This window comes from Nipponia nippon, unplaced genomic scaffold (assembly GCF_047370975.1).
Source record: "Nipponia nippon isolate SJK-2023a ecotype South Korea unplaced genomic scaffold, ASM4737097v1 scaffold_6, whole genome shotgun sequence".
In the NCBI taxonomy this organism is placed as follows: Eukaryota; Metazoa; Chordata; class Aves; order Pelecaniformes; family Threskiornithidae; genus Nipponia; species Nipponia nippon.
In genome coordinates, this window is record NW_028262380.1 from 77,519,287 (window position 1) to 77,641,182 (window position 121,896).

The 121,896-nt window shown below is 37.6% G+C and overlaps 1 protein-coding gene across 7 annotated transcripts; it reads left to right on the plus strand.

The window, feature by feature from the left end:
• The first annotated feature begins 5,420 nt into the window (after positions 1-5,420).
• Positions 5,421-100,489, plus strand: PRDM5 (PR/SET domain 5). 7 transcript variants are annotated; one of them, XR_015699675.1, is made up of 17 exons: positions 5,421-5,630; positions 10,835-10,918; positions 22,157-22,279; positions 34,679-34,865; positions 35,582-35,756; positions 36,672-36,764; positions 37,035-37,156; positions 39,513-39,592; positions 45,964-46,048; positions 47,368-47,525; positions 52,714-52,807; positions 57,150-57,310; positions 60,581-60,674; positions 74,773-74,858; positions 89,106-89,210; positions 94,574-94,823; positions 100,410-100,489. XR_015699675.1 is itself a non-coding variant. In XM_087736486.1 (17 exons), exons 1-17 carry the CDS (start codon positions 5,538-5,540, stop codon positions 94,736-94,738), a joined length of 1,992 nt encoding a protein of 663 aa, XP_087592612.1. In that variant the 5' UTR covers positions 5,421-5,537; the 3' UTR covers positions 94,739-95,213. The 7 variants fall into 7 exon arrangements, 6 of the variants coding, with proteins under 6 accessions (XP_087592612.1, XP_087592607.1, XP_087592608.1 ...); XM_087736486.1 differs by lacking the exon at positions 100,410-100,489 and adding an exon at positions 51,161-51,247 and having other exon boundaries at positions 94,574-95,213; XM_087736481.1 differs by lacking the exon at positions 100,410-100,489 and having other exon boundaries at positions 94,574-95,213.
• Positions 100,490-121,896: the final 21,407 nt, after the last annotated feature.

Below are 121,896 nucleotides of genomic sequence, written 5' to 3' on the forward strand. Positions count from 1 at the left end.
TTTATCTACTATGTTATTTGGTTAAGGTTACCACCAAAATGTGTTTTTTATTTAATGCATTGCTTCAGAATAAACTGTTTTACTTGAGGTGTATTCCTCAGATTTCTTTGAATCCCCAACAATTCATTTGACTGGTTCAGTTGAAATTAATGGTAAAACTATCAAAGCATTTTTCCTAAAAGAATTAGGCCAATAAAAATGCAACCCAGCTGTCCCCATGTATTTCTTTCCATATTTTTTGCTATTTTGTAAATAGCAGCTGAAGCATGTGCAGAGTGTTAAGAATGCAAAACAAAAGTGATGAGGCCACCTTAACACTAGGAAACAAAACATTACAATTGTGTACATGAAATAACTAAAACTGTAATGAAGCAGATAAAACAGAAACCCTGCAAATTATAGTAGCAACTGGGAAAGAATGATTAATTAAACTTACCTCTAAGACTCTTCCAAAAGCCCTATGCTGGCATGGTACAAGCAACTTTTAGCTCAAAGGGGGAATCAAAAACCCAAACCAAACACCCCTCACCCCCTGGGGAAAAAAAAAAAAGAAAACCTGTATGTTTGAGGCTTGTGCAGTGACTCGCGCCAAGTTTGAAAAGTCCTTTATTCTACCTTTAAATCTCCTAGTTCCGGTAATTGAAATGTATTTTATGTATCTCAAACAGTGAATATGCTCATGTATGTGCCAGTGTGGTTTTATGATTAGAATCAAGTGCGTTATATGCAGTAGGACTGAAAACACGAATCTTGTCCTCTTTCACACTTTCTTACAAACTCAGTGTGCTCTCAGGAAGAGGAAGGAACTCGCTGAGACCTCCCACATCTGGGTGGCTGTAAGATTTCACAATGAAACAGTAATATTTTTCACTCTTTCCATATAACTTTGTACTGTCATTTCAACAGTGGTTTTTTTTAATACTCTGGATTAATTCCAGTTTGCAACACAAGGTGAAACCTGTGTGTGATTTCATGTTCAGAATCTGTTCCACACTGGATCCTCTTTACAGTCCATTTTCCAGGATTCTGGCTAAAGAGAAAATGGATATTTGAAATCTTGCAAGACCCTATTGAGTATGCCTATTCTTAATTATAGGAACTAAGAACTTTACCTTGTGTACATATCAAAGCTACTCTCCTCCTGGTTTTGGAATAACATCTACTGCTGTTTAGCCTGGCTGTGGTGGATCAACTCTGTTGAATAGTGAGTGTTGTCGTTAATCTGGGCTACGGCCTTTCAGACGAGTCGTTTGTGTTTTCTCTGGGTGACTGTGGTTTCTGCATGTGATCTTTTGTCCGACTTGTGCACATCACCCAGTTTCTCAGACATTGTTTTAGAGCATGAGTGCCACCCATCAGTTCAGTTAAGCCACCTAGACAGCATTTTGACAATGAAGTTGGTTGTTTCTGTGAGCACAAACATTCCTGGATTAATTGTCACCCTCCCCTCAATTGCACCTGGTTAGTGCAAGTGCCAAGAAAAGAATACTTGAAAACAGAGCAAAGAAAGTTACTGGGGCAGGTGTTTCTGTTGCTTAGGAGTGGGGAACTCGAAGAAAGCAAGCCAGTTAGTGGGGGGAAGGGTGGTGATTTAAGGGCACAGGATAGATATTACCTGCTGAAATATTTAGTGCAAAGATACCTTTTGTTTGGCAGTGACCTTCTGAGAAGAAATCGAAGGGTCAATATGGATCATGATACAGAGACTGAAAGCCAGTTGATAAGAGTGCTTTTAGAACGTGCACACCAACACAAACTTCTCCGTCTCTGGGAAAACGGGCTGGAAATGAGCAGACAAGTTTTTCTTGCACTTTGTTCAACAGAGCCTCTACTAAGAAAGTAGACAGGTATTTGCCTGTTCTGTGCTATCTGGTGGCTTGTGTGTGTGGAAAGTGCCCTGGAAGCATTTCTTTGTGTCTGGGCACTAGGGGTTCATGGCTCACAAGTCTGAGACTCGGTCAGCACGGAGAAGTTCCGTCAGTGTAGTTGCGTCACACAATTGATCCCTTCATGCTCCCAAGTGCTGCCAGCTATGCCAGCAAACCCTGCTGTATCTGCAGCGCTTGTAACAGAAGTGTGTGTTCACTGGTTTACGTGGTCACTTCAGAGATGACTTAGCTATGGCAGCAAGAAAATTCCTTTCACTGGTTTATGCTGCATCCTCAGTTGAAGGCAATTCTGGCATAGATGCATTCTACAATCAATTTTGTTCATGACAAACAGAGGACTGCAGAAGGCTAGATGCACCTATACTACCGATGTATTAAATATAAAACAGAGTTATGTTGAAACTTACAGGGCTCCACTCTTGCCATTGACTAGTGATCACCATACATTCAAGCATGATGTGATGTCTTTCATCTTTTGTTCTGTCCAATTTGATTCATTCGGACCTTTCAGACCTCACCCTCCTTGCACCTGCAGCTAGAACAGAATAGAACTGAGCTGTAACACACGTCTACTCAAGTAGCAGTTGTCAGCTTTGTGCACAACAAGGCTGACTTTATTTCCCCCCAGTGGCCCTTGTATGAACCAGAAAGGACAAATACCAACAGTGCATGAAGCCCATTTATAAGACCTAATGGTCAATGGCTGATTAATTTAAATAATTAAAAAAAAAATGCTGGTACAGGTGGCCAGGCAGTTGTGACTATCTGATTAATGTCACAACACCCATTACGCTACCTTTTGTAGTCTCTCCTTTTGAGAGACTGGCATTGGTTTTGTCCAATGCTATAACATCTTTCCTATTTTGCTTAAACTGAATGAGATATGGATAACTGCATTTCACATTAGAATAGTAATGGATGAAGTTTATAAATGAAAATAATTAGTCTTGCCTACTTCAAGCCCTTAAAACCAAAACATGTAAATGCATTGCAAATTATACTGTACTATTTCTTTTATGTGAAGTTAAATGTAATCTTTTAAGGTTCAAAATGTAATGCCCCCAAGTTCTTTTTTTTGGTTTGGTTTTGTTTTTTTAAGAGAAAAATACCGAGGCCTTCATAAAGTGGAAAATTATTTTAAAATATTCATAGCGCTTGGAAAAGGTCAGAGACATGGAAAATGATGCCAACATTTTAATCTGATATATATTAAGACAGATTGGCCTCCATTCAAGAAAGTGTTCTAGTCTACAAAAATATTAAGTATGTTCAATTATGCATAGGGAAACTTTGGAGCTGGATCTTAATTAAAAGAACAGTTAAATTTTGTTCTTACTCTTAAAACTGAAGCAGTTGGCCCAGACAACTTAATTTCTTTCTATTATATTTGCTTTTGAGGTGTTAGAATTCTTACTTACATAGATCTAGATACTCCATTTTCATTCTTTTTATTTTTTACTAAATTAACAGTCAGTGTCCAGGCTGTCAATCTAGGGGTAAAACCTGGGTGTCTGTTTTCATTCCCAAAGGCATTCTTCCAACTATGTCCTTGGACTCTCTCTTCCTTTTGTTTTTCTTGTCAAAGTGAGGGCCTCATCTAATGTTCCAGAGCAGTTGCTCATATGTTGAATGGTATCAGGCAGCACTATATACATATTTGTGTACATACGTGTATGTTGGCGAGAATATACATCGCCTTTGTTAAGATTTTTTTAAAAGCTTTACGATATCTACCATCTGACTCTATAGATACTAAACACAAAATGGCATCATTGTGCACAATATACAAGGGTGCTAGAAAGTAGCCAAAGGGAGTCTCATGTTCAGCTAGCCCTGTTTTGTTCTGTTTGGTTTTTTTTATTTTATTTTTCCCTAGATGTCTGCCTATGGACTGGCAGAAATCCAACTGATCCAAAATAATACGTACACTTTTATGATGATCTGTTCACTGTCATGTTGTAACTAAAACTCTGGACATTATTTTGTTCCTTCCAACTGACACCAATACAAAATTTTTCTAATGATTTGGTGAGAACTAGAAGCTTTTAATACTTCTACTATTTATACGTCTGTTAATGTCTCTGGAAGAATAGTAAGAGAAAGAGGTTGTTACACTTCAGTGGTCTAATTATTAATATTAGCAGCACAATTTTAAAATATGTCTATAAATATAGCATTTTTCAGTTGTTTTTTTTTCCTTTTCTCTCTGCTTGCCTCACTTGTCTTAGTACTTGCTTTTTACTGCATAATCAGATGTAACCAAATCCCTTTTCCAACTACAACACTGCTTCAATTTAGAGAGCAACAATATGTATGATGTGGGCTGACATCCCAATCAAAATTAATCAGCTTTCTAGAAAAAGTTCCATCTTGGATATTGCAGTTTTATGAAAAAGAGTACTGGTGTGATGTTAGCAACTTGCTAAAGTGTATAACTTCTTTTTCCCTGTACAAACTGGATTGTGTGTGGTATTAATCAGAATACAATGCCCCTGCTGGGTACGTTCTAAGAATATATAGGATGTTACTCTTTAGACAAAAACAGTGTTATGTTTAGGTTCCTTTAGGATTGCTAAATTTCTGGTATTCCATATGACTTCCGTCGAAAACAATCCCCAAAAAGTGAAGGATTACGTAGTTTCAAAAGCGAATCTAAATCTGGATTCACTCATTCCTGCAATACAAAAATAAGGAGGATAAATCTGAGTGATGTTTGAGAAAACATAGTGCTCGTGGAAAGTGTTATGTAGCATTGAAGTGTTTGGGTATTGTTTCTGGTGAGAATACCCCTGTTCTCTTAAGCAGTCTTATGTATAAGTACCAGCAGATTTGTATTTTGGCATGTATGTGAGAGGTCCCAGCTCTTAAAAAACCAAAATTCTGGATTTTTGTTACAGGGTGAAGCCCATCTGCCTCTGTTGGGCTTCACAATCGACTCCATCTCTCAAATCTGAGTCCCAGCGCTGCCTGCTCACCTCTCTCCTCTCACGCCTGCCTTTAGGTTACACCGCTGCGGAAACCCGAGTGAAAAGCCAACCCACCGACGAAGGCCAGTTGCCAGAACGGTGCCAGACCACGAGGCCATCCATCACTGGATGATGAAGAGCCATTTGCTCTGGAAAGGAAAGCCAACCTACAGGTGAGGAACCCACTCTTACGCCTCTTTGCAGAGCACGCCGCTTGTGCCTTAGCCCACGGCGAGACGTTAGGAGACGGCCAGCGCCATGTCCTGGGCCAGAGCGTGTGGCTGGGACCAGGCCTCAGCAGCGGGAGCGTTGGAAACCCAAAGGCCTCCTATTTCCTGTCACGACATTCGCACGACGCTAGCTAACACACCCGCGCGCAGCGGCCGGGCGCCCCTCGACGGCGCGAAGCCCCCGAGCGCGGGCAGCCGGGCTCTGCCTCGCTCCCGCCGGCGGCCGCCGCCCCGCCCCGTCCTGTCCCGCCGCGGTCCCGCTGCCCGGCCGCGGCGGGGGCCTCGCCGGCCGCCTGGCTCCTCCCCTCTTCCTCAGGAGCCGGGAAAGCCCCGCAACCAGCCCCTCTTCCTGCCCCCTTCCCCGGTTTCTCTCTTTCTCTCTCTCCCGGTGGGATGGAAGTCCCCGGTAATCCTTCTCCCCGGTAGCAGGCGGCGGCCCGAGTCGGTGCAAAATGCTGGGCATGTACGTGCCGGATAGGTTTGCCCTGAAGTCGTCCAAAGTGCAGGACGGGATGGGGCTCTACACGGCCCGCAGAGTCAAAAAGGTGGGTGATGGCTGGGCGAGCGGGGTGAGGGCCTGTCCTGGCCCGGCGGGGAGCGGCTGCCACGTATCACAGGAGAGCGGGGCGGCTCCTCCGCCCCTCGCCGCCGCCGGCCGGGCTGCCGCCCTCAAACTTTACCTCAGCCCCGCTTTGTCGGCGCTGCCTCCGCTTCCGTCCGCCCCGGCTCCCTCTCCTCAGGGGAGGCACCGCCCGCCCCCCCCCCCCCCCCCCCCCCCCCCCCCCCCCCCCGATAAGAAGGAGCCTCCCGGGGCGCTGCCGCTTGAGGCGGGAAACGGGCGCGGCGGCCTGGCGGGCCGGGCTGCCGACTGCCCTGCGGGGTCGGCGGAGGGTTTTCTCTGTGGGTTTTGGTTTGTTTTTTTTTTTTTTTTTTTCTTTTCTGTTTCTTTTAACTTCGTGTTTCTGGCACTGTTCTGAGGGCAGAGCTCCCCCGGGCGGGGCGGCCTCCGTCATTATCGCCTGGCTTCAGACCGCGGTGCGCCTCTGAGGTAGAGGATGGTACCTCAGAGGTACCTGAGGTACCTGAGCCGCAGGCTCCTGTCGCCTCCCTGCTCTTAGAGCTCGGCGGGATGGGTGATTTAATTCATCGTTTCGGGACGATAAAGCCGGGTCTGTGAAAGATGTGATTCAGCTGAACTGCAGATCTCTCATACCCCGACCAGGTCATGTCCCTTGACACCTCATAATTCAATTGAAAGCCTCTGGATTATCTGAAATCCCAATTATAACTATCCAGGTGGCTTGTTTGAACAGATAAAGGCATACTTAAAGTTATGAACCCTGCATTAGTATACACTTCTATGTATTTCGCATGTTTTGCTTTCCATTTTTGTCCTGGTTTTGGCTCTCAGTGGGCTGAGAGGGGCTTCCTAATTTTTCAGTGGCTTCATCAACAAGGCTTAGACACCATGTGGTAGGGGTCTCTCATTTTTAAGGTGTCCCTGAGTGTTAATGGGGGGTGGAAGAGGAACAATTTTATATCACTTGGCTTAAATTTTTTCCACTGAGGTTCTGAACTTCCATTTGAAAACTTTGGGAGTTCACACAGCAAGGAAAGTTGTGCACTACTAGCATGTATTTGTCCCTGGACTCTGAAGTAGAGTGAGCTCTAGAGCGAAGCTCATGGAAATCATCATCCCCATGTCAATATAAATTCTAAAGGTCAGTTCAGAGTTCAGGATCTGAGCCCCCTTCCTTTACTCTGTTGTTAATTGAAGTGTTAGAGCTGCATGCTAGGAAAAATAGGGCATTTTCTTGCCCGAATTACTCCACGTTGCTTTTGAACTCTCTTTATACAGGCAAAATATATGCTGTCAGAGCTCTGCCTGCGCAGCTTTGCCAGTCTGAGCGCATCATACAGGACATCGTAGCAAAACTGAAAGGTTGCAAGTGTGACCTGTATTGCCTGTGGAATGCAGAAGGTAAAGGCAGAGGCAGTTGTAGTAAGATCTATTTGTATTGGGAGTGTCTGATGACAGTGTTTGTTACAGGCTTGTCCTTTGGCAGTGAATCCTCTGTGCTGGTAGCACAGACAGTTGTGGTATGCAAAGCCCTGATCAGAAGTATGTGTCTGACAGGCAGACTTTGCTCTTTGATAGGCTGAGGAACCAGCTCTCGAGTTGCTCTGTGGGCAGTGGTTGAAACAGGCATTCCTAAAAATGGTTAGAGACCTAAGCAGTGTGTTGCCACAGCTGTTCAGAGAAGGGTGGATGTGTAAATAACACAGATGATATGTTGGATATAGCCAGACTGTGTGTTACTCTTTTCCACGCAAAGCAAAATCACATTTGAAGTGCTCTCAACATTCTCCTGTCCAGTAATGAGGCAGCAGTACTACACTTCATGGCTACGATACAGAGTAGCTAATAGCTGTTACATGAATTCCTTGGGGCTTTGGGATTGGGAGGAGGTGTTGAATATGACACTTAATTGTGAAGTAAGATCTTATGTTCCTGAGTAGCAAATACTGCACTATTTTCTCTCTATTGCTATCACACAACTGCAGTTCTCTCAACTGAAAGTTAAACACATTTCAGATGATCTTAGAATCAGAAATTGGAGCACCAGCTCTCTAAGTGCTAAATAATCATGAAATAGGCCTCTGAAAATTCTGCTATTAGCAAAGCTTTGGTAATAATACATTTTGAACTGCTGTTGTCTGCCATCTGCTTTTGCGCCTTCAGGCTGTGCTTTCAAGCTTTTGTCTGTAATTATAAAAGGTGGAAACTTTTTGTTTTGTTTTGTTACCAAAACTGTGATTCTCTTGTAATTTTTTTTTCTCTAACAGCTGGCCTTTGGTTACAGCACCAGTATCATAAGGCCCTCGGTATAATAATCAGAGAGCCACTATGTTTCTCAGTGTTTTGCTGCGACTGGAAGATTAGTCACTTCTGCTTTCTTGAAAGCAACTGTGGAAAATAGCTTTTTTAACACATGAATGATGTACCTTTCATATCTTGAACCATTTCTGTGGTTGACTTTAGACTGTGTTGTATGCCTCCCTTTTATTGATCAGAGAGAAAGCTGAAGTCTTGGTATGTTTTTGATCAATATATATTGGCATATGACAGCATGTTTATCAACTAGGATTAATAAATATATAAATATATATGAAGGAAATGCTCTGAAAGGCTAAATTAATAATTACACTTATCCCCCTGGACCCTTGTGTTCCAAGACATCAGGTTTTGCTGTCTCTAATTTTGGCTTTCTCTCCAAATTTGAGAAGCTATAAAAAGTGCTCAGAAGTCTGAATCACCTACTGTTCATGTTACATTTACTTTACACTTAGAGGTGGACATCTTGCCTTTTGCTATTGTTTTGAGCTTCTAGGTGGTTCTCAACGTAATGCAGTAGAAGTTTATTGATTTGGAGTAGCTGAAGTAGGAATGATGTATGGTGTTTCTTGTTTTGAGTCAGTATGCAGTATTAAGCTGTTGCTGTGCTTCATCCCAGAGGTGATGTGTGCTTCGGTGATGAGTAAAACTAACCCTGTAGGTGCTTTATAAGGTATCTAGGGATCCTTTGGATTGCAAGGATGAAAGTATTACTGAGGTGAGGGTTGTGGAAGCCTCCAGAGTAGTTAAGGAAGAAATTAATCTCTTCATGCCCTCTTCAAAAGTGTTATTCTTCCATTGAAGTGAGTATGGGAAACTAGCTTTTTCAGCTTCCTTATTCATTATGTCTTCAAATAATGTCAGTTTTAAATTTATGGATTTTTTTTTTCTTTTTGTTTTTATAGAACTAATCTAGATTATAGTCCAATAAGCTTCTTTTCATCTTGATAATTGCTATGAGTAATGAGAGAGTCTGCAGATGTACTTATGCCCTCTCTTAGAGCTCAGCAATTATAGTGAGCTGCTTTCCTTGTTGCACCAAAACTACTTGTTGCTTTTGAAGTGAATGGGAAAAGCCAGTTCAGCCTGGCAGGAGGTGTCTGCTCCAGACAGGGCCTGCCTTATCTTTACTGAGCTAGAGAGGACCGTACATTTCCAGAGCACGTTTCTTCTGCCGCCATCTTGACTCTTCTTCCTCCTCAATCTAAGCAAACAATGCAGTCTAAGCAAATGGCCTCCCACGTAATATCTGCATGGCCCCTGTTAGACAGCAGTATGTTCGCTGGGGTGGCACGCAGCGTAAGCTGAGAACCTTGATGGCTGCACACATGTGACTATTGACCTATTGTCACCTTCATTGCCGATGAAGCTAAAAGAAGGAAATTTCAGTTTGAGTATTAAATCCCAGGATTTGTGAAGCTGGCAGGGGAGGAACCATGACCTCATTTGACTAGCAAAACGATGAAGGGTGGTATGGAGATCAGTGAGAAGTGAAGGAGATGAAACTCCATAGTGCCAGCTTTTGCTATCACTGCCATATTTGTGTCTTGATGACTGCTCTGGGCTCCAGTTGTTTTCTGCTGTTCTTATCTTTTTACTTTCTGCTTTGCTGTCCTTTCTAATGAAATCTTAGTTGTACACGTTTTAAAATATTGCTCCTCAGTTCTGTTGCCTTGTTACACAATGCCAATTTTCTTTTCCTTTGTTTATTACCTCTTCAGGTTTAATTTTAAATACCAGATTTTTTTTTTATTTGGTTGGTTGTTTCTAAGAGGAATGATCCTGGAAGTTTTTCATTCCACTTCTTCCTCTGCACTCTACCTGTAGACAGTCTGCAAAAACTACACAAGAGGGAAAACATGTAGCAGGCTGTTTCTGGGATCATGGAAAGTGCCTGGGAGAAGGGACATGTGGTAAAGTTCGCTACTTTTATTAGCCAAAATATTGTTATTTTTTAAAGAAACACCAAAGTTGCTTTTCATTATATAGTAATAATCTCTAATGCTTAAAAGTATGTAGAGCTTTTTGATCTGAATACTGCCTAAAGGAACATAGCAGTATGCATTCCAGTTCGTAGGGCTTGTCACTGCAAATAAGGACAAGGGCGGGGGGGGGGGGAAGTTAGGCCTGTGTAAGAAGAAAGTCCTATTTAAATAATTTAGCCCACTGCTGGTGTGACATCTGTGAAGGAAAAAAACACCGATATCCAAAACTTTTAGAAGAACGTATCAATGGATGCTTTCACAGTATGCGTTTTGACTAGCAGGTGGTATAACATTTTAATTTTGTTTATGAAGGCTTGAATTAATTCATAGACATGTGCATACTCCCTATGTTTTTAAACAAAACTCTCTGTATGATCAAAACCTCAGTTATTCAGTGGTTTGATTTGTGGCACTTCAAAAATTAGCGTTGTAAATGATCTTGCAAATAAATCTAACGTAAACTTTGTGCTTGCCAAATACTTTACGTTTTAGTTGGATGTCTATTGCAAGGTACTTCCTGAAAATCTTACAAGAAATGTAAGAAATTTGACTTAAAAATTTCAGCCTTATTTAAAACAAAGAAAAATCATATTTCCCAAAGGGGAAATAAGCATGTAGAGGAAAGGTATGGCTTTAAGAGATTCTCCATGCTATGAAAAGAATGGGAATGAGTGTGAAGGTGAACCCTCAAGGATGTGCACATTCTTGTCCTATAGTAGGATGACAAAGGAAAACTGTCCGTTTCCATTTGAAGCTAAAAACGATACCTCTGCTGGAGTTTGGTAATTCACTTGCCTTTTTCTCCCCCCCCCCCCCCCCCCCCCCCCCCCCCCCCACTGATTCTTCTTCTTTTGTAATTATTCCTTAGGGTGAAAAATTTGGCCCGTTTGCAGGGGAGAAGCGAATGCCACAGGAACTGGATGAGAACACAGACTGCAGGCTCATGTGGGAAGTGAGTAGTCTAGAGTGACATCATCACACCTAGCCAAAAGTGTTCTCAGAATTGTTTACTGTAACAAATCTTCCCCCGCCCTGCTATAAAGGTGCTGTAGGGAGGTTTTGTACTCATTGGTGCTTTTAAAATATGCTTTTTGGGCGAAGGGGGATTGACTTCTTTAAAACAATAAAGAAATAGCAAATGAATAGCACACTTCTAATCAATGAAGTGTGAAAAATATCAAGTCAAGCAAAACAAAAGAATATAACAACATTGTGAAAAATTATTGAAAAATGTGAAAATAAAAAAAAAATCAAAGTAATTTGACTCTGGGAAGATGATTGTAAGTAACTGAGATATTGATTTATGCTGATCAACAGGTGTCAGCTCATAGCTTCCTCCAACCGTAATATAAAACATTTCCTGTTGTGACACTTGTGCTAGGGTTTGGCAATTGTATGATAAGTGAAGGTTTTAAATATTTAGCAACTTTGTAATGCAGTGTGTAGTTGTGAGATCTTCAGCAAAATAAGAACCTGGTGCTGTGGGCAGATGAACGCATAATGAGTGTCAGGGCTCTTCTAAACTTTTTTGTATGTATTAGGCAGCAATAGTAGTTTATACACTAGATCTTGTAATTAGGTCCTTAACCCATCCTCGTTCCTGTCATAGCTGTGTTTACCTGTAGCAAAAATCTATCTGAGTTTACCAGTTGAGGAGATTACACTAACTGAAAAATACTTGCAGTAACAACGTTTCCAACTTGTTATAAACACCTGCTTTTTGGTGCTTCTGTTCCATCGTTGTAATCTTTCTTTCCTGCTTTAGTTCTTTGAGCAGAATTCCTTTCCTTTTTTCTTTCCCTCCGCAGCCAAGCAGTTTCTATTGAATGCATATTTAGTCCTGTTTTACAATGAGAAAGGGACTCATTTCATACTTTTTCACCTTTCTATGGTTAGAGGTGGAAGGATGACCGTTATTTTTATGTTGTGTGTCACTGTACGAAAAAAGCTTATGTTTGACATCTGGCTTAAAGCACTATCTGTGCATTTATTATAAAATAAATGTTTGTTTGAAAAAAATCTCTAGCACTAATATCGCTGAGCGGCTTATAAAGAGAGCTGATGTTGATATGGTCTTAGCAGAGCTAAAATAAATAGCTTCTACACCCTGGAACAATGAGTGAGAGAACGCTAAAAAAACCCCAGAACTCAATATAAATACAGTGAGTGGCCAGATTTTCCTATAATGAGTCTTAACACAAGTCTGTGAATCCCTGTGACTTTGTTCCCCCCCCCCCCCTTTTTTTTTCTCTTTTTTAACCTAGGGTTGTGCCCAAAATATTCTTTCCCAGAGAGGAGGTGTGGATAATTCATTCCCCTCTCTCCTTTGGTTATGTACTTAGAGCAACTGGTTTCATCTTCTTTGTTCTCAGCTGAAAACAAAACAATACAATGTGCTTTTATTACAAATGTTCGCTGAATACACTACATGTTAATGTGCCCTGGCTCACTTGCCTTTTCATGATGTTTCTGCAGGTTATTTTAAATCAATAAAATAGTCGAGCCTAGAACAAGGTTTTTGGAAGGCATTGTGGGTGGATTATAGCAATGAGAAGGTCTTTAAGTTTGTTGGAAAGTCATATGATTTTCCAGATGCCTCATTGCTGATGATTAAATAAGATTTATCTGTTTCTGTAAGACAGAAAATAAAAGGCAAATACATGTATTTACTGATGACATTAATATGACCCCATCGACAGCAAATCGGAAAATGAGTTTTTTATGAGCTGTTCTAAAACCATTTCATAATATCTTACTGTAACCTAGTTTTGAGAGCCTTGAAAAGATTCCTGCATACCGAATTTTATGACTTCCTGGATGTTTGAACCCAAGTTGTTCAAGATTACTGAAGTTGATCTGAATGTGAGCTTTATAATATGATGTAAATCATGCTGAGAGTAGTCTTCAGTTGAAAATAGAGACTAGGAATGCAGAAAGTAAAAAGTGAAACAGTCCAAGTAGATGGTTATTCCAGAGACTGTGGGAGGCAGTCACAGTAACTAGCCAAGTTTGTGTGTAGTCAGCTGTACCAAAGATATTAAAAATAGTTAATTTGAAGACTATTGGATGAAAGCACACTAAAGCCTGATCTCACAGTCTGATGGCAGTCAAAAAAAATGTGTTTTCAGAGAGGACACCTTTAGAAAGAAGGCTAAGTAGTTGAGGCTTTTTATAAGTCAAGTAACAATGAACGTGAGTGGAACATTTCTTTTCTTGGTTTGTGATGCCTGGGATCTGAACTTCAATTTTGTGTAATAGTTTTCTGTGAAGAAGTTTACCACATGCATTTCTAGTTGTGCAGAGTTGTGGTCTGTGATGTGGTCTGTTTTGATCAAGCTATTCCTTTTTCTCCGAGACCAGCATTGTGAGTTGGCATCTTTAAGTCGTCAGAGAATTGTACACATTATGTTTTCTTTTGGTCTTTGGGAAAACATGGAACCCAAAAGAATTTATTGGGTCCAGTGATTTTGTTAAATAAAGTTCTGAGGATGTTAGAGTTTGTGTTTAAATTAAATATGGCAGAATGCTATTAGTCTGCCTGTAACTTGCATAGTTTTGAAGAAATCAAAGGTTTACACTTGCTCGCTCAACAGATTCCAGAGGTTTGGGGCGGGGGGGAAGCATCCTTGATCTTGCTGTTATCTTTGTAAAGAGCTGCATGCTGAAATGTTTTATTTACAAGTGATGTGAAAGGGAAAAAACCCAAACCTGTGGTAACCATGCAGTTAGGAGTAATAATAAAAAGCCAAGAAAATGTCCAAATGGCTTTGTGCTTTTTCTTTCTTTCTGTCAAAAAACCACCTCCCCTTAATCCCCCAGCCCCCATGTGATTATCTCTCAGACTGAATTGCGTGCTGTGCTAGTTAAGTAAGCAACTAGTTGTTGGTGATGAATTGAGAGTTTTGTTCTTATTCTTAGCTGACACCTCGATTAAATACTGCTTTGTTGGTCTATATTAGTATACTTGGCATAGCAATTTTAAATCACGTCTATTTGCTGGAGGAGCAAATGCTTTGAGGCAAGAACAGAATAATCTTTAGATATTAAAGTTCACAGAAGTTTTTGCCTCTGGAAGCTCAGATCTCCCTTTGCAAAGGGGAAATGTCTGCTCAGTTTATTTTCTTTATTGTCCCTAACCAAGAAAGTGGCATTCATTTCACTCCTATTGGATTGTGGCAAGCATATACTTTTGGTAATGACTTTGGCAAATGTTAAAACAGGGAGGGCTGGAAAGCCTTAGTCCTTCTTCAAATACTCTGACATACCATGAAGAAATATTGGTCAGGATTGGATGGCACATAATACTCTCTGTAATGCAGAATGTTACATATTTCAGGTTTGGTTTCTGTCTATCTGCCAAGATTATGTTTTCTTCATTGTTATATTAAAACAGAAGAACAGAAACATGCTGGAAATCAGTCTTTCAATGGAAGCTAATGTTCATGTTTGTTTATATGAGGAAATGAAATGAACTTATGTTTTTGCTACTTAAGTCTCATCACTTTTGCAGTGACAATTGGTTTCGGTTAAATAAGCCTGCCTAAAAATTTGTGAAGGCAATAGAAAATCTGCTATTGGCTACAACCAGCTTTAGGTCAGAGCTTTAATATTTAGGATTGAGGTATGAGAAGTCAAACGCTTTAAGCTAATGGTCGTGTGTTTTTTGTGTGTTTTTGTTTTTTTTTCTTTGATATCTTGCCTGTAAAATGTGGTTCTGGCATAGGAATGCTTTTACATACAAGGCATTAAGTCAAATTATGTCCTGAGTTTCATGATAAAATAACTCCTCATTTGAAGAATTCTGTATTTGCTCTCAAGATGAATGTAATATTAGAAATCTAGTTCTTAGCAATTTTTTCTGTATGAAGACTACCTTCCCAGTCATTACTCCTCAGATAGTATTTGCATGTAAAATTATTTGCTTTTAATGTTTTTGTGTGAATCTTTGTTTAATTTTCAGACATGTTTTTGTTTTTCTAATTTCATAGACAAATGCACCTGGATGCATTTTTATGCAAGTTGCATTTAAAATACCTTCTGCCACACATAACGATCAGACATTGATGCCCTATCTCAGTTACAAGTTTGTGTCCTAGATTTTCAATTTTGTTAAATTAATCCCCACTGGGGTAGATAGGTGTCCAAAGTATTTATGAATATTCTTACTAATCTGTTTATTTAGCTAAATTTCATTAATCAGCTCTTTTAAAGCTCGATTTAGTCATCTTTATTCATGTTAAGTATATGACTTTGTTTTAATTTTGGTGTCTTTTGGAACAGGCACCTTAATGATCTTCTGGTTTTGGTGATGAGCAGAATCTACTCCTGAAAGTGACTGTGTTCCTCACATCTTCAGTTATGTGATTTAAGATGTTAGGAAGTACATGTTGATAGGTTGAGGTGCTAGTATCCTAATCTGAGCTTGTTATAGAAGATCACACACAATTTGCTTAAGGAGATTTGGGTACCCTTCCAGTGAACATGAAGTTCAACCCTTCTTGTGAAAGCTCCACAAAATGTTAGCAGCAATCTAGGAATGAGTTTTCTGAACCATTCTGTCTCTGATAAGGTCAAATAATGTCATGCAGCAGCAGGAGCTTTGTTAACATGAGAAAACTGTTGTTCTATATTTTGTCTGAAGAAGAATGTAACATGCTGTCTATGTCCCAATAATTCTTAGTGAGTAAGCAAATCAACAGTTGCTGCCTCAGGTTTCCTTTGCAAGTGTTATTTTAATACTTTCTACAGCAATGTTAAAATGTGAGTTTCTACTCTGCAGTGAGCTCTGTGATGGAGGTCTGAAATGGAGGATGCAGAAGTGTTACATCTAGCTGTTTTATACTATTAACAATAAAAATCATGTTTTCAGCTAATCAAAAAAAATGCAATGCAGAAAACAGTACTTAGCTGTTTTATACTATTAACAATAAAAATCATGTTTTCAGCTAGTCAAAAAAAAATGCAATGCAGAAAACAGTACTTTTCTTTACATGATTGTTTGAACGAACATAGATTTTTAGATTTATAAATGTTTGGAAAATGGTTTCCAGAAAGCAGACAGTGTGTTTACTGCCTTCAGCAAAGATAACCATCTGCTTATTTTCAGTGAAGTTTTTTTTCTTCTTCTCTTGCCAGGTGTGCGTGGTAGAGCGTTTGCAATTGCACTCATGAGCATTTTGAAGTAGCATACATGACAACTTCGGATGTATTTTGAAAATCTGGAGATAATTTCATTGCAGCATAAAAGGCTAGCAGATGGAGTAGTGCATGTTGTTGATGGGCATTACAAGCAGCTTAGACATTATTTAGGCCTGTGCAGGGTTTCATATGGTAGCTTATACAATGACTAAGGGCACATTTTTTCCTGAATACTTGTATAGTGACATGGTGTTTGTTAATGTGGCATAATTCAATGATTTCCTGATTGACGTTGAGGTAAACCCCCCTGTGTTGTAACAGTATGTGTCAGGTATTTCATCTTACTGTGAAGACATTTGACTAAATCAGTTCAGTGACACCTTTTGTGTTGATTCTCAAGAAAACAATTCTTAGACACCTCAATTTGAGGTGCTCTCATGTCTGGTACATGCTTTTGATATGTGTATGCATTTTAGGTGTTTGATTGTAGTGAGTAGCCAGATATTGAGGGTGTTGTAATAAAATGGAAAGATAGCTTGCCATGGGTTATCAGGCATGAATTTGAATCAGCCTTGTTCTAGGCTCATGCCAAAGTCTGCCTATACTTAAATGTGAAACAAATTGCTACTTAATTATGTAGCCTGGGAAATCAAAGGTGACTGCATGTCTGGTCACATCATTAACTTGGAGTTTCTGTTACCAGTGATCTCCATTGGTTACAGAAACTACAGGAACATCTTGGTCTCAGTGACTGAAAGGGCCTCCGCAATAAATGGGTCCTAGACCAAGGTGGTCTATTGAACTACAGCAAGCAGCCTCAACTTTTGTGGATTTACCCCTTTATTTAGAGGAAATAGTGATAAGGTCCTGTTTCCTGTTTTTAAACAAAATAAAACATTATAGTATGACATCACCTACTGGTGGCTAGGCTTTTGAGGTCTATTTCTAGCTCTTTCACTGATTCTCCATGTTAACCGTAGGCGTATCATACAATCCTCGGTCTCTGTTGACCTATCAAGATGACTCAATCCTTTATTATTTAGCAGTGGTCTCATGACTTAAGAGCATTTTTAGTTTGGTGGCCTTAGGAAAATCAGTTAGAAATACTTTTGTACTTGAGTTCAGGTCCTGTTAAAGTAGGTTTTAAAATCCTTTCTGGATTAACCACTGTAGCTTGAGAATCTTAAGGAACACACCTCAAGCTAACTGGATGATTTTGCTTAGTTCAGGTAATACCAACTGCATAGAAACTGGGAAAATAACATTCAAACATGGAATTATTCATGTAGGCAGGTGACAGGTTCAAATGTCACAATTTTTAAATACAAATATGTTCACTAGCATTGCAAAATTGATACTGCTTCATAAAATTGTCAGGGAACCTCAGTCCTGTAAAAATCTTTTGCCTCTATTTTAAGTACCTTATACATATAAAAGATTGTAACAGTTCAGATGTGTGTGGGAAATGCAGTAGTTTTCTTGCAGATACATTAAGAGAATCTTCCTTAAAGAATTTTCTGCTTTAGTTTGTGATATACAAAAGTATTTTTCATTTACTCTCTGCAAAAGACATCCTCAGTTTTCCAACGATTTCCTGACAGCAGTAGTTGTGGTGGGCAGGTTGTCCTGAAGATTCTTGGGGTGGTTGGGTAATTGGAAAGCAGTCCCCTGGGAGTAGACTGGAAGCTTTGTGGCAGAATGAGTCCTGTTTAGTTCTCCAGGTTTCATATGGGGTAAGTGGTAAGCAGATGTGTGGGAATATTTGTAAAAGAGGGTTCTTGGAGGTAAAGAAGGCCAAGAAACCTTATTCAATACGGGGAGTTTTTTCTGTCATGCTCCAGAAATGTACATGCTGAGTCCTAGCTCTGTGGTGTAGAGAGGTAAATTGCAGTATCTTTAAGTTTCTTGAGGAGCACGTAAGCAGCTTGACACTGACATCCCATTTTCTTCCCTTGCTGTTATAGCTGGTGCAACTGCCAGGGTTGGGGGGAGATACTGAAGCTACGCAGTACATTTCTCATGCTTTCCAGTGTCACTGATGGAGGAGCGCAGGAGGGAAAATTCCTTGTTGCTGTGGCTAGCAGAATTGTGTGGGCCTACAGTGCAACATCTGTCTTAGTGACAGCCGGCTCTGATCCTGTCTCCTTGGATATCAGATTTACAGGCAGACCCAGGTGTAAGCATTTTAGCTTCTATTTTTTGACATATCTTTGAATTAAACTGGTTTTCTTGTTTGGTGATCATGCCACAAAGCAGAAGGATGACCGAGGACTTTAGTGGACCGTTATTGGAGGGAGCACCCTTTGGGACATATTCCAAACTTCATTTCGATTCATTAATAATTCAATATGGAAGATATTTAGGTGCACTTACTTTAAACTGAATACTATGTAGAGTCTAGCCGTTTATTTCATTTAACTTCCATGATTACCTTGTACTGGCTTTGAGTTTGAGAAATATATTTGCAAAGCAAGAGCTGGTCTTTTTGTTTGTTTGTTTGTTTGAAATATTGATTAAGTTTGGGATTCACTGCCATGGTGCTCAAAGATTGGCTGTTCATTTAGGAAACTCACCTATTCATGCAACCAGTGAGAAAAGGCGTGGTAAATGTCACCGGTCTAGTCCGTGTCAAGTACAGTGTTTTGACTGTTTTCCTTCCTCACATCTGTGTATTTGATGCAGCGTTATTTCTTTACGAGGTGAAAAAAGCAATAGAAAATATAGCACCTCTTTAAGGGATTTATTGTATTCTTTTATCAATAGTTTCCTTATGTGTTAAGTCTTCGCTTTGTGTTTGATATCTCTTTATGGATTGGCAGAGAAAGCACAACTGAGATGATTGTGTATCATTGAAGTGAATATAAATTATTCTTATATAATTTAAGGATCAAGCAAATGAAGAAGAAGAATGGCTGAGAAGGTAGATAGTGTAATGTATGGTTTCTATAATAGGATCTTGATTGCTTCTCTTTCCAACTCAAGTCAAGATCTGATGGAAGCCACCTATGGTGAGCTTCTATAACCCATGCTTTGGTAGCTAAATCACAAAGCCATTAGCTTGACTTTAATTACTCAAAGATGCTAATTTGCAACGTTAACCATTTTTGCTCAAAATGAGGTTCTGCTCTGTGGATTACCTATTTAGAACTGGATGATTATTATAGTAGAATCAATGCAGTGCTTCTGCTTGGCAAGTGGCTTTTCAGGAGGTGAATACACCGTTAGCATATATTTTTGTGTAAATTTGGAGCTTATTTATGGTTTGATTGCACTCATTCTGCCCATGTTCCTAATTAAAACAACGGTTCCGGTAAGGAGCAGGCATTACTTCCCAAGGTGATAGTCACAGAGTGACAGAATGGCTGAAGTTGGAAGGGACCTCTGGAGGTCATCTGGTCCAGCCCCCCTGCTCAAGCAGGGCCACCTAAAGCCAGCTGCCTGGGACAGCTTTTGAGTATCTACATCTTTGAGGATGGAGACTGTACAACCTCTCTGGGAAACCCATTGAAGTGATTAGTGTTAGATAGTACTGTTTCCAGGTGCATTTAAATATGTGGGTTTGACACTTTTCACTGTGGTTAATCTGTGCGTTTGAAAGTAAAACAACTTTTAAAGTTTGAAATATTGGCACTTCTCCATGATGTGTCCTTCTTGGAAGACCAGTAATAAATTTTGAAGACTTTCATTTGTTTGCAGAACTACAGTAATTTTTTTTGTTTTAATGTGAGAACAACATGCTGTCACCAGCTATTATTGTAATGGAATACAGTTTTTTTTCTTTCTAATGGTATCCTAAATGTTTAGGTAATCTAAGCAGTCATACTGAAGAAATATGATATTGCATCTATTAGAAACAAATACAGCAAGAATGTGAGCAATTTAAATACAAAGCCATGAAGACAATCTAATTTTGATCTTACATAGCTGAAATCCCTAGCTCTTAGGAAATACCTGCTCTCGATACTTCTTGTTGACAGATGAAAAAGAAAATATGTTCATTATATAAATAAATCACATGGAATAATAGTGTGGCTGTGTGACCTTTTTGCGTGGTGCTCTATCTTCTGTATCAGTGGAGATTCAAGTGATCTATTATTTAAAACAAAACAAGCCATTTTTTCTATGGCAGTGGCAGCTGTATTTTTTCAGCAGTATGTCTTTGTGTTTTGAGAAGGAAGAATGACTTAGTTAATGTTAATTTTCTTTTTCTATTATTTTCATTTTTTCAATGTAAACTGGAATTTTGTCACAGTCAGAAATTCTGTGGATCTCTAATGACAGCCAAAAGCTTGTGATATGGAGATGACTTATCCTGTGTGCGCAATTCTTTTTTTAAAGTGGCTTCTTCACTTAGTGGACAAAACCTGAACGTGTTTGTTTCCTCTCCTAAATAATTTACATTCTTTCACCTACTAATTTGTTTACTGAAATAATCTTCTATTCTGATAAAATTTCAGCCAAGCATAGTTTAAGACTGACTGCTATTTGTTGAGGCTACATATTTAAATTTCCTTTAGAGAGGCATATATAAAAGATGTTCAAGTGAACTGTAAAATAGGATATATGGAATGAATAAATGCAATTATATTGGTCCTTGACCTGAAGATCCATCCAAGAACAAGATGGATTTTGCCCTTGCTAAAGGAAGAAGAAACAAACCCCAAAACTAAAAAAAACAAACCCATAGAAGACTTGAAAGGGCAATGAGGAACATGGTTTTCAATAAATGTTTTATAAGGTTCTGGGATATTTAGGATTAGTGTGGGGCAGTAAGAGTTAACAGTAATGAAAGCATATCTACTGGATTTGGAATTTATATGAAGAAGAAAAGTTATATTTGGTGATAAAGAAGCAAAAAGAGGATTTAGTGATGAAGTAGTTAGATGGGAATGGAGACAGAACTGATAATTCAGGTTGGAAGTTGGTTGAGCAACTGGTAAGATTACAAAAGAGAGAAGAGGCAAAGACAGTGAAAAAGTCGAATGCAGATATGGACATATCTGTAATGGTTGCCAGTTAAGGTTGAGATGCTTCTGGAAATGTGAAAGTAGGTAGAAATAGATGGATTTAGGAATTGGCATAGAGGGTGAAGAGGATCTGCTAGAACTTAATGAGCAAAGGACAAGTGAGTCAAGAAGAATATCAAGTATGAAGAAAAGTGAAGGGTGAAGAACTATCAGGGCAAAGATCACTGAACAGACATGAGTGATTGCAGGAATACAGAAACTCACAAACAAGAGCCTGAACTCAGTGGTGTTGGAACCAAATGGTGGCTGGAATAGCACAAGATTAGAAAATGTCCTATCCCTTTTGTCCAGAAGAAAGTTACTGTTGGCCTTGTCTGTAGTGCCAGCAGAAGAGAAAAGCTGCAAAGTGAGCCGAGTGAGTTAGAGGATGCGTAGGTTATGGAAGAAAATGGTCCACTCTTGGACAGTGTGTTGGAGAAGGAAGGTAGGACAGTAATAGTGAGTTGTGAGGAAAGGAAAAGGAATTGGAGATAGGAGAGCTTGCAGCCTTAATTTGGAGAAAGTGATGAGAGGCAGACTGACAAAAGACAGGAAGGTATAAGAAGGATTAGGTAGACTGTAGGAGGAGAACTCAGAAAGCGAAACTGGAAAAGGGATGGTAGGGTTGGAATAGGAAAGGACCTCTCAGGTTGTATTGGTTTCTGTCAAGATCATAAAGAAAAAGAGGACTGAAAGGAACAAAGACAGAGGAAAGAACACGAGCACCAGTGACCATACTGTCAGATTAGGGAGACCCAGGAGTCAGGCATAATACTCGCTTACTAAAGGAAAGGCTAAGAAAAGAGAGGAATAAAGCTCAATAAAGGAAGCTGACACCAGTTGCTGGATTTGAGTTGCCCCCCTATTCTGCCATGAATAAATACGCTTTATAGAAAAAGGTGAATGTGCACCACAGCTGTGAATACCCATTGAATGCAAGATTCACTTGCTGAGCACAAGCATGCCTTAGTGTTTTACATGTTTGTGTGTGTTTGGTAAACAATTTTAATTTTGCTTGATTTTTTTTTTTTTTTTTAATGTTTCAGGTTCGTGGGAATAAAGGTGAGGTCCTTTATATCCTGGATGCAAGCAATCCACGCCATTCTAATTGGCTGCGTTTTGTCCATGAGGCTCCATCACAGGAACAGAAGAACCTGGCAGCCATCCAGGTAGATTTGGTGGATTCCTACCATTTGCTTCCTGTTATTGATCTACTAATTCGATCTCCTCTTTGGGCTTTATCTGTTGCAGTAAAATTGCAAGATCTGAGAAAAGTAGGAAACTGCTTTCCTTTTCCTACCTTTCTTTTTAGAAGTGAACTCTCGTGCTTAAATATAATACCAGAAATAAGATTATTGATAGGATGAAAGACCAAAGAGGTCCTTAGTTAGAACCTGATATTCTTTGAAAGGTTTGTATTAATCCACTGTGATGGAATTGCACTGAGTCACTTACATGAACTATTTCTCCTGGCTTAAAGTGAACAGTTTACATAAAAAAAAAAAATCCTAGAGTAGTTAACTCAGTACTGCAACAACAGTTTAATTTTCTCACTACAGCCTTATTCAGTCAAGTTAAGCTTTTGCCTGAATGTAGTTGTTTTCTTGTCACTGTGGAAATTAAAAAGATAACTAGGTAACTATATACCTGGCTGAATCAGGACTGATGATTTAGAGGCCTAGTTGTGTTTCATACCAAACTCAGGTATGGGCTTAGGTGTGTGGAAAGCAGAATGATGCATTTGCTTTGTAGTTTAAAATTTATATATGAAAGTGTGACAGGTTTGAAAGCAAGCATGGTGCTTAAAATATTCTAGTAGAAAACTGAGAATTGAGGGGACTAATTATCTGATAGGATGATCAGGCAGTGCTTGAGGATAAGTTATGAAAAAAAGATAATTTTCTTTTTCTAGTCTTGGCTGTGGATCTGAATTTATCCAGCTTATTTTTACATTTTTATGTTTGTCATTTGCAGCATTCTGTGGTAATGAGTTTCACTGTTTTAATTACACATTATGTTGAAACATGATTCTGTTTTTGTTCTAGAAACTCCTTAATTTCACTTGATTCCCTAGTCCTTGTATAACAGTAAATAGTTACTTTATGTTCTTGTTTTTATGCCATCCTCAATTTTATAGAACCCTATTATATCCTTTCCCTCTTATTTGATGGCTCTTTTCTCAAGCTGAAGAGTCTTAGTGTGCTTAATGTCTCATTTTTGGAAGTGTTCTGTGACTTTGCAGGATGCAACAGAGATAGTGATATTTTTCGAGTTACATGAGATGACTTTTGTCCAAGATTTGCCTGCAGATCCTTGACAAAAGAATTTAAAAACATAGTTTATTTTGAGGCCAAATGAGAAATTTTTTATTTTTCCTTGCCAAGAAAACAAAGTTAATTTCTGATGAAATAAAACAGGGAAAAAATATTTTAAAACTACTAAGTAGATAAAGAATATTAGTAAAGCCCTAGCATGTCGTTCTGTGAAAGATGCTGTTCTCCACCCTGCGCCTTCCCTCTACTCGTGACACTCAGCACTAGTAATTTCAATTTCTGTGTTGATGACCTGTCCAGCTCCCTAAATCTCCTGCTCACCAGAGGGACTGTTTGCTTATTTGGATCTTAAGCAAGCACTGCCCAGTGAGATCGCTGCTGCCAGTTCCCCTGCAGACCTGGTATGAGGCTCCTTCTTCCTGTCCCAGTTGTCAGCTTTTCTGTGATTTCCATTCCACTGTTCTATCTCCTACCACGCCTCTTCTGCCTGGATTGTCTTCCATTATCACAGTAGTTGAATGCTGCTATTAGCAGTGTACTGCGCTGGGAAACCTAACTGGTTATCTGCCAGCGTTCGCTTGATTTGTGCCTCCTGATTTCCAAAGCTCTAGTTTTACTGAATGTCAGTCTGTGACATTCCATCACATACTGCTGGCTGAACATGACTGCAGTTTTGCTGCTGATATTGTTTCCTTGGACCTTGTTGCTGTTCCTGTTTTAGGTCACTGTGGACAGCTTCATCATCTGCTTTTCCTCTGTGTCCGTACTCAGGTTGTCGTCTTTTGTTCAGACCTCTTTAGATCTTAACATCCAGGCTACAATTGAATTTTGAGGGATGGATAAGAAAAAGCGTTCACTATTCATCCATTCAGCAAAATCTCTTGTCAGCACTGACTGAATGACTGCTTTATTATACTTTTCCTGATGTCTATGACAAGTCAGTGGTTAATTTAGTACGACCACTGCCTATGCAATTATTTCTATATGTTTTGCTTCTGTCTTTGTCTTGCAGTTATATCAAGATCTATCAAAAGATGTGTTGTCCTGCTTTCAGTACCAAATATGAAAGGTCCTCATACATGAGGAATCCTAAGCATTAGTCAGTGATTAGCATGTCATCAGTGCATAGGCAGTGTGACAGCAAATTACACTCAATGTTAGCAAACACAAAGTAAGGCTCACAAGAGGGAGCAGTGTGAACAATTAATGTTCATTATTATATTTTAAAGAAAACACTCAGTAAAATGACGTGAACTTCTGAATAGAAGTTTTAATGGAATATCCAGTGCATACCAGTGGGGTTTTTGGTGATGAAAATGATTATTTAAATAAAGAAATGGAAAGAAACTGTTATGCTGTATTGCATAATGTTATATCTTGCTTAGAGTGCGCTTAGTGATTTTTGCATGCCTTTTTAAAGGATCATACTGGAGTTAAAGGATGGTTTAAAAAGAAGAAAGAGTGGCAAGAATATTAGTCCTATAAAAGCTTCCACAGAAAAAAATTCAGGAAAATTACGGGGAAAAATAGAATAAACACGATCAGCATGTACAAAATGATGAAAGTCTAGGGAAGGCAAACTTAGAAAAACAAACAAAAATTTACTATATTATCTCATAGGTTTTTTTAGTGCCGCCAATAATCAGCTGCCAAGGTAACCTGTGTATTCTATGTGAGTGACCTTGAAGCTGTGTAGATACGTATACACGTATTTAATTGCATATAACATGAACAGGTACTATGTGTGTTGAAAAAAGCTGAATATGCACCTATTTCTTTGCAGGGTTTGATTTCACTTTAGTAGCTGGAGATGCAAATCCCAAAGTGCTGCTATTCCTTAAAGGGAAAAAAAACCCCAACACAGTCCACAAATTCTTCAGTATTTTAATTCCACAATCTTTGCCTTTAATGATAAGCAGATTTAAGGCCACTTGGTGCAGTAGCACTTTGTTTTATGAAATCAGTGGGCAAAATATTGGTGGAATGTTTCCACTAACTACCCTTTAATTTGAATTGAGAGTTGTCTGTCTGCCACCAAGATGATAAAACGGTGCTTTACAAAGAGGAAGAAGTTATGTATTACATCAGTAAAGTTGTTTTAGCTTCATTATCATTACTCAAGTTAACGTGGCTGTGAAAAAACAAAAAGTTGCATTGCTGAACAAGTACCTAAAGTAATAAAAAAAAAAAATAGAAGAATTTGTAATACAGATTATGACACCAAACAAAAAAATTCCTAATCTTAAACCAACTGAATGATTACACATTATATAATAAAGTAGAATATGTCTGCATAGTTATAGAAAGGGCTAATTTGCTAACTAAGAGGAGATAATAGAGTATTTAGAGATGGTTAGAGACTTTCTGTTCTAACCAGCACATTGTAATTACCCTTGTGAAATCTAAATTTTCTCCAGACATTTGTATTTTATGAAGATTTTTGCGGGGTTGGCTAAATTTTTAAACAAGTATTTGATTTTTCTCTCTCGGTTCTACTGCTTATTCTTTAAAGTGAATCTTTAGCAGTGAATCTCACAAGCTAAAATTGATTCATTGAGAATATTTGACCAAGATTAACAATACTAGCCTATAAAATGTGAAAATAAAGTAAACCATAGTGGTAGAACAGGAGCTTCTCTTGCTTGTCCTAAATCTGTTCTACGAATGCTTAAGAACTTAACACTGGTTGTGTGCTTCACAGCTGCCCCTCTGCAATTTTCTAGGAGACTTTGTATGAACTAACAAAAATGTGAATGGAAAATAATGATTTCTTTGTTTATACCCAGTAATGCAAATTTCCACTAATTATCTTTCCCACTAGTTTTCTCTCCAGTCTCCAAATACTCCAACAGGAGCTTTTTGGTCTACTCTGAGAACTTTTCCAATCCTGATGGCATCAGTGATAAACGTTATACTCTCGTATCCAAAATGAAGTGATTGATAATCAGTTTACTGTTTGCTGCCTAGTGCTCAGTATTCAGTTTAAAAGGAGATAAAGTGAATACGTATGTCCCTATATACAGATAAAATAAACCACATCCTGGGTTGACTGCAAAATATGATTAGTTAGTCATAGCTTAGCTGTACAGAACAATCATGTTTAGACTCTGCAAAATGCTTCCTGTGGTGAAAAAGCAACTTAGAGGGCATGGGATTTTTTTTTTTTAAGTAAGTTTCGTGGCTTTTTTGGGGTGTGTGTGGATTTTTTTTGGCTTTTTTTGGGATGGGGTGTGGGTTTGCGTTGGTGTTTGGTGAGTTCTTTTGTTGTTTGTTTGTTTGTTTGTGTTTTTTTCCCCTCTCCCTGTAATGCTACTTATTTTGTAAAACCCTGGTTCTGGTGGGAGCTCTTGGTGTTGGGTACTGAGTTCTGCCTCCGCTGCCAGGCAGCTGTGGTGTTTGGGTCGTCTTTGACTGGGAAGGCACAGGAATGATTTTTAACAGCTGTGCAGTGAGTAATACCGCTGTGTGGCTGCTAGAGAAGGATGGGAAGGGTTGGAGGGTACCTCCGTATGTACCAATTGCTTTTCTGAGCATTTTGCACAGCTGAATTGCTGGAGGCTTCTCTAAGTTATTTCAAGTAGTGATTGAATGAGTTCATCCTCTACTATATTTAAAGTAGCTTTAGAGTTACAACTTTTGCATTAATGGAAACTGTATGAATTGTAATCTCTCTTGCCCTGGGCTATGCCTAGCTATTTACTTATAAATATGACTTCTGATATGTAGCAGAAATGCATTGTAATTATCATAATCAAAAGGAAATGGCTCCTATTAAAAATACCACAGTTCTGTTTTTTCAGTTTTTAGACTGGTGGAGTATTATATTTTCAGTATTCCTTTATCCAGAATGGATAAATTTATCTGTTAGTCAGTTGTAATTTTATTAAATACTCTCTCCTGGAGATTACTATGCAAAACAGATCCTGTTGTTAACATCAGAACTGTTTTATAAACAGAATTGCAGCCAGCTAGAGCTTTAAATTCAAATATTTTTTCATTAGCAAGCAGGCACTGAGAGGGTCTGCTGTAGCTTAGAAAACAGTGAGTTAGTATAATGAATGGCAGAAACTACTGTGAAGGAGAACATTTACTGTGAGGTGGTAGAGCGGTTTAAAGTCATATTTCACAATGTGTGTTTGTTAGTGTGTCATAATTCAATGATGTCCTGGTTGATCTTGAGGTAAAAAAACCCTATGCAGTAACAGTAAATGTCTTCAGAGGAAGATTAGTATGTGAGAGATACTGCTATAAGAAGTGTAGTAAAACTGGACTATCTAAAAAGCAAGAGTGAGGGGAGAAGACACAAGGAACGCAAGCACAAACTGTGTTAGGCTGCTTAATAAATTTACATATTACAGGATAATTTTCAGGACTACGTGAAACTTACTGGTGGCTTGAGTGCTACAAAGATGCATTTGTTACACAATGTAAGAAGTAACATGAACATAGTTGTTAACTTCCTGCATGCTCAGAGGGGAGAACTAGAAATATGCTCGATTCTTGAATTTCTTGTAGGAAAAAGGAGAAATTTTTAATTCTAGAGTCATATGCATTTATCTGTTGTTGAATACATACTAGTGCTGTTCAGATATTCTGTTATTGAAGAATTCAAAATGAGAAGATTCTGAAGAGTGAAATGACTTTTTCTTCATGAGATTCCTTGAACTATACCTATTACATTTTTTATTTTTGCAGTGGGAATCTCGGCAATACCAAGAAACTGTGAGTGTGAAAATCATTTAGACCCTTTTCAGCACTGAGGTTACAGATTTTTTTTTTTTAATTTAAATGTAACTCATTTCTGATTTTTAGGCTCTCTTAATACTAAGCTGGTGCATAGAGTGGTGATATTAGGGTTCAAAAAGATCTACCGTTCTTATCTCTCCATGGATTTCTAAGGGCCTCTTTTCCCAAGTTTTGCTATCACTGAGTGCTTTTTCTTGCTGAGATACCGTGTTATGAGGTAAAAATTTGGAATATGGTATTTGTTATGAACACTACAATTTTTTCTTAAATGTCTGGGAAGGAAAAAAGAAGCGTTTTAGCATTATACGTTAAATATAACTTTTAAAGTAAATGTAGTTGTTGTCATCTACTTCTGTTATTTTAGATGGGGAGCAGGGTGCGAGAGAGGCACGTGAAGGGAGGAAAGAAATCGCTGCAGGAATCAAATCCTTGCTACCTCAGAGCATTGAACTGCAGGTGTGTCTGGCAACGTAGGCAACTGTAAGAAAGACAGCAATAAGGAAGATGAACATGTTTGAATATGTGCAGGAAGATGCGTGCTTGTGTTATCTGCCAAGTCAAAAGGGTCGTTACTTTTTTTCCCAAAGAAGCCAAGGCCTTTAAGAGACTGAGTTATTGGTTGTCCAAAGTGTCCTGGTGATTAGATCCTTCTCATGCTTGCTAATTGCTCTGGCCCTGCTACTTCCATTTGTAGCTTCAAATATTCTTGTTTGCTGTGGGGAGTGATCTCATCACATTTGATATCAATGGAAGTATTTTCATCGTATTTGGAAGGCTTTAAATCTAAGTTGCTCAGTCAAAAACACGCTGAACAGCTCTTGGGGGTGTTGAGCAGCATCAGGTGTGTGGACTTTGCAAGTTAACAGAGAGTACTTGACATCTCTGACAGCGTATGGTGCCATACATTCACTGCTGTTGAAAGCTTGTTCAGTTGCTGAGCTCAGTCGTTACCTGTGGCAGCGAAAGTCACATACGTGCGCTGCTGCATAGGTTTTACGTGGTTTTAAGTTTTACTAAGCCAGCATTTCTTAAAACAGTGAAATGCCACTTTAGTTCAAGATAGATTTGGAGTGGAACACTAAATCTGAGCATCTGTAAACTTTGGGGAAAATTGGGATTTAGATCCAAAGTGGAAGCTAATGCCTATGGCTTTGGCTTCCTCCTCTTTTTGAGTTGAAAAAGGGAAAGAAATGAAAAATTAAGCTTTCTCAATAAGCATTAAAAATGCAGGGTCACTCCTGTGATGCTTTGGAAATAATGGAATGAGAATTGGTATTACTGGTAGAGTGGTTAACATTCTCTGCAAGAGATGCATACTGAAAGCAGTATTCTCTAGGCAGATTTGTACAAGGATGTTGTGGAATAGTTGAGGAGAGCATATATTAAAAGAGAAATGTTCTGGATGATGGGGCAGGGTGCACCCTCAGCAAGTTTGCTGATGACACAAAACTGGGAGGAGTGGCTGATACACCAGGGGGCTGTGCTGCCTTCCAGAGGGTCCTCAACAAGAAATGGGGAGAAATGGTCCAACAGGAACCTTATGCAGCTCATCAAAGGGAAGTGCAAAGTCCTGCACCTGGGGAGGAGTAACCCCATTCACGTTTACCTGCTGGAGCCCAAGCAGCTGGAAAGCGGCTCTGCAGAAAGGTGTCTGGGGTTTTTGATGCCTAGGCCAGGACCAGAAGCACAAACTTAAACTCAGGATGTTCCCTCTGAACATCAAGAAATACTCTTTTTTTTTGACTGTGAGGGTGACTGAGCACTGGCACACGTTCCCTATAGAGGTTGTGGAGTCTCCTTCCTTAGAGATATTCAAAAGCCGTCTGGAAGTCCTGGCCAGTCTGCTCTAGGTGACCCTGCTTGAGCAGGGGGGTTGGATGAGATGACCTCCAGAGGTACCTTCATTCTGTGATTCTGAGAGAAGGTATAAGTAAAGTTGGGAAACCTGTATATTTCCTCTATGAAACCTCTCTAGAAAGAAGGATGTGAACACATCGCTCAAATCTAAGCAAATGGATTTTATTTTTGTAATTGATGGTTTGTATTTTCCACAGAGCCTCTAAAGCAGACTTCCAAGAGTAGGTTGCAGTGTCTCAGTTCAGGAACCTATAGGTTCCTTAATATCTGCCAGTACTGGAAGGGGTGCCATACTGGGTGTGCACAGAGCACGTGCCATTGAAATGCTGCTGACATCAACCTCCCCAAGGCGGGGAGGGGGGGAAAAGTGTTTTACTTCTCACAACAAAAGCTTTCAGCGAGAAGAATAATCAGAAGTTTCAGTGCTTCTCTATAGAACCACCAGAATTGCATTGTTGCCAGAATTAGTTTTTTGAACTCTCACTTTAGTTTTTTGTTCTCCCCACAGAGAAACAAGAATATTTTATTTTTAAGCTGGCAGACTGGAAAATGTGTACTGAACTGAAATGTACAGTGAAGGGTGGGAGAAATCCCCTTTGGTGGTGCGGGGGGGCGGAAATCTTCCAGTTCTCATTTGTATTGCTATTGTACACATCATTCAAATTCCTAAGGAGTTTAACTGCAAGATTTGGGTATGTAGTATCATTACTGCAGTAAAACATGTTCTTCTGCAGATGGGAAACTAAAAGCAATGGCTTCTAATTTAATGCAAGATAATAACTGTAACCAAAGAATTAAAAAAAGAAAAGAGTCTATCATAATACAGAACATTCAGCTGGAAAAATATTCTAACCTTCCCTGGGAGCTATCACTAAAACCTGCAGTATGGTGTAAAAATGCAAGGGAAACGTAGGAATTGCCGTACTAGTTTAACCTCGTGCTCTGTTTAATCTCACATTCATGTCTCAAAGGTTGTCTGCCTTAGCACAAAGGTTGTCTGCCTTAAGATGCAATACAGCACAATAGGAATAGATCAGTAGATAGAGCTGAGGCTTCTGTGTCTCCTTTGTGTGTGGTTCAGGTGCTGTACCTCGGATTAGATATAGTCTTGGTCCCTGGGCTGACTGTCTCCATTATAGATGTGGTGGTTTGTTGTTGTTGGTTTTCTGTTTTTCTGGTTGTGTATTTTGTTTTTTTTTTTTTTTTAAAGAGAAGTCTCTCTGGGATCCATTTGCTTCCTGGAGCCACAAACATGCTGAATGGGACAGGGATATGTGCCTTAGACAGCCAGGCATTTTCCAATGTATGAACTAGTGTGAAAACAAGAAAAGCTTCCCCCTGACTCTGTGTCATCCATGTCCCCTTCCTTGCTTGAGAAGGGCAAGGGTCTGTTGGGTCCCCAGCAGCACCTCTGGAAGGCTGCCTTGCTTCAGCCACTCCCCCAGGGTTACTTGATCTGTTCTCTCTCTTGGGAAGGCATCATTATTCTGATCGTGTCTTTCCTGGCACTGCATGCCCTTTTTGACCTTTCCTGTGCCTGAGCTTGTGGCTTGTCTTCTCCTGCCACAGCCCCCAAGAAATCACCTCCAGACATTTCCTGGATTGGGGTTTCTGCCCTTGCAGGCCTTGCCAAGATTGGTTTTACTCTGGCAAACTTGACACCTTGGAGCTGCAGGCAAAGGTCAGGAAAGGGAGTGTGCTTGTTTGGAGAGGTGGCAAAGGAGAACTGATAGAACAGGTAGACTGAAGAGCTGGCTTGCTGCCAGGGAACTGGGTGTCGAGGGAAGCCAGGTAGTGCTTTAAGATGAGTGGTTGTGGGCCCAGGGAAAAACTTGGTAAGAATTAGGAAGGCTGGGTTGGAGCCAGCTGATTAGGCTCTGGAGGATGGAAAAGGCCTACGCTCCCTCAGGTAACACAAGACTATGCTTCCTCCTCTTCTTCCTGTGTTTTCATCTTCAGGGGTGATGACATACATGTGTCTTACACTTCTGGATGAATGTGTAATGGGCTGTCAATGCTTCTTGGCCCATGTTCCTTGTCAGCCTCTCCTCTTACAAAGCACACGTAAAGGTGTGTAACTGGATGGAAAAGCCAGGAATCTGAATGGGAGAGGTGCCTGTAGTGGAGCAAAAATGGGACAGCAAGAGCTGTTGGAACAAGCAAACTGTATTTGCTGGGGAGGTCAGTGTGGCACACAGCCTTAAAGATGACAGTCGAGGCAGGGGGTGAGAGAAGCAAAGTGGAATAATAAACCAGGAATGGCCTGAAGGGAGGTTGTGATGCCACCATGACCAGCACTTGGAGTTTTCTCCCAAGGACTGTTGTGGCCTGCTGCAGGTGAACGTTGTTAATGAAATGACCAGCATGGCCTAAGCAGATGGGCAGGTGGAACAACTGCAGATGTGAAATGGGAAGATTATTAAAATTATTTGAAAGATTTCTTACTACATTCACTGTGTCTGTGTCTACATGCATGTAGATAAATGTACTTCATGCAGGTGCTGCTGGTGGAGGGAGAGACTTACAATTCTTTGTGGTTCTGGATAACTTCAATTGGTTTCACTGAAAGTGCTGCCTGAGGAGCTACTACAGTGTGGGTATATCTGGATTAATTAGCAGTCTGAATACCTGACTACTAGCACTTGTTTGGCTGGAAAAGCCAAACGAATTAGCCTTGGAGGAGGAATGAATTTGAGCTGCCTTTTAGTTTGGATTGGCACTGAAGCTAATTTCTTTTCAATGCAAATGCAACCAAGATCACTCAAGCATTGAGAGTCCTTAATACCTCTTCAATTAATCTTTTTACTAACCGAAAGTACACAAATGGGAAAGAACCAGGAAGTTTTTAGACACAGAGAGCTATAAAATAAGCCCCAGATGCCCATGAGGGAAGTGCAGAGATGGTGAGGACGCAGTAGTATTGATAAGAACTTGGTTGTTTGGATTCATGCACTTGTTCTAGGTTAACCTGAATTATTAGTTCTGGTTGCTCTTCTCCCAGATTTACTGTGTAGTGTAAGATGTGTCACGTATGATCTAAATGAAAGGTGTGCTATTTGGTTCTTTAATGAGTAAGTTTGGGACTTTACTTTTGCCTAGGATACATGGCTTTTTTTTTTTTTTTGGCAAGCCAGTAATAGGTATGTGTTTTCCATTTATAAGGTTGCCTTGCTTTTAGAATAAAATTGTCCTAAACAGTGATATATTGGAGGTTTACCCCAGTGGTTTTATCCTGTGTAGGTGGAGACTGAGTGTAGAAAGACCCTTTACTTTCCCTTATGTCAAGAGTTTCAGTACATGATTTGTTTTGAGTTTAGACTGTAGTAAATTAAAGGTCTCTGCAACTTGACAGAGGCATATGAAAAACAGCAATTTCTAGATGTATGCAAAAGTTAGGGTGGCATGCTGATAGATATCTGGACTGCAGAATATATCTTGAAAAAAATGCATAATTTGTTTTGTTTTCAAATGCTGCTGTTGCGATAAGGACAGAAAAGTGGTGCGTCCTTGAAAGCAGCAACTGTATCAAGTCTGTTGAATTAAATAAGTTTCACTCTTGTGTGACAATATCTTGTGTAATATATAACACACCTTCTAAAGCTCGAGGAATGCTACATCCCTGTTGACAGTTTAAATTAATCTTAGTATATTACAAAAATTAAAAATTATTATCTCGTCCTTGTGCTATGAATCTTGTTGCAAAATATATGGCTAGATGTAGTGTAAAGATGCTTCAGTTAACTTTTCTGGATGTTAATCAGATAAGCTTTAAGATTTATGATAGAACTTGGAAGTCTTCACTGTGTAAAAATGGGTCTCCTTTGACGCTTTGGGTAGTACCTAAAACAGTTGGTTCACATATGGCAAAAAAACAGCAGCTCTGCATATCAGTTTAGGAGGCAGCTCCACACCGCCCCCCCCCCCAGCCAACCTTGGTAACTTTAGATAAACATTGTCAAAGACCAAAGTTGTTAGCCTATGTATCTATTTGGAAGCTTGTTCATTCATTGTGGAGAAGGTTTTGGAGCTTATTATTATGTAGTTTGTCCTCTCATGCAGAATCCTGGCTGGATCTTTGGCTGTCTGTGGATCTGTGCATCTACACTGATTTAAACCAGCAGCAGGTTTTGATCTAGTGGTTTAAAGTGTGTTTTAGACATGTGCCTGCTAACTTGACAGTGAAGGTAACTGACCAGGGTTGAAAGCCTGTTCCTGTAGAAGGCTGGAAATCTTTGAGAAAGAGAGAGAGAGAGAAACACTATGTAAACATGCTACTGAAAGCTGGATTATAATTCGTGCAGTCAACGGGGGACAGAGCTAAAGCTGTACTGGTTATTTAAATTTGTTATTTTTGCTAATACTCGAATGTTTAATTTTCAAACTCTGAAGTTTTTGTCAGGCAGTGTGGCAGGAGAGGAGGACTTAACACCACCTGGCCTAGGCTACAGTGCAAATTGGTAAAGCCTCACAGGTGAGGCAGGGGCGTGTTTCTGGAATACAAGGGTACTTTATCCATGTGGCCTCACTAGGAAAGAAGTCTCAGAAAGGCTGTTCTATCATTGTGCTCCCTGAGGAATGGAGCCAGCCCTTCCATAGTTGAGGGCTAATATTAGTTCAGGGTCCCATACTTGTCTCTAGTTTTTACTTTTTCTGACATAATTATTCATTGTTTCTACTTACTGTTTGCAACAGGAAGGGGAAAATATTTTCTATCTGGCTGTGGAAGATATTGAAACAGACACAGAACTTCTGATTGGGTACTTGGACAGTGACATGGAAGAAGAGGAGGAGGAGGAGGAGGAGGAAGTACCTGTTGTCCACGACAATGAAGACAGTGGCAACAATAAAGAAGTGCAACCAACAGGTGAAAAAATTGCAGGTGAGCAATATGTAAAAAATGGGGTAACTTGACAGCTTAAAAGTCGTAACAAAGAAGAAAGAAAGAAACACTAACTGTATAGGATTGGGGAACTGAAAGGCTCCCCAGGTTTAGTCTGAGGTCCTGTATGATTTTTATCTCTTTATTTTGGTATGTGTTGAGGTTCTCGTCTTTGCCTAATAAGAAGCAGCCAGTCCTGTGAATTACCGAGTGAATGAGTGAGCCTAGATTTCACGAGAAGTTACCATTAATTTTTCAACTAAAGACAGAGTTCATTTCACCTGACATATAGTCTTATGAAAGCTAAGTTTTTCCTCTGCGAGGGGTAGTTTCCCCTCTTACTTAGATGAGAGAGAAATAAACCTTTTCATAAAGCTGTTCAGCCCGTTGTAAGGTAAGATGTCTAAGAACAGGTAGATGACAGGTGAGCTGACTGGTGAATTCTCAGCATCTTTATCAAAGTAGAGACAACCTGGATGACTAATTTAGGCTAACAACCTAAGTCACACCCAACTTAATACTTTGCATCCATTTTCAATAATGCTGATAGTAATCCACTCAAGATAGGCTCTCTATAATCCATTGAGAGACGATGTGTTTTGTGAATTTTGTGATTCCATTTTGCATAATCTGTTTCTGGCAGAGAGTCTCTCTTAATGTAACCAAAATATTCCCTGAAAACTATTCCTTTACTGTTTTTGCCTCCAATCGTGCAGATCCCCTCACCTGTAAGGAGGACCATGCATGCCCAAACTGTGAATCCAGTTTTGCCAGCCAGGAGATTCTAGCTGAACATCTACAGACTTTGCACCAAAAACCCAGTGAGGAAAAGGAATTTAAGTGCCGAAACTGTGGAAAGAAATTCCCTGTTAAGCAAGCTCTACAAAGACAGTGAGTAGAAACAGGAGTGGTTTTTCAGGGATCATTTAAATCAATTTCATTTAATCATTTATTTCTCTTGGATTAATCACAAGTTAAGCTCTAGTTTTTATGCTTATGTATTTGTACCCTTACCTTTACATTAATCTTCTGATACGTTAATTTCTTGTATTTGTTGGAGACTTCAATTTGAATCGCAAAAATGTTGCTAATTTTTTATGTTTTAAAACCATACACTGTAGACCGGATCAGAGCTGCTGTTTGGTGCAAAACCCTTGCTCTCCATCAGTGGACTCTTCAGTAGTTTAGGAGATGTAATTTTTAAGCTGTGGGTGTCGTTACAGAATTAAAGTAAGATTTAGAAGAGTAAATGTAAAATATTTGGGTGATGGAAAAAAAAACAATAGAAACATGAAAGATGTGAGATTTAAGAGCACATCTTTACTGTCCTTGATATTATAAATATGCAGTTTTGTTACTAAAATTTACAATTATACTTTTGTACAAAACCATAACTGTTTGTCTTTACAGTATGTCATTTCTATGAGCTCTGTGTTCTTTCCCGGAAATAAATAAAATTATATAGCAGCGAAATATTTGGTGGAGGCAATTAAATATTTTGTCTTTAACTTAGACTTGTTCCTTCTAGTCTATAGTGGAAGTTGGATTTGTGCTGTATAGCTCGTTAAGTAAATTTTTACATCATGCAAAGTAAGATTAATCTGTGTGAAGATACAGCAGTATGATCCTGAGTCTTGCTGTCTATGCATTTGATTAGTCCCACTAAATTCCACGAGACTTCGCATATGAAAGAAATTACTCGCCTACTTAAAGATTTGTAGAGCTGCATATATGTTTTTAGCTACTGCAAGCCCGTGTGAGTTGTAGAATGTTCCTCTTATTTTTTTATTTTTTATTTTTCTTTAGTGTACTTCAGTGCACAGAGAATATCAGCCCAGGAGACTCTTCAAGAAGTTTTCAGTGCTCTGTTTGCAATACTTCCTTCAGCTCAGAATCGAGGTTTTGTGTCTGAGTTACTGGACTGCTGTCATATCATTGCTGGTCTCCCTTTGCATGTTAGCTTTCAAGCTTGTTAGTTTATGTGAATCCTAACAGTGAAAGAAGTCAAATGCTTTCATTCCTATTTGCTGTAAGTAATGCATGAAGTGGCCTTGGAACTCTGCAGTGCAGCATGCGTTAATCTCAGAGTACTTGCTGTGTGTCTGGTCTCTCTAGATACTGCTTTACGTGTGTGGTTTTGTTTTTTTTTTTACTGGTTATCCCATATAGTTATGAACAGCACAAGGAGGCATGCAGAGGGGATGCCCGATTCATATGCAAGGCAGATAGCTGTGGCAAGAGGTTCAAGAGTAAGGATGCCCTGAAAAAACATAAAGAAAACGTTCATAGTGGTAAGAAAGAGTTTAATGTTTCTTTGGAAAAAAAACCCTTTAACGTGTTCCTAGCCTTAAATTTGCAAATCAGACTAAACATTGTCTTTGGTTTCTTTTTTAATGGATTCATTTGGATCAAAAGGAAAATTAAGAAGTAATTAATTGCGAGAATTGCAAGATTCCTTCCCCCCCCCCCCCCCCCCCCGGGAGAAATTACTGTATACTAGATGAATCAGTAGTCTGCTGCAGAAAATATAATAGGAATCTGGGGAAGTTTAAACTAGGCAAATAATAGATAAAGCAAAACACATCAGTAGTGAGGAAAATCAACCACTGGCACAAACTGCTGCAGGAAGTGGTGAGTTCTTGATCTTTTGGTATTTTCAGGACACAATGGGTTGTCTTTCTGGAAGACATGCTTCACAAACGATTAGGCTTGATGAGGGTATTGCATAAAATTCTATAGCCTGTGTTGTGCAGGAAGCCAGACCAGACAATCCACTAGTCCCGTTAGGCCCTAGTGTTTTTATATCTGTGCACTGTGAATCAATAGTTTTCAATCAAACTTCACTCTGTTTTCATGAAAGGGCAAAATACTGCTCTCGGGTCCACAATGCAGATCTCAGTTCTGGCATTCTGCTCTCTCTGCATGTCCCCTCTCAATGTCAATGGAAGATCAGTGTGTGTGGGGACAGCAGAATACCAGAGCGCAAAGAAAACAGTCTTTAGTTGATGATGACAGCGCTGAGATGCTTTGTAAGATTTTCATTACATGAAATGTCTTTCTTCTGCCAAACCCTTACAGCATACAGAAGCCCTTCCATAACCGTTCTTATAAAAGATTATCTCCTTTTTTCAGTATTAGTAAGATTTTTTTTTTTTTTTCTTCATCCGTGAGCATTGTTATGTTTAGGCTTAGCTTTGGTCAGTTATGGAGTGGTATACAAATTCCACAGTTCTCTTGAATGATCGCTCCAGACATGACTGAGAGCAGACGCCTGGAGGATATTTTTGCTCTGCCTGCACAATGAGCAGAGCTTTTATTTTACCACTTGGGAGTCATAGAAATCACAACTGGTGTCAGTGCAGGAAGGAAAATAAACCACTGCTGTTGGGGGACACTTCTAGAATTCTTTCCTGCCTTGTGTTACCTGGAGACAAGGGAAAGGAGAAAACATTGTTACGTGTGTTGCCTGTTACGCAGAGCTGTGAACGGATATTCACTATCACCTTTCTCTCCTCTGAAAAGGTCTCATTAATGTTCTTGTAAGTTGAAGTACTAAGTGTATTCCTGTATTTATTTGTATATCAGTATATATAAATACTTACCATAAGTTTTATAACAATAAATGCATATGTGAGATTAAGTACTTTGTTTATATTACAAATTTAAGTATTGAACCAATTGATCGACAGGGTACGTTATAGTAAGAAGAATCAACATAATATGAATTCTTTAGGACAGCAAGAGCAGGAAAGATATAGAATGCTGAGAGTCTGAAAAATTGAGCTGGAAGCCATCTAATGAGTTCAGTTATGATCCATACTTCCTCTGTGCTTGACTAAGCAGTATTTACCTCCTCTTTTTTGTTCTGCGTCCGTTCTTTTTAGCGTTCAATGTAATATGAACATTTTTTACACAAGTTAGGAAATATCTTGCATGGGCATGTAATTATAAACAAAGAATTAGATTTGTGGTGGCTTTGTCTTGTAATAAAATAGCTTTGTGGGTTACTAAAATGAGTTACAAAAGGTAAAAGATAAACCCAATTAAATGCTCTGTCACTTTTTAAAGCAACTGTGAAAAGGGAAGGAAAATACATCTGGTAGCTGACCTGTAGCTTGTTTCGTAACTTACATTTTAGGTGAGATTTGAATTCATGATCTGGTGCAAATACAATTTCCCAGTTAAAGACCATTAATGATATATTATTTTATATAGTAGAATGCTTAATGTTTTCTGAATAAAGAAAAATGGGAAATGGTTTTGACTTCAGTTTGGGATCTCTTTTGTCATTGTTGCACTAATTCCTCTATTGATTTCTGGAAGAAATCAACTGTTCGGTTATAAAGTGAGTTGTTCTTAGTTGTGCATTGTGCTCTTCATATTGGATTGGTGATGTGTGATAACATCTATTTGAAAGGTTTTTTTCTTTATTGTTCTAGTTTTCTTGATTTACATTCCATCAGTAACTGGTTTGTCGGACACCCACAGAGAACTCCTGATATGGAACACTTTGAAGATGGGATACAAATGTAAAAATCTTATGTCAGTCAAATGACCTGTGAAAAGTCACAGACTCGGTGGAAATATTTAGGTTCTTTCTTAGCACTTCCTTTTTAAGATGTTGGTGGTATTTTGTTTCTGTTTCAGGAAATTCTAGGAAGAAGCTGATGTGTTCAGTGTGCAATAAGAAATGTTCCTCAGCAGCAAATCTCCAAGAGCATCGAAAGGTCAGTCAGATGAAGGGTAACCCACAGCAGGCTTTGACTTCACTAAGATGTGAGACTGTGGTGCTTAGGTCACTTGAAAGCTGCTGTAATGCAAACCTTTGGGTAATGCCTTTCATGGTTACAAAACCGATGTGTTTTATTGTTGGTATTTATTTTTGCAGTCACAATTGGTTAAACCGAAAATTTTCCTAAAGTTTTAACGCATCTTTTACCAAATACAAAGATGTTTGTGCTTGTACCATTTATGCATTCCAACATTAAGTCAAAGTTGCCTGCTGTTCTTCAGCATTATTAAACACTAAGCTAAATATAAAAGTATGTTATGTAATGATAGGATACATACAGACCGTAAAATAGGTTCATGAGCCTTCAGTTTTTGTGCAAAATACAATCAATCTTTCTTATTACTTTGTGATATACCATTAAGGGTGTTATTTGTTATTTAGTTATGCAGTAGTAAAAAAATTTCTTCCTCAAAAACAAATTTTTAATGTCTTTTTTTTTAATGCACGTAATCTTTTATAACCAGAACAGGAGGGGTTAACAATTTGAAAAGTATCTATTGGAAATAAGGGGGTTCATATAGAAATACAGATGGACTCTGAATATGAGATTCTGAATCCATTATACACAAAGGAAGTCCCTGCAAGATTAATTTGATAAATCACTAAAACTCAGGAGATTCTGTTTTTACAAAAAGCTGCATTGTGCTGTTTATCAGATTAACTGTAAGTCTTTAATAATGCCCTGGTTATAACCTGAATCCATTGAGGATATAGATGATATCAATTAAAATATGTTGTTGCAAAGGAAGTGGTGGGGCCCCTCCTTTTTAATTTGTTTTCTCCTTGGTTGTGTTACTATGGCCTGCATTTCTTGTCTAACAGGGCTATACTTCGTTACTCCTCAGACCAAATCGTGGTATGCCTTGCCACATGTAATGACGATTTTTATGCATCAGTGCACCTTATGGTGGCCCTGAAAATGCAAAATATCATGATTAGTGTGCCCATTTTATTAAAATGTTTGTTTTGTTTCTGTAGCTGTAGTTCTGTGCAGACGCTATGGCACACACTAACAAGCTTTTCAAGTAGCATTGATGGTAGATCAGTTGACTTATTCACTTACTCATCTTAAGAATCACCATGAAGATTTTGTGCATAAAACTTCTTTATTTCCTCTTCTTGATTGGCTTCTCTTTTAAGACATCCAGAAAACAGGTATTTCAGATTTACACACCTAGGTCAGATAGTGAAGGAGATTGCCTGTAGGGCTCATGCCTTCTGTTTGTTTTCATTCCTTTGCTTTTGTAAGAAGCGGGGTGGGATCCATCACCAACGTTGCCAAAAATATTTAGAGAGGCAATAAAAACAGTAAGAAAATAACAAGTTAAACAGGGAGGAAAACAGATTTGTTTTTTTTTTCCACCCATTTCCTCTCAATGTAAGGAAATAAAAGTAGAGAATAGAAAGGTAAAGTATAGGAGATAACAGAAAATAATCCCAAACAACAGAAAGAGAGAAGTCTGACAAACACAGAGAAAAGAATGTAAAGAGGGTGGCTATAGGGGAGACTGAGATCTGTTTACACTCTGAAGACATGGTCATTCAGATACATAGCTTTCATGTAATCTTTGATTTAAACCTATTTTTAGCTTTGTTTGTCTCATGGATTGCTTGTGCCTTAAATGTCTAAAGATAAGCCCTTTCTTAGCGATGCACAATTGAACTTTGCTGTGATCATCTTATGCCCCTTAGTCTTACCCTATTGTTTTCCAGACTGTTGCTTGTATCATGCTAATTTTTGGTGGCCCAGCTTCCCCCCCCCCCCCCCCTTCTTTTGTTTCTCTCAGTAAATTCAAGGAAACGTAGGGCTGGAAAAGACCTCAGGAGGTTTTCTAGCCCATTATATTTTGCAGAGGGGAGTAAGCATGTACCTAAATCATCCTAGATATGCAGCTTCATCTCCTGAAGAGTTCCACTAAAGAAAATTCTGCCACCTCCATAGATATCTCTTTGTATTCTGACTTTCAGCTTTAGTGCCATCAACTTCTTTGAATGTGTTCATTAGTCCGGTGTTTGTTTTTTCTGATGTCCTACTTAATCCTTCTTCTTTACTGCAAATTGAGTTAGTTGCTCTTTGTCTTATCTGAGAGAATGCCAAGAAAAATTCACCACTGGCTTCTTTGTAACAATTAGCATATTGCAAAGTTGTTATGAGCTCCATTTGCAATTCCTAGGCTGTAGAAATACCGTTATCTCAACCGTTCTTCATGCATGTTTTTCCAAACTACTTTTTCTTCCTGTAGAATCCCTCTTTTTCACCTGTATGCTTCTTGAAGGCAGCTGCCCAAACAAGAGCAGTGGTGCTCAGTTGAGCCCTCAGTAGTGCCAAGTATAGTGGAATGATTGTCCTGAGTTTATTAATACAGAGAATATGTCTGTTAATACATCTCAGAATGACAGTGCTTTCTAACAGCAGCATCAATCTTGTTATTCATATTTTGTTAGGAATTCATTAATGTTTTCTGTAGTGGTGCTATGTAAACTGTTGGTCATCATGTAGCATTTGTGCATTTGATTTCTCCTTCCTAAATACTGAGTGTTTTGGAGCTTCATTCAGAGTGTGGAAATCATTTTGGATTCTGATCTTCTCTTCCTTAGCGATTACAGTTCTACCCAGAATAGTCTCATCTACATTTTTTATTTTATATTTGATTTCCAAAACTACTTACCATAATACAACCCTCCTCCTGCATGATGCCTACAAAACTTTAACAACAGTTATGATGTTGCTCCGCTGATATTATTGCTTTTTGTGGTGATCAGTGTCGTCTTGTTTTCCATTCTCTCTATATCCACCTGTTCTCTTTTGTCTTATCCTCCAATTGTAAAGTGACATCCTTCTATCTGATATTTATAATAGTCCATAATTTGGGCTGCTAAGTGATATGGTAGTATTAAAAAAATAAATTCCCAGCAAATGCAACTCAGGAAGTGCTGTGCAGGAGCTTACAGAAGACTGGGTCATAGAATGAAAAAGTTTGTTGTAAAATCTCCTGTCTGATGTTTGTGATGTCTACTGCCAGAGCAAATGAAACACCATCTGAATGATATTCTGCTACTAAGTTCTGAAGTTTAAGTAAAATGCAAAATTCAGTCATTCAGTGATGATAATAGTGAGCAAGCAAAGAAGGGGAGCATTGTCTTCATTGATGCAGATTCTTGCTAAAGGACTCCTTTTGTACCTTTGAATATAGGTGTCTCATGTTTTGGATTTGAATTGCTCCCAGGAACTTAAACTTAAAAGTGAGCATATATATGTGAATAGCACAGGCTACCAGGCCTCTCCGCTGAGCCTCTACTGTTCTCTGAGTGGAAAGGATAGAAAAATTCAAATAAACCCCAGCGTTCCTGATTTCTTTTCCCAGGATAATGCAGTCAGAATTGATCGTGCTACACTTGCAATACTTGTAGGTAGCCTGGGGGGGTATGTCTCTGGCTGTACAGCTGTGGGGTGAGTTTCTGACTCTGGTTGTAGGTAGGTGTTATCAGTGGTAAAGTAGCTAATTCTCCTGTTAAGAGAGAAGATTAAGGACACCTTTGAGTGTAAGGCAGTAAAGCTTTTTTGACTTTGGAAAAGGTCATAAAACAAATGCCTGTATGAAACACAGGATTGTGCTTTGCTCGTAAGACTCGTTTGTGCTGTTGCCCTTCTGGATTTCTTAGCAGATTTCTTATAGGAATCTGTAAAATTCCATTAAGAGGCATTCTGTAGCACAGTCTGCTGGAGAGAAAATGACAGCACCAAGAAGGATCCTAGTCATCATTTGTTCTAACAGATTGAGAGTGTTTTATAGTTTATGAAAACCCCTTGATTCTTTCTTAACTTTCTTTGTTTTTGAGCTGGACTTCCGGTAAAATTATGGTGAGGAGAGTCACTCTTAAACATCATCTGTGATTCCCCTAGCCGCCTTTTTTCACTTGCCAGTTCCAAGCGTCTCTGTGTTGGTTTTTTTCTTTTTGTTCAATACTGTTCAGTGTTTTCTTCTACTGTGCAATCTTTATTTTTCACAATCACAAAGACATAGAAAAGTAGAGGAAACCTAATTTTGAACACAGCTTTAAAATTGTCAATAACATTTAATAATTTCAGTTGGATGCAATATTCTCCTGTCCTTGCTCTCTCAAAGCACTGCCTTCCAATAGAGAGAGTCTCATCCGGTTTTTGGAGTGGTAGATTGAAATTCAAATTAGTTTTGGGAAAAGCTGATCATGGATTACTTGTATCTTCAAAGTTTTAGCTCAGTTTTACCCCCAAGACTCTTTTGAATGGTCTTTTGCTTTTCAGTAGACCTCATGAAAATTTTAAGATTGTCAGTCCTGTAAGTGAAGGAGTATATTTATCTGAGCATATATTAATCTTGTTCAGATGCTTGCTGTTTTGTATAGCACTTAGCAAGTTGTTATCTGAAGGTGTAGCTCTTCAAATGCCTATGAAACAATTGTGTATTCTGACTTTAATGCAACAGAGGTTTATGCTGATAGCTGTTACAGCCCCCTAATGAGACTAATTTTGTTGTATGAATAAATCATTGCACGAGCACTTGTCTGTGGTATTACAGCTTGTATACTCATAGAACGTGTTACTTGACAAGTTTTCTTAAAATGAAAATCTTTTTGAATATCATTATTCATAAAAATATTTGCTATATATTATTACTGGTGTTTTACCATGTAATTGTGCACTTTTCTAAAGAACTGATTAAAGAGTATCAACTAAAGAATACATGTTTGATAGCTGTAGCTTTTTAATGTTTATGCACGGAAGTCTCTGTTGTGATGCAAATGTATTTAATGAGACTGTTTATTAAACAATGCTCGTAAGTTGAAATCAGACATTTGTATAGTGTTAAAGCACAGTCTGGGTTCTGATGTATTAAATATGATGTTTAAGAATACCTTACAAGTTATTTCAAATAATTGTGTTGGGGGGGGGATTCTCATAGCACTTGGTTGCAGAATTATGTAAGCTTCAGTCAACAATCTTAAGTAAAAATTTAGATCTATTTGGAAGGGGTAGGGTAGTAGATTGTATGTGGATATAAGAGAAATTAAACTGAAATGCACCTGGGTAGACAGAGTATTTAGAGTGAATGATCTTCATTTGAACTTAGCACCTGATTCTGTCTGAGCATTTCATTAAGCATCTCTGTCCAAAGTGTGCAAGTCTGCGGAGATGGTAGGAAATGGCATAACCTCTTTTTAGTTTATTAAAACATTTTAATTTGCTCTGAAGTTAGCTTGTGAGTAGCAGCATAAAAACATGGTGAGGCAGAATACTTATGGAGAATCTTTTTGGATTTTTTTTTGTTTGTTTGCGTTTGTTTGTTTGTTTTAAGAGGAGGTCTTAGTTGAGCTTCTTTACTGTGCTGAATGCAAATGTTTTTCATTAGAGTATTGTGTTGAACCCTTGGCATTTGTTATTTTTAGCCATTAGATTCTCCTACAGAAAGTCTATAGAGTTCTCCAAAAAAGCTGTATGAAATGTGATCTCTGGCCAGAAGTTTTGCTGTCTAAGGCTGCAGTTCCAAAAAGCCAAAATGTATGTTCAGTTGCACTGTAACTAGGTTGAGGGGAGGCTGCTGACAGCAAATGTAGTACAGAGCGGAAGGTGAATGGTTATCTTGACAGGTGGAGAACTATTTATGTGTTGTGATTTTGGGGAACAACAAATAACACAGGATTTTTTTTTTTTTTTTTTGATTGAGTATCAGAAGTTGTAGCTTTCAACTGCCTCTTCCATTTTTCCAACGTTTAGTCCTTGATGACATTATGTGCTGTGATGTTGAAAATCCTGCTAACGCTTACTGCGTTGACAGTTTAAAAGACACTGCTGCCCCTCCACTGTCTTGCTTCTAAAAGCTTTTGAGAGAAACAATCCTGAAAGAGTTTGATAGTACTTGTTTTTTAAAATTCTTACGGCAGTTATGAAGTAGTTACTGTGTTATTTTTACTTATGTCTTATTGACCAGAAGGAAATGTTCTGAAAAGGTATTCTGCATCTGTTTTTTTTAATGCTTTCATAATAATGGTATTTTAAATGGATCTGATATTGCAAATTTGCATAAACTGTGTTTCTAAATATAGTTTTAATGATAATTTTTTGTTTGCAATTATGAATATTTATTTTTTGAGACATACTGTTGTTCATCCAGGGACTAGGAAGGGGGAAATCACAGAATATTCATGAGTATTAGTATAGCTATTGGCTAAGAAATAGTTACAGTCTGTCAGAGAATTTCTGTATATGTAAGATGTGTGACTTGTTTGACACACATATTTAATTATCATTAAACACTCATTTTGCAGGTCCATGAGATCTTTGAGTGTCGGGAATGCGATAAGAAATTTATTTCGGCTAACCAGCTAAAACGGCACATGATAACTCATTCAGGTAATGTACAAAAATAATACAAACCTATATGTATGTGTATATGTATTTAACACATATTGAATTTTAACCTGAATTAGTTTCTTATAGAAAGCTTGATGAATTCTGTGTTGTCCTGAGCTGTTCAAGCAAATCTCACATTCCAAGGAAACCATCTAAGCTACCTTTTCTAAGCCTTTCAAAAATCCAAGCGTAATGCTATAGTCTTCTTCCTATTGCTGCTTTGTCAAGCTTTTTTTTCATGCTAGCTGGGGTAGATGATGTCAGTTAGCTGGGATGGGGCAAAAGATTGCTACTTGGCTTATAGAGGAGCTGAAGAACCGGTGGTTGAAATTTCACGTTGAAGAGAAGAGGCTGGGAGCTGGGGTATGCTGTCAGACGGAGATCTGTGATAAAAAGGGAAACATTCATTCATATATGTATATTAGTGGATTCATGTGCACATAGTTTTCAGTCAGAGGAAATGCAGCTCATACTCCACACCGTTTCATAGGCCACACACAGATGCGGGCACACACAGATGTGTAGGCACACACATTGTGCCTGTCCTCTGCCAGAACAGGTCACTGTGAGCAGGGAGTGGCCCGTCCATAGGTTTGGCGGTATGACACAAATTGGCTCTGCCAGGATTTCTGATCACTGCAATCTGGTGTTTCAATGTCTTTCACCAGTGATTAGAAACATCAGCCAACACAATGGAAACACAAACATTGTTCTGCCAAATACATTAGTATTTTTAAAATGCAGGTTTTTACACCTGCACAGGCTGTTGAAATCGAACTATATTCTTGGTATCAGTCTGCACCAAAAGCTCATTTCTTGTAACGTAATCTATATTGCAGAGGCTCCTAGCTTTCTTTTGACACTTTTGGATGAGCATTAATACAGTTAAGTTGCAGTCACCAGCTGAAGCATAAAGGCTTTTTGCATAGGAACTTTTGGTTTTGGAAGCTAATATGTATATTGTTAATTAAGTTTTAAAACATTTAAACTGTCATGCCCTCTTTCACATTTGTAATCTGGAAACAGAGTTTTCCTCTTTGAAGTCATTCTCTTTTGATTTAAGCTAATTAATCAGAATTTAGTTTTAGCAATGATTATTGCAAAGAATGTGCCAATTTCTTGAGATACACCATGGCTCATCTTTTGTGAAGTGACTTAACTATCTAACATAAAGGGCATTAGATGTCTTTCTAATTGGTTTAATCTTAATTGGGTTGACTTAATTGCAAAAATCTCTCTGAGGAGATGACTGTCTCTGCCTTTCATCTTCTCCCCCTGTATAAACAGGAGATTAAATGTCCCCCACTCATTTTCTGCAGAAAAACGCCCCTACACCTGCGAGGTTTGCAATAAGTCCTTCAAACGACTTGATCAAGTGACTGCACACAAAATAATACACAGTGAAGATAAACCTTATAAATGCAAGCTTTGTGGAAAGGGATTTGCCCACAGAAATGTTTACAAGAATCACAAGAAGGTAAAGCACTCTGCTGTTGTTGTTTACAGGTCTGCCAGCCTCAGATTTACAGATTTTTTTTTTCTTTTAACTGGTTCATCATTAAGCTCTGGCATGCTTATAAACATGGGATTAAAGTATTGGAGAATGTATTTTTTTAGTGTTCTTTGTTATATCCAGAACCTCAAAATACTAAATGAATTCTAGTGAAAAAAAAATACAAAACTGAAATAAGCAGAAGGAAATCACAGTTGCTTGGTTAAAAGCATCAAATAAATCCCCATTTTGACTTTTCTATTTTTTTGTTGGTTTTTTTTTTTAATATTAGGTTATGAAGTTAAATGTAACTGATCTAAAAAGTCTTCAATTTTTTTGTTTTTTTTTTTAAAAATCCCACATTTGAATAAAACTAAGTGTAGTCCTGTTGCAGTCATTGCTGGACTTAGCAGCAGATGCTTTCTAACTATACTGGATTTGCACTGCGTAACGTTCACACATTAAAACAACATCAGAAGAAATGTTACCTGAAAAATAGGCTCATGAAGGGATGCTCCGCTTCTGTTGATTTAAACTCAAATCTGCTTGGCCTAATTTCTATAGTGCCTGTCATTATTTTTAACCTGGGGTTACATTTTTAATGGCAAGGCTATATCCGTGAATGCTGTTTCAGAATTACAAGACTGTAAAAGAGAAAGGGAAAAAAAAAAAATCACCTGTCTGGTTTTGTGCCTGGTATTTGGAACCTTTGCTCTTTTTTCTTTTCTTTTTCTTTACATTTTTTAAATACTACCCCTGTCTCCCCCTTTGATGAAACTGATATACCCATACTTAAGAGTCTTTCGCACTTTGGCTCATATTATATGCCATCTGGGAATTTGGCACAGGATCTTTGCACCATCTCTTGCACTTTCAGCCATAAATCATGTAAGAGTAATAATAATGCCTCTCGTAGGATGAAATGGTGATGACTGTCTAAAACAGCAAGCATGCAGAAGCCTGCTGAAGGACAAGATTAGCTCCCACGTATGCTGTGATTGTATCTTATGTTTCAGACTTTATTAAGAAAATGGGGCAGAATCTCACAGATTGGAAATATTCTAAGGAAAATGTATAAAATACTACCTGGAAAGATATTTCTATATCTTAAATGAATACTTTTTACATGTTTCCTTATGTTACTTTGCAGTTGATGACTGGTAGGGACTTTGGGCTGAAAACAGACTTCAGGATTAAGTATGAATGAGTAAACACTTTGACCCAATTCTGTGTTTAAAGCATAAGCAAGGATTAGAGGCTCCACTTAATGGGAAAAATATTAAAGTATTAAAACTTAAACAGATTTATTGAGTACCTAATTTTGACAGAATTCCTTAAAGCATGCTGGAATACTTATTTCCCAAACCTGTTTGCACATAGTACTGGCTGTAAGTCAACTATGTCCTATAATGAAAGAAACTCATTCCTGTGTTTACATAAAGTTTACCCAAACAGCTGTGAATGCCCATCCACATTTAGGTCTCTAATTTCACTTGCTAAATGAAGAGATGAGCACGAGAGACAGGAGACTGACTTAGATGTCCTGAATTGCTTGTTTAGACATGCCTCTCTCCGTTGAGTAACCAATGTAAACAAGGAGAGAGAGTAAATAACAGAGGCGAGTATGGATGTGTATACACAAAACCAATTGTAAGGTGCAAGTCAAGGATGTGGTAGTTTGGGATGCCAAGATAGTTTTAAGTGCCGTGGTTTTGGGAGGGCTGCACTATTACTAGGAGAAGAGGATGATAGTTCTTTTGCTTGTTCACAGGAAAGTCGATCCAGTAACAGTGAAAATATAAACCTTTGTTGTGTATCATACTTCTATGTATTTCTTCAGCTTGGGTTTTTAATGATTCTTTGATGTGTATTCCTTTAAGACATCCTCCTAGGTTTCATTTTCTTTTGGAGGAAGAAAAGTTGGACTCTGAATAATTTCACAGTGCTTTTTTGAGTTCCAGGATGCAATTACTGTGTTAGTAGCAGGGAGCTTAGAAACCTACAATAGGAATGATGGGTATAGTAGTTAAAAACACTTAAATCAACCGCATTTAACAGAAAACACGCTTTCAAGTTGGATGGCAACACGCTTGAAAAATCTTTGGGTTTTACAGCAGCAGAGCTACATACTTTTTATTTATAATAAGAAACAGGATACATATACATTTTGTGCCTTTGAATTCTTGTTTTGTGTTTTAGATGGAATCTTGTTGCTGTTGTTTCTGCAATTCCTTTATGGGGGTTATTTAATCTGATTTTGTGTTGGAAGTGTCAGAATAAAAATGGCTACCACAACACGTGATTTTAAACATCTTTCAGATGTGCGTGAATGTTGGGTCATTTCAAAGGTGCGGAAGGAGGTTAGTTACACTCCGCTGTCTATCTCCCAGTGAAATCCTGTGAAACGTGTGGATCTGCTCTGTTCAGTGGAGCATTGTGATGTGAACCCTAATTTAGCACTCATTACGCCCTTATAGCTACAGATCTGAGAGGAAGGAACTGTTAGTCTTCCTGTGGTACCTCTCTGGTGTGCTGCTTCTGCATACAAGTACTACACGGCTCTGTGTAGGTGCATGTGCGAGCTTGCTTTGTCACTTGCTTGGAGATATCAGCACTGGGAAGTGTTACGTGATGTGGAACTACCTCAGATGTCTTCTGAAAAGCTTATGCTATGTGGCTAAGTGTTCATATGAAGAAATACAGTTCCATTTTTGTGGCAAGGGAATAGTATCTGAAATTGAGGCAAATGTAGTATTGGATTGTGCTACAGATTAAAGTAGTCACCTTTCATCCAGTTTAGACTGGATGAAGGTGCATGTTCTGTGCCATATAATGCAGATTACTTCCGTACAGGAGAAAACAAAGTTTTTGTTCCATCTGCTCCTTTTTTGCTATTATAGAGGATGAGTTCAGAGAATAAAATATGAGAATGTGACAGTGAGAAGAAATAGGTCTGCAGACACAGGATTTTCAGGGGTTTATGGTTAATCCGGGGTTATTTGGTCCTAGGGAGCATGATGAATAGAAACGACTGTATTCCCTCAGTTTCTTGACTGGGAATAAGTAGTCTTGGGCTGGGATTAAGTCTCCACAAATGCTATGGTAGGAAAAGCTGCCATGAAATATTCCCATCTTCAGTTGCTTTGATCCTATGACTGTCCCCTGCTCTGACTGAATGGAAAACATCTCTGATCTGGAACCTATTAGTAGGACAAAAAAGGACAGTATTAGAACTAATACACTTGTTTGGGGGAATACCTCTCCTCATTAAGATTTGTATGGCTTTTTGTAATAGACCTAGCTTGTTTCTGGACTGTTCACAAAAGAGGCAGATGATCTGTGTACCCTTGCATGTGGGTATGCCTAGTTAGGTGTTTTTGTTTGTAGTGAAGTTAAGATGTGCAGATGAATACTTGTATTTCGATCAAAAGACTAGGAGAACTGTCAAGGAGATGCTAAGAAGGAATTCTGTACAAATCACTGTGCTCTTCAGAACTATCACTCAAGTGGTGAGTGTTCTAAAACAGGGCATTTTTTAAATAAACATGAATTTTGCGCTCGTGAAAGGTGCCAGATTGACAGCCCTAGAGACTGAACCCTTCTATTTATCCACAGAACAGGTACAGCACAGACAGCAGCACTGCGAGCTTCCCCACAGTGTCTCGTCAATATGTCTCAACCCTGTTCTGGAGGAACCACCTATTGAGGTGAGAAGGTAGTTCAGTCTCTTCATGTCCTGTCAATCCTTGGCCTGGCTGCTGAGACTGCCAAGCAGGGTGTCACCTAATGAAAACTGTGATGTAAACCTGTAGAAGCTGGACTGAAACATTCAGCAGATTCTATGTAACATGTGATATATTCCACGCATGTGATGGTGCTCCAGTAGCCTTTTTGCTTTAAGTGATATCGGCTGAGGTCAAGGAATTGACTTTGGATCCAAAGCCTCTGTATACCATTGCAAGTACTCTAATGTTTTGGTACTGTTGTGTATGTAAGAGGACATTTGTGTTAAAATCAATCTAGGTTCAAGGCCCTCAGTCTACATCTAAATAATTATGCTGACTCCCCACAGTCCCTTTTTTCTCACTAGTTTACGGGGTAGCTATCAATGTCATATGGTACTATGAATAGCAGAAATAAATTATACAAATATGTACTATGCTAATATTTACCCTTAGTGTACAAAATTAACTCATTTACCTGCATATTATAAAACACTTACTGTCCATCCCCTTTTCCTCTTGGCACTGCAGCTTCTACTTAAGGTCCATGTGAGCTAATACAATGTTTAGACACTGATGCTTTGAAAACTTGCTTTCCTTTGGAAAAATAGTAGGAAATTGCGTAGATAATAAATTGTACAGATTAATTTACTGTCTACAGTGGGATAGCACTTAATAGTACTAGGAAACAGAGGAAGTGCTTCAAAATTTACAAAAGTAGAATGAAGCTGGGTGTTTCCTAAGCTCCAGAAAAAGAAACCTGCTTCAGCAACTCTGCAGTTTGAGAGATTCATCTAAGCTTAGCCTTTTATTTTATTTATGGCTTTGAGGCTGTTTCTCAGCTACAATGAATTTTTCTATAGCAAACAAAAATCTTGGTACTGATGCTTCTATGGTTTGTTTTGTTTTTCCCTTTTTTTTTTTTTCTTTCTTCTTTTAATACAAGAAGCTGAAACAAGGATATGTAAGACTAGTCTCATGATTTGAGAAATTTTCTTTGCCATATTTTAGGTACTATCTTCAGATAATCAGATCAGTTTTACCTTCAAACTTAACTGAGAAAAAGCGTTTTGTGTACATGTGTTTAGTTTTTTAAAGCATTTATTCATATTAGTAAGTACTTAAGGCCAATGTTAATACTGATGAAGCAATGCAACTGAGCTTGTAGGTTTTTTGCCTTGGTTGTTCTATATTTTTGTTTCTGTTTACATGCACACCTCATGTAACACTTCTGAGGACTGGGAAGGTGCATTTATTAGGTAGCTGCTATGCTGACTTTCAGGATTCTGGATAATGGCAGAATGATTATTTTAATTCTTCATCCCCTGATGTTTCAAATTGCTATGATATCCCCTCCTGAATCCAGTCTAGAACACTAGCTATAATTATTGTAATGACAGCTAATTGATTTCCCTGAGCCTTTCCTCTGACATGTTGTCTTTCATCTGCAGACCCATTCTGAAGAGAGACCGTTCCAGTGTGAGGAATGCAAAGCTTTGTTCCGAACCCCATTCTCTCTACAAAGACATCTGTTAATCCATAACAGTAAGTGCTAAGTCAGAGAGGAAGAAGAACTTCCTCAGTTCTCACATTTGACTGAGAAAAACAGACATATGGCACCTTGCTTTCAATATGCAACTTGCTATGTTAAATTAGTGTTAAGATTCAACTTTAACTCCAGGGAGTTAGAAAATTCAGAGCCAAATTCAAACCTTGTCTTTAAATGCACTTAAATGCAAATCCAAATATGCTGTAGAAAATCTAGCAATGATTTGAGGTCTAATGACAAGAGATATATATATTTTTTTTTCCTGCATTAAGTGTGATAGTGTTGCCTCCCTTTTAAGAAAGGAGAAATGGAAGCAGAGATAACTTGGTGGCTTACTCCGCTTGTGCAGGTAATCTGGTTTAGAGCTTGAAACTGAAATTCTCTGTCCTGTGCCAGTCCAGGCTAATGTTTCCTGCTTCTGGCATAGAGCTAGCAGCCCAGAGGAATGCTGTGGCCATTTTCCCTCATGAGTAACTTGTTCTTGGCATTCTGTACTGTTTTTTACCTTACTGTGTAAAGATTTATTTTTGGTGGAATTTTCTCCGTCTTTAATGTTTACAGAGCCCTAGACTGCCATTCAACCATGTGAATGTCAGCAATTTAGATTCTAGAAAATATTCATGGTCTAAAATCCTTGTAGCTTAGAAGACAGTGCTTTGATTTGGGGAATATTTACATTGGTATAATTAAAAAAACACAGACCTTTCTTTTTTTATACCAGTATAACAATGTTTCTGTTAGATGAATTTTTAGACTGGCATGTTTTGTTCTTTTACAGTTATCTTTCAAAGCTTCTGCAATTTCACGAAGTGTTGAATTTTGTAAAATCTTTTTCCAGTGTTAAATGACGGGGGAAAAAATTAAAAACCTGTGTATTCTAACGAACCAAGCATTTGCAGGATATCCAAAAGCGGTAATTCACAGTATGCAGAATTGTAGGCCTTGGTAAAAGTCTCTCTAAAAACATGTACTTTGATTTTTTTTTTTTTCCAAGAGGATGGGAGCTCAGGAAATGTGAGGCCTTTGAGTTAGGCTTGTGATTTGTGGCAGGTTTAGCTGTTCCTGAACCACCACTATTTAAGCAAATATTAAATATATCAGACTGTGAACTGCAGTGACACAGACATGTCTAGTTAGTCTTCCTTGGTGCAAAAGGAGACATGTCTTGCTGAGGGACAGAGTAGGTGTTTGAAGGTGGTAACTTCTGGCATCTTAGCTAAAACTGTCTCCAAAATGAGTCAAAGCCTTAAACCAATAATATTTGGGTTTTTTATTAATCACAGGGAAGATTTTTAAACCTTTTTTCCTTTGGAGGAAAAAGAAACAACCGACGAACTTAACAAGGAGGCCTTAATACAGCAGAATATAAGCAAAGCTTCTATAGTCATATTGCGTCTCTCTTGTCTGTAGTCGTATAAAAGAAGTGTTGACAGACCAATAGCAAAGTGAAAAGTGAAAGTCGTTACTAGGATGAACTGAAGAATAAACAGTTTTCAGTTCAGGGCTGTGATTAAAACAAGGGGCTCTGCTGTTGTCTGAGAAGAGCTTGTGTTCCCAGGGAAGAAATGTAGAAGTCTTTCCCCTCACGACCTAACTCTGAGACTGACAAGTTGTGCTGCCACGCTAATGTTTCTCATATTTGAAATAACTCAGAAATATAGGCATTGTCCTGCTACAGCTGGATGATAGTTCCTCTCATAGCACTGAAATATACCTGTTCTATAAAAAGAGAAACAAACCAGAATCTCTAGATGTATTTAGCTGGCTTTACTATTCTGTGCTGTAGGAAAGAAAGAAGTGTTTGTAAAGCTTGAAACTTCTAGGGAAAACTGAAGTTCAGCCTACATCATATATTTTTTAAAAATTCAGTATCTCCTTGTTGTTTTAGAAGCAGGCACTCTGCAGAATGATGTAGAATGACTTAAATTTTATTTTACAAACTGCATTTACTGGAAAAAATTATATTTCATAATCTCACTTTTCAGGTGTTCCTGTCTTGAAATTGGAAAAGGAGTCATGGATATAACTTTCAAAATTCAAGATCAAATATGTCTAAAAAATAATTAAAAAAACCTTTTTTTTTTTCCTCCTAAGTTCTAGCTGTGTAAATGTAACCTGTCTTCTAAGAGTCAGACAAGCTTTTTCTCTTAGGCATGCTGCTGATAATACTTTCAGTAATTGTGTTCTTATTATGCCATTGGCAATGCTGGGGCTAACCCTTTATTCTCAGCTGTAGTGTCTAGGAAGGATATATGACACATAAGTGTATGGTAGCTCATATTTGGCTAATACTAGCCCACGAGGCCGTAAGAGACCTGCCTAACAAGAATGAGTAATCCTGAGCATTTTTGCTTGGATCATTCAGTTGTCTAGGGTTGTGGAGACATACATGAATAGGATTGCATTTGTTGAGAAGGACATTGTCCTTTCTATATATTTGCTTTCCAGAGTAAAAATCTACATGCAGAATGTTTGTTAGTAAGAGAAATACTAATTAGCTCCTTCTACTGGGGTCAGCAGAAGTAGGCACTGAAGATTGCTCATTTCAAGTAAATCACAAGTACCCCTGATTTTCATTATCTTGTTTTATCATAAGGAGAGTGCATCAGTGAGTAGATAAAGCCAGTCCCAGGAAAGACGCTCACAATATGTTGTGTGTTTCTGGGGGAATGCGCTGTAGGATATATCATGTCAGTGTTCTGTTTCCATCTTTGGAAGCATTTATGGATATTGATATTGTAGTTTCATGTCAAGTACTCTGAAAAAGTTTCCCTCCTTCAGTGGTTTCGAGAGCTGAAGTTGATGATATATTTTCTTGTTTACTTCCATTCTCTAGAGTGCCTAGGCCTGAAGAGAATCTATGTGTATCTTTTGCTATTTTATCTTGTACCAAACCTCTCGATCAAGCACAGTGCAAACCTGTTGACTGAAAATACATAATGGGAGTTCTTTCTTTATTATACAGTAATGTTAGAAATTTATTTGTTAACTTTAATATTACTCTTATCTGCCAGAGGCAGTGGAACGAGTTTGTTTTTTGGCAGTGATAGTTCTTAAGCAACAGACATGTTCTTATATTTACCATATGAAATCTGTTTGTTCTTTATCACAGCAATAAGGTATCATGAAATAGGTTGTGTAGCTCTACTTTTTTTCCTGCAGTCTTTTACAAGAGGATTTCCAGAGCTGCTCGGGGAATTTTAGTACTCATATCATGTTGCAAGTGATTTAGACTTTTGCTTTATGCTGCTGAGGAACCTTCCAAAACTTCTTCCATAGTTGTGTATTAATGGTATTTTTTAATTAAGTTTTCATGTATCTTTGTTTTTTATTAAGTTTTCATGTAAGTATTAAGTTTTCAGGTATCATGTATCTCATGTATCATGGCTTAAAAAAAAAGACAACATATAAAGACTGTTCAGTGAACCAACTGTGAGTGGAGACAGTGTTCTGATGGCTGTTCTATAATGAGATATAGGGTTTCTGCTAAATAAGGAAGCTGAGGAGAAACACTGATTATTTGCCTTCCTCCAGGATAATGTTTGAAAAAAATACGCAATTCTAGGCTTCCCATTACTTTGCATGTTGAAAAATTTTGCTAAACTGAAGGCAGGACTTGGCTAAATACGTACTTGGCATTGCAACTCTATGTGGTTGAAGAGTATTATAATGTGTACACAGAGAGGAGATATGGTTGAACAGTATGTTAGTTCTGAAATTCCCTGACTTTGGAGGTTTTTTATTTGAAAACTAGTTGATCTTTTACAGCCTTATTATTTTTTGTTGTTGTTTGAAAGTCATTTATCTTCTCAAATCATAATAGAAGTGCAGTACAGAAAGTGATAGGAATAATTGCAAACAAAACTTTAGGATAAAAAGGACAAATCCTCCTGAAACTCAGCAAATGTCAAATCGTGTCTTAAACCATAATGAAATAATGTAAATTTATGGAAATCATACAAATATTTCTTACTTCAGAAGACATGGCGGTTTGTTCAAATTATGTCTGGTATTGCTTCATTTTTTTCAATTTATTTTCAGACTTGTAGCTAAGTTATAAGAGACGAAAAGAAACAAATGACTACCTAAAAAAAAAAAATATCCATGAAGCCTAGAAGTTTTTATAAGAAGTAACTTTTCAAAGAAATTACTTGATTACTTTCTACTTTCTTGATTTCCCCAATGACACTTTTACCTGAGGTGATATTTCTTTTCTTTCTGTTCTCCGGACCCAGCTTTTTATTCGTCTTTGCCTCTGTTCATTTTTCTGAAACAATAAGCATTAGTGTATTTCCACAAAAATCTGCTATCTTTAAACCTTGTTTTTCTCTTTATAAGGTGAGAGGACCTTCAAGTGTGATCACTGTGATGCTACTTTCAAAAGAAAAGACACATTAAATGTTCATATTCAAGTTGTACATGATGGACATAAGAAATATAAGTGTGATCTCTGTGACAAAGCTTTTGTGACACCCTCAGTCCTGAAGAGTCATAAAAAAGTGAGTAGAATCAGTTCTATCATATTCATTCCTTCTGTGCTCTTAATGTTGTGATGAAACAAAATCCCCAGATGCTTCTGCGTTTCTGGCTTTTCAGTAGAAAGCTGTGACAGTGCTTAACATGCTAAAATGCGTATTGCAATAGTAGGGTTATTGGTGGCATGCAGAATCTGCAGCGGGTGCATATGTGTAAATCCAGTGTAGGTACTCTAATGTCAGGTGTGTAGCAGGGTGGGACTTGCTGCACTGCTCTTACCGTACTCCTTTCCTTCGATCTCTGCGATGGAATTGACGTAAATTTTAGAAGAAAGCTTGTTCACTAGTTTGGCCTGAGGTAAGAGTTACGTTACAGGGAAGAAATGTGAAGAAAATAATTGAATCAAGAACAAATCAGCTGAGGAAAATCAGCTCACGTGAGAGTTTGTTGAAAAATACCATGCATATATTATTTGCCATATAGTATGCACTTCATATATGTATGTAAAATTGCAGTAACAAACTGAGTGTAACTGAGTTACTTGGTACAATATTTTCAGCACATGATGATGGTGAGTACTGTGCCTTACAACGCAAATCTATATTTAAAACTGAGGAAAAAAAAATGTAAGGGGGTCTTTCAATGTCTTTCCAACACTACTGTGTCTTATAGGTGTGGGAACCAGCACAGGTCTTTGGAGCCTAAATCAAGTTATTAGCAGAGCGCAGACCATTGAATTCTCTAATGTAATGGACAGCACTGCCTCCTTAGTGTGTGTTTGATTTTTAACGTGTTTACAGATTGCAAAAAGCAATGGAACCAACTAGGAACAAACTCCCTTCGGTTTCTTTTGTGGTCTTTTAAAGGTCTTGACCTTCCATTAAATGTGTGTTAATGCATTTGCTGTCTGTCTTCAGTCTGTTCTAAATGCTGCTTGTCTCATATTTAATATGCTTTAAGTTACTTAGTAATTACAGTTGCTGGAAAATAAAGTTTCTTGTAAGTGAGTGACATAACTGTATAACCAAGATGTATTTCTTCCAGATACACATAGTGGAAGGTGTTCACCTGTACTTTAGAAGAACATATGACATAAATGACATAGGGTTGCTTTGTTGTAGATTTCAGTACATGTACAGATGATTGAGATTCAAATAACCTGGTTCATCAGTTGTTGTTCAGCCCGTGAAATCAGTTGAGTTTTGCTGTAATAGAGAGAGAACTTTATATTGTAGGATACTTTTTCTCTCTTCTATTACTTTTAGAATAAGGAGTATTAAAGCACATCTGTTTTTCAAGCCTGAATATATTGGGCTAAGGAACTCAAAAAGAAAGGGTATACAAAATAAACTTGTGATTTGTTTCTGATTATGTTCTTGACTTTAGGAAGGAATAGTACCTTTCATTAGACAAACTGATTGGTTTGGAAAAAACAGACTGCTTTTCAGACACACAGTCCTTTTCATCCTTATCGACTTGTTTTAATCACTTGAGTAACAGACCTAGCCTATAATACTGATACATTGATTTGAGATTAAGTTTTTGTGAAGGTTCTTGCCAAGGTGGATCATAAGATCCAAAAATCAGAAATGTTACCTGGAATCATTGATGAACACTGCATAAATCTTTAAACTTCTGTTCCTCAGATTCCTTTCTAAAAAATTCAGTATGACTTACTATTTCACATTAAAAATGGGCATATACATGTATGTATTTGTATTTTAATGGAAAGCAGCTGCTGTTTATCATTCATCCCTATTGCTTTGTGCTGCTGTCAGACTAGGACTAGCTGTATGTTTGTGAGCCTTGTAGTTGTAATGTATTGCTCCCAGAAATCCTTTTTTTCTTTTTTTTTTTTTTTTTGGTGGTTTGGAATGAGTTAATAGCTGTCTGTCAAGTATCCCCCAATGTTGCTGCTAGAGATATAAGTGATTTCTAAAGAACTCTATCCTAATCAAGAGGGCTTTAACGTCCATATCCCTAATGTCAGGGAATAAAAACTATGCAAGTCCATCCAGTATTGAAATGATATCTCATTTACTCTTCCTTTAGGTGCAGCATAATACGTACTATGCGAGATAAGCATTTTATGATGTAATAAAGAATTTTATATCACTTCAATGTCTTTCATAGAAATAAGAATTAATTTCCCTATCTGAAGAGAGTCATGTGCAAAGCTTGAAGCCCAAATTGTCAGCTGTACATATAATTTAATGTGTTATCTTTCCTATCCCATTTAAATAGACACTTATAACTGAAGTAATCCAAAATTCTCTGCTAAAAAAGCAGTCACAGTTATAAGGAAAAGTTATTCAATAGGCTGATAAATCTTCACTTCAGAATTGGGCGTTGAAAGTACAGTGTGAAAAAGGATGAGAACCCGTGTTTGTAACTTAGTTCAAGGTGGTCTTGCTGTTGACCACACAGGTTGGATAGGACACTTTGTGATTATTTTTTTATCCATTTTGAAATTATTCTTCTTATATCAGCAAGGCGCTCTAGCCTTAAAAGCTTGATTTCAAAAGTCAAGCTCAGTGTATGATTTAGTGTTAGTGACAATTCAAATATACTTCTCATGATCAATTCTCTAAATACAATCTGATTCTAGCACTTATTACAAACTAGATAGGATCCAGTGTGCAATTTGTGTTGACTGAAATCACTGTCTGTCATACTTCAGATGAACGGATGGCTGAGTTCCCTTGATTTGAGGCAGTCAGAAATCATATGTACAAATCTCCATAGAGATCTTTTAAAGCTCCAGTTCAAGTTTGCAACAGGAAAAGTTATACTAGGTTAGGTAAACTATTTTCACTACATTTCATAATATAAAGAAATTTCATAATATAAAAAAATTCTGTGGGATTATAAGCTTTTAAAATTAGACCCATTAATGAAGATTAATTTTATTAGGTAACCAAACTATTGTTTGCTGGTTTAGAAACCACTATCACAGATATCAAACTGAAAAATAGATGTTTTATTTTTGCAATCATGAAAATACACAAAGGTGAATTGGGCATTTTTAATAGTTACTATTTAGGAAATAGTAAGCTTAGGAACTGAAAAGCCAGTTTATTTTGCCATTAATAATGAGATTTGTTTAGACATTTTAGAAGAAAATTGAAAGAACACCTATAGCTAATTCCTTAGAATCTCTGCCTGATGTGATGGAGTAAAATATATAATGGAAACAATAGCGGTCAATGTCAATACAGTTAAAATATTCCATATTTCACTTCTTTTAAAGCTATGCTGAAGCTTTCATTCTTGTCTTTCCCCACCCCGTGTAGACTCATACAGGAGAAAAAGAGAAGATTTGCCCGTATTGCGGACAGAAGTTTGCAAGCAATGGAACACTGAGAGTTCATATTCGAAGCCACACAGGTACAGTATTGTTTGTTGTTATGAACAGAGAAGACTTTCTAAATATATACCAAGGTATCTGCAAGTACGCCCACAATTTGTCTATCTACAAACAGAAATGCAAATTTACAGGTAGGCCTAACACAGCATCTTTTTCAGACATTTTACCTGCTTAATGTGTAAAACCAGATTCTGTTCTCAACTGTAATTATGTATGAATGTGTGTGTGCGTGTATATATAGATGAATAGTTATATGTATATACAATATTCATTCATCTCTGTGGCTGCTAAGGTGTTTTGAAACTGATTTCATATTAATGTAACATCTGACCTTATCACAACCTGCATGTTACCCAAATTGGAATGTTCTACCTTGAGCATGCTTTAACTCAAAATTTATTTTCTGTTGCAACATCTGACTCGTTCTGCTGATCTCCTAATATTCCTGGGTCTGAGTTATGTAACTTATTTTATATTGCCACACAGATTGCATTACTATTTCCCTATCATGTTATATATGTGAAAATAAATGAGTCATGTTGTCATGTTGATAGGTTTCATTTTGTGAGCTTATGCTTTCATTCAAGTAAGTGGTGGGCAACTGAAAGGGGTTTCTTTGTGATAATTTGTTTCCAACATATAATAGTATAGCTTTCCCTTTGGCAGTCAAAGCATCAGGTAACAAATAGCCTTCCTATGACATTCCATTCACTTTGCATAAGCAAATTTGGTTTGCAGAGAGATGACAGAATTGGTGTGTTTTAATCATTTGGCTTTCTACTATGTTTGGAAAAGTCTTAATCACTTCAGTCTATCAAGACCACCTGTTAAGATTACAGGTTTTACTAGTTTTTGATATATTGTGATTTTTGGATTTGACAGCTATAGACACTAGCAAATTTTTATTCTGTTCCTGCAGTCAGGATAAAAGGCTAAAATTTACTTTTATCTTTAGCTCTTATTCTTTACTAAATTCCATGTTTGGAAAATTTATCCCTCATAGCAGCTGTATAAAAACATGTACATATAAGCCTGTGTATATGCATTCTGCTGAGGTGGTTCATGTATACTGTATAATCAGACACAAAAGACAGTGAAGGTCAGAGCTGGCAAGACCCAGAATCACAATGCAGCAGTTCTGTCCATTCCTCCTTTTTATTCTTGTTCTTTCTTCCATAACTCCACCTTATCCTTCCTGCACAATCTTTTTGTTTGTTTGTTTGTTTGTTTGTTTTTTTGGCTTCCTGAAGACCCAGCACTCATGGAGCATGTGGTATGACGATTTAGAGAGCCCTTGGGGACTGTGCCTTTTGGAAGGACCAACCACTTGCCCACCTGGGCTGTACTTTAATGAATCAGGTAGACAGGAGTAAAAGGAAGCATTCAATAGTATTGTTAGTTAGTCCCTCAGTTAGTTAGTGCATCAGTCTAGGCTTCTAGCAATAAGACTGCCTCGATTTCTGGTCTGTGTTAACTTTTTTCATGAAGTTATTTTGCTGTTTTAATTGTGGATATTTCTTTACCTTCACCTTGCCATCCCATGAGGAACTATATTACCCTTTAATTTTCTGATATTTTGGCGTACTAGACTTTCATGAAAATTAGGACTTTTATAGTTGTGGTTCTGCACCACCCCCCCCCCCCCCCCCCAGTGTTTAAAGGAATATCAAAATGTTACTCTAATTCTTCATTAAAATCTCTAGAATCACATTACAATGTTTTTTGCAGGCAAGTCTGCTTTATTGCCTTTACTAGTGTGGTGCTTTTGTTTTTTCTTATTTCACAGGCCCTTTCCTTAAACTTCAGGTATGTTTTCTGTGTGCTATCGATGTTATACATCAGTTTGCACAGAGCTGAAGGGCCCTAGTTTTTCAAGTTGATAGTGCAGATAGCTCTTGGGGAAAATGGTTTATAGCTATCTGAGTGAAAATGCTTTTCACACATGTGCTGCTACCAGTTACATTTAGTGTTTCAGCTCTCTCAAGCAGGCTTTCCTAAATTTAGGAGTTAGGCTAAGGTGAATTTCATGAAACCACACACCAGAGACCTCTAACCTTGACTAGAGAGCCTTGCAAAATTTGTAGGCACTATTATGTGAGAAACAGTAAACTATGACATTTTGAACTTACTTGAAGTAGAAAGGCACTGAAGATTTCCAGTACATTTGTAAATTAAATGTGGTGGAAGAAACTACCTTGCTAGGAGATGATACAGGTTGGAATTACGGGAATATGCAGTGTGAAAACAACTTATGAAAGAATAACACTGCAGAAGAAGGGAAACTTTCAAGGCTTCTTTCTTTACCCGAAAAGCTAGAAGCACTCATTTTAAAGAGAGTTACTAATTCAGGGAAAGCGCCTTACTAAATTCATTTATAATGACCTGTGATAAATAAACTCTGATCCTCTCCTTTTCCAGTCTAGCTGCGATTGTGATGTCAATCACATTTTTGGTGGACAATTTTGTGATTCGCATCATTCACTGTGAGAATCAACTGAAATACATTTTCATGGTTGTTTTTGATGTCATTCTGATTCTTGACTGTTTCTTGATTATCCTGATAAAATGAGGGAGCGGGGCTGGAAAGAGAGGAGGGAAGGGGGGAGTTGCCACTAAGTTGTGACTTGTGGTTTAAAAAAAAATCTGTAAGTTATATGGCAAAATGCTTTATGTGAGGTTTAGTGAGAAAATGCCATAGTTACATTCATGTTGTACTTCTGGAGAGGTGGTTTTGACTTGTGCTGTGCATGAAGACTTCAGGCAAGTTGCTCATGATCATAATACATGCAGACTAGCTGCAAGAGGAAATTGTTGTCCAATGTTCAGTGGGCCTGAGGAAGCATAGCTTTCTGAGGAATAGCTTGCATCATTTCCAAAGAAAGTAAGGGTAGTTGGTGAAGGGAATCCGTGTTATCTGCAAACAGTACAAAAAAAAGTTGAATACTCATTTGATGGCTTTTAATAATAAACTTCACTGCATCATGAAAATCCTTGACAACTTTTCAGGGATTTTCTGAGCAATAAGAAATTTTCAGTTCATCAAACAGTGGAACCACAAACTTATTTTATTCAGTGATGAATGTTTGGTTTCTAAATGTTGCGGTGTTGAATACTTCATTCTCTTGGTATCTGTTAAATTCTGTGGGTTTGAATTAATCAGTTCAAAACCGTGCCCTCCCTTTTTTTGGTCAGACTTCAGAGTATCAGTTTTCATTGTCAGCTAGAAGTGAAGCAACTAGCTACCATCCGTTTTCAAGAGGTGATTCGTCTTTGTGAATAAGCCTTCAGCTGGGGCTAAGCTTTTGGTGCAACTAAGCAGTACACCGTAAGTGTAAATATTGTGAAGACCTTCATGTCTTGGTGATTACAGCTGATCAGGTTTGAGGTCCTGATGCAGATGTTTGTGTTATCCCATTTTCTGTGCACCTGGTCAGCTAGACTTGGTTTTATTAGCTACTTGGTATAAGAGGCTTTGTTCTGTATGTACAAAATAAAGCCAGGCAGAGTTCTTTTTAAGAGAGTTGTGTATCAGGTTTTGTCCTTTTTTTATTTATAAAGCTGTTCTTTATATATAAAGTCAGTTCTTGGGTACCCTCCTGGTTCTGCTTTGGAATTGTATTTTTGATATGCTTAATAATCCATGTACAAAAAGAGATGCTCTTTGGGTTTTTGGCTTTTATTTAATAAGCAGCATGTGTTCTTAAATATTGTTACTTACAGATGTATGCATGCTTCCTCGATAAGCAATTTTCTTCCCTCTTTTATCTTAGAGTAAGACTCTGTAAATGAGCCCTAACAGTACTTGGCCTTTTGCAGAAACTGAGCTGGTTTGGGGTGAGTGAACATGTCTCCATGTGCATGTATAGAGGGAAGGGGTTGATGTTTGCATGTGAACCTAGCGTATTGCTCTGTAATTCATCATCTGGGTTTCGAGCCTTGGCATGACAGAGACAGCGCTCTGTAGGTCAGCTGAAACACTATAGCACATTCTCCCTCTGCTGTATCCTGTTGGTTTATGACTTCTTAGGGTCAGAGGGAGCTGGGGTTAATTCAGCAAAAGAATCCTCTGACTGTGATATAAATTCCTTGGCTTGTTCATAAATTGTAGAAGAAATTCTATGGTCTGCTCCTTGGGCTTGAAAACTGGGGGCCAGGAGGTTAATTACTTCCCTAAAGTTTCAAGCAACTTTCAGTGTTAACGGTTACTGCCTGCGGTTTGTGCAGCTTTGCAGTTGCTTTACACATAGGTATTTAAATACGTTAATTGCTGTCTCTTGTGTGTGTGTTTGTGTGTGTGCCTATGTAATACATATACACATGCATTTTATCTGTCTGATACTTATACTGCTGCTTTCCTAATTACTGGTATCCTAATCCCTTCCATCTTTGGGATGTAGCACATCAAGTTGTGGAACAAGAAAGTTGTTGTGAGGTAGTTTATATTTGCACGTTAATTTATTTTTGAGTTAAAAGAATTCAGTGTTTTAACTGTAATTCTGTCCTTTCTATGCCGTCTTTTACCTGCTCCGTTACCTAGGGGACTGGTGAGGGACAACTGATGACCATACATGTCTCCAGAAAATGCTTACACATGTAAATATAGGTTAAAATGTAACCTTATTTTGCTTTTTCCATCACATTTAGTCAAAGTCTTGATAAAAAGCCAGTAAGATATCTATGACTTTACATCTGTCCTGCATGTTTTCTGAAAAGATTAATGTTTCTATTCTATACCATTTAAAAGTCATGACTTTAATGTGGCATTCTTACATGTTATATTCTCTGGTGTGTGGAAAAAGCAGCTTTATTTTGTAAGCGTGAGTTGAGAAGGTTCTTTGTTAGTTTGATTCCATATACGTGAATAAAAGATAATACCAACAGATTACATTAAAACAGCAAAAAGCATTCAGACTGTGGACTTCCATATCCTTTGTGTCAACACAGTTAAGCTTACCTTTTCAATTTCCATTTCCATAACTAAAGACTGTTTTATAAGCTCGTGAAAACATTTCATCATACTTGTCCCCCATAACTTTAAGTGCTGGTTGCCTTCTTGAGATGTGTCTCATGCTTTGCATTGAGAGCCTGATGTTATGGTCCTAACTTTGCCATTGTAGTCACATTTCTACAATTTGATTAACTAGGCATTTGAGCATATTTAAAATCATATTTAAGGTCCACCTGTATAAAAATCTAGGTCCAAATTTTGCACTTTCATGTAAAAATTCCTGAGTAAACAAACAAATTATTAGTTGTATAGTTATAATAAAAATCTTTGGTTATTAACAGTAGTGCAATCATCTATGAACATAAAAGACTTCAAAGTAGTTGCAGGAAGTAATGAGTTGAAGTACAGTATAACTCTTGTTTATTACTGTGTAAAATATCTCTCCAAAGTTTTAATACCTAAACAGGCAACTGGTTGTTCATGTACATAGAAATAATGTACAACCAGGATCCTCGTTCTAGCAAATCTTCTGGCAAATTACCTTATAAGTAATTTATATTTTCCTACATTAAAAAAAAGATAAAAGGGATGCTTGAAGGAACTTCCTCTCATATCACAATGAAGTATGTGAAAAAATGTATCTGTATCTAGTCAGTGAACAGCTTGCAAATGTCTACAGATAGATTGTTTCTATTCAATAACTTATAAATGATCTCTCTTTTATCTACCAAATTTAAAAAGGAGCTTGCAGAAGGCCTCAAAGGTAAGGATTCTGCATTTCTAAACCTTTCAGTTTATACATCATTGTCCTATTTATCTCCAGACAACAGTTAAATCTTTAAAAGTACCTGTAAAGTTTCATGCAGCTGTCAGCTTCTTGTCGTCTGCTTCCATGAATGAAGAAATGTTCTTATAAGGGATAGATTATTTGAATGCTAGTGACATCTTTAGATCAAATGAATTACTGATTGATTAATGTATACACTTTAAAAGATTTCGTTGACCATTGGGTTCACTGAAGTCATAGATATTAATGCTCCATCCATAGGGAGACCAAATTGCTTAATTCCACTGATAGATGCAAAGAATGAAACTGTTTTATTCTTTAAAGTAAGTGTGTCGGGGTTTTTTTGTGACTAAAATCTTAATACCACTGTAGAACTGATGAGAATCTGTAAGTAAGTAATAATGGTAATTATTTCATGCTTTACTGTACAGATTCAGATAGCTGCCTTATTTTTTTAGGGTCCTTTACTAGTCTTTATAATTCATTTAGTTACAAATAGCTAAAGCCTCAATTATATCATGATATTTCTTATGCACCAGATAGGACAAACATTTTGACTATTGGTCTTAACTACAGGGAATCTGAATTCTCTGAATAAACCCAAAACTTTGCAGAAAACAGACCTTCTCAGCTGTGAAAATACCGCTTCTGTGCTTCAGAGAATAAGACATGGCTAAGTACTTACAAGAAAGAGTATTAATAGGAAAAAAAAAAAAATGGTTAAAGCAACTGGTTTTCCCTTATTTTGAAAAGAATAGCATTTGAGTTTTTTTCTTATATAAATATGTGACCATTTTTAGTGAATGGGAAATGCATCTGGTTGACTTAAAAGCAATTCTATTTCTCCCTTGTGCCTGGAAAATACACAAGTATTGGAGCTTGGTTAGAAAGCATTCACAAATACACAGGCTTAATGTTGTTAATCATTGGTGAAGGAAAAAAAAAAAAAAAAGCAGAAATATTTAATCTCTTGTCTTCTGAGTCTGCCAAGTTTGAATGTTTGTTGAAATGAAGAATGCGTAAGATGTCTCTAATTGACCCATACCTGAGTACTGTTTTTCCGTTTCTCTCGGGCAACAGGACTGTTCTGCTCAGAGCAGTCCAAGAGCTATCCCTTTCTTTGTCTGGCTGACTATGAGTGTAGAATTGCATGTATGTTTGGGGTTTCTGGGTCTTCTCTCAGCTGACGTCCACAAGTATTTTATCTTTCAAATCATGAAGTTGTTTGGTTCTTGGCATGAGAAGGCTACTCCTGTGTGAGTACTTCTGTATCTTCTAAATTTGAGTGTTCAAGGGTTGAAAATCAGGCAGGCCAGAATTTCGTACAGGCCAGATCACTGTGTTTATTGTCTAGTCCAGATTAAGACTAGTCCAGGTGTCGTAAAGAGAACAGCTAGCTGCTGCAGTTGGCCAAGCTTCTTGATTACTTTCCCATTATTTTCCCTTCCTAGAATCCCTGGTCAAAATTAGAAAAATGCTTGAGAGACCTAGGGTATTAAATGCTTTTGAAAATGCTACTCGGTATGTAGAAAACTGCCACCTCTACACAAGAGGAAATTTATTGTTTTGAAGAAGTGTTTGTCTTCTCAAGGGCCGTTTGACATGCTGTATAACACCAGGGTGGTGAAATTTACTGAAAATTTTCTTCAAGTGTGAATATTTAATCTTCATTCAATAGTTGGTTTTCTGGCATTTTCTGATTTAAGTTCTGTTGAAATCACTTGGTTCCATGAGTTCCTATTGAACTTAATTTTAATTCCTAATGAAGTTCCTTTCATGTGGGAGAAATTCGGCTCTGTGTATCTTAGGTTTCTTTGTCTGTGTGTACATATTTGTATAATACATTAACTGGATTCTGTACAGTTAAGGACACAAACTTCCTTTTTAATTTGATGGGAACACCATATACAGAGCAACAGCAGCCAGGGATAAATGTGTAAAGCTGTCAAGTGCTCTATATGAACAGATAATGTTCTAAAGCATGTGTCATAGATTACAATTTTGTTATATCCGTTAACCTTTTGCCCATCCTTACTTGCTGTTGAATGCTGTCATCACTCCAGATTATCTCTGACTAAAAAAGCCCTCTTGCAATTCCCATTCTGGGCTGCCCTGTTGATCACCTGGTGTGGAGCGTTGCATGTGTGATCCAGATGGCCCCCTTGCCTCCCAATTCCTCCGCAGGTGAATTGCCTTCTTTCCACCACAGTTGGGCGATGGTGGAATCTCCCTTCTTCCCCTCCTCCCTACCCCAATCTTAAGTTAGGCCTTTAAAAAGGATTCTACTTTACCATAACTGTTCTAAAAATTGACATTTTGAAATAATACACTCAGAGAGAGAGAGAGATATTTTTAGGAAATAACCTTCTAATCCTTTATAATACATAGTTCAACATCTGAAAAGGAGCTATATTTAGAAGATGGTAAATGGTCTATGGAAGATTCTGAGGGACCACATTGCCATAATTAGTTGTTAATTTTTGAAAGAAAACCAAAGAAAACAATTCTTTTTAAGTTACATAGACTGCACGTGATCTGATGTTCAGTGCAATCTGTCGTAAGTCTTTTTCTGATGTGTCGATCTAGACCAGTGGTGCTGAATACCCCAGCTGACCAAGCACAGACATATTAAAAACTATAAAAAAATCCCTTGATAATTTCACTGTATAATTCAAATTCTTCATTCCTTAATACAGCAGTTTAGTTCCCATTAAGAGAGAAAGCCAGGCAATTTGTACATGAAGGCTAACATATGCACCTAATAATTGCATACAAGTGACCAAGCAAGCCGCATGGGAATGGGGATGGTAAATACGACTAAATTTAACAGAATTAAATACAAGTAATGCCCATATATGGTTTGAAAGAGCTCTGTGAGGCTGCTTCCAAAACTGAATGTCATAGTTCATCAAATGCATACTTTTGCATGCTGTTGACTATCTTCTCTGTGCCTCTGTTTCTCTCTTTTGTTTTGCTGGTCTCTTCAGACACTTTTGTTACAGTCTCTTCAGATTAGGACTATTTCTTTGTTGCATGTTTCATTTGTCTCGTTTGATGGGAGTATATTTGTCACCTGTAAAGTACGTGTTTGTTTGATCTTACTTGAGGTCATTGTTTCAAAGTAATCAGTAACACTGGTGTTTATATCAGGTTTCCATCTGATTTTGTAATTACCTTTTTTGTGGCTAAGTTGACTACAGGGAATGCAAAATACAGTGTGAAAATAGCAACACATATGACTAATTTGAATTATTGCGTCTCAAAGTCTTTATTAAATGTCTAGCTGTAGCCTCTGAAATCTTGAATGTGTATTTGGTTTTGTTCCTTACTTGTTTTGCTCCCAGGGGTATCTGAGTTTGGGAAAACTCACTGTAAATACTGCTTATGCCACCTTTGATTGCAAATATATCATAGGAAACTGTCCATCCTGAGTTGAATTGGAACTGAAGAATCTGGCATTTAACTACTTATGCTACATTACGGTCTAGTAGGTATTGTGATCTCAAGCTAGAAGTGTACACACTTGAGAAAAAAAGATATCAATTCTGTCATGACATGTTTCCAGATCAAAATGCCATATGGTTTTCAATCATGGAATTGTTTTTCGTAATCCTTGTATTAGGGTTACATTTATTTTTATTATGTTAAAAGCTTTGTTTTTATTCATACAAAATCTGGAAGTAGAATGTCTAGACTTTGAATTATATTAAATCCACTGCAATTTATCCAAGGATTATTTATTTGGGGTTATTTGTACAGAAGTGCCATTAATGCGTTGAGCAGTTTGTTCTTGAACAGCAGGGGCATGACAGTCAGCTGTAACTCGAGGGTAAACATAGCATTTATTACATCTGTCTGTCTTGAACGTTTTAGTATTTTAATGATAGCCATTGTTCTTAGTGATTGTTGCATTCACAACATTACTTCTGGGCATGTTGACTGGACAAGCTGTCAAATTAAGTTGTGTTTAATATGCCTACTGGATTTTGATACTGCACTGAAGTAGAAAGCCTGGTGAAATGTTTTAGTGAAAAGTGCAGATCATACTCTCAGTTGTGGTTTAATGGCAGAATTGCAAACAATAACATAGAAGGTGGGACATTTTTTCAGATATTTTCCAAATGTGAAGTGTTAGGATTAAGACTTGGTGGTGTATTTGGAAGTTAAAAGATTTTTTTCCCCCATGTTATCCATATTTTTTTTATATAACTCAAATTTCAAACAAAACAAAAAAACCCAGCTGCCCTCACTTTGTGAAATAATACCTTTGAAAACTTACTCTACTATTGACTGCAATGAAAAGGCATTGTAGTAAAAAAAGGGTGTACTGATTTACTTGAGTATGAGACCCCTGGTAAGGATTTATCATTGCCACCAAACATAAAGATATTTCTATATTTTATATATATTTATATATAAAAAGATATTTACATAAAAATGCAGAGTGCAAATGGCATAATTGTTAATGAGCGTCAGCAACTTTACCTAAGGTGCACCCCCTGTTAGTATGGTGTTATCACATATTGACACCATACCTCATAAGCATGCTTCTAGCAGTAAATCCAAGAAGAAAATATAGTTTGCCGTAGGTGAAATATCTTTCATTTATTTTGATGCTTAGTAACTCCTTTTTGTGAGGACAAGAGAAATAGAGATACATGACTTATAACACCATTTCATCTGCTCGTCTTAGTCATTCTTACTTTTAATCTCCTTGTAACAGATCCATTCCTTTTCTCATTAGAGAAGCTTTACATCTGGGTATCTCCAAGTATTTATTGTGTGTGAGTTGATCTGAAGCCTGGTTTAATATTCCAATGCTTATAATTAATTTTTGGTGGTCTTTGCTTGATTGCAGACAAATGCGAAAGCATTGATGGATAACGTCACCTTCCCAAGAGCTTTTTATCACATCGCATTTGCTCTCCAGTTTTTCTTAGTGACAATTCTAAACTTTGTCAAAGCACAAACCCCCTCATTTGTGGACACTTGGAATAGTTCTGTATGAAACGTTGCACTTCAGCAAACCTTCATGTGTGGGAGGAATATATTTAGCATTCATTATTTCAAATCTGTTTTTTCTCTGTTGTCATCTTATGCCATTTGCATCTCGCAGTATTAGAGAAAGGATCCACTGCTCCTGCTTATCTTGCAGGACTTAAAGTGGGATAGATTGTGTAAGACTTCTCTTGGGGAACACCTGCTTCCCCACTAGTCTCACTGACAAATCTGCTATTGGGATCATTCTTACGAGCAACTGACTGTAGCGTGAATAATGTTTGCCTGGTCTAGTTCTGAAGCAAGGAGGGAAGTTAATTTTTACGAGAGAGAGAGAAGTTAATAAGTAGGATTGTAATAATCGTGCCAAAATCTGCTGTCCATAAGTTTAGACATCTAATCTAAATTAGTCGCCTGGACTCCTGATACAGTAAATAGAGAAAAAGATGCATTGACTGAGGGCATTCAGTTCTCAGACAGGCAACAAAGTTAGGCCCTTTCCAGAGAGCAATTCATCCTAACTTTTTAATCTTTAATTTCACTGGGATTCAGAACAACTAGTTAAAATCAGATATTACATTTTCACATGGCTGATGTCAAATGAGGGGAATCTTACTCTTTTTCACAGATCAAATAATTTTAAAATACAAGTTATTTTTAATTAAAAGCAGTTATAAATATCCATATATTTCTCACACAGCGGCACAAACTCGTCTCTGGACTGGTTACAGAGAGACTAAGAAATTTATTCTAAGAAATTTGGCTATTGCAAGCACAGATCTGTTTTAAGTGGCTCACAGTTAATTTTGTAAAATCCTAAACCTCTGAGGTAGAAGATAAGTTCCACATTTAAAAAATGCGTATGCACAGGGGAAACAGTTGCTTATGTAAGCTCAAGGGCACTTGTGTATGTTTTGGGCATACAAGCTACAAAGATTAGGTGAAAGAAAATAACATGAAAAATAAGAACAACAGTAAAATTACTTGTGGTCATCTTTGAAATTGTTTTACTGACAATTATTAATGACACAAGTGCATGAGAAGTTGTTTATATAATTTAGAAAAATAGGATGTCACCAAGCATCAATGTCAAGTCAGAGCTTGCAGTCTGTGTTACATAGTACACCTGATTTTTTGGAAGAGCGGAGATTTTTGAAAATTTACAGAACATAGCAGCTGCTCAAAGCCAATCTTTTTCAGGTGTAAGATGTTGATAGAAAGTCATACTGTTGCCCTCTACTGGCATCTGCTGAAAGCTCTTAAGGCCCTACTCATCAAGTACTACTATACTACTCATAATTTCTGAAGGACGCTTTCAATCCATTACAGACAAACTCAAAACCATCCTTTGAAAGCAAAAGTCTTTCCCTTTAAAGAGACTCGGGGATGGGGGAGAGAGGGAGAAGGGGTACAACCTCTACCTGTCAATGCTCATCTGCTTACAAACTGCTGCAAGCTTTAACTTCTACATTCAAAAGCCCTAAAACATAAAAATGTCGGCTGAATTAATTAAATATTTGAGTACTGGCAACTGTTGGAGTGTTTGAATTTCAAAGGCATGGATTAAAGACATCAAGGGTCATGAGAGTATCGTATTTCAAACTGCTCAATGAAAACACAGCTATAATACAGTGATTGTTGTCATCATCCTAAAAAAAAAAAGCCAAATTCACACAATTGTGTTTTCTGAGAGATGGCAGAATACAAGAAAGAAAAATATTTGTATTCCACAAGTACTTTACTACACAGTTTTTTGCTGCTGTCATTAACAGTTATCTAAACAGTAATAAAAGACAGAAAAGGACAGAATAGTCTATCTACTAAATAGTTTTTTTTTTTTTAATGCCCTTAAATAATCATCTAATCTCAGCTGCCCTCAAATCTCTACACAACCTGTGACTATATGGAGATTTTATGTCCAACAGTGGCTATCAGTTGATGAGCTGTACTGTGCTCACCATCGGTCCTTCTGAAGAGCTGTTTCTGTAAGCTGTCTCCATTACATACTTTTTGTGATCCTTTGACATCTGTTCCCAAGAATGAAAACATCCAATATCTTCCCTCTGAGCAATCATGGAGGAACACCTCATGCAGAGAAAAGATGAGAAGAGGGATGAGGCTTCCTTTCTCCAAGTCAAGATGAATATCGCTGTTATTAAGGACCCTGGAACTTTAAATGCTTACCTCTGTTACTGCCACTCTCTTACACTCTGATCTTTGGCATATCAGTGAAATATGTCTGACTTTTTTTTTTAACTGTAAAATGTAGTTAATCTTACTTATGTATTTTCCAGGATTGAGTATGAGTGTTGTTAAGTGTTTGACATTTGGACTGTGTTAAATCTCTCTATACATGCAAAGCTTCTTTCATGAGCAGAAAGCTGTGCATTGACTTAGAATAGGCTTTACTTAACTTGTGTTTTTAAATAAAGGTTTGTTACACCTTCAGCATTATGACCGTGTAGAAACAATTCCATTTTGTAAATAGAAAAATAGTTATTGTATCTTAATTTGTTGAACTGTGTTTTTATACTAGAAACAACCTGCTATTTGCTCTTAAAGTGTTGTGTACAGAAAGAGGAGGCAATCGACTCAGATTCCAGTGCATTGCCTAAAGAGTTAAAAATTAAAATGCCCTTGGGGAATTATAAAGCTTTACCACTTTTTCCAAATTATGGACCTAGCTTAGAAACTCTTCACTCTTTGATTCTCAGTAGCTCAGTATCCACATTATGCTAATGTGAGTTTGGGAAAATCGATGCTAAATGACACCAGTTTAATGGAGCATTAAAATAAATACCTTTAAGATATGGGATGCTGCAAGGGCGATGCTAAGATCCTTCTGCTTCCATTTTGATCATAAATTGCGACACAAAAATTGTAGAAACTTTTGATTAACTAGCTTCTAACAGTTAGTTCAGATACAGCATTAAAAAAGAGTAGATCTTATATTTCATTGGCATTCTGACACCCAGAGGGCTCTAAAAACAACCAGATAGGAAATAGAAGACATATTTGGGAGCAGTTAATGCCAAACCATAAAAGTGACCATGTGTAAGTCACTGTAGAATGTGGTTTGGGCAAGGGCAGTAGGTGTTTTCTTTTTTTTTTTTTTTTCTTTCTTTTTTTTTTTCCAAGGCTCTCTATGTGATATATTGCTAGAACAAAACCAAGCAGCAAAGAGTAATATTTTGATCTAGGCCTGCATCCTGCTCAGGTGGACCTTTATTTGTAATTTTCCTAATGCTTAGATGTCTTCTTGTTTGAACTGAGTGTGAAGAAAAGGCCAGAAAAAAAAGTACTTCTGTTTGACAAATAACTGTGCTGCAATGCCTTCATATACTGAGGCCATATTTATGGATTCTGATGCTTTTCTTGTTTTCAGGTGAGCGTCCTTACCAGTGTCCTTACTGTGACAAAGCTTTCAGCAAGAACGATGGACTGAAGATGCATATTCGCACCCACACAAGGGTAAGTGTAGCTTAGTTTTTTATGGTTACTTGAGGATTGTCTATGAATCATGTGTGGCAAAAAGCAAATAATTACTGTTTCTGTAGAGATTAGTCTATACCAACCAAGATATTTTACACTTATCAAAATAAGAGGCAAAGATTCAAGTCATTAACTGTTAAATTCTAATTATGACTCTCTTACTGACCATTTATTTTTGATGTGTTCGATTTCTTATATGTTGAAATAATATCAGTACTACTTCCTTTAACCTGTGGTTATTTATAGATATAAATTAATGTTTGTAATTGTTTACTGTGTAAACAATTCTGTAAAAGCTTCACTATTCTTCAAACTTCAATATCCAGTGCTTTGATTCTTGCCATCTCCTTAAAATCCAGTCACTGTGAGCTTTTGTAGAGACTGTATTTTACTAACCGATGACAAATACTAAACTGCAAAATGACTTTATTTAACTTTTATTTAACTGAAGGCAAAATAAAAGGCACATTGCAGATGTCTCCAAGATTATTTTGGACTATGAGTCTCAGCCCAAAAGTTCTCTGTTTTAGGGAAAAGTGTTGTCGTGTATGTATATTTACTAGAGGACAAAGGTGAGATCTTGGCCCCGCTCAGCCAACAAAGAAATGGAGAGCTGTCTTCAAACACCTGGATGTGAATTCCCTTAGTAAAGGGAGATCTCCAGGTGAAGTTCAGCTGGTCTAGCATTCCGTATACTACCTGCCTCTGGCCTCCTCATCCACTGTAAGAAACCAAACAAAAAGTTAGAAGTAAACTGTAGCTTTTACCAGAGCTGGGAGCTGTTACTGCTAACAAAAGTCAAGGCAGCCTTGAGGCCAAACAGAGAAAGTTCTTAGATTCTATTAGGAAACAGGGAGGGTGATAGTTAAGTTAGTAGTCTCCATATGCAAATCTGTACACAGAATAGCTTTCTAAATAAGTAAAGATAAGATGCTTGTTTAATTCTCTACCATTCCACCTAGGTCTTGAGGGTACTAACTGGAAGACCTAGATAAAGTTTTAGCTCGTGTACGCCAAACTTTAGTTTAGAAGTTATCAGTAGTTTGTGCAGTGCTTCCCGGGGATTCACTGGAGCAAGCTAGCCCCATGATGTTAGTTGTTTCTCCTTCTTTCCAGCTGTTGAATCACTTTAAGAAGTGCTACAAAATCTTTTATGTTGTTACTGTCCCACATTACTGTTTTTGCACCAGGAGAAATTTCATTACCATGTATGTTCTACATGGCTGTGAGTGGGAGGAGTGCTAAACAAGACCAGCTCTGAAATAGTGCCAATTTTACTTTTTCCTGATATGTCATACAGTTTGAGTAAAAACAACAAGCCCCCCAGCCTCTGTATAAAAAAATAGAGGGGGAAAAAAAGAATAATAAGCCTTTAGAGCCTGTAATGATGTATCTCTGTTGACAGTAGTGGTTTACACCAAGTGATGATTTCTTCCAAAATGCACGTTTCTGTGTGAGGTTAGAGAACTTCACAAACATTACTTCATTGCTTAAAAGCTGTAAATTAACTGATAGCAGTTATTTACAGCAGGAGTGCGTACCCTGCAGTCTTAGAAAGTGCGGTACTTTGGTGGAGGAAAGCTGTACATTTTTTCTTGATAATTGTATATTTTTCTTGATAGTTGTATACATCAGTCCTGATTGCCTGCACAGTGCGGATAATAAAGCACTCGGATATATTATGTGAACACTTAAAAAAAATTAAGTCATTTCAAAGTAGAGATTTTTAATTGCACTGAATGGAAAACTTATAGTTGCTCAGTGTACTTTCTTGGGATGTTTCTTGCTCTTAGCTGTGCTCTGAAACATAATTATGCACCTTAGTAGAGAATTTTCTATTTTATTGTTGTTCGGCTGCTTACTACTACCTCTTCTATGTAACTTGTTGCTTACATATATTCCCATACATCATCATATTTTGCCTCTGTTACAGGTAAGCAAAAAAAAAAAAAAAATCTTTGAAATTTGCAGGCTGGCTCCAAAGTGCTTCTATAAAATTGGACTGAAAGACAAAAAGAAAATAATTTAAACACTGTTTATGAATGACAGAGGAACAATTCAACCAATGTTTGTTATTTAGCTAATAGGAAAGGGAAGCATTAGGAAAATAGATTTTACAGAGTGGAGATTTCTTTTTAATCTATGTAAACGTAATTAGACAGACTTTATATTGCACTAAGAACATAATTGCAATAAGAACATAATAAAATTTGATTTAAAATGTTTCAGAAAATGTTCTGCTGTATCGTGTAGTCAAAATATCATCCTCACAGAAAGAAAGAACTCTGTTCACACCAAATGTGATACGAGTGTTTCCATATACTTGAGATGTCATGATCATCTAGATCTGAACAGGTCATATTTCAGTTTTTCTTCTTTGTGTATGAGTGTGCTAAGCAGACTACTGGAAATCTTTACAGTTACACTAGAGGATTAAAATATGCGGGCACAGCATGATTTTTTTAGACCTTGCTTTGGGGTTTTGATTCTTTTTGCTGTCATGCTCTTTATATGCTGCTCCTATTCCGAAGCTTTACGGTGAAGCTCATTCGTATAGGAATGGCATTATATATTCATTTATCCCCCAAAGAAATATTTTTTTACTTTGAGGTAATAAGAATCATTATTGATAATGTTAACATTACTAGCTCATTTTGAAAACTGAAGTCTGTTACTATAACTTTGCTTCTCCCAAGTTTCCCTGGTCCTCACACTTCAATGCCTTATTCGATATCTAAATAGACCTGGATAGCTAAAAATTTTAAAGTCTTAGGAGGAAAAAAAAGTTGACTCGTAATATTAATAAAAACAATAGAACAGAAAGCAAAGCTTAGGATGAACTTTCACAGATTTTAAAGTCAGAAGGAGTGGTTATACCAAGTCAGTTCTTCTGCAGAACATTATCCATGCAGTGCTGTGGGATAATAAGCTGTAGTTTAATTGTTCAGATGAGTAACTATTAGTACAGGTATAGGGGAATAAATATATATTTTAGGTGGTGTGATTCAGATGTAAGTGAAAGGGAACAGAGTGGTGAAGGGAGGTTGGGTAATTGGAAGGAATAGGGGAAGATGGAGAGAGAAAATACTGAGGGGTAGGTTGAAAAGAGGCCATTATTTACAAGAGCACTTGTGTGCTTGGCAAGAATATGAAGATTTATTTAATGTTTGTATTAGGTTGATGCTTGTCAGTGATGCAGTGGTTCACATTCGGGATCTCATTAAGAGACACTGAAAAACTTAAATAATTGATCCTTGTGTGTTTGGTGTAGTTTATGCATGACTTCTAACTTAGTGTGTTGAGAGAAAAAAAAAAAAGTAGAAAAATATCATCCAGGAAACAAAAAAAACCCCGATAAACCTTTCAGTAGAGAAAACAGCTGTTTAGTATGTAGGTTATAGAATAGTTTTGTAGTACCAAGATCACCTGCCTTGAGGTTTTTCTGAACACAGGGATGCTAGCAAAGCTGAAATCAGTGCACTGAGATGCAGAACCCTTGACAGTTTTTGCCATGTACTTTAAGAGCAGGCAGGTCTGTCGTTACTGCCTGAGGCATCCTCTCTTCCTCCTTCCCGCCATTTCTTTCTCAGGCAGGTACATGCTACTTGCTGGAGGAAAAGGTGGGATTTCTCTGGTACTCTTGCTCGTTTAGTCAGGTTCTCTCTTTACTCTGTTTTGTAGAGGTGATTAAGAATTACGGATATTAAGATTGTTTGTTGATAGCCTAACATATTTGTATGTACTACTGATAGTTGAATTTCCAGCTTTGAGCATTTCAGATCTTTAACTAAGAACAATATAAGCTGAACTGAAAATTCTGAGGTATTTTCTAAAAGTGAATGCACACAGTCACATTGTAGCACCTCTCTGGTGCTCAGGGTAGTCATGGTCTAATTCTTCATTCTGGAAATCAGAGATTATGTGTATGTTAACAAGTAGCACAATGCAGCAGTAGGTATGTAAAGTGAAACAGTTAGTTCTGAGGGCCTGATGTTTATCTTCTGTGTGTTTCAAGGATTTTACTGCAGATTATGTGTAGTCTGGTCCTATGGACTGAATGCACAACAGCGCTCCCTGAAATGCGTTAAACCTTCTCGTTTAATTTTTTCCAAAAGGAATCCAGGTCACGTAGTTCAAAACGTTTTGGAAGTGTGCACCAAAGCATGGTAACAGGGGACATTTGGGAAGTGTGCTTCAAAAGTGCACACCTGATCTGAATATAAACACTAAAGGAGATGTATTCTGACTGTACTATGTAAGAACTTTTCCTGTGAAGAAAGATTATACCTGTGCAGAAATAGCTTGAAACTCCTCAGCATGATACTAATTCACTATAACTTGTTCTGTGATCCTTGAACTTGATCTGTAATTTAAACATAGACAAAACTAAAGATTAGGAAATAAAAAAATGTAGTACGCTTGCCAGTGTTTATTTCTGTCAGTTCGAAGAACAAGAAAAGCCAGGAAGTCTCACTTGAAATTTCTCTCTTCAAGCATCCGATGTGTTGACTTTTCAGGACAAAAGATTATGAAGATGTTGGCTATTCCTTTTCTTACCCGTTCCAACACATACATTTCATTTTCAAATTTATTCTTGCATGCAAAATAATTATGCAAAGAATAAATAACAAGCTGTATAAATCCAGAAAGTATTTTTGTATCAGCTAATCCTAGCAATGTGGAAATAAACATAATCATAGCACCCTTCCTCAAAGGCTATTCTTGTAAATGTCTTGCAAAAAAAGAGTCTGGTCTTTTGGCCAGAAAAATTGTGAAGAAGTTTAAAAGTAATAATATGACATTCAACAAGGAAAATGTCATTGTGTAGATTAAATCTAGATATATTTTACCAGTGGGATTAAATGCCAAACCTGATCCTGTGCATCAGGGAAGGCTGCTGGAAAAATCATTGTAGAAAGTTGATTAAGGTCTGGCAGCTGCTGAACTGAGTACAGCCTGGGTGGCCACAGGTGTCAGCTAAAACTCTGGAGTAAACAGAGAAGGTAAGCCAAAACCCCTACTGACAATGTAAGGAGAAGAAAATACCAACCACCTAATATTAAAATGTCACGTGAGTACTGATTTGTTTCTATGAAAGTAGATGTGTTTGGTTTATGGTTTGGTTTTTTGTTTGGGTGGGTTTGTCTTTTTTTTTCCCTTGAGAAGAAGAAATATAACAGCCTAAGAAAACATAAATGAGGAACTCATTGAAATTCTTGATGAAATGTATTTATGGACCATATCAGCTTTGAGGAAATACATGCATACTTCCAGCCTTCACAGTGCAGTAAACGTCAGCTCCTTCCTAAGGCTTTATTCAGTGCCTGGCATACTATTACATAGTTTGAGCTTAAACGTATGGAGAAATTATTGTATGTAACTGCAATATAATTGTTAGTGTTTGGAAATATGATCATTGATAGATGCCCACAGTTACTGTCATGTCAAATTGATGTTTTCATTACTTCCGAAAATGGTAGTTTTATTACAGTTTGTTTCAGTTAAATACATGGTAGTGATGGAAAACAGAAAGAGTAGAAGCTATTTGCAGATTTTTTTTCATCACTCGGTTTGAATATTTCATATTTATACTTTGAAGGCATAACAGATACATGTAATTTTTATAGCCTGTTTAAAAATCTGATTTCTGGTGGTTGGAAGGCTTCTGTCTGTAATGCTCAAATTGTATGTTTCTAAGGTAATATTTAAAAATTAGAGAAATTGCAATATATTAGTAGGTACATTTACTTGTTTCGTGTACAAGTGCCTACTATTTAAAAATGCATTGATCTTTAAGTATGTTTGAAAAAGCACCTAATATTCGGAGATTACACTGTAAGAAATAGAGGACATTAAATGATAAGCATATTTTTGTAACTCTGCAACCAACTTCACTTCCCATGCTTGAAATGCTTGGCCAGTGTGTATATATATATTTTTATATATATACTTACATATATGTATATGTATATATATTTTTTATATACATACATATATATGTATAGGTGTGTACACACACACACATACATATATATTTATATATGTGTGTTGCATGGAACTGGTCAATAGATTGCAGTTGATATTATGCAGTTTCTGGACACTTAAGCTATCAGTACTCACAATACCATTTAGGAAGCTTTGTCTCCTTTCTTGTTCATTTGAAACTGGGCAGCTTGGATACCGTTAGCAGCGTAGCCTTAAAATTGCAAGGATTCGTGTGATCTAGTGGCTTGAGTATCGGATATGTTTTGAAGTCAGCTCTTGAACTCCTTAATCTCACAGTTAATTCGTTAGTGGTTGCTGAGAGTATTAGTCTGAAGCTTTTATGAATATGTCTGCATGGCCTGCAGTCATGTGACTTCAGTGTAAAGATATCCTTAGAAGCTAAGGATTCAAGGCCTGACACAGAATGTGCGAGAGTTAGCCAACCTTGAGTTAATTTTGAGTATTATTTATGAATTTCATGGGAATAGGTATAAGTCATGATAAATATGGAAGCTAGGCAGTCTCCTGTAGAGGTTTTCTCTTCAAGTCAGTGTTTCAGCTTGCTGCTGGGACAGTACAAGAAGAAAACTGTCCTTATCCAGGTCCTGAGTTAAACAATCTTTCAAAGGCACTCATTTGGAACTTTACATGACCCACACTATTCTTTTTTTTTAACCCAGAAGAATATTAAAATAAAATCATTTTAAAAAAATGCAAGAACAATATTGACAATTGTGACATAATTTTGCTTGTTCTGTATTTCCCGGGAATATTTGGCTTAAGAAAGTTTTAAAAAAGGTCATGTGTTCTAGAAACAGCATACCAAGCTATTGCAAAAAAAAAAAAACCAAACCAAACCAAAACAAAAAAGAAAATTACATGGGGTACTAAATGTAGTCTTCTATGCACATGACAGTGTGTAATGAAATAATATGAGGTGTTGATTGAATTTTGAATTTTTTTCAATATTAGATTTTCTCTATATTTCCCTATTGGTGAGACATGAGTGAGTTCCCAAACATCTGTCTGAGGATGATGACTTTGCCAGTGCTCTGGTTTCCTTGCCTGTGGAATCTCTGTTTGTATACAGAATATAGAAGGTTTGAATCCCACTGCACCTATATTTTCACACTCTTTTTTATGTAATGTTGACTGATGTTCATCTTTTCCTCAGAGAGTGAAAATGTTGGGGGTTTTTTTGTTGTTTTTTTTTTTTTTTATATATTGATACTGTTATTTTTCCAAGAGCAGATCAATATCTATTGAATTTTCATCATGGCTGATTAAATAAACCCTCCTTCACTAAATCTTAGGGGCCAAAATTACTTCAGTGTTTTAAAAAAACCCAAATAAACAGAAACTTTGCAGATTGTAAATAGCAAATAGGCAGAACTGCTGTGGAAAATGGGAAGTTAATGTAAATGTAAAGTTAAGTAAATGTAAAGTTAATGTAAAGTCAAGTCCAACTAGTTGCATATACTAGAGCTTTTGAAGAAACGTACCTTTTTCCTTCTGGCAGGCATTTCAGTGAGGATGCATGTTTTCATTTTCATTACAAATTTTATTGCAAAAATTTCAGATTTTTTTTTTTTTAAAACCCTCAAAACTAAAAGAGAACTTTTCTAACAAAAACATCAGTCCCTTCTAATAAAAGTGACTTTTTTGTTCAAATTTGCCAAAATCCTTTTACAATTGTTTCAACAGGAAAGTTTCTGTGCCTGCTCCAGTTGTTGGAAGTATTCTTTTAAAGGATTTTACTCCTCAACTGAGGAAATGTGTACTTTTAAAGTGATCGTTTATTGAGGTTTTAATCATGACAAGATTCAAATCCCTACTACTTCTGTAGAGCTGTAAATTCTCCTCAGCCTTTGTCTGTTGTCCTGTGTCGACATTACCTTAGTAATTTAATGCAAGTCTCATAATTAAGTAGGCCTCTGTTTGTGGGTGAGCCACTTGCTGTAACTTGCCAAAACCTTCCAATTACTAAGAGAGCATCTTGTTAGTTCTTGCACTTTTTTCACACTTAAATACAAAACTGGACTCCATTAATTCGCACCATCTGTGATCTTAAGTGACTTAGCTTCTCTTCTCAACAGGGGATGTGTTGCTAGTGGTGATGACCTAGCAGAATCACTGATGTTTTTTTCCTGACATTAATCATCCTAGTCTGTTTTTAGGGCTGAAATGTAACTAAACATCAGCTACATAAGCCACCCTTGTTTCAGTAGGTGCTTTACTGTCTGTCTTACTGCACTATACCTCAATTCCCAGCCCTTTGATTAAGGTGAAAGCTGGTCTTTTAAAAAGAATTGAGCAATACGTTGCATGTCACCACCTCATTGATAGTGAAACTACCCATCACTCTTCTTAAATGTAGAAAGAACCTGTGCATTGATACTGGAATTTGCTGAGGCTCAAAGGTCTATTAGCACAGCTGCTGTCTAACAGGTTTTCTTGTAAAGAACGATTCGCTTGGCCTGGCCCTCAGCATGGTCTGACGCTGTCTGTGGGGGGTTTCTAGACCAAGCAGAAAGATCCATTCGATTCGCTAGGACTTACGTTACTCGTTCATCACTGTTCTGCTTGACTTTTGGTAGAAGTTTGCTGTTAGCGAGTCTGCAAGGTGGGTTGCTTATGGGTATGCATCATGAACCCTGTGTTAGCCTGCCTCTGGTTGGACTCTTTTCCAGGCCCCCGAGATCATGCTTTTCAGGCTGGAGTAGCCCTGAACCTTCAGTTCACTTTCAGGTGGGGTTTTTGACAGGATGATACCTGTTCTGGTCACCACCTTCGATACATGCCATGTACAACTGGCTGAAGAGCGCCTGAGTGTGGTTTGAGGCACATGTCAACGTTAATAATTAGTAATAATTGAAAAAAAGTGTTACTGGTATTAGGAAAAGGTTTAAAACACACAAAGCAAAGGGTTTATGTGAAATATGCAGGTGTCTTAACCTCATTCCCTCAATGCCTAAGGTACCCTTTAGATAATGCTTCCTGAAGTCTGCATTTGTCACTGTCCTCCTACTTCGTAAGCAGACAACACCACTGTTTTTTCTGCATTTTCAGGTTGGTAAAGCTATAGAATTCCCAGGTTTCTGTTCGAGAGGTCAGCTCTTGGTAGCTGCAAGCCTGACTAGTAGATTTTAATGTTGTCTGGCTGGTCGTTTGTTCATTCTAGGCCACATTTTTCCATTCTTGCTGGTTTTTTCAAAACAATTTATTTTTACTGACCCTGTGTTCAAGTGATAATGCAAATACATTTAGCAACAAATGATATTTATTAAGAATAATACAAACATTTTTGAATTCTCCACATAAGTTTTGAAAGCAGATTGTGATGCTGTATCTACATCTCACATGCCTAATGTGTAGGCGTTATGAGACTTTGGGAGAAAAGCTCTTTGTTTCAGAATAATGAAAGCAATTAAAAACAAGAAGAAAAAAAATAGGTGAGCTAAAGGATGATCTATATATTTTAAAATAATATTTTGCTATCAAAAATACAAGCTGATATTTTTCTTTAGCTCTGTGTTTCCTGTTGCGAGAATAAATCTCACCCAAAAAAGTTCCATACCCACTGTTTCCCAAGGAGTTTAGGTTGAGACCGTTTCAGGCTTATTCAGGTTTTACTAAGAATTTTCATGTATGTACTGGGCCTTACTGTTCATTTGTCCAAAATAGGTCATGTTTCTCTCCAGATTTGTCTGTTACACAGATCTCAGTTTTGTATGTTTCCAGAGAAAAATAAAGATTTTTTTTTTTTTTTTTTTTTTTTAATCATTGCCATTATTCATGTCTGGCAATTTTCACACTCACGTCACAAGTGTAAATGTTTACACGTAATATAAGATTATGTTTAAATGTTTACAAGTAATATAAGATCTGATATGCTTTTCCTTGTTTCTCTGAACTTCTCTGAATGTTCAGTTTTCAGCATGTAGAAAATGCAGATCCAGCAAGTTGATAGTCATGTGAAACTTAACATGGTCAGTATGTCTTACCACGAGATGCTAGTAATTCTAATGTGTGCTTAGATGTATGAACATGATCTACAAGAAGAAATGTGCAACATGTGAAATTCTGAAGTAAATCAGAAGTCAATCTGCTGAATTTAGTAGGATATAAAAAAATGAGCATGAGAGATTAGATCCTAGATAGCTCTGGGTTTTTAAGCATACTCTGCATGGCAATTTAAACCTAAGTGTTAAAAAGGATTATTGAATAACATTTCTGTAGTCAACAAGTTCACTTTCTGAGTAATATGACTCTGCAATCACTGTCGTAAATTAATTTAACCAAAAAAGTAAAGAATAAGATCTCCTGAGTGTGGGTTCAGCCCAGTTTTAACTTGCTCCTGCCACCTTGGAAAGAGTTACTAAAACTGTTCTTAACTCTTATTTATTTTAATCTTGAGCTATGATTTCTTTGGATATAGTAGTGTCTAGATTACGTTTTTCTTGCTGTTGAGCTCATGTAATAGTTCTAAATTCAGATTTTAAAAGTTATTTGTAGATCCTCCTACCAGTCATTCATGTTTTACCTGTATAATCAATTTTACCAGAAACAACCACATGCACTAGTGCTAAGCTAATATGCATAATGTATTTATATTTCTTAAGGGAGATACAGTCAACTACAGCAGCAGTTAGCAGTTCCAATATTCTGCATTTAAGTATTTCCATCTGTCGTGGTTGCAGGATACTCTGTACACATGTTCTATCAATCTGTTAAAGGTGGCGTCAAATGGCCTTGAGAATTTGTCATGTTCTGATGTCTTTCTAATGCAAAGCACAATTTGCATAGAATCCAAGGTAGTCATTTATGATTCAGCTATCCAGAGACAGATGAAGTGTGTATTGCAGGCACTGTTTTATTTGTCATCGTTGTTAAAATGTTGAATTCCTCTCAGTTTTAACGTAGTGAAGTGAAAAATCATCAGAGACGGGAGCTTCTAAGTTAGCATACCAGTCTTACAGCGAAGCACCTTGCAGATTACCAAGTCCCATTTGGGCTCTCCTTGGCCTTTCTTTGTTTAGAGGCAGGAAGGTTATAAATCCTGATCTACATATTTCTGTTTATACCTGGTATACTTAAAAATGTAATATTAAATCACTGCAGTATCAGCTACATCCTGTCTCTCTCACTCTCCCTGCTCCCTTCCTCATTTCTATCATCAATAAAAGAAAACACATGTAATCCTTTGGCTTTGCTGCCACCATAGTCGTGGCCTGGCAGATGCTTTTTGAACGGAGGGTAGATTTATAGTACTAGTAGTTGCGAACTCCTCTGAAGTCAGACTTGTATGGTCTTCCCAATGACCTCCTGTTTTGTTGACAGTTAGCAGGTTTTTCCCTTTGCTTTATGTTTTGAATTTGTCCAGCTTTTGTCTAATCTGATCGTTGGTCCCTATTGTCCATTTGTGGTGGTATTAACTTTTGCAGACTTATTGCTATGGTTTTTATCTTTTTTTTTTTTTTTCTTCTGTCCACGTTTAGAGCAGTGGTGGTTATGCCAAGCCAACATCATCTCTTCCATGTTACAAATGTTGCCTTCTCCAAGTATTGTGCAATGGAAATTTGATATGAGGGGAAGAAGGGGGAGAGTGAAAAGGAAAAGCACAGACTGTTTTGTTTTGAAGAAATTAGTCTCTGAGAATGATGGCTTCTTCGAAACTGACAAAAAAGTCTTTTCCTCTGGAGAGAAACTTAGGGCCAAGTTTTGCTCTGGACAACACTACTGATTTTACTGAAACAGACACAAATGTGAATGAAGGGCAGCTTAGCTTAGTGGAGAGGGGGCTGGTGTGAGTTGGAATTGTCTGCTGAAGTCACTGGAATATACAGATGTAAGGAATCTAAAATTAGATCAAAGATAGCTTTGGATGTGTTTCATGCACTACATATTGAATACATTACATATTTGAATACAAATGCCAAGGGGGTGGTTAGATATACCCCTTTTTGCCATAGAGAATAATACAAATAGCCAAAGACAACCTTGGGGAAGATATTACAGCCCAGGTTTGTGACTTCAGCTTCCCAGAATTTACAATGGCTCTTTCTCCCAAATGGAAACCGGAAGTCCATTTAACTCTGAAATGAATAAGATAATCAAGTTAACTCTTCAGATACTTGAAGAACAAGATGATAAAAAGGGAGCAAGTACCCCTGGTACAGTTTGCAATAATGAATGTTTTCATAGGTGTTTAAGATGTACACATCATATACTTTGCACTTTCTGTGGAACAACCTACACAGAGAAAGGCTGTTTGCAGAGCACTCACAGAAAATGTGGTTTATGTTAACCACAATGCAAAACCAATTAAGGGGGTGTTGCAGAAACCTGCTTTTCATATGGCTTATTCGTACATTTCCTTAAAAATTACAGACCTGCTCCATGAAGTCTTTAGTCAGTCTAGCAAAATTCCCCATGACGTGAAATTTTTGGTCTAGATGATGATTTTCTTTTTTTAAGATCAGCTCAGACCTTTTTTAGGTATTTTGTTATGTTTTACTCTATACTGAAGAATCATGGAAATTACGAAATTAAGAGAATGATGAAAAAACACAAAGATGATAAACCTGTAAGGAGAATCTTGCACAGAAAAGCTCATTAGTGGCTTCCCTTTAGGCCAGTTTGATTGTATGCAGCTGGGCAGTGTGTACTCAGCCTGTGTCAGTAGAAAGATTTGTCTTGCATCATACTGAAATGTACTTTATTTATCTCATTATTTATTCATATCTGAAACTGAAATTCCTGGACAAATGCTTTTGCCTGTGTACACAGCTTATGACGTGGTTTTGGTGAGCTAGAGGATTCCTGCCACTAAAAGTTGAGATGTTTCTGCCTGTGACGCTGCCTTTTCTAGGAAACCTTATGGGAGGGTAGCCCATCGCAATTAGAGCGAAATGAAGAACCCAGTCTTCACCCTGCCGAGATCTCTGTACCTGCAAAGAGCTTGGGACTTACCCAGAACAGCACTGATTTATAGTCCATTGTATTACTTGTACGGTTTATGCTGAGTGCCTGGCAGGATGCAGCAATATACGGAGACCTGACTGTTCCCTACATACTCAGAACAAGAATTCAATAACCAGAGAATTTCTTCCCTTCGTAGCTTCACCACCTAAGCTGAGTTGTTCCTTCTCACTTATCCTTGGATCCCACGTTATTTCTCAAAAGACCACTAAGATTACTGCCTATTATTTGTTAATTCATTGACTTAGCATTTTTATTGCCTATTGATTTTCAGTCTTTGTTTTTAATTTAGTTTAGTAAAAAATGTTTACTTTGTTGCCTAAAATACCCATCTTTAGAACTTAAGCAATACAGAATTAGGGACCACAGAAAAATGTAGGATGAGTGTGATTTAAATAAGTATAATTGTTTGCTGAAAATAAAGGTGCCTCCAGAGCATCAAAATTTTAGTGAGGCAATGTGCAATGCCATAATGCTAACTTTTACATTTAATTAATTTATTTAAATATTGTTTTCAATACAGTTCTTCTGTAACTTTAGTGGAATAAAAGAGGAATTACACCTTATATAAAAGTTTCTGTATTAAGGAAGAACTTCAAAGAAGAAAATCCTTATAAAAGTGGTTTTCCATACATATCTCTAATTATTTATTAGATGTCAGTGAGCTTGTGACTTTTATAACATCATGTGTTACAGTAGCTGCTAACCAATAGTTCTAATAAAAATACAGATGGCTTCGTTGCCATCTGTACTTCTTTTGAGATTCTGGAATGAATATGTGATTAACCTTCTGTCACCACGTTTCAGAATAAGTTTTTTCTCTACCACAAGCTTTCCTTGTACCTCCCGCTTCCTCCCCTCACCTCTTCCCCTTCTTTGAAACGTGCTAACAAACCTGAGGTTTTTATAGATGCCTTACTTGTCTTTATAGTTTAAGCTTTTGTGGAGGATAAAGGAAAGTACATTGGAATTTTATGTTTCTGTACCTTTCACATTACGAAAAACAGACTCCCAAAATGGCTGGGTTTGAAAGACTGGAACAGATAATTAATTCATGAGTGGGTGTTGAAGTGGAAACTGTCAGGCCACAGCTTTCCCAGCTTTCACTTAATCATTTGAAAGTAGTTTTCTGTTGTTTTCACTGACTGTAATCCCTTAGAGAGAATATAAAACTTGCACCATCCAGCATGGAATTCCACTCCTTTAATGACTTGGGCTCTGTGTTGACTCACTTTCACTCACTGTTGTCATTTCATACAGGAAAAGCCGTACCAATGCTCAGAGTGTAACAAGGCTTTCAGTCAAAAGCGAGGCCTAGATGAGCACATGAGAACCCACACCGGAGAGAAGCCGTTTCAGTGTGATGTGAGTTGATCTATCGCTTTGTCTTCTTGACTTCAGTGCAGCAGCATGACTTAATTGCAGTGAGACTACGGCCTCGCACCTATTGGCCGTGGCGTAAGTTACACTTCATATGGTCTTTGATTGCCTAACTAATGAAAGACCATTCAGGGAACTTTATGTACCCTCTTCAGTTGCCAGGAGTGTTGCACACCCTTTTATTTTACAGTTTTGGATCCCTTAAGAGTTATTTTCACCATTATTAATGCAATTAATTGTTGTTGCAAGTTACAAATTCATGCTTGTTGGGTTCCTATATAAATTGTATGACAGTTTAATAGTTGGAGATTAGCTTATACAGGAAAGGCATTTAATTCATTATACAGAATCTGAATGCTTCTGATGTTGTTCAATGAGAGGGATATGAATTCAGAATTTCCAATTTCTGTTTAGTGAAATCTGGTCTGATATTTTCAACACCTGCTCATAGTTGTTTTTTTTTTTATTGTTCAACAAAGGCATCGTGGATGGTGTGTATGCTTGCAGTGTTGAAATGCAGCATATCGTATTACAGTTCATAGATCACTGTCAAGTACTTTTCATTCAGCATACCCCATCCTGTATACAACGTGTCTCACAGCTTTGGAAGGTAGGTGGGGAGGCTGAATGTGCAGAAACCTTTGGAAAAGAATGTCTTTCAGAATGATCAAATGCCAGAATTTAAGTTGTTGCTCAAGGATTTAGAGAAGGGCATCAGAATAGGGTATAGAATTAGTATAGGTGCGTTGTTTTGTGATACTAGTTCTTAAAGAACTAGTCACAAGGGAACTGCCAGCTTTCAGTTATATCTGAGATGGCTCGGTCTGAACAATTGTAAATTTGTTCACAAATTTCTAAAACTAGGTGCAAAGTTAGAATAACCACTTGGCATGAAGGTCGCAAGGGTCTGTTAATTGATCTGGCTTTTAATAAATAATCTGGTGACATTTCATTAAGAATAAAATGTATTAATTTAATGAAAAATATCAGCTGCAATATTTTGCTGATGTCTACAAGTCAGGAGATTCTTTTGGGATAATCTTAGCCTGGCTCTAGATAATACCTTGAGGACTTCTCTAATTCCAAATCATTGTCAATAACTTTTTCAGCTTTCAGATTGCTATACTGTTTATCAGCTGTTGGCTAGCTTGCAGTGTAAATGCAATTCTTCCCACACTGTGGATCCAAGATTTGCTGGTCTTGGATTCAGTGTGCTTTTTCAGACCAATTTGGGGTGGTAGTTATATTTTATTCTTTTTTTGTTTCTTTAGTTGAAAATAGGAGCTGTATGAAAACACACTTTCCTGCTTCAACTATTCCCTCAGTTTTCCTCATTAATTAGATAGAACTGTATTTTCCTAAATAGTAGTATTTCTAGAAACAGCTGTAATCCGTGTCTGGTCCTGGTCCTTCGCTGAGAATTTTTATGTACCTTCATTTACTGGATTTTTTTTTTTTTTTTATACTTTATATTACTGCCATGTTTCACCAAAATTATTCTTCAGCACTAGTCCTTTGCCAGCTGCACATTGCAGAGATTGCTGGCTTTTGGGGGTTTGGACATGAACAACAGTTGCCTCTACTATTCATTCATACATTCTTCAGTTGCCCAGGTGCAACTGAAGAATAGTAAATGTCACCCAGAGCAGATGTCACCCAGAGCAGACCATTCCTCCAGAGCCGTCTCGCCCATTGCATGTTACCAGATGTTTCAGTGGGAGTTACAGGAAAACCAGTAGTGGACAGTTACAGAAAAATGTACCTATGGGAGACATCTATTGTTGGCTCCCCAATACTAAAGATTGCTTTTTACACTCAAATATTCTCACCTACAATTTTTTATCCTGCTAAAGATAGCTGTAGATGTTCTCATGATTTTTCTTGTAATGACTAGACCGGTAATTTATGGCAACGACTTCCACAAATTCTTAACTGTGGAAAGAGATTTTGGGGAGGGCTGAGTGTGTCAGGTTACTGCAATGGAATTTCAGTAACTGTCTTTTAGTTCTTTCATTAACAGAAAGGGTTAATAGCTATTCCATTCATTGCTTTCTGTACACGTGCCATGTTCCTTCTTAGTCAACTTGTCTGAAGTTGTTTCTCTTTCCAACGCTTTGCATGATGACTTCCCATGTTCATAATCATTTTTGTTAACCGTTTTCTGGATTTTTCTCCCCCATATCCATTGCACGTTTTAAGAGACTCATTGAAGTAATTGGGAAAGTCCATAAGTCCAATGCCCAGACCTACTAAGAATCATTTAAAGATGAAAAACAAGCTATTTTTTTCAATGATTAGCATATTCATAAATGTAAGCATACATGAAACCACACTGAAAGACAAAAGTCTTAAGAGGATTGAGGGTTTTGGTCTTGTTTCCTACCTGGCATGAGAAGCAGTCATAGAAACTATTCAGCCCTTTCTTCTAAATAATGTATTAACGTTTGCTGTCAGAATTTTCTTGGTTTCTTAGTACCATTGGCATTTACAAACAGGAGTTGCCTTCAGTGCCAAAGAACTGAAGAAAGAAAACTTTTGGCTGTTGAAAAATAATGTGTATTTTATGGGCTCAAGAATAGGCTTCACTTGACAATGCACCTCTCCTCACCTAATATGAAGTATTACATACCAATTTTTTTAGACTGCATTTTTGCTTCAAATAGAATTTTCTTCCAGAATCAGAAATAAAAGCCATGTCTTCTCTTCCTCTCTCACTCTCCTCTCTCTCAGGCATATGGAACAGACATTACAGTACAGGATTGTGCTACATGTAAACGTAATCCCTGTACCCTGTTTGATGAAGGTACTACAGTTTGTTTATGTAGCTATTTCTGTGTCTTATCAGTCAACAAAAGGTTTTCAGAACTTAGCGCTAATGACTCAAAGCTCTCGCATCTCACTGATAGTAGTGGAAATTGAATATTCCCATTTTAAGGTGAAAATTCTAGTATATGTCACATAGGAAAGTGAAAATAACCGAAATATGGAAGTACAAAACGTGTTTTTTTTCCTAGTATATTAGATTTCTGTCCTCTGAAGACCAGCCTTTTTTTTACTGGAAGGCCAATTGAACTTCAGTTGCCTCAGAGACAACAGATTGTTCTTTGGGGGCAGAAAGGTCAGCTACTGCCTGTCCTGGTTTCTTTCCAGTACAGTATTTCCCTCCACTCTGCCTTTAGCTGACCCTACACTTACTTTCAAATGTCAGTCGTTTCCATCCTCCCTACTTGATCAAAACTTTGATCATTTTGAAGAGATTGATTAGAGTTCAAGTACACATTAGCAACCATGGTTGTAAATCTATAAAATGTCAGTCTTGCTTACACAATTGAAATGCGAAGCAAACTCTTAATAAAACCTGAGAACTTTTGTGCATAAGCACAGCACAAGGTGTATCATATCTTTAAGTAATGAGCCTGTGCATTCCATGTTCTTTTTGAAGAAGTTAGGAGGCAGAACATGCTAAAGCATTGAAGGAACAGCAGGACACATTATACTAATCATGACACAGGCATTATAAATGAAAAAAATGTACTTTAAAACTGTGTTACAAGCTGTTTACTTTAAAAATGAAAAGGCATTTCTAAGATACACAGAACACATATGTATCTTATGTGTATATATCCTTGATCGACTTCCTGGCTTCCAAGAAACATGTTGTGTGTACAAGTATATGATACTTTTAACATGTTGAGACTTGCGAGCAAGCATGATGGTTATTATTAGATAAACGTTATGAGTTCACTTTGTGTGCTCTGTGGAAGAGGAATAGAAAACGGTACTTGGCAAAAACAATATTCAGACCTGACCAGTGGATGCTGTAAGTGACGTTCACTGTTGCATAACAAAAGGGTGACTGTTGCTTGGGTCTGAAAGAGGTAATTATACATTTAGGGAAAAAAGTTGGAGAGTTACAGTTGCTATATAAAAGTCCCCGGTATTACGTCATGCCATAAATTCAAAAATGTTCCATTGCAACAGCACATACATTGTTCTTGTCTGGGGAAAAATTTTTTGGGGTACAAAACTTGCCTCTGGCACTTGCCCTTTTTATGGTCATTGTATGGCTTGGCCTTAATTGGCATAAAATACATATATTGCAGGTCAAGATTATCTACTTGGATAGTCAGCTGTATTTGTCTGTCTTGGTTTTGAAAGGAGTCAGTAATCATTCAGCATTTTCATTACTAGTTTGATACAATATGAGTTTAAAACTTCATTTTTCTAAAGAGGGATTGTGCTGGGTTCCCTGAGTTTCCTCTGCATGGAAGACATTTTTGTCTGGAATGGACCTGGAATTCTAAGATTGCAAGCCTAAGGATGTCCATTCTTACTTTAATTATATGACTCTTGCCTATTTTGTTTGTCAAATCAGGAGCAGGTTTGTTTTTTGAAATTCATGCATACAATATGTACCTGGATAGAAGGTAAATGTGACAATATAACTGCACGATTTCAGTTGAATTGATGCCTTGCCTGCAGATTCTTAACTTTTCATGCTAACTTCTCTTGGCTGAGCTTGTGCTTAACCTTTCATTTTGACTTCAGTACAGGAAATTTTATAAGAAGCGATGGTTTTAGCATGGCAGAGTCCCTCATCCCAAAATAACCACTTATTCAAGTGGCAGAATGAACTGGACTGCTTGGAGTACAGTGGAGGAAGGAAAGCAGCACAGCAGATAATATGGCAAAGGAATTGCACCTTTATTTGCCAGATGTCTTCTGTTTTGTTGGCCAGGCAGAGGAAGACTGGAACAATGAGGTTTCCTCTACAATAATTATTAACCTTTCTTGCAGCCTTCAGAGTCCTTTTTTTCCTCACTCCTCCCTCCTTGCAACTGAGCAATTTGAACTGATTTTTTAGGAACCTGCAGATGTCATTCTGGAGGTCAGGAAGGAAATATTTCATTTGAGATCAAATTGACAGAGGCTTGTGATGTTTTGTCATAACTTTTTTATCTATCCCAGCTAGAATAATAGGGTTAAAAAAACCCCAAACAAACAAACAACAAAAACCAAACCAAAACCAAAACAAACAAAAAACACAACAACCCACAATATAACTGGGACACCTCAGTGTGTTGATATTTTGAAGACTGGGTCTTTTCTCCCTGCTCCCCTGCCACCATGCCTATGGTACCACTGTTAATGTACGACAATGAAAGATACCAGACAGAGTAATAATCTTTAAGGTATTCTCTGAAGGAGTTATTCTTCCAAAGACCAGCTCGTTTATTAAGTATTGCAGGTATGTGTGGCTGTGGCCTCAGCAATGTAACATCAGGAGTGTTATACATGCTTGAAGTTCTAAGACTTCTTTTGTCTTTGCCTTGTCTTCACTGCCTTAGGTTTGTGATCTGTCCTTCAGCCTGAAGAAAATGCTGATCCGACACAAGCTGACTCACAACCCCAATCGACCGATGGCAGAATGCCAGCTTTGCCACAAGAAGTTTACAAGAAATGACTACCTCAAAGTGCACATGGAAAATGTCCATGGTGAAACTGACAGCTAATTACGGCGTGTGTGAGAAGAATGGATCTCACGTTCCAAAGGGCTCCGTTTGTGCATGTACAAACTCCAGACTTCTCACCTGACTAGTAAGCATAGTCAGGAGAAACAACTGTAATGTGTTCACATTTTATCTTTCCCCACTTTTTTTTAATATACTAGTAGGATAAAAACCAAAGAGATTCACCTGAAGTAAAACATAGCTTGAAAATAAAAAGCTGAAGATAAAAAAACTTTGGGAAAATTTTAGCCTCATTAAAAAAAAACAAAACCAAACAACAAAAAACAAACAAACAAAAAAACTGCAAAAGAAAAAAGCTTTAAGCAAACTTCACCTTCTCAATTACAGCCTTAGAAACTTAGATGTTGGTAGCATTACCTGGAAATCCTGGACATTTGGAACTCAACCTTGGCTGTCTGCAACTGTATTTCTGTATCTAAGCTTCAAGAGTCAATTAAAATTCTTTAATTTGAAACCATGCAGAATTTGTCATTCTAATTGACTGCTGATTGCATCCAGGCACATTTTATTCAGATCTTAATTCTGCATTTTGTTGTGACATGATTTTGTCTCATTTTATTTACAGCTTTCTCATTACTACATGAAACTCATTAACTTGTATTGGTTCTTGAGATGCCAAAATGTATGGGTACAGAAACTGGGGAAATCTGTCACGTTAAGTATTTCTATATGAGCATTGAGGAGGATGTGTTTCTTCTGGTTACATGAAACAAGACTGAAGTGAAAACTCTGAGCAATTCAGTTTAAGTCCTAAATTCATACTCATCATTGTGACTGGCAAGGCAAGTGGAAAGACATCTTAACAGTGGCTTGAGCAGCTACAGTTGCCTAGTTAACATGTATTTGATTTTCTGGTGAACAGCTGGTTCCCAGAGTATTTCTTCCTGCTGAATCAGATGCCCTGGATTTCTTCATCCCACTTAACGATCTTTATTTTCTTAATTCTGTTCACGAGCACTGGGAAAAATACTGCTTTACAACTAAGTAACAATGAAATTCCTCATGTTATCCGATTGTTTACCGCAGTAAAACTCTTGAAAAGAGTTCCCACAGGCCCTCTTGTACCACAGCTAGATAACCAAGAAATTTTTATCTACAAGGACAGTAAAACTGTAACTTCACAGGGTGACTGCATGTGAAATTCCTGAGTTATCAGCAGTTAATATTAAGGCTCTGTCATTAGTAAACTGTTCATATTCATTTTGGACCTGTCAAAGTTTTGTAAAATGAACTTGCGTTGGGACATCTTGCTTCTAGTTTTCCTGGGAAAAGAATTCAGCTTCTTTCTGAACTGCAGTGGGGGCAATTATGCTGAAATGAACAGCATAATTCTTTATCTCACGGTAGACTCAAGTCTGTTTATCGCGTGGTAGATTTTCTACTCAGAGGAGCAGAAAAGAAATAGCAGTGGTAGTATTGCTAGCGATGGCAATAATTAGCAATAGATGATGTTGATATGTTTAGTGATTAACACTTCCTTCTCTACTAATCATTTGGATCCCATTCTTCTGCATGGATATCTGTATGTTACATGTTCAGTTTTGAGACCCAGCATTGGATCCCAATAGTAATCTTTTCCAAAGCCATTACTTTTCTCCAGAAAATAAGCAGAAGACACTTTGTTTTTCTCAGAAGCTGAAGAAGGCATGCCACTAATAGGGATAATTGTAATTACAGGGTCTGTATCAGAGGGTCTTAGTTTTTTCTAGGAAGCCTCCTGTTTTGTTATGAGACTGTCTTCAACCTCCTTTCTTTTCTTTTGGAAGGCTATAACGCTCCATGACAACAGACTAACAAGTTTACAGCTGTCCTTCCCACTTACAAGGAAGTTGTACGCTCAAGTTTACAGGTTCCCTTTCTTAGCAAAACCAGGTCACTTACTGCTAGCGATTCTAACAAAGTTGATCTGGGACAAGCAGGAACTGCCACTGTTTTCAGCATTATAGAAAACTTCAAAGTGGTATCTTCCAGTTTATTTCAAAGGTCCTTGGCTCAAGTTACATATGACTAGTTAGGCTTGAATGAGCCACCTGCAAGGTTTCTGCAGGCAAAGCGGTAACCTTCAGCTGTATTTGCAGATTTGAAATTGGAATCCAGTTTCCCCTAGGCTGATCTGAACTGAAAAAAGCATAAAGCATAGCAAAGCAATAGACATATGGTCCGGACTGTAATGTAATTGTATAAAATTGGCCACAGCAGTCATACTGATGTAAATTCATATGAAGAGGATCCCGGAGAAGACCTGCATATGCAGAACCCAATTTCATATAATGTTGTTCTATAATGTTATCAGTTCAGTGTGGAACAAGTGACTTGGGTGTTGCACTGGTGTGTGGCAGCAAAGCGTATCACTACATGTATGTGTTACATAATTTTGTGTTATGTTTTAACCTCTGTGGTGTTATGTAATAACCTTTATGCTCTTTTTCATTTTAATTAAATACAGAACTTATTTTCCTTTAATTTTAGTAGTTTTTTGCAGTATTAGTTTTGAAGGCAAACTGCGTGGTTGGTTTTATGAATTAGAATTATTCAGTAATGCTTGAGTATTTTATTGCATTCAGTTTGCCTGTTGAAATGCATACGCTTAATTGTTACGAAATTGTTTAGGATTCCTGTAGATTTTGAAGAAGTGTAATTAGGAATCTGTCACTTGTTTGTGACTACCACCTATGTGTAAAAGCATACTAAGTTGTCTTCGTGCCCTTTTTGTTTCCTGAGAGGTATGTGAAACTTGGAGTCTTTGCCAGTTCCATACAAATCGTTTGTTCGTATAAATCAAATATATTTTAAGTTTTTAAGACAAATATAGTAGAAATAGGCATTATAAAGTTGAGTAAAGAATACCTCCTCTCCTTATTTAGAGAGCTTTTGTTAGAGAGTTTATCAGACTGATATATTTCTAGGTCCAGAGAACTTCAACTTATTGCTACAGTTATTGTGAAAATTAATATAATGTAAGTGTTCAGGTAGCAAAATCTATCGGTACCATATAGTGAGATATCTGAGGGTGTTTTAACTCTATGTTCTTAATTATCTGCAAGGAGAATTAGGTTGGTGACTTGTCTGGGGTGGGACAACGTGGCAAAGGTGACTTTTTTTCTTGTTTGTTTGCCTTTTTGACATTACAATGAAGAATTCAGTCATAGAAAAATTGAGATTACAATTTTTTTATATTTTTCTTTCTTCATATTTTTCCTTCTTCCATTTGGTCAATGCAAACTAAGGCACAGAGTACAGCAGAAGGGAATAAACAAAGAAACAAAGAAACAAAAAAAAAAGATAAAAAAGTTCAAAAGTGAAGATTTTCTACGCCGTTTTTCAGAGACAATACTATTAAAACACAAAGAAGAAAACCTTTCGGGGGGGGGAAAAGGGGGGAGATAATTTAGTATATTTTACATATTTTGCATAGGGTTTTTGCCAGAGATCTTTGCTGCAAAGTTGTGTTACACGTTTAGGATTAATAACTTTGAGAAAAATAGCTACTTGCTGAAAGTCAGTACATGAAGAGGGGAATGACCTTTTTTTGTGTTTAAGTATTGCTGGATAAATTACAATATACATATTAAGATCGATCATGCTGTATGTAATCAATAGCAGCAGTTAAATAACTGAAGCTTTGATCTTGTTAATGGCTTCAATAGAACAAGAGATAGACAGGATCAATGTGCAAGTGAAAGACCTTCATGGGAAGCACAAGAAGTAGGTGCAGAAGGTTGAAGCCCAGCTCCAGGTGATGGCTCTTCGATCGTGTCCTCCAGGAACTTTCCTTGTGGGCTAAAGAGGCTGCAGATCTGCCTGAGCTCCTACAGAGCCAGCACCTGGCTTGGCAGCTGCAGGTGTTTCTATGGCAAGAACTGCCCTGTTCTTTCCATGAGGTGCTTGAATTTCTCGTAGTCGGAGGTAATATGATTCAGATTACTGAATTCATGGTGGTGGACTGTATAATTGAGTTCATATGCAATGCAGACTTACTGTTATGCAATATATTTCTCTTTGGTCATAGCTTTCTTAAAAAAAAAAAAACAAACCAAAAAAAACCAAAAAAAAAAAAAAACCAAAAACCAAAACAGACAAACCAAATGAACAGAAAAACAAAAACAAAGGAAAAAACCAAACCAACAAACCCTTCTTTAAGTAAAAATTTCCATTGATAGTCTCCCACTTGGTATTATCTTTGGAAAAGACAGAGAACATTCCCTTCAGCTGATTTTGAGAAATAAGAATTTGAAACCTGTTGGTTTAAAGGTAATTGGGTTTTAGTGTGTGTGTTTGTATGTTTGTTTTGCTTTACTGTCTACTATGACAAACTGACACAATTCGTCATTAGTTAAAATACTGACTTTTCCATGGTAAGTTGTGTCATGCGGAATAACACGAAAAGCTAGAGATATTCCTGAAATAGCGTGTAGTCACTGAAATTTCAGAAGGCTGTAATTTTTTTTTTTTACCCTCCTATATTGTATAATTTTATGCAGATCATAACATTCAATTTATTCTCTTTATTTTTCCACTACAGTTAACCCCTCTTGGAGAGAACTCCATCTCTGATGTTAGGAACAGCAGCAAACTCGCTTGTTCCTTTTGCTTTCTATTCTGATCAGATGTATGGCCAAAAGCTGATACAAATCATTAATATGATAACATTAGCAAGTGCAGAGGATATTTATAATTCTCTTTTGTTTTATATGATTGTGAAGGATTTAATGCATCCTTTAGTTTACACTAGTAAGTTCTAATTAGAAATCAGACAAAGAAATAGTGTAAATTAACGTGTACTAGGCATTTTATGTTGTTATATTTGAACGTACAGACATAGTGTAGTCAAAGCAATTTGTATGTTCTGTGAGTTAATTTGTGATGTTGTTACAAGAATATGTTTCTGGTCTGTGTTTCAAATTGCAACCTTTGGTGCTCTGCATTTGTGTCAATACGTACCAATACCATTATTCTTCAAAGACCTCTGACTATAGTTTATTTTAATTTTTCAGTTTAAAAGACATAGCATGATAGTCCCTCTAAAGCATTACCTTTAGAGGTGGAGCAGCTCACTGTGCTGTTGTCAATGTATGATCAGGTCATAATAAAACGTTTTAAGTTCAGTTACATACTTGTTGCACAAAAGTATAGGGATTCCCTTCACAGTGAGATCTGAAATATGCCTATTTGGGTTTTTTTAGGCTAGTGTTAGCTCAGAATATGATAGCAGTTACAGCTGTAAAGATATATTCTTGAACACGTTTGAATTCTGACAGCTTATTTTGTCTCTTATACATACTGTAGCACATCAAGAAGATGGAGTAATTTAAGGATGCACAGTAGCAGCTGAAAAGTCATCACTGATAAACAGTTTCCTTGACCTCGAAAATTATTTGTTGAACATTTCAACCTGGGACTGCCAGGCTTATTTTTATTTAGTAGTTATTGTCTGTTTTTTTAGCCTGTTTTATCTCCCATCCCCATTCCCTTGTAAGCTGGTACTGAATCCATAACATGCTGTTAAGAAGGGCAGACAGTATACTGGCAAACCCGGTGTTTGCAAAAGCATTTGCTGCTATGCTGTGTCACTTTCACCGAGCCCTATTTGTTCTGTTCAAGTAGCATGCCTCTTTGAGTTTGCTAACCTCAGCCACCTCTCATGTTACAACAGGAGTGTGATCAGAGGCTGTGCATGATATATAAACTGTCATCACCCTCCAGTGACGAAAGAAACCGGGGGAAACACCCGCCCATGTCACAAGTGGAGGAGAAACTTGATGGTCCATTTGTCTCCGTGGACTTCAGCTGAGGTAAGCAAGAAAATATTCTTGGATCTCCATCACTGCACATGTCCTGGGCCCGATCACCTCAGAAAAATCTAGATAGTAAGATGGAGGAATGAAAACAAAGCTGCTTTCACTTATCGGTAGAAATGTAGGCGCTATGTGTTTTGTAGCCTGCCTTGAAAGTGGTGGCAAGTGCATCGTAGCTTAAACAAAAACAAAACCCCTTTGATTTGAGTGTGCGGCAGGAGTGGGCAAGAAGTGTGTTATTGAGAAGTATGTTTGTTTTAAAGCGGAACTTTCACCACTTTTGTTGGAATTTTGGTTAACACAGTTGTTCTGCACTGCCTGTGCAATGATCGGTTGTAACCGGAGTCAACTGAGTCCCGAGAGGGTTCTTACTGCTCTCGGTCTTTGTGTGTCCTGAGTGGAATAGGATTTTGATAAATTACTTAAGCAGTATATCTCAGAAATTTATGAGAGATGCATTGTGCGTACAAATTGAAACTGTTTAATTCAAGTAAATAATTTAGATGCCTACCGCCTTTCTACTGTATACAACTGAAATCTCAGATCGGGTGTTTTGGGATGCTTTTGAAGGAAGAAAATGAAACCCGCTGGTGTTAGTCTGACCATGAGGTCCTTCCCACAGCTAACCCCGAAGAAAACCTGGACTTAGGCATTATTCTTCAGTTAAGAAAGAGGAAAGTAGTAAGAGTTGCCAACTAGGTTTTTGAAATGGTGTGATCTTAGAAGCATTTGACACAGGTATGCATGCATATGCATAAACTGTTATATAGGTCAGATGTATAAAAGACAGTCTAGCCTGAAAATGTGAGATCACAGTTTTGTAGAGCTCTGAAGCCTGATTCTGTGTGTGCTCCTGGAAATCAGTGGAATTTAAGTAAATTTTGGAATTTGGTTGCGTTCTTAAGGTTTTTCTTAACAGGATGTCCTGGTAAGCAGGAACTCAGTTCTGTATGAATACAAACATAGATGGAAAACGATTGCTCTTTGAGTCAATAGAGTCATTTGAGTGCAAGTGAGAAGAGAATGGAAACCTTTATCTTTAAAAATAAAACAAATTATGTTTAGCTGAGAAGGCATTTTAATAGAGCCATGGCTTCCGAGACCTTTTCACTCTCTGGAACAAGCATGAGGCCCAGGACAGGTGTCTGAGGAACTCCGAAGCATGCAGGTATTCTGTTCCAGGACCTGCTTGCTGACTGCCGCTTGGACAAACTGCTATATATATATGTTTTCCTTTTTTTTTTTTTTTTTCCTCATCACTTTTTTCTTCCTGATTCCTCTGAGCTCTTCAAGACAAAATATCTCTCTTCTGCTTATATAGCCACTTGCACTTGCGTTTGCTTAGTTACTGTACTGAATGTAGTAGTAAGAATAGGAGCATTGCTTCGTAATTACTGACAGGGTAGTAGGACCTGATGGGGAAATCAGTATTTGAGGACTGTGAATTTAATGTGTCTGCAAATAACCAGAAAATGCCCCAGTTTTAATTCTATTTTTCTTTTGTTTTTAAAAAAAAAATAAATTACAACAACAATCAGACAAAACTGCAGCCTTTTATTAATACATCATGTCGGTTCTATGTAAGATTAATTTCCCATGAGAGGTACACATCTTGCATCACAAGCAAATACATGGTTAGTGATGGTGTTTCAGCTGTTGAGCAATACGTTTAACTTAAAACAGGTATACTTCAAATATCATTGATCACGTGTTCATATCATTTAGCTATAAAATCCCTGAAGTAGTGAAAGTGTCCCTCAGCGTGTTTGTACAGCAGCTAGCATCAGGTAAATCTAGCAAGTAGTAAACTGTGAATAACTGGTTCACAATTTTCTCATTCCATTTGTTGCATGGCGAAGCAACATGTTTGCTGAATAATTGAAGAGAGGTTGTTTTCATTTCTGTTTTTCTTTGAGAAGGGCATTCAGCAAAAAGGAACCGTTAATAAAAGTTGTTTGGGGTTTGTGGTTTTTTTGGTTATCCTTGTACAAGGAAAAGACTGTAAGCCCTTAAATCCACAAGTTCATTTTCAGTTTAACAGCTGTTCAAACAAAATGGGGAGGAAGTGCTACAACAGGTAATGTTGCTGCTGGATTAGAGACCTTCACTACATCATTATCCTAACTCTTAGGTACTAATATTGTGGCCGTTTTCTGTGTCATGCCTCAGACTTTAAAATATTCTTTAACAAACTTTATCTGCCAAATTTGAGGTGGGTCATAAATCCACTTCACAAGTCAAGAAGCACTAACATTGTTTCACAGAATGTCATCTTTTTTCTAAATGTTTTAAAACATGGAAGTCCATTTGTCTGGTATATGCTGACTTTTTTAACATAGGTCATTTATACTGTGATAAAATTCAGAAGGATTCATCTCTACATTATCTTCTACATCTGTATGCAATTTGTTCAGTTTCATAGTAGGTAGACTGGGATTGAATCTGCTGAGATGAAATAATAAAAGCCCTTTGGGCATGGAAGAAAAAATTTGTGATTACAGGTCTCACTTTTGCTTTGTTTTCTTCCTTTATCTCTGTCACTTAGAACTAAATTATTAAAAACTTTGAATAATAAAACTAAGGTTGAAAGTAGCTATTTAATCAAATTCAATCTAGAAAATGCAAGAGGAGGATGAATTATTAAATTAGAACTACACTAATCTTTACAAAAAGACGAGATGCACAGTTTTTGTGTTTGTTTATTGGAGCTTGCTATTTCTAAACAGGGCTACTTGCTGCCTTTCCTTTTGGTTTTAAGCATAGAGTTTAGTTTATGATAATAAACCTTGTCAGATGACACTGACAGCTTATGCAGAGGACATTTTCTACTGTTTTCCTTTTACAGAAGGAAAAGGTTGTTGAATTACTCGGTTATTCTGGGCAAAGGGTGCCAAGGCTTGAGTTTTCATATCCGTTCTTGCAATTTGAGCAGCCTTGAGTCACGTAAGAACACCTTCTGTTAAATCTCTTCCTGTACTTTTGTTTTCTAAACTCACTCTGTGTGTCTGAGAGAAAATCCAGCAGTTGTTTTTAGTGACCTGGCCTAAGAGTTTTTTTCAAATGAGTGCAATGGAAAGTTTCTTCTGCCTTGAGGGTAGTAGTCAGTAAGCCAAGCAGGTGAGGTTATCCCTTTCTAAACTATCTCCCCACCCAGGTCCAAAATATTTGTGTGGGATGACAAGGCTAGGCTTAACTCTTCAATATAGAAAAAGACCATAGGATCAGCAAGCCCTCTGCTAGAGCTATGGATGAGGCCAGCTGTACTGACCTGCAAACCAAAGCTTCTGAAAATTCTGCTGCCCACTTCTTTGCAGTGCAGCAAGGATAGTTGGAAGCAGTGATTTCTTCTCCTTGCTTTGATACTTTTCATTACCTTAGCAATAATATTAAGATAAGTAAGGTTTGAATGTGGCCTCAGTATTCAAATGAGGATTGGAGTGGAAAAAAAGCTATGAAATTAATGATTTGGACTCTGTTTTTGTTTTCCTGATTCTAAAAATCAGTCTGTAGGAAGCAGGCCTTCTGTGCCACCACAAAACTGAACATCACTCAGCTGATCACTGGAGAGATGGCAAAGCGGCTGCCTGTTGGTTAAAAGTTAGCTGTTCTCAGTCAGATGGAAAAACTACTATGATTGGTATGCAAGTTTATTGGTTTCTTTTTAAACTTAAAGAATTACTTTGTACCAGAATTGTACATTTCTGTTGTATATTTCAGTGATCTACTCTTTCAGCTGAGGTTTTCTCTTTTTTTTTTTTAAATTGACAAGTATTACAAAGAATCATCCTACTTAAATTTCAGTTTACTAGCTACCAGCCAGGTGATTGCTCGCTATGAACAGGGTTCTATTTTCTGAATCATATTAGTATAAAGACTTTATTATATATATTAGCATATCTTTATCTTTTAGGATTAGCTCATGATTTCGCTATAAAAGACGGCGTTTTCCCATTCAACTGTGTACCATTCATCAATATTAAAATCCCATCAGTAAGCAGAAATACAGCTCTTAGCCAGTACAACAACTAGTTTCCAGTTAAATGTTACAAAGCAAGATTTTTCCAGAAATAGAAAATTAATAGTCAGATTGTGGAGTCCTTAGTCATGATTGTAAGTTGTTACTCCTGAGCATAATACTGATCATTTTATCAAGTTAATAGTAAGGTGAATACATTTATTAAACCTGAGAAAGCTTTACATGTATGTGTTTCCTAGCAGACTTCTTTCATAATTGCTGGTAACTTCCCCTGTGAATATAAAAGCCCAGTCAGCAGTCAATTCTGTAGTTGCAAGTTTCCTATGATTAATTGTGCTGTTTTCTAAATTAGAGTCCAGCAAGGTCTGCTCAGGATGTGGGCTACTGTCGTATCCAGAAAGATGTTCATTTTAGCTGTAGTTCATCTCTTTATCAATAGAGGATAAATACTTAAATGTTTTGCTTCAAAAGATATTTTTAGAAAGATAAAAACAACTTATGAAGGCACTAATTCTAAAAGAATTTTGAGCTACATATTTGCTGTGCACTCAAAATGGCTGTGGCATTTGCCTTTGCTTTTTCTAAAAGCAGATCCTGGCTGGATGAAGTGACTGGTTTTACCATCTCTTTTTCTGCTCAGTATTCCTCGTGACGTATTTTGAGAAGATCCAGACATAAAGAACAACATTTTCTAGAAACCAAGCAAAATAGATCTCAGATGAATCCTTTGGTCTGTATTCCATTTCAGACTTACCTTAGGTGAATCCACAGCTGCTGTAGATTTTAGCAATATATAGTCTGAGAAAACTGAAAATGTTTTCTTGTTCTCATCTCATGCTCCTTAATTCTGCTTTGGGAAGTTGATTTATACTGGTGTAAGGAAAATCAATTACTATGGCCAATACATATGAAAGTGTATCGTTGTGGAATTCACTGTTTACAACAGGCACAAACAACATAGTTAAAAAGTGTACATATGTATGCACATACACAGATCAAAATGTGTACACAGGAGGAAAGGGATGTTATGAATATGACTTAAATTTTACATTATGACCGAACAAGACAAATCCAGTCCACTTTTGTATTGGAAAGGATGAAAACCTGCTCTGCGTATTAGGCTGAGAACAGTCTGTCTCTGCCTTGCGTCTGTGAGGAAAAACTGACAGTAGTAAGGCGGCCTTTCATTGATGAGGTTCATTGAACAACCTGTTAATGAAACACGGGATATGGCTTCCATGTCCTCAGACTAACAGAGGCATGCCTGCTTATGAATAGACTTCTCCAAAGTGTGAGTTACACATCTAATTTATATTGACCCTGTGGCTTGGATTCCCAAAATAGCTACATTGGAGTCCTTACTCTAACGGAGAAGAATGAAAACTGAAAACCAATTTTTCATCTTCTAGATTATGATAACATTAGTAGAGAGGCTGCATTGGGTGGCTTTCTCTCATATCAAACTGTGTCCTTACTTGGGCACCACAGAGAACAGGATTCAGAGCAGGGAATCCCTAATCAGGTAGGTGCTTACCTGCTTTGAAATGAAATCATTCTTCTGACTTTATGAGGAAGTTACATGAGCCAACTTCCCTCTTGCCCTTTGTTTTCATATACTTTCCATGGGTTTTACAAGATGGATCTTGGCATCTAATTTGGGACTGTAGGTTCTGCTGGGTGAAAGAATGTCTGGGAGTAAGTCTATTTATGGCTGTAGCCCTGAATACTTGAATGTCTTTTGAAGATTGGCTTTAGGCTTCCAAGTCAGATAGGACAATTTTGTCCTCTCCTGTCAGCAAACAGCATGAGATACTGTATGTGAGAAAACAAACTCTCCAGTTGCAGCTCTATTTGAGCTGGGCTAGCTGTTGTACAAACTGACCATATCACCGCCAAGCTGAGGATGCAGGCTTCCTCTGTGTGTTTTTAAAAGTCATTATATCATTGGCAGCGATTAATGACTTTCCAGCTGAAATCAGTGAACAAATATGAATGACTAAACTGTGGTCATTTTGATTATCTGTGGAACCAAAGCAGGCCAGTTTCAGAACAAATGAAGAATTGTCTGAACCTGGTTAATAGGATTCATATTTTCACCATATGGCAAGGTTATATGTTTAAGTAAATGCAATCAGGAACCTAAATGCAATTATGAATCGAATTTCCCCTAGTAAACAGTCAAATCCTTCTATTAAAAAAACCCCCAAACTCGCATGTATTTCAGAACACCAGGGTCTTGATCTTCTTTTTATCTGTTGTCTATGTGTGGGTTTTTTTTACATTCATCAGTTTACCTATGCTTCTGCCCTCTTGTGGATTTTAAACATATTAAATACTGTAGATTTATCCAGGTTTTAAGACTCCAAGTCTTTGTAATGATCTTAGGACTAATTTGCATTATCTAGAAAAAAAACAGCAGTGCATGTTCTAGGATCTGCTGCATTTCTTATGAGTGCATTGTTTGACTAAAAGAATTGTTCTACCTACCCTCTGGTTTGGGAAGTTCTTTTGTTCTGTTTTTAAACCACATTTGTCAAACTGGCGTAGCTGCCAGATCTTTTACATGTTGTTCTCATTTCTCATCCCCCTGCTGTCACACAATTGCTCTTCAAATTTGACTGTCTTGGGAAAGCATGGCTTGAAAGATAATGACCAGGCATATGAAATACCACTGATTCATTCAAAGCTTTGGGAACTTTTTCTAAGGTCATAAGGTGAACAGATCAGAGCCTTCTACAGCATAATACTTGGCCAATACTACCTATAATTTCTATCTAAAATATTGCTGTGTGTGCAGAAATAGTAAATTGCTTCAAAGCTGGAGGCCAGGGATCACTCCTTCTGCTGAATACATCCAGGAGGATTACTGCATGTAAACCTGCAAGGTAGAACATGGTACATAATGCATAAAAATGGAAATCCAGGCCCAGATATTCAAAACATGACGTATACATTCTGTGGTTTTCTGAGTCATTCAAATTATCTGTCCTTTTTATTGTGTTTCTGTTTTTTAAGCCAATGCAGTTTTGAATTTTGCTACAGAACTAAGAGAAAGATGCGTGTTATGTTCCTAGTGTGCAGCTGGGAATTGAAAAACTCAGCTGATGTAAAATGGCCTCTCAGACAGTATCATTGTGGCAATATAATGGTCAATGCAAAATAATTTAGATAGCCTCTTGGCTTACGTCTTGTAAAATACAACAGTCAAAGGACAAGAAAGGAGAAATAAATAGCATGGAGTCAAAGTCGGGAATTAAAAAATAAGTGTGAAAAGTTAATTCTTGGAGAGAAATTTGAAATTTGAATTTGCTGGTTTCCTAGAAGGAGGAGGTGTTCTAGCACCAGGGAGAGTTCTGGAGGAGCAGTCTTGGGCTTTATAACAAAATGGAGGTAAAGACAAAAGCCCAGTCTAATCTTGCTTTTTTTCTTCTACAGTTTTCTATCACTGCTGCTGTCAGCAGCTCAACTAGCACAGCAGCCAGTGATACTAGAAAACTGTCTCTGGCAAGAGCTCGCGTTGATTGCACTATTTTATTGTAATCCTGTTCTCTTCTGGATGCACACAAACTGGCCTAGTGGAAAAATTCAACATATTTCTGGTAGAAGCCATGAAAATTTGGGCAAAAAGCCATAGTAGAGATGTCCCTAAGCCATTGTGGGGTGTGAATGGGTGACCATGGGGGTTGTTTTGTCTGCATTTTGCGTGAGGGTAGTGGCATGTGCCCCTTGTTAGGCCCAGGCTCACACTGTCCAAGGTGCTGATGGCGCCGGAGAGGCGTGGACAACCTCTGCGCCACAAAAGTGGGGACATGCCTTCTGGGACCAGTAAACCCCCAGATAAAGGACAGATCTCTCAGAACCAGGCTTTGTTCTGTTCTGCACAACAGCACGGGATGAGTAACTGTCAGAGCCTGTCTTACCACCCATGTGGATATTGTGATAACCTCTATGCAGATGTGGTATATAGCCATCAGAAAAGCATGCCTATCTGCATTTTGGCCTGAATGTCCCATTATTTTAACCTTATTCCTCTGTGCTTACATTTGCATCATTTGCATGATGTTGCAGAATAATTTTTCTGTTTATTTTTTGAGAAAGTAGCAAAAATATTCAAAGCATGAAAATTCATTTCTTATTGGTTACTAAACTTTTATCGTGCAGTGTTGCTGCCTCGAGTAGACCTGGTTCCTAACCTCTGTAATTTCTGAGGTCAAAACTTGTTTTTGTTGTTTTTCTTTGCCTTTTTTTTTATGGTGTCTGTGGTCATTTTCATGCCTTCAGTTACGACAGCAGAGACTTTAGACGTCACTTTGGTGAAGGTGGAGGTAGTAGGTTGCTGTTATGAGTAATGAAACAACAGATAGAAAATGAAAGAGACAGAGGCATTGGAGTAAACTTATGCTATTTCTTTGACAGAAATCACATAGACCACAACTTGTGGACCCAGGAAGATGCTGTGGCGTGTATGGAAATGGATGTAAAATTCCATTAGTTGTATTTGAAATTATTTGTATTTGACGTTTCAGACCATTTACATCTCTTGAAGTTGTAAACTCAGTTTTGGGTCTTGTGGCTCTAAGGAGACGGATTCTAAAAATGGATGGATTCTGGAGGCTGAACATGAAGATTTCAGATGTTTTACCTTTTCTCCAGCTAGGAGAGAGAGAAGTGTATTTTAAAAGAGCATAAGTTGATTTCTCAAAATGGCACAATTTCTGAGTAGAAGCCCTCAGAAAGATGACAGGTATCACATGACCTATAAAAAGTTCTGATGGCTGTCAAGGCTAGAATGGAAATAACAGTTGTTTAGTTACTTTTTTTTTTAAAAAGCACCTTCACCTCTACACATGAAAATGACCACATAGATGTTGAACGGTGTTTTGATGATTAAGCCTTTATTGTAGTTATAACCATAAGTTTGTGTGTTATCATATGCTGTCCTGCTGTGCTGCTCTTCAGTATATGTATGGGGTTTTTTACTAACTACCTAGCACATACATGTGTGTATGTGTTCACTAAGACTTCAAGAAAACATTTAAATGCAGGTTGGACTTCTGTGAAAGTCCATAGGACTCAGACCTTTTTTAGAAAATAAGGAAGAGGCATTCAAACACCATCCTAAATAGGAAAGTAAGGGTGTGAGGAACTGAAACTTAAGGCTGTTTTTGACATACTTGTTCTTGCTAAGTAACAATCTATTTTGTAAATGTCTTGGGGGTTTTTGTAAAGTGCTACTTATTCTGAATTAGTGATAAAAACTTTTCCACATATTTTAGTACTGACGACAAATTCCCTTATTCTGCCAACATAACATTCTCATTTTGCTGAAGAAGGCTTAAAGTCTGTTGCTCTTTTTTGCATCTCAACTTTCAATTCTACTAAATCTTTCAGTCACTTCTCTTTACATCTTTATTTTCAGCACATTTGGGCAATCTGTAGGGTTTTAAGTTGTTTTAGCTTGGGTCCATTGTGAGACATTAATATAGCTTTGACAAGGTACATGGTGTGGAACGTTTTGGTCTATAACACCAATAAAAACAGATGGGGGAGCAGAGCCGTGTATGACGTAAGGCATGCAAAAATGTGGATCTCGCCAATTAATCATGGCGTGCTGCTGACAAATAAGTGACAGTAATTGATGCAGCCCTTTGAGAGACGATCTGGAACTACTGCAACCTGGGAAAGCTCATTCATTTCTTTTCCTTTCCGAAGTTAGTGGTGAATAACAGCCCTACCTAATTGCTGCTCCGTGTTGCTTTATAAGGTAACAGTGTCAGTGACAAGCCAGGAAGTAAAAGAGTCTAGCAGTTGGAGCGCTATCTGGCTCAGTCTTGTCTGCGTTCTGTTTCTGCAAACTATTGATGTTTTCTTTTCAGTATATTGGCCACCAAAGGGCTGATGCACATGCATCTAAAGTGCATTTGAATATCTAAATGTGTTCTGTTAGGTTTTCTGCTTGACAGTCTAATTATCAAAATGTTTTCTTTACTTTTGTTCATCTTATACACTTAGGCTGTAGTATCAAGATTTCTAAGATGCCCAGCAGATTCCAGCAATAAAATGTGTGCACTCTGGCTAGATCTGACTTTCACTCTGTGCTTTGTTTTAGGTGAACTTGTCTGACTCAAAGTAAAGCCAGAAGGTCTTAGGGCTGTAACTGTTTTAACAGGCAGTATGCCAGACCAAGGCAACATATATTCAAACCACTGTCTGCTGCTAAGGTCCACTTTGCAGAGCATTCCTTTTTTTGACGGCAGGGAGAGAAATCAAGGCTCAGTCCAGAATACTAGAACAAAGAGATATTTCTGCTGAATTTTCTCTCCAGTAGGCAGTGGCTGCTTCCATCACATTGAGCAAAGTTTCTTCCACAGCAACAATAGCCTGCCTCGGTTGTTACTGGAGTGAGGCCAAAATATTTCATTTCAGTGCAATAATATTTTTACAGCAAAAGAGCTGCTGAACAGGGCCTGCTAGGACTATCATATTTGCTGGCAGGGCCACCTCCTACCCAGTCACGATTTAGATCTGCTGCCATCTCCTTGTAATTATCAGGCCAGGGAAGATAGTCTTCAAATCCCTGTTACTCCGCTCTCTGACAGTTTCTTTTTTTGCTTTTTTACCTCTTTGCTGCTGCAGCAGAACAGGTGTCCCCAGCTCTGAGAAAAGGAGGAGGTAGCCAGACAGGGGTGGTATAAATAGCCGTGTGGTAAGATGGGCGAGTAGGACGAAAGAGTGTTGAGGACTTCCAGCTCATTGCTTTGGTTGTTTCATTAAACAGAAGGGCAGCTAGTCAGGCGGTAACACTGGGTAAAGGAACTGGCATAATGATGGACCACCGTGGTCTATAGGGAAGAGGAAGTTTTCAGCTGTTTTTGTGTAAGATTCTGCTGGCACTTTAGAAAGAAGGAATAATTGCTCCCATTTTTTGAATGTGGGAACTGAAGCACAAGGCAGTTAATTGCTCTCTTTGCTGATAATCTGAACACTTGCATCTTCCATTGACTGGAACAAGAGCTGCAGAAACTTACGACCTCTGTGAACCAAGTTGGTTACATCTGATTTGCCCAACCTCTGTAGTGATTCAGCAACAGAACAGAATGGAGGTCTAGATACAGATGTAAGAAGGGGAAAAGAGGGAAGCTGCTAATGAATCACATGTTTCCTTACACTAAGAGCCCTTGCAGTGGCACTGGCAATGTGGATCTTCCTACCTAAGCCCTGCAGTTCCTCTGTGGCCACAAAAGACTGGTGTGAAGAGTTGGAGAGAGCTGGAAATGCTGCACAGAGCTGAGAAATACGGATGTAGTCACCTGAATGTGAAGTGACCTGGGAAGAGGCAGCTCCCACGTTGTCAGAGGGGCTGCACCTACCTCCAGTCTAATTCTCCAGAGCCCCACAACACATCAGAGGATAATGCATATTTCACACAGGTATAAATGAGCATGCATTTGAAAGGTTGCCTATACCAACCTGACCATTTGCATCCTTGTCACCAGATTTCTGGCCAGGCCTCAGAGCTACTGAAATCACAGCACAGCAATATTTCTGGATACTTGACAAGTTGGCAACATCAGTGAAAATACCCTATAGATTCAACCTCTCCCACAAGTTCTTTCCAGGTGATGCACCAATCTCCTTTTGTGAAACAAGGACTTTAGTAATAAATGTCCATTACTTAAAATACTTGGTGATTTTGTGCTGACAACGCCATCAATCCATAAGTAATATCATCTGTGTCCAGTCTGAAGGATTTTGAAGCATGAGTATGCCAAGAAAGGAGCAGTCACAGGGGCCTTTTTCAGCCTTGAAAATCTTAAATCATTCTGCTGAATAATGAGCTTATAGTATTGGCATACCCGCAAATAAACCTGTAGTTAAAGCAGCGGCGTACAAAATTGAACATCTGGGAGTGCCTACGAAGATAGTTTGTTCAATGCAGCGTTGTGGGGATTGGTCAGTGGTAATTCCTGTCTTGCTGATGGTGTATGAAAGGTAGATGATCTTTCTTGGATGCACTACAAACTTTTCTGGATTTAGCTTCAGATTGGCAGAGCGCATTGTAAAGACATCAGGTCTTTTAGCATGCATTATATCATCTAAGCACAAAACTGAATGAACCATGCTTTGTTTTTCCATGCAACTCATCGTCCAGCCTTTTCTTCTGGAAACACTCTAAATGATGCTTTACTTCCTTTTGTGAAATCTCCAACTCCTGATTTTGGCTTTTTTTTTTTTCCAGCTTGTGAGGTTTTTTCTTTTTCTTTTTTTAAGCTTCTGTCCTGAGTTTTGAAGTGCTGTAGGCATTGGTGACTGACCAGCGGATTTTTTTCTTCCTTCCATTTGGCCATATTTGCTTTTTGAACACATATTTACCTCTTTAGAGCCTGAATTTTTTCCTCACATCATTCTTGTTGCTCTGATATCGCAGTGGTGTTGCTAGAATAACTAACAAGAACGTGCTAGCAACAGACTGCAAGAATGCTATTCTTCTCCAGCAGAAATAGTCAAAATGTGGGGCTTTGCGGGGAATTTCCAGTAAGAGAGGAAACTGATAGCAATGTAAAGAAAAATCTTCAATGAAATCTTACTTGTTTACAGGGAAGGTACAAAACTCTGTTTTTCTGAATACAGAAAAAACAAAACAAAACAAAAAAACCTAAAAAGTCTTTGAATGCAATTCCAAGAATTTCTTGGTAGTGGTCAGTATAAAATGCTCTCCTTCCATCAAAGCTTTTTTTTTTTAGGTATACGCACACGATTCTTGCTCTGACTTCCTGACTGACTGGCTTCGGTTTTCTTTTCTCTTGTCTGTACTGTTTTGCCTTCTCATTCAGATGTACAGATACACAGTTCTGCCAAAAAAAAATCCAGCGAAACATTTCCACCTGCATAGCTCAGGTTTTGAGGTGGCCTTGTATGCTGTTTTGCATTGCATGAAAGCACGTCTAATGTTTAATCTATTTGACTCTCTAAAGCAGCTTTAATGGCCTTATGAAACTATCTTAAGTGAAAGGCCAGTGTTATTCCAACCCATCTTAATGAAGTTTAATCCAGTCTGCCACCTAATGACAAGATCCTTTTGACCCTGCATTTTACACTGGGTTAGCAGAAGTAAAGATGTACAATAACAGAATGGCTTTTCTTCTCCTTGTAGCTCAGGTTATTTGCACCGTCTGCTATTGTTACTGCATTACCTGCCAAAAATTGCTGATTTTATTGAAACAGCTTTTGCTGTCTGGTACTGAAGAGACCTCAAGTGTTTATGTGGTGGTACCTGGAGGGAGAACAGCAGCAATGGGACATTTTGGATTTGGTGTGCTTATTCTTAGTAAAAGTACCTCTTTGTGTGTACGTAGTGAAGGACTTGGAGGTAAGCGTAGGCTACAAGCAGAAAGGCTACGGAAAAGAAACGTTTGTGGAACCTTAGGTAGATTTCCGTAGTTTTGTATGTAAACTTATGAGAGAATATCTTGGAGACTAGGAATAGGGTAAATGAGATGCAGAAGGAACTCATCATTTCATCTAAGCTGAGGTGGTTTTGCATGTGAAGTAGAGGGAACTGGAATTTTAGCTGTTGCAAAAGTCCTGGCAAATGCCAGGAGTGTTTCCCTGGAAGACTTTACCATTGTGTTCTCAATTCCACTGAACCTTTTCTTTTAATTTAGTAGAATTCTTGGAGTAGATTAGGTATGATACAAAATCTCTTTCCCTCCAAGCTTTTTCCCCTCTTTGCCTTTTCCCTTCAGGTTCTTGTTGCTGTTACACATGTCAGCTACTCAACCTTTCCTTTCCTGGCTGTCTTTCTCTGTGTTTAGATCTTTCTCCAAGAAATCTGGAAAGATGCACTCATCTATTTTCCTTCCAAGCAGAAGAACAAAAGCACAAAATGAGTGGTGTATTCCCTGCTGATTTCACAACTTGAACCAATATTTTTCACAGTGTTTTTGCAGCCTTCCTCCAGAGGCACCTGCCAGATCTTGATCCCTGCTCAAACTCTCACTGCTGTGGCTATGCACTGCTGTGGATTACTAGGATAAGATGTGACCTAGGAAAATGTGACTGCAAGTGGTAAAAGCAGGAATGTTTTTCTGTAGAGAAAAGTTAACACTTCCTTTGCATCTGAATTCGTTATAACATAAGTAATTATGCAGAGTTCAAGGTCCCTAGAAAACTATGTTCTGGTATCTTTGACACACCTTATAACGTATTTTTAACTTTGATGCAATGTAGTCGTCGCTATTTCCTGCATGCTATAGCTATTTTACCGAACGGCTGAAGTGCTGTTCTTTCTAAACCATGTTTTTCTAACATTTTCAGAGCTGCATGAGTAGAGGCAGTAGGCATTATTAGGTTCATTCAGAAGAGCACTTGAGACTGGCTGCTTGTGATTACGTGTCCAAGCAGTGACTGGGAGTATAGATACCGAGATACTTAGTTCCTTACTATATTTGTCATTTTCTAACATTTCCGTATTTCCCAAAGAAGAAGCTGAATGAGAGCCACAAGTATTCATGAGAGAAGGAGGCCTTAGGTCAGGTGATTGGGTGTCATGTCCCTCTGGGGGTGCTTCTCTGTCGCCTGCCTTACGCAGCGATGAGGAGCCCGTTGCATGGCAGTCCCTGTGTAGGCTGCAGCTAGTGGCAGCGTTTTCTTAACATGACTTGTTGCCTCAGGAAACTAGCAAAGGCAATTACAAGACTAAATGTGGCATATTTATTAAAAGCATTTGTTAGTAACGTTGTGGTTTCTTTTTGGTTTTTGTTTTTTTTTAAATCTTACTTGTTTATTGCAGATATTTTGTCCATTATATCTTGTGGTGCTTTCTCCCTAAAGCATCTCCAGTTTGCATAAATGCTGCTTTTCTAGGGTTGGTCAGAATCTGCATCTGCGGAGGGCATTGGGTGGATTTTTGTGCATGTTTTCCTGTTCAATAAAGTTAGTACTAACACTGTAAAAGAACATTTGTTCTGAAAACCTTGTTTTCAGCTTGGAATAGTGTTTGGGTGTTACATGAACAGTCAGCATTTTCCTGCCAGTTTGTACCTGAAACTAAGTGTGACTCTACGTAGAGTGTGATTTTTTTTTTTTCTTAATATAATAATAGTTCATTACTATGCTAAAGGATTTTGATTTGGGAAAAGACATGTTATGAACTGAAACCTCAATTGATAATGTTACTCTGTTGATTGGTAATGTTACTCTAAGAATTACAGTTTTATTTGATGTGTGCACTGAGGTCTTCTGCTTGTTCTCCTCTACAGCCTGGGATACTATTTTACTTTGTACTGTTTTGCACATACCTAGTTAGTTATTCCTAACTAGTGAGCTTACAGTTTAGATTAATAGTTAAGAAAAAGGAAGAAAAATACTGTTTCTAATTTGTGGTTGATAAATGAGGAATGAATTAACAAATCGGCCTGGCCATGCTCTGAAGTCTGTGGCAAAGCTAGAATTTGAAACTGTATTCTGAGTCAGCTATTAGATCGGACTCCTTGACTGGGAAGAGTTTCAGCTGTACAAAACCTTTTTTTTTTTTTTTTTTTTTTTGTACGGAGTAGTTTGAATGTCACCTAAGAAACCAAGTTCTCTTCTTGTTTTGACATGAACAACCGAGATTTCCTCTTTTGCTGGCAGACTTCATTAACTATGTGGCTTTTTTAATCACCAGGCACTCGCCCAAAATAGCCTACACATTGTTGGAGTGTCCTTACTGGTAGGAAGCATGACCTTCTCTCTGATACTGGGCCACCAAAAAGAATGTAGTAAATTTTAATGCGATTGTAACTTAGCCAGCATTTACATAAAAGAAAACAATGATCTTCTTGTTATGGAGATCATTAATGAAACATCAGCACTGGTCTGCAAATGCTACCATGTTGTGATCCAGCTGAAAAAACAGCCTTGTGTAACTTGAGTACGTTGCATAACACAGGAAGTGGAAAAACAAACTAAATTTTCAAGGGCTGTTTACATTTTAACTAGATCCGAATGAAAAGTCTACAGTGAACAGCTTTTTGAGTAATTTAACTGCTGTATCCTCTGAAAAAATATCTATGAGGCTGAATATATTCTTTCTCGCCTGTTCAATGCTGGTATTTGTGGTTGCATTTTTCAGCGTGTTAATCTAATGTTTGAAATTCAAATAGCATTGAATTTCAGATAAGTCATGTGGCAGTGTTTCTGTTTCCGATTGGAGAAGGGTATGAGTGCTCTGCGGTCAGGATTCGTAAGTGATTCAAAATTCATCTTCCTTATGCAGTCAAGCATGTAACTTTGAAATTTGCTTACCAGTTAGTCTCTTAAAAGATAAAAGCAGTAAGTCACATCTTGTGATAGGCGAACTCGTGTTCCAGTAAACTCATGGAAACATAATAATTTGCAGAACTTGCTTGATAGTTTTTATCTAGCTATAGTTCAATGTGTTTCAATGCCAGTACATTCAAGACAAACTCATTTCCCTCAGGTAATATCCTTCAGTTATATCTCACTGTGGAAAGGCAAAGTTGCAAAACTCGGCAAGATTTCAGGAGGAGGCAGTCAATCAAGAAATTCTGAAACTATTTCTTATAAGGTCTGCCATTTTCAAAAGTATTAAATTCCCATGAGGATCAAGTGTGTAAAGAGTGATCTGAGCCTAGGTTCTGGCATTCAAGTCTGAAACGTTCATTAACAGCTTTAGAAGTCCTCCCCTGATATTTTTAAACTTCCCAGATCAGAGATTTCTTTAGGATGAGTTACAGCCTGTGGAAGTTTATCTTGTTATAAAGTTTTTGAAAGAAATTGCATCCAGGCAAAAAAGGGTAAAAACTGAATTGAAAGACTGAAAAATGAGAAAACTGAACTGCAAAATGAAACTGTCAGCTCTTGTTATGAGTGGTGTGTAAACTAACACATGCACAGAGTTCAAGAGACTTATGTTGACTTTTCATTAGCTGAAGATCTGTTTCTGTGACCCAGCTGAAGGGACACAGACATTGCTGACCAAAAAAAGATTGCTCAGCATCGACCAGCAGATTGATACTGGCCCACATGTGAATTATTAATGGATAGGACAGCCATATTGTGAATTGTATTTTGTCTTTTATTAGCGGGAGAGGAGGGGAGGGTGCTGTGCTGGCTTATTTTAGTAAGTAGCGTCGAGTTGTAATCTTTAAATTTCTTTTATGTACTGGACTGAACAAAATTGCAAGACATACTCTTATTATAGTTTCTTTTGTTATCATTAAAATTAATAGTGATCTGGGAAGCATCAACTTCAGTATAAAAAGAGGTGTTCTTTAGTCTTGTTAGCCTTCAGTGGATAAGCAAATAAGATCTGGGTCTTCTCAGGCATTACTTGGCATTGGATATTTTCTGCCAGCATGACCCAAGGGTAGATGGTGAGAAAGCACTTGACAATGGATATAATTGCTGTATACCATGGGGCTAAATTAACATTCTCAACATACATTATCTGCTCAAATAAACTGTGTAATATTAAGTATGCAGTAAGTATTGTGGTTTATTTGATCAACAGAACTCTCCCGTTTCTCCCGTCCCTGCCCCCCAGGCTGCAGATGCAGCAGTGGGTTTTCAATTGAGTGAGGATACCACTATAATTTATGGTTGCCTGGGGATTATTCTTTGGATTTGGGTTAACTTAAAATTTGGCTATGTTGTTATAATTATTTTTTCCATTCTTTGATTTTCCCCATGTGAAAAAAATCTGGTTTTGATATATATTATTACCCATGTATTTAAAATATGTGACAATATGCAAACTGTATTTCAAATGGCCCCGCACTGGCCACTTTCCAACCTGGGTTAGATTTATAGGATAACAGTATCTTGTATTGTTTTGTATCACATTCTTGGACTGATGTGACACTTAGTTAATTTTAACACACAACACTCCCCCCACCCCCAACCCTCCATCTTTCTATACATGAAACAAATTTTATGAAACACAGCAAATAGGTGAAAGACGCATGCTTCTTTAAAGGGCTGATTGTTTCAGGGGAAATATTCTATCTAGAGAGTTGTTGAGATTAAACTATATGTGTTCCATTATCTTATTTGTCCTTTGTATTTCAGTAAAGTCTAGAGGTTCTTGACAGTTGCGCTAAATGCGGTATACACGGAATAAGAAAAGTGGTCTTCCCTGCAGTTGAAGAAGGGAGAAATGAGCTGGATGTGAAGAACAATTGTAGAAAGCATAGCGTGTGCTTTGTAAATGTACGTTTTCTGATTGTTTACCTTTATAATATACATGTGAAAACAAACTTTCCTGTTTTTTGTTGCTTTATTTCTTATTTCTCTCTTCAGTTAGCGTTCTCTCTTCCTGACCTTAATGCTTCTGTCTATATCCAGTAAAAATGATGTAAGGAATTAAAGATTTCATAAACTGAGGTGGGAAACCAGATATGACAACCAAGACATGCGATTTCACCTTTGTGAAAATCTGACCCCATTCAGGCCAAAGGCTTTTTTTTTGTCTGCCATTGCTTTTGCAGTGATGTAGCTGGGAAGATCTCTAAATCAAATGTTTTTCAAGTATGCCAAGAAATAATTTTTTTTTTTTAAATTTTATTCCTTCTGCACCCATATCCTGATATAAAGATCTGAGCAAGTCTTAATTGAATGTGTGTGTGGCAAAAATTATTTAGGTACTAAGTATCTTAAAGATTATTTGACTGTACATGTGTTCAGAATGTATATCCTACATACTTAGGGGTGGATCCAAAAATTATTAAAAATGTGGGTCCAGCTCCATGAAATAAAAGTTGTAAATAGATGAGAAAGTAAAAAAGGTGAATAAAGGCAGAAATGTGGATATGTTTTAATTCCAAGTATTTTTAAAAAAAGAACTGTATTAGATTTACTGTAATTTTCTAGAAAACATGTACAAATGAAAGGGTCTTTGTAACGCTTAAATGTAGGCCCAAAACATGTTGTTTACTGAAGCGCTGTTTAATTGCTTTCTAAACCTGGAAGGATCTTAGTTGTTAGTAATACTGTTCCAGAGATGAGTAAAGTTTTGCAACTCTTTTGTTGCTGAAGGTGCCTTGTGCTTGACAAGATTGATCTTTTGTCTCGTGCTTGCAGCCTTGTAGGGTGCATGTATTAGGCACGTAATTTCCTATATCTCTTGAAAGGCTCATATCAGGAGGAGTCCTGGCAATACAACTAAGAGAAAAATGTTCTACATTCAGCACAACAGTAGTTGCCACTTACGCTTAGAACAGGTACAAGGAGCTGACATCTCTTCCTTTTATCCAGTGTTTCAGTGACTGGAGCGTGCACACTGACCTTGGGAAACTTTTATTGCATTTTGCCCTCTGGTTTTCCTGTTTTGCAGAGAAATGGCCTGGAATAGAAGAGTTTGTTACGGTTTGGGATGTGCCACTCTGAGGAGAGAGGGAGGCAGGCAGGTGCATCACTGTCCTTAAAAGATGGATTTCGTAGCGGTCTTCATCCCTGGAAAAACTGTTTTTATAACCCAAGCCTCTGAATCCCAAAGTGGCAAAGGAATGACCCTTGCGTTTCTTTATGAACCTTGGCTTCTGACACTACAGCAAGGATGGTGTCTTAACAGCCAGAGGAGACAAAGACAACTTTCAGGTAAAAAACGTACATTGTTTTTTGCACTGCACTCTGTTTTATTTATTTTTTGTCTACTCTTCAGTTCATTCTCCTCATGTTTCTACATTTACAAATCTGAACAAGAAAAAACCCTAAATGTTTGCCACACTGGGAAGTAACACATTAGAAATCTAAAATGGCAAATGGCTGCGTGGTTTGTTTATCCTCTGAATTAAAGGTGGATTTTTCTCTAAAGTACAAAAAATGCCTTTTTTTTATAGAGAAACAAAAAGGTATTTTCAGTGCGAAATGTTGTTTGACAACTGTAAACTATTGAATGCCTTATATTCTCAAGTTCAGTAGAAATACCTTGGAAACAGCTATAATCTAGAACTCTGAATAATTTACTGTGGCTACTTAATTCTGTGATCTGTCAGAGCCAGGTTGCAGTAATTGAAACTGAAGTAGCTTAGCCACTGGAACTGCATAAGACAATAGGAGTGAATGTATTTCAACAGAGTATAAGGGTTTGATCAAAGTTCTGTGCATTATCAAAAGTAATTCCCTGTTGTAACAGGAGATTGCCTGCTGATACACATGTTTTTAACAGATACCAAAGCCTATTTTCTATTATTTTTGCAGGAGGATGAACTTCTGTTCAACAGCCCATCCTTTAGTAGAAGTAAGTTCAAAGAAATGTCGAGCAAATGTCGCTAATCCTTTTGAATTAGTGGTGCAAGCTCACGAGGTCACTTGTAAAAGTGATGTAATATGCAGAAAACCTCTAACAAGTGAACATATGTTGTATGTAAAGCAAGAAGCAAAGTAAACTGGAACACACTGACATGAAATTGAGCAGCATGTATTCTGTATCCACATCAAAGGTCTGGACGGAAGGCATTTGAGACAAAGACATAGAGCTGGTAATGTCTCTATTTTTCTGGCTGTGGTATCAAACGTGAATGCGTTGTATTCCAATAGTCTGAACTTCAGCCTCTTAACATGGGTTCAGACTTGTGGAGATTTAGCATTAAGGGCACAGTTACAAATAATTGGGGGTATTTTGCTTGCTTGTTTGTTTGTTTACCTCCATGATCAAATTTATTATATTTGTGGATCTGGTGATATGCATTTAATGAAATCCCATGTACTAAACACCATTCAACATTTTTCTTTTTTTTTTTTTCTTCTGAATGGGCTAAGACGTTGCATGCAAGAATTCTGATGCTTGTTGCAGTTGTATTAAAATGCACACATTCATTCTAGGTTAGTTAATACTACTACAAATTAGCATGTAATGAATTTATCATCTTTTTTTCTTGAACTAAGCAGAATGCAATACCGATTGAGCCTGGTGCTTCATGACATTCAACCCTTTGCATTTGCTGCTTAGGTTTCTTTATAAACCTGCTGTCATAATTAGGACAAAAGTAACTGGAAAAGGAGTGCAAAGACCTCTAAGTTAGCTCTGATTTGGAGAGGCTATAAGGTGCAACTCAATACTGTGTAGATAAACTAGCATTGGTGCTTGAAGCAGCAGAGTCTAGCTCTTGGCCTGAGTTAGCAAACCCACTTTTCAGGTCTTCTTAATTTGGGAAAGGGCTGTGCAGTCTCAACGATATGGTTTCCAGGTTTGAAGGTAGCTCAGTGCATCGTAGCTTTGGGTGTTCGCTTTGCAGTTCGTTCTGCGATGTAAATTCCTCTGTGATTTCATTGGAGGAGGGACAAAACATTGTCTGCTCCTAGAAATAAAGTGAGGTTACATTGACTGTAAGATGATAGGTCGTGGTGTTTGAGTGCATATGCAG

What these genes read in the sequence shown, in the direction of transcription:
- PRDM5 (XM_087736486.1), top strand. Translation starts at nt 5,538, where the DNA reads ATGCTGGGCATGTACGTGCCGGATAGGTTTGCCCTGAAGTCGTCCAAA. An exon ending in ATATTCGCACCCACACAAGG is followed by an intron (nt 74,859 to 89,105) that starts GTAAGTGTAGCT and finishes CATTTCATACAG; the next exon opens with GAAAAGCCGTACCAATGCTC. An exon ending in AGAAGCCGTTTCAGTGTGAT is followed by an intron (nt 89,211 to 94,573) that starts GTGAGTTGATCT and finishes TCACTGCCTTAG; the next exon opens with GTTTGTGATCTGTCCTTCAG.